At 38.4% G+C, this 144,179-nt stretch overlaps 3 protein-coding genes across 3 annotated transcripts; 2 read left to right on the forward strand and 1 right to left on the reverse strand.

The window, feature by feature from the left end:
- Positions 1-425: 425 nt before the first annotated feature.
- Positions 426-6,703, reverse strand: DIMT1 (DIM1 rRNA methyltransferase and ribosome maturation factor; the record flags this gene model as incomplete). Its single annotated transcript, XM_080638762.1, has 12 exons — positions 426-1,033; positions 1,671-1,777; positions 2,277-2,340; positions 2,945-3,009; positions 3,886-3,978; positions 4,090-4,213; positions 5,062-5,111; positions 5,198-5,291; positions 5,399-5,460; positions 5,827-5,913; positions 6,340-6,413; positions 6,643-6,703. 12 exons carry the CDS (start codon positions 6,701-6,703, stop codon positions 991-993), a joined length of 924 nt encoding a protein of 307 aa, XP_080494888.1. The 3' UTR covers positions 426-990.
- An 8,060-nt stretch (positions 6,704-14,763) lies between these two features.
- On the forward strand, positions 14,764-103,061 carry IPO11 (importin 11). The gene is made up of 29 exons (XM_080636523.1): positions 14,764-15,123; positions 18,417-18,517; positions 24,390-24,462; positions 29,197-29,400; positions 39,441-39,573; positions 40,491-40,549; positions 41,386-41,434; positions 43,039-43,109; positions 44,494-44,686; positions 45,985-46,137; positions 46,377-46,420; positions 47,293-47,383; positions 48,842-48,889; positions 49,571-49,676; positions 52,775-52,901; positions 54,008-54,041; positions 54,210-54,250; positions 55,311-55,427; positions 56,788-56,901; positions 60,309-60,424; positions 61,030-61,106; positions 64,100-64,179; positions 64,766-64,846; positions 68,118-68,213; positions 69,784-69,897; positions 71,693-71,814; positions 92,368-92,463; positions 95,999-96,083; positions 100,239-103,061. The coding sequence occupies exons 1-29, from the start codon at positions 14,905-14,907 to the stop codon at positions 100,401-100,403; spliced, it is 3,009 nt and encodes a 1,002-aa protein (XP_080492649.1). The 5' UTR covers positions 14,764-14,904; the 3' UTR covers positions 100,404-103,061.
- Positions 83,232-85,913, forward strand: LRRC70 (leucine rich repeat containing 70). Its single transcript, XM_080636522.1, has 2 exons — positions 83,232-83,357; positions 83,828-85,913. Exons 1-2 carry the CDS (start codon positions 83,351-83,353, stop codon positions 85,762-85,764), a joined length of 1,944 nt encoding a protein of 647 aa, XP_080492648.1. The 5' UTR covers positions 83,232-83,350; the 3' UTR covers positions 85,765-85,913.
- Positions 103,062-144,179: the final 41,118 nt, after the last annotated feature.

Genomic DNA, 144,179 nt, shown 5'->3' on the forward strand with positions numbered 1-144,179 from the left:
GAAAAATTACTTTTTCCTGTAAGACAGACCAAAGTGGATTTTTCTTTTGAGAGCTGCTACAGTTAATACAAATCTCCTTGAGAAAATTGCCTTGTCCTTAATAACAAATACATAATAATCCAAATGTTATTAAGGCACTTCTAAGTCTTTCTGTCATGACACAGGCATGCATTCCTGTAAGACTCACTGAAAGCTTTGATCTCTGCTAAAACCTTTCCTTCCCTTGATGGGTGAAGTATTTTTCTTATAAAAATAGCTGCTTGAATTTACACTTGACAAAAATAACCTTTCTGTCTATGCTTATGAGACTAGCCCTTTGGTAGCTTTCTGCTGGTTCCTGTTGCGATTTGATGGCAATAAAGATGGCATAAGGAGATGACACCGGTACTTTCAGGTATCTCTGTAGTGGGTTTGTGACTGATACTGAGCTGGCAAGATAAATGCTCTTGCTCCTGAGAAAGTGTTACTGGGATTTCTCCAAGGAAAGCCGATTGCTAACAGAATTGGAACGGGGGCAGATACCAGAGAACACGTGGAAGAGGCCAGCATTTCAAGTTAAAAGAATGTGTTTAAATATACTTTTTAAAAAACACACTTAAAAAAAAAATAAATCCCCAACAAATGGAATGACTTACAACTGTTTTTGTTGTCCAGGCTAGACTTAGGGTTGTACTGTTGAGTACTGTGCAAGAATTTACTGAGGCAAAGTCAAGTCCGTGATCACAGAACACAGATTTCAATCACGGCAGCATCCATCCATGTTATTTGGTATGTTTAGAAATATACAGTCATATAGGATTCCAGCACCTCACTTCAGCTGTGAAGAATTTCTCTCTTAAAATAGAAAGCAACAGCTTCTTCCCTACTCTCCGTCATAAAACTGCATGTAACGTTTTAAGAACCAGAACGTGCATGTACACTGCAGTCACTCTGGCTTAGCTAAATCTGTGGCGACAAAATACAGAAGATCTTTCATTCTTCAAGTAGATTCTATGAGAAATGGATGCCTTCTGCATTGAAGCCATGTAGCAAGCTGAAAGAGTGAAAGATTTATGTTACAATTTCTACTAATTTATATTTCAGCTTAAAGCATTTCTAAGAGGTGCTGGCTGGTGAATAATATATAAAAATAGCATGAAAGCAGCCATTGTTCAACTGCTAAAAATTGCATCCTAGCAAGTTACTACGTTTCTTTAAAAAGTGGTAGCTGTATTAATTGTCGCACTGTGAAAGAGGATTTATGTTGTCACTTAAATTAACTTAGCAGATATAACAGCAGAATATAGCAGTTAATTACATAAATTTCCAAATTATGCTATAGACTACGGCCTAATCCTCAACATAGAGAAGGGTTATGGAAGTCTCCAGGGATACTACAATAATCAATTCCACTATTAAAGCCATTTTTACAGGAGGCTAAAGGGTCTAGTACACAAACACCTGAAATAGGGATCTTCAGCCAGTTGATTCTCAACAATGTAAGCAGCGGCTAAAATATATGTAGGGTTTTAAGTGTTCACACTCAGGACTGGAAGCAAGGAGTGTATAGTATAGAGAGGAAAACCGAATTAGTGCTACTACTCTGTGACCCAATAATAATCCGTGCTACACACAGGCACAGACAGAATTTCAAGAAGCTTAAAAGGAAGGCATAAAGGAAAAAAGAATACCTAATAAAATCATCTATATCCATTGAACGGGCTCGTTTTTCAGAGTAACCTGTATTTTCTAGGACTGCTTGTATTTTCTCTGCAATTTTGAAATTTTCAGGTATTTCCTGTCAATGAAAAATAGGATATAAATTAATTTTCTACTCATAGCACAGAAAAGGGTCATTTAAATAATTATTCTTTTCCTGCTTTTGGAATGGTTCTTGTTTCAAGTAGCTATATCAGGGATTTTTTTTCTTGTTTGGACTACTGTATTCTTCTTATATCTGAATTTTTATACCCCAGCTCATTCACTATAAATGAATCAACAGTATTGCTAAGCATACACAGAAAGTTTTCTCATTAGATTCTTACCAGATTAGTAGGAGTCCTTGAGATATGTACAGCCAATATATTAGTAACATACTCAGCTTTCAACTCTTTTACAGTGATTTAGTGACCCTTTTAGATTTTTCTTTAAGGCAAGTTTCTTCTCCCTCAAACTCTCTCAGAAAAACTTTAACACGTTAAAGCAGCTTTTCAATGTTAACTTTTCACTCTTATAAAAGTCAGGATGTAGGACACAATACACAGAAATAGAATTCAATATATTAGAAAGGAGCTTACTGTATTATGTAAGGAACAATGAATTCGGTAATTATGATCCAGTAACTGCTCTACAGCACTTGACCTGAAAGAAATGCAAGCTTAGAATAAAAATTGAGCTTTAACTAGGTTTCTTGACTTGATTCATTGTTAATCTTTACTATCAAAAACTGTAACATCTACATAGAGCTGTTCTTTTTAAACAGCTGCCTAGTTTTTTACTGAAGAAAGAACTTGTGACATCAGCATAAATCTTCCATCATGGTTTATCCCAGACTGTGCTGGCATGCATGTAACACTGCTGTGCATTTGCACCAGAGAAATGGTTAGCTGAATGGGCTTTCAAACTTTGAAAAGATGTCCTTTAACAGAAGTTACAGAATCACAGAATCATAGCATGGTTTGGGTTGGAAAGCACCTTAAGATCATCTAGTTCCAACTGCTCTGCCATAGGCAGGGACACCTCACACTAGTCCATCCTGGCCTTGAACACTGCCAGGGGTAGAGCATTTACCACTCCTCTGCGCAACCTGTTCCAGCACCTCACTACCCTCACAGTAAAGAACTTCTGCCTTACATCTAACCTGAACTTCCCCTGTTTAAGTTTGAACCCACTACCCCTTATCCTATCACTACAATCCCTAATATGGAGCCCCTCTCCAGCATCCTTGTAGGCCCAAGTTACTTACTTAAATGCTGCAGAGAGTGTCTTGTTTTTCCTGACAAAGGCTATTCTTACCAGACCATCCCACTCCTGAAATTAAAAATGTCAGGATTTACAGAGAGGAACATGCAGCTATTACAAACAAGACAAGTCACTACCGACAACTTCAGAACAAGAATATTGAACACATTAAAATTTTCCTGGAAAATATCTTTCTAAACAATACAAAACCAGTCCTGATTTGGACAGAGCAATAAAAATGGAGGACAAAATTCTTCACCCACAAAAACCTTTGAACTGTTCTTGAAAACCTTGACATTGTTCTCATGTGCTGAAAAGAAATGTAATTGAAGACTATCTAGCTAACCTTGGGGAAGGCTGAAATGGTCCTGAAGATCAAAGCATTTTCACAGAATCATAGAATGGTTTGGGTTGGAAAGGACCTTAAGATCATCTACTTCCAACCTCCCTGCTATGGACAGGGACACCTAGGGACACTAGACCAGGTTGCTCATGCCCTATCCAACCTGGACTTGAACACTTTCAGGCATGGAGCATTCAGTGTAATTTTAAGAATACTATCCTGTACACACTCATCTGAAGATAAGCCTTCTCATAGATACCCCTGTGATCATAACCAACAAAGTCATCAGCCTGAAGGGTCTCTGGGAGATAGAAACCACCATGAAAGAGGCATTATCACTAGCAACTCTCCAACTGACATGGAGATGGCACCTCAGTCTTGTCAGAAATAGTGTAAATAAAGCTGGACCTGAACCCATGGCGGCACATTCAGGTAACGTCCTAATGCAAGCCTGATCAACAGATGAGTAAGTATTTTGGAATTATGTAAATGTCAGTGAGTAGCTGCTACTTAATAGTAAAAACAGCACATGGAACTGAGTAGTAAGTGAAAAGTTAAATTAAGTATTACCACTAGTATGCTACGTTGTTGTAGATGCTCACCTGGAAGTTGACAGGTGGTGGTGGGTTCTTTGGCTCTATTCTGACAACACTGGATTCCACTTTGGGAGGAGGCCTGAAATTGTTCTTTCCAACCTGTTAGTCAGGAGAATTCAGGCAGCTGTATGAATAAGCAGCAAATCCTCACATTCTTAGAAACATTCTTCTGTCTTTGGTAGCTCTGTTAGCTAATGCAGAATGACGTACCTTCATCAGATGATCCACTCGAGCTAGTAACTGAGTATTAATAGAGAGTCTGCAGTATAGTTTAGTTCCTGGTTTGGCAACCAAACGAAGTGCAAATTCCCTTTGAAACATAAGTATTGCACACCTGAGAATAACAGAAATGAGAAAATGAATTCTAAGTAATCAATTTGTACATCAAACCCCAACTAACACACTTGGAAAGTACAGTATTTGCCTCAGTACTTAGAAACAATACAAGTCTCCCATAAGCAAAATGTCTTAATTAGTGCAGATTGCATTTAAAAAAAAACCAAAACACACAAAAAAACCCACAACACTTTTTAAAGACATCTGCATCTCCTTAAAGACAGAACAGAATTTGATTCTGTATACTGCTAAGTGCATCAGGATCAAAGAGGAGGTTAGTCTCAAGAGTTTCGTGGCTGACTGTAACTAATCATTTTGAATAATTCTATGATGAGTCCTTCAAATCCAAAATCTCCAAGCTCCAAAATCTGACCAGTAATATCATTAATGTTAGTGCTTCAGGGAAAGAATTCAAGAACTCATGTGCATTGAACAACATAGAGAACTACCTGAGCAGTTACATTTTTAGACCAGGCAACAGAAGTGTCTTAGCTTTGATCCTACCTTTTCCGCTCTTCCGTTCTCAGGTAAGAAGACATCTGAAGTGCTACAGCGCCCTACTTATCCCTGGAGTAACAATTAGTTATATTACTAGTGTCAAGAGGTCCAACTCCAGTTTTGTCAGCTGGACACTCACTGATGCCAAGACTAAGTTTTCCCCTTGTACTCAATACATTGCCATAAACTAATTTCCAGGCACTGGCAGGTTTTGTATGATAGAAAATTTTGGGTGTGGCCCCGATCAATCAAACTGATATTTTAGGAACAAAAAAATTTGATTTGGGAATATTTTTAAAGCTATTTTATTTTCTATCAGGTAATACAGAGCTCTGTTCTTCCACATACCTGAAAAAAGGTCTGTGAAGCAGCAACTTGAAAACAAAAGGTGAAGAAATCTGAAGAAAGAGTAATAGTGTTAGTATAATTTCTGGGCAATTATCATTTAGAAAGAAAAAAGTTTTGCCACGTTGTTTAGCCATACCTGGTAGGGCAAGTTAGCCACGCATGCATCAAAGAATGGCAAATCTGTTTTCAAGACATCTCCAACCCTGATTTCTAGTTTGTTTGCCAGACTCCTGGGGAAAATACGGTGTGATTATCCTCAAAGAAGCATGTTGCCAAAGTTTTTGCCAATGCAGCTCCACTGCTTTAAGAGCTTGCTATTTCCACTTTTGATACTCACGTGCCCTGCACTCTCTTCTGAAGTTCACCAACAAGTCTAGGGTCAATTTCACAAGCAATAACCTGAAAACAAAGTATATCATTGCAACTTTATACAACTTCTCCTGGCTGGGATTAAAATTTCAATGGTAAAAATCTCTGTATCTATTGGTAGAGGTTTAAATAGTCCTATTAGTCTACGCACCTTACTCCTTCTACAAAAACATGCAAGCCTTATCACATAAATGGGTAACAACAATATAGCTTGATAAAACCACACAAGATTTGCACAAACAACTAAAAAAAAATTTGAAATTATGCAAAGGTTAAGAAAAATATTCATAAAGTAATTCTACTGATTTTAATCAAGCTTGCCTTCTGCTTGCCATAGTCTAAGCCACAATGTGGTTGGCGCTTGGGAAGGTGTGCATGTGGCGAATTCACACTTACTCTTTTAACTTTCTCTAACATCTTTATTGTCAGGTTACCAGTTCCTGGTCCCACTTCCAGAATGACATCTGTACGTCGCAGGGCAGCCTAAGAACAAACAGCATTGCAGTTATTTTTCTAGGACTGATTTCAAGCAACCTTTTAATTTCAAAACGAAAGGTACATGCAGCTTGGTAAAAAGCTACAATAACCTAGCAGAGGCGCATGAACATAATTGAGAGAGTGACAAGAGGGGATAGGTGAGAACAAGAATGTCCCAGTGCTAATTTATGAGCTATCTTTTGCAAAGTATAGAAAACCAGAAATAGTCAGCACGTCAGAAAAAAAGGGCATGGAAAGGCAGTAAGTGCAGCACAGAAGGTAAGTGTCTCCACAGCCCGGGAAGGCCGAAGTCAGGGAAGCAGGCACAGCTCATGACACGCTCCCCCAGCGAAAGCTTGGCCGGCTCTGCTCGGCGTTTCCCCAGCACCCAGCCTCGCTCCCGGCCGCGCCGCTTCCCGCCCCGCCAGCCACCTTCTCGATGATGCTGTTGACAACGAGGGGGTTCTTCAGGATGTGCTGTCCGGCGCTGGTGTTGAAGAGGATGCCTAGGGCAGAGAGCGGAGTCACACCCGCTGCGAGCGCGGCTAGAAGCGCCTCAGCTCAGCTCCGCCGTCGGTACTGGCGCTCCTCCCGGCTCACACCGCACTCCCCCGGGCCCGCCCGCAGCACCGAGGCCTCATCCCAGCAGGGCTAAGCGCAGGCCGCGCCGGGTGGCAGCCCTAGCCACGGCCTCCGTCCCCGCGGGCACCGCCAATCGCCCCGGCCCGCACTCACCGGAGGCGCCGCCCTCCCCGCGCTCCTGCCGCAGCCGCTTCCCCGCTCGCACCTTGGACATTGCGGCAACACCGGCCCCACGCCACCCCGCTTCCCGCACACGTGCCGCGCGGCACTACGACTCCCGACCAGCACCACTTGGGGCCTCAGCGTCACGAGGCACAGCGCCCCCAGCGGGCCGGCGGTGCGTGCGGGCAGGATCGGTGGCGGCACAGCAGGCTCCCGGGGGCGGGAGGAGTCTGAGGGGCTCTGCGGCACCGGCAGCCCACCGGACGCACCGGTTCGGCGGCAAGGGGCACGTCACGCCAGAGCCCCTCCCCTCGGGAGGAGGCTTTCCGGCAGCGGTTGCTAGGCCGAGCGCCGCGACAGCCCTGACGTCATGCGGAGCGACAGCGCGCTTGTTCAGTGTCTAGTATCCCCAGATCGCACAGACCTGAGGCATTGAGCATCGCACAGCCTGCTCGGCGTCAAACGCTGTGCCGACACCACATGGAATCATAGAATCAACTAGGTTGGAAAAGACCTTTAAGATCATCAAGTCCAACCATTAACCCAGGACGGCCAAGTCCACCCCTAAACCGTATCACTAAGTGCCTCGGCTACACGGTTTGTGAACGCCTCCAGGGACGGTGACTCCACCATTCCCTGGGCAGTCTGTTCCAATGCCTGACCATCCTCTCTGTGAACAAATTTTTCCTAATATCCAGTCTAAACCTCCCCTGGCGCAGCTTGAGGCCGTTACCTCTTGTCCTATTGCTTGTTACTGGGGAGAAGGGACCGACCCCACCTCACCACAGCCTCCTGTCAGGTAGTTGCAGAGATCAATAAGGCCCCCCTGAGCCTTCTCTTCTCCAGACTACCCCCCCCTCAGGTCCGTCATACGTTCCTCATCACACTGGTGCTCCAGACCCTTCACCAGCTTTGTTGCTTTTCTCTGCACCTGCTCCATCATCTCAATATCTCTCTTGTAGTGAGGGGCCCAGAACTGAACACAGGATTAGAAGCACACGGCCATGTGTGCACGGTCCCTCGGCACGCTCAGACCGCCGCTGCCGCTGTCCGGAATGACCCCAGACACACCAGGGAAGCACGGCCACAACTGCCCGGCTCTGCCCCGCGGTTAGCTCCGCCACTACGTGGCCCGCAGAGGCCGCCCGGGGCCCGCCCCTCCGTGTCACCTCCTGGAGGGCCTGGAGCACGTGGCTCCCCACGGGGACACCGTGACGTCAGGCGGTGAGTCTCCGCCCCTCGGGGTGGTTGGCGCACGTGGCGCACAGGCCCCCTCCCCCTTCCCCCCCCCCCGCCATAAGCCGGCGCACCGCGGGCAGGGCTGGCTGCTGGTCGCTGGGAACAATCGTCACGGGGGCGCGCGGCGGCGGCGGCGGCGGCGGCTGGTCCCGGCTGGTGGCACAAGCTTCGGAAGCGGCAGCAGCCCCGTGTGCCTGGCCCGGCGGCAGCCGGCAGCGGTGAGCAGCCCTCGGGGAGCACCGCCCCCCGTGGCCCTCGCGCCACCGCGACCTAGCGGGCGGCTGGGAGTGGCGGGCACGGCGTGTTGGCCGGCCTCCCGCCTCTCTCGGCGTGGCGGGCTGCGCGGCCCCGACCCGGTCGGTGCTGGGCCCGGGCGCAGTGCTGGCAGACGGGAGGGAGGCAGAGTAGGCCGCGGGAGGATTGGGGGGGGAGGGGGGCGGAAAGCGGCTACAGCTCTCATCAAGGCAGTTACGGGGAGGAATCCCCAGAGCCGAGGGCGCCGCGCCCCGTCCCCTGTGTGCGCGTCCGTGCTGGCTCCAGCCTGTCCGAATGACAGCAGCATGGGTGCACCCAGGACACCTGCCTATCTTGTATGCTGGATTCTGTGCACAGCCTGGCTTCGCGCGCTGCGTTGTGTGGCAGCGGGCAAGTGCTTTCTCGGAGTCGGAGAGAGCTGTTACCTAATTTCAGGGACGTGTTTCCGGGTTCTTTCCCCGAAACGGTGTTCAGTCAGGGTGGAACTGACAAGAAGGCATCAGAAGAGCATGAGGCATTAAGCTGTGTGGTTTGTGTGGAAGAACTTGCTTTTCGTAGGAAAGAGCAAGTACTGGCCTTTGTTAAAGGTAGTTATTTTCTTCTTATAGGTTGGAGAACAGCGGTTGAAGTTTCACTGTAAAGCACTGTATATCAAAGGCAGAGTCAATGCAGCAGTGGTGAGTTGTTCCTCCAGTTTGTTGCCTTAGAAGACAACAACGTGTAAAATGTAAGAATGTGGTGCTGATACTCCTCCCAGATACTGCTTCTGTGTACTTTGTGCCCCAAGTCTTGTATAATATTGCTATCTTTGAAGTCCACAAAGACTGAAATATGGCAGCATTTACTGATTAAATGTTTGCTTCACTATCCCTAGCAGTGTTCAAGGCCGGGTTAGACAGGGCTTTGGACAACCTGTCTGAGGGAAGGTGTCCCTATCCATGGCAGGGGGGCTGGAGCTAGACCCAGCCCTAACCATTTTGTGTTTGCTTGAAATCGGTTGTTTAGTTCCCTAGCAAATGTATGGCAGTCCTTGATTTGTTTTTATAACTGACATGATTTTAAAATTTGGATGTATTTAAGTGTTATCAGAAAAGTACCTGAATACTCTTTTGCCTGTATCAAAAAGATTAACTACTCAGGAAAAATATTAAACCAGCATGGCAAAATGTTTGATAAGAGGCTTGGAGTATTCTAAGAGGTAAACTATGTATGCAGATAATTCGTTAGAAAGGGAATTAAAGAACAAATAGTAGAGTAGAGGTGAGTCTTGGGTTTTTGCCAGTGAAAGGAGATAGAATCATAGAATAGTTAGGGTTGGAAAGGACCTTAAGATCATCCAGTTCCAACCCCCCTGCCATGGGCAGGGACACCCCACACTAAATCATGTCACCCAAGGCTTTGTCCAACCTGGCCTTAAACACGGCCAGGGATGGAGCATTCACAACTTCCCTGGGCAACCCATTCCAGTGCCTCACCACCCTCACAGTAAAGAACTTCCTCCTTATATCTAATCCAAACTTCCCCAGTTTAAGGGGAAAAAGTTTGAACCCATTACCCCTTGCCTTATCACTACAGTCCGTAATGCACTCGCATTCCTGTGCGAGGGCAGGACATTGGATTGCTAACATCAAGGAACTGGTATCCATGCTTGTGGTTTCTGAAGATGCCATCTCATTATGCTGAGGGGTAATAATTTGATCTATTGCGTACCTTCTAGGTGTAACTGAGTTGGGTTTTTTTTTTTTTTTTTTTTTTCTATCAGCTGGGGCTTGAGCTGTTGTTTCAGGTTTGTGCGTATTCAGTAGGATGTTGAAGAGCAGCTCTTCCTTTCTGTTTTTTTTTTTTTTTTTAGCAAATGCATCAGGGCTTCCTCAGATCATAACACATGCAGAGGACATACAGGTGCTGTCTGTGATTGGATGGTAATAGAGCTTTTCTTGGATTTGCAGCTGACAGTATTGTACATTTTGTAAGGAAGAGTTTTCTTTTGATTCCTCTCCCACGCAACATGTGCTGCTTAGTTATGATGGGTATGAACCATAGGAAAACAGAAGGAAGTGAGCAACCTTCCTGAAATTGCTCAGTGTTTATTGAGAAGACACAGTCCGAGGCTGATCAGTAAAGATGGGAAATGCTAACCTTACCCAGTGATCAAACTTAGAAGCTCTGGCTGTTGTGATTCAAGGTGCAGACTCTGCCTTCCATCTAAGAAAATGTTGCTTATAAGGTTAACAGACTTTACCAGCTTTTCTATACATGCCTTATGGCTGTGAAGGTACCTGAGAGATGGCAGCTATGTAATATTTGCCTCCTCTGTTTCATCTCTAGGACAGTCTTGTAGAACTTGTTCAACAGTGAGTTAAGCTTTAGAAGCACTCGACAAACTGCAGAGAGAATCCTCATCCCTATGTTGTAACCAATCTGTGGTGCAACCCGTGTCCCTCTGCCTTTGCTGTGCACCAGCAAAGTGTGATTTGTAAGAGGTGCAAATTGTCTTTATCCCACTATATTACAGCCAGTATTCACGGGCCTTTGCTGTTCTGTGGGGCCTGAGAGCATCTGTATGTCCTCTGCATGAGTTATGATCTGAAGAAGCCCTGATGCATCTGTTGGGAGAAAGAAAAAAAAAAAAAAAAAAAGAAAAAAAGGAGGGAGGGGAAAGAGTGATGCTGAAAGGAGAGCAGTGGGGCAGGTAACGACAAATTAAGGGTTCAGAGATCTGGGTTTAAATTCCTGACGTATAGCTGTATTCTGTCTGCAGGAATTGATTTCACAAAGGCATCTGTACATAGCAGTAATTAAACCTGTGTTTTGGGAGGATCCCATTAGCACAAGTTATAAGATGATGCCCTTGTTGAGTCAGTCATCTTTAAAAGTGTATGCAGAGGGTGAGTTCCCAATAAAAATCCTGTTGGTAAGAAAGGAACTTAAGGGGAGACTTTGCAGAGTTGAATTTGTCTGTTAGGACCTAAGCCTGTAATGGTTTGACACTGTTGGAAGTCCCATGTTGTTCCTTCATCCTGTAGCCACTTCTGATGTGTGTAGAAGAGTGCGTTCAGATGACTTGACTTTTTGGCTTGTTCGTTGGTTTTTATTTTTTGTTTCTGTCCCTGTACCACCGGCCTTTTGGGGTCAATTATTAACTTGTTTCTGTTATAATATGAAAGTTTATTCTAAGGTTGCTTGACATTTTGATAAGACAAAGAAACAAAAGATTGATAAACAGGATTAGATCCCAGGAACTTGTAGTTTTGCTTGTAGGAATTATTTTTGCTTGACTGTTCTCTAGCTGTCAGGAATGCTGAAGTAATTTTGAAGGTATGCTGTTGCTTTGTTTTTCTGTATCTGAGTCTGGTAACTGGTCATTTTTATTGAGGAAAAAAAAAAGAAAATAATTGCTTTTTTCCCTCTAGTATTAAGATTGATTTATATGACGAAAAAGAGGGTTGCTGATACCACAGCATTGCATTTTGCTTGGAAGGGAGATCCCTAAGTGCGACTTCTCATTTACTCTTACAGTACTGGTAAGTGCTGTAATTCAAAGTCATGCATCTCCCAGTAGTTGTCACAGTGTTTATTATAAATGCAGTTTGATGAACACGTTAAGCAGACTTAAGGCAGCACTGTTGCAGTGTATCCGTTACACACTGAAGAAGCTGTTTGTATCTGTTCTGCCTGCTTTTTTTCCTGCCTAGCACATTTACTTCTCTAGCAGTGCAGTGTGGAAATGACTGGGAAGCAAACAAAAACCTGCATTTTCCTCACTCCCTCCAGCTTCAGGTATTTAAGGATGCAAGGACGAATAGAGGGTTGTGCTGTTTATTTTGGTGACCATACCTCTTTATATCATTTTAATTTGCTTGTAGCTATCTTAAACTCTTAAGTTCAAATTAGGTGTAGTAAGGCTTGATTTTAAAATAGTTATTTGTTTGGGGTTTTTTAATTAATTTTCTTTTTATATCCAAAAAATTTTAAAAATAAAACTAGTGACTTCCCTGAAGAAAGCAGAAACTATTTAGGGGAATTTCTTAAATGTAAAAGCAGTGGACAGCTTCATATTCTGTTCTGTATGTTCTCCGATTATAAGTTTGTAATAGACATTGCATAATTCTAGTCACCGGCCTTTTGGGAACAGTTGTTAACTTGGCTGTATTGCCATTTGTGCATCTTGCCATTTGTATTTGCTATACACATATGAGATGTTTTTCCAGTGAATATTATTATCTTTGATTTTGTTATTTTGCTTGTGACAGCTTCTTCCAATGTTTTGTGAGGACTGTTTACATGGAGTCAAAAAACAACTGTGCAAATCCATGGAAGACTAAATCTCCTGGGGGCTATTAAATTAAATTTCCTGCCTCTCACTAGGAAATCCTTGAACCACAGTTTTCTGGAGGATGAGACAGCATTATTCAGAAGTGTCACTATGTTAGTGTCCTGACCAGGGCATCTATTGTGGTCTTTGGCAGAGAGAGAACACTGTTAAATAAATTTTTGTTTATTTGAGCAGCAGTAGCTGCTCCAATTTCTAAATGAAAGTAAAAACCTTTTCAAGAATGAGAAGCATTAATAAAAAAGAAGCTTTGTGAATATTTATCTTTTTTCTTTTTTTTTTGTCTTCAGATCTGCCAGCTAATCATGTCAAAATAAGAAAATGAAAAAGTCTCATGTTTTTTGTGTTGTACTGTACTAACTTCTATAAACAAGTCTTCTAGTGTGAACTGTTCTAAGTGAAATACATAAAGCAGTGTTCCCTTGGGTGGAAATGCTCCTTTTCTGGGTTGGATTTGAATGTTGCTGAGAAATAATTTAACTGTCATGATCTTATTTTTGTAGTACCAAATCAATTGTACATGAATGCTCAATAATCCATTTTCTTTTTTTTCTCTCAAACATATCCTTGCAATGAATATTTAGCAAATATCTGGGTATGTGCTGGAGATTCACTACACAGTATTATATGTATATAACAACAACTGTATGTTGCTATACAGGCAGTTTTCCTGTGGCAACTCATTACTGGAGAACGCTATTCAGCAAAAGGCCTTAAATTAGGTTCTCTCAAGTTGAAGAATTTATTTGCAATTTTGTTTACACGCATGGTCTGCGAGCTCATTAAATTCTGGAACTTCTCTGTTTTTAGTTTTGATCTGATAATTGAATACGTACTTCAGAATTATTCTTTATCAATAAAGTCTTGTTTGATAGTATAAGTCTAGATTTCTTTTTCCTCCCCTCCTTCTACACTGACCTTAGTGTGTGCAGTGTTGTTCCCCTCAAATGTTTTCTCTCCTGTCTCCAGCTGCAGTTCTGCAGGGTTTTCACTCTTGCTTCTTAACTATGTTATTCCAGAGATGCTGCCACCATCACTGATGGGGTTGGCTTAGGCCAGCAGCAGGTTTGTCTTGGAGCCACCTGGCATTGGATCTGCTGGATGCAGGGGAAGCTTCTGGCAGCTTCTCACAGAAGCCACACCTGTAGTCCTCCCTGAAAAAGAACCCTTGCCCCAGAAACCCAAATGTGAGAGATAAAGAGATGCCTCACTTGGAAGTATAAAGCAGATGGAGTTACTTGTTTTGTTCAGTTACTGCTGTAAAGAGATCTGATTTTGGTTTCATATGCTTGAAAGTATACCTTCTTTAACTTTAGGACTTAAAATTTTTAGTTAGTTATTCTTGAGGATGATTGGAGACTTGGAGATTGAAAATAGTTAGATTTTATTTTTCTATTTTTAAATTGTGCAAGGCTATTACTGATATAAAAGGTCTTTAATCTTGTTTGCTAATTTTGTTGTTAAGGTGGTTTTCTCAGAAAAGCAAAGTTTTAAGCTTACATCATAATAAAATTTAATTTCTCTAGCTTTTTTATCATCACTGTAACAATTTTACACTTTTTCCCCCCCCTGAAGTTTAGAAAAATAAGCTACTTTTTCAGTGTTAAACAAAAGCAAATTCTCGAGCCAGTTTGAAGAGAAAGTGTGTTTGTTTCTTTAGAAAACGTAACTATAGAAGTATTTAACATGTGTCTGTTATGAGAAGTTTACATATTTTGTAAACAGAAGTTTTTATAGACAGAAAACCAGTAAATTGTTTGACTTCATAGTTGTTTTATGTAAGTTGCAATGCTGTTTCTGTGGTCATTATAAATGTAGTCTGAGTCGGTTGGAGACATTTTGTTTTGCCTTTATAGAGTACAAGAATATGTTTATATTGGAAATTAGGCAGCTGGCATTCTTAGTTAAGCTGATGAGCTATGCTAAATAGATAATGAAAAAATGCAAATATATTGAGGAAAATTCAGTTTTATTGAAGATTTTAATTGTGTATCTATAATTTATTCTCTTTTAATCAGTATAAAATGTCTAGATCAATTTGATAGTAGAATTTAACTGTCTGAAATGGGTAATTTTCTCTTTTGGGGAAAAACTATTCAGAAAATACAAAAATACAAAATACTCTGCATCTTTGTCTCTTTCAGATAACCCCATGGTTTACTCTGCCTTCAGCTGAAGACATCACTAATTGAGGTTTTGCTCTTACCTGTTCTTCACAGGAGAGGTAACTGGTTTAAACTCAAAATATTTCCGTTAATTCCTCAAATCTAGTAAATGTGCTTGTAATGATAGACTTTTGCTGCTGAGAGATTTCTGAAAGCAAAATAATATAATCACTATCTTGACACTGCTTGTGAGTAGGTGTGATGCTATCTTACACAGTGTAGTCTGATGAAAAATTAGCGTGGGGTGTTTAGAGAATATAAATGGAAAATATCAGTATTTGCTTTTTAATAGTGGGTTGTTTTTTTTTTTTTCCTCTCCTTTTTAAGTGTTCTCAGATTTTCATGGATCTCAATAGTGCTAGCACTATTGTTTTGCAAGTCTTGACCCAAGCTACTAGTCAAGATACAGCGGTGTTGAAGCCAGCTGAGGAACAACTGAAGCAGTGGGAGACACAGCCAGGTTTTTATTCAGTCCTGTTGGTAAGATACAGTGGAAAAGTGCTATTTAGTAAACTCTTGAGTAATTTTGAATGTGGCTTTCTATAATATTCTTGAACTATGACCTCTGGCTCAGAGAAGCTTTGAGTCATTATGGTCCATTGACTAGTACCCTTATGATGTGCGTTGGTAGTCATTGTCATCGTCATTATCAAAACAGGCTCTCTTCAGGCATTCGGAAAAAGGAAGAAATGCAACTTCTAGTGGCATGAACAGGTGGGCTGTAATGCTAAACCTGTTGTTGGCCTATTGCAAATTGTAGCTAGTAGGAGGCCAAGAGGACCTTTTACTGCCCCATGAGGTGGGGACACTTGAATATACCAAGGCATAAGCCGCCTTTTCTTTATTTTGGAGGATGGTGTATTACGACCGTTTTCATAGAAGTTCCCCCCTGCTTTTCATCACTACTGAAGCATGATACCCAGCTGGGATTGCTTTCTTTCATGTCAGTGGAGAGAGACTCCCAGGGGAGGTTAGTTGACCAGGCTGGTAGTAAATTTCTTGAAATGAGAAGAGTGAATACTTCCAAGGGTTCTACGACCCTTCATGAAACAGACTCATTAATATGGTGCATGGTGTTGAAGACACAGTCAAAGATGAGAAGCAACTGTTTCAGAAAAGACACTTAGAAATTAACAGTGTTGTAATTCTCCTAATTCTGATGTGTGTGTTTGTAATGGCCTTAAAAACATAGATAAACTGCTTTTCCTACAGACATCTGTCAGTGCATATGATGAGTGTTTCAGAGTTGTGGGGGGACATGTTTTGTTCTCTGTATACCCTCCATTTCATTTGTTTGGAAAGTTGAAGGCAAGTCATAGAATCATAGAATAGTTAGGGTTGGAAAGGACCTTAAGATCATCTAGTTCCAAGTCATGGGACTTAGGCGGGGGGTACAAGAAAATCTTGACTTTGTTGATGTCAGAGTGTGTTTTACCTACTGCCTTTGCTGTAGTGTTTCTGTGGTGATAAACAATCTTGAAAGAAAACAGGAGAAATTGCCACTGACTGGGCATTCTTTATTTTCTGCACATTTGCTGTGAGAGCTTACAGCTCAGGTTGTAGACACGGTGAGCACTCACAGGTGTAACTGAAGTTGATGTTAGTTTTAAATATAGGGGCTAAGAATGCAGGGTTTAAAAAGATCAAATGCTGTTAATTCTGTTAATGTAGTTAAGTAGCCCTGTTTGGGGACATACCAGCCTTTCTTCAAGTATGAAGTATAAACAGTAATCTTCCAAACTAAGTAGAAGTACAGAATCTCTACTTCTTCGTTTAATTTAATTGTGACAGAGGGACTGCCTGGGATAGTTGGCACCTTCTTGGTGGAGCAAAAGAGGTTGGGGGAAAGCAGGTGATTGTAAATAGAGATCTGGTGAGACAGTTAATCTTTGTGGGAATTGGGAAGTTGTATAATTAGCTGTGAGATACATTTGCCTCCAGGACAATCAGGATAGGGAAAATTATAAGGAGCCGTGAAACATGCATCTTTGAACCTACAATTTTTAGTACTTGTTAGAGTTACTAACATTAGCTTCTGTGCTCTTTTGAAGGTGTTACATACTTCACTTCTGAAGAACAGAGCTTAAAAGTCAGTGTCTGTTCTTGAAAAGAACACCAGTTCTTTTCAAAACACCCGTTGTATCAACTTGTGAAGTTTAGTTTCATTCCCATTATTTCTATGACAGTGTTAATGTGTTATATGAAATACTTTATGGTTTAGAAAGTTCATATATTGATACAGAGTGTATAAAGAGGTTCCATTTGTTCCTGTGTAGGCATCTTGTCCTTTTTTTTGCATTTCTTATCCAGGCCCAGTCTAGTTTTAAGGTATTTTGATCTGGGGAAGCTTTCCCTATTATAAATATTTTAACAAAAGGGGGTAATTTGAAGACTCAGTGGGAGTTTCAGAACAAGGTAGGTTTTCTTTTTCCATTTTTAATTTGTTTTGAAGTGCTTTATTTTCATGGATGTGAGGCTAAAGTGGTGTTTGAAGTTTCTTCTTAGTATCATAAAAATGATGAAAGTGAATTTGGAAAAGGTCAAATCTGTCAGACTACCCCTTTTCCTAAATTAGCTTTGTGAAAGGAAGATGTATTACAGATCCTTCCCATGTTGTGTGGTGGTTATCAGTGGACTACAACTTCTGATGTTCTAAAGGTCCTAGGTTATGGAGAAAGCTGTTACAGAAATAGAGTTTGAGAGAAGGTTAAGTTTTGAATTAATCATGAAAATGCTTGAGGGGCTCCCAGGTATCTATAGTACTGAGTTATTTGAATGGTTTATTTATAGTTCTTCAGACTTGGCAGCCAAAAGTAGGAGATGCTGTTGACCTGTATCTCTGCATTTTTTGTGTCCCTTCTTAGTGAGGATCTGAAAGCAATTGATACAAGTGGTGCACTCTTTTTCTACACTGTATAGTAAGACCATTGATGTCGTGCTTACTGGATCCCTAAACAAGGGAGTAATGTCTCACCCCCTCAAGAAGGATCTATGTGATACAGTGGGAAACAGGAGGAAGCCGCTGTTTAAACTAGCACACCTGTATGAAGATTCAGTAGTTTACTTTCATTTTAGCTTTTCCTGGCTGCTAATTTTACGGTGTTACTGTGTAAAATAATCCCTCTGTGTTTGTCTGTATATACATATAGGTACATAAGAGTGTATATGGATGCATACATATGTATGTGTATAGGTGTCTAGCTTTTTAGTAGTAGAAACTGATGTCCTTGAATAAGTATAGGCAACTTTGAGTTGCCATCCTACCAGGTCACTGGTTTGCAATCAACATTGGTAGTCAGGACACTTCTTGACACATTTCAAGATAATGAAGATATCTCCTGAAAGCTGGATTCTGACTAAAATAAATTGTTCTCTATTGTGCAATGCCACAAACTTTTGAGAGCTATGTCATTAAAAAGTCTAACAACTGGCCAATGCTAGTGTTTATTACCCTTTTATTCCCTGCTTAGCCAGATGAGATTAGAAATACATTTGCCCTATATGTTGGAGTTTTTAAATAAATTGGGTATTAAGGCCAGTAAACACTTTTTTTTTTTTTTTGATCTTTAAAAGGTCACGTTTAACACAGTTTCACAGTTCCTGTCAACTGCTGGCTAGTGCATTTTGTTTATATACCCCTGTACATATAGGTGTGACCTCTACATATAGAGGTGTGTGCAGTCATGCATATGCTAGTGCATGTGTTGATACAGTTTCTATGCTGTCTGTGGTGTGTTTAGCAGTTTTTAACTTCATATTTTTGTTTTAAACAGAATATCTTTACGAATCATTCCCTGGATGTGAATGTAAGATGGTTAGCTGTGCTGTACTTTAAAAATGGAATCGATCGCTACTGGAGACGGGTCGCACCACAGTAAGTTCTGATTTTCTTCCACTTAACAAAACCAAATTTAGAAGGTTACATTTACCAGACTGGAAAACAGCAAATTCCGTGGGTGACTGAAGTTACTTAATTCATGGTGAAACTGGTGTCATGTTTCAACACCGGATTCATTAATGAACTATTTTGTCTTCATATTACTTCTTACAACTCTATTCACGTGCCATTTTGAAAACTGTGTCAGAAGGTTATTTTTTTGAAGTGATGTCATAAGTGTCAGAACGTTAACACCTGAACTTTCTGATAGTGGCATGTGTGAAAAGAAGTCTCTTGGAGAGATTGTTAAGGAGCTATTTAATGTGACTCATAATTCATTTGGAATGTATACATGAAATATACAGTAGCTGTTACAATAGCAAGTTCTGGTCTATTTTTTTTTTTTTTTCTTTTTCTGATATATGGGTTCCAATAATGCATGACAAAAGGTTCTTCAAAGATGCTTAAAATGTAACCAGTATTCTTGAGCACTACGTCGTTTACTTAAGTTATGAATGGTGCTATTATAATTTGTAATACTTACAGAATTATATCCTTCTCTGTGTTCTGTATGAAGTTTTTTATTTTTCCTTTAAGAAGTAGGTGTAATTTCAAAGAGTTTGAATTTTCCTTCACTGTTTGCAGGGGCTAGGAAAGACATAGAAGTGTTCCGTCTGTTTCTTAAAGGCTAGTAATATAAATAGGTGGAACATCAGTGTCAGGTCGTGTATGGTGTAAATTGGAATTCCAGGTCCAGTTTTAATGGCTCATGAATGTAGGCTAGTTCACAAAATATGGCATTGTTTTCATTGTGTTCTTTGTTTAAGAGAGTTTAATGTGTTTTGCCTTACATTGTAAGCTTTTCCAAAGATCTACCCAAACGGGGGAAAGTGATGAAATTCTGCATCTGCAGGACATTTTAAATACTGTAATACTCCATTATTATGTAAAGCACTAGACTTTTTGTATATACAGATTAGTATGTAATTGTGAAACATCTGCAAGTGTTTAGATTCTTTTTTATGCAAAAGGAAAATGCTATCTTTTGCATGGTATCTGGCGTTTTTGGCTGTTCTGGTAAAGTGATGAGGTAATGCTGCTTACATTACTGGTACTTAACAAGCGTTTATTCAAAGCAATTAAAATATGCTAATATTTTTAGATAGATATTAGTAGCCCTTCTGGTGAAAAAGATGTGGTTCATTTCCTGCAGAAGTAATGATTACAGTATTACTGTTTGAACAGAGGTGAAAATTGAGTGGCAGTCTTTCAATCTAGTTTTCCTATTGCAATTGTTTTGTGATAAAAAAAAAAAATAAATCATTGGCTATCATTAAAGATTCCATGGGGTAAATCTATATAAAATTTCTCTAGTTTTTCCCCACGTCATTTTTCTGCAAAAAATTTGATGTAATGAAAGTATAAAATAATGAAATTAAGAATTAAAGAATTAAGAAATTATTGCCTGCTGTTAAAGATTCCGTGGGGTAAATATGTATTAAATTTCTACTTTGTCTAATTGTTTCACCATTTCTAATTTCTTTCTATATTTCTTATACATGACATCTTGAAATATTTTGCACTCTCTCAGGTCTCTTTTCTCATAGCAGAATATATGAAGAGCATTTTGAAAAGTGCCGCTTTTAAGCTGGGATTTCTCAATCAATTTTGTGAACCGATTGTGTTTTAGATTGGAATTTTTGAAGGTTTCATTGAACAGGCTGCATTTTTGTTGTCCTTGCAAAATTCTTGCCTTTCATCTTGCCTCTCACATCAGCAGCTGTCCTGTGTCCATCCATTTAGTGCCTCAAAGCTTGTTCTGATCTATCCAGCCTGTTTCATACAGCAGGTCTTGGACTGGCAGGTGACTCCTCTTGAAGCAAAGGACTGATTGTTATATCCATGTCTTTCTGTGGGATGCTAACTTAGGCCTATCTGCTTTACTGAGCTGTCAATTTTCACAGAATCTAAGGAAAAAAATCATACCATTAACATTTCTGCTCTTTGCCAAATGTAGTTGAACTGTGAAAGGTAGTTTAAAGAATTGTGAGAATTGGAGGAGTGTACTTGCAGGCAGTTAATATGGTCATATAACCTTTATGCTCAGATATTTATCTTGAATTTTCAAGGACTTTCCCAGTAATTTGGATGTCCCTTCAGCAGTAGTGTGCTGAAGTTATTTTCAGTTGAATCAAGCAGGACTAGTTTTACCCTTTTTCTGCTCAGCATTCATGGTTTCTCAGCTGCTACTACTAAAAAGCAGGGAAATTGATCATGAATTCTTTGGACAGTATAGTTGAGTGTTCGATTACGCTGAAGTACTTAGAACACTGAATACACTTTTTTTTTTAAAGAACAAGTGGTCCTTCTGAGATATTTTGTGCTTTGCACATGTTTACTCATGCTGTCTGTCCTGTTCACTGTTGATTATCTACCTGCCTTGGAGTTAACGGAGAACTTTTCAGTGAGAGTGGTTTTAGAGATGAGCCTATGAACTTTCTCCCTCGTGCTTTCACAGGCAGCTTTCCAGATTGCTGTGGAGAAGAGCCTAGGGTTGTCATAGCCTCTTTTCAGGCACAATTTGGCCTATTTTTTGAAATTTGTTGCTAGCCTCCTCAGAATGTGGTCTCACTTTATGATTTTGTATGTGACTTTATTTTCTTCAGAAATTGGTTTTCTTGAATTTGAGTGTTAAGTGTTCCTCTTGAACATGTTTTTGACTTTTACAGAGAGTTACGGTTAAAAGCTGTCTTTTGTGGACTGTGTTCTCCAATTTGATTACTGCATTGGAAACTTTAATAGTATGTCTCAAATCCATATTTATTTGTTTGAATAATAACTATAAATAACTGTTCAGATTTGTATTTCAGATTTATGAAATACATTTTAAATACCTCGATACATGTTTCCCCATGCCACAGAAAAAGATCATAGAGTCATAGAATGGTCTGGGTCAGAAGGGTCCTTAAAGATCATCTAGTTCCACCCCACCCTGCCACAGGCAGGGACACCTTCCCCACGACCTTGTTGCTTAAAGCCCTATCCAACCTGGCAAGATCAGAAACTTTGAAATTTCAAATTGTGAGACTGCAACATGACACTTAGGAGTTCACTTCTAGGAGAACTTGTTTTAATTTCTAGTTGGATGAAATTCAGTGCTGAAGGGAAATAACTTCATAGAATTGTAGATTCTTGGAATACCAGCTTGAAAGAGACCTCAAGGATGGTTGGTCTGACCTTTCTTGGCAAATCATGACCCAGACAGGATGTCCCAGCACCCTATCCAGGTGAATCTTAGAAGTGCCCAACATTAGGGAATCCACCACTTCCCTGGGGAGATTATTCCAATGGATGACGGTTTGCATCATGAAAAATTTTCCTGTTGTGTTCAACTGAAGTCTCTGCAGGAATTAACTCGTGCCCATTACCCCTCATCTCTTCCATGTGACACCTTGTTTAAAGTGAGTCTCCATCTTCTTTGTGGCCACTCTTTCAGCGCTGGCCTTGTTGAATGATACACATGCTTCCTACCTTCTGGCCTGCCTAGAACTTCTGTTTTGATGGAGCTGTGGGCTTTTTTTACAGTGTCTTAAAGGACGATAGAGCCGCCGCTGCCTGCGGCCGTGCCTGTGATTTCAGCGGCGAGGGGGTGTGTGTTTGTGTGTGTGTGTATCCATCGGTGTCCAGAAGATGTCGCCGTGGCACCGGGTAAACGTCTTTGGCCCAGTGGCACTTCATCTGCCTTGTTCTCTTAGGTTCTGCTTTGTTTTATTTCACTGCTCCTTGACAGCTTTGCTTATCGTAAGATTCTGTATTTGAGGTGCTCATCCTTATGAGTCTATTTCTTTTCCTTCCCTTGTTTTTGTTTATAGTGGCAAAAAGCTTAATTACAACGTTTTTATCTATAGTAACAAATTCAATGCTTACTGCTTATGGGATATGCATATGATATGATTAATATAATTATAAAAAGGTAATTAAAGCAAAGGCCTCATGAGTTCACAAGCAAGGAAAATGAGACATACTAAACCTTCTTTTTTTTTTTTCTTTTTTTTCTTCTATACAAACCAGGTTTTAGGTGCTTTCTGTTATTGCTGAGATATTGTACAAGTGACATTTAATTGAGATGAGGTTTCTTAATCCTTTAATAGGTTTCATGTTTTAGGTACCCCTTAAAATATGCCTGTATGTGTGGAAATTATATATTGCATTTTGTATTAAAAAAGAAAAAGGGACCACATAAATTTATTTCCCTAAAATGTCATCTAGTAACTTTGGAGTAGTAATTGAAATAGTTCTCTTCAGAGAAATTTTTATTGTTGCAGAAATCTCTGAACTTTACCCAAAATGTTTTTAGGCGTAATTTAATTTTGTGTAAAAATACCTTATTGCTTAAGACTTGATAAAAAAAATCATTTAAATATGGTTCCTGAGTGCTGTCAATTACCTTTGAAATTAAGATTTAGCATGCAGTTCTTAGTCACCAGTGAAACGATAAATTTGCTCTGCTTGTGTACTACTATACTTAGACTGGTAAGTCTTTGATTAAAGAAACAGTGAATACTGGTGTTATATATGGGGGGAGGAGGGAAGTGAAGACTAGAATATTGTTGCAAATGTTTGAGCTTAGAATAAGTGCTACCTCTACATTTTATTATTTTGAGATGAATATTTAGTATTTGCTTAGATTAGTATAAAAGCTGTGTTTTGGGGAGCTTTAGGCATAATTTTAAATCTCACTATATGAAACTAGTAGGTTAGCGCCTGTACTTGAGGTTAGACAACACGAAGTGATTGTGTTGGTGTGTTTAATCTTAAATTCTAGTCACTAAACTTCATTGCGATGTGATGATGGCAGGCATGCTTCTAAATTGTTGCAATGATAGGTGAAACAGTTTCAGTTAAACAGACTTGTGTCATCATTTTAGTCTTTTTATGTACAACAAACGGTTTTCTAGATGTTATTAGTAAATGAAAGTGGATTTTATCTGATTGTATAGTCTATAAGTACAAACAAAGAAAAAATAAGTTATGATTTGTGCCTGGAACTTAAAAGAAAATTACTTGGGTCATATGAAGTCTGATGTAGTACAAGAGTAATACGATACTGTAACTTGTAGTTAAACTGATACAAGTCCTTGAAGTATAAAGATATCATAAACCTGCACTTCAATGAAAATTAACCTTAATGGTTTAGAATTTATCTCTCTTACTAGTTTTCCATACATCTTTGAAGATTATATGAACATTTTTTTTCACTCAAGGATATGATTGTTTAAAAGATCCATATTTTAAGTGTAGCTATATGGCTTGCTAATAGAAAAGGATTTGTAGTAGAAAAGGATTGCTTTTGCAAAGAGAGTTGTTATCTGGTACTGTGATTGCCTTATACTGGGCAAGTTTTTGTCATTATCCATTAGTATATATGCGGAAAGTCATGCTCGAGTCATCCATCCCCACAGTAAAAACTGTCTAACTGTGTAATAACAATCAGCTCATAGTTCGTATAGTTTTGCCTTATTTTTGTAATATATCTGGGTACCTAATTCTGTGAACTTTCTTTTTTGCCATTTGTGTTTGCAAAGGCCACATCAAAACCTGAGGTTAAAAACCCTCATAAATATCTCTGTTTACTTTTTTTTTTTTTAATATCTTTGAGATAGTGGAAAACCAAGTGATGTTTTCTGGGTATTTTATCAAACCGTCACTTTTGAGAAAATGGTGTACAGAAGTAATCTTCAGTCTAACACAGATGCACAAATGGAAATGATAATTTAATTTCTGTGTCTAGTAATAGAAAGTTTTTAAAATCTGAATAGTTGGTTTCTATTGGAAATGAAATAATAATCTAATAAATATATCCTGACAGTGCTCTTTCTGAAGAAGAAAAAACTACATTGCGTGCTGGACTTATTGCCAACTTTAATGAGCCAGTAAATCAGGTCAGTGGTGAACAATTATTAATCTCCCAGCAAGTGCTTGTGTGGGTGTAGAAATTGGTTTCTGTCTTCAGAAAGTTTCAATTTGCATGTTGCCTTTTGGACAGGTCTTTGTGTTGAAGTGAGATCTTTCTCCATAGATCATAATTCATGGAATTATTTAGGTTGAAAACAGCATGTTCTGTCTCCTTAGTTTGTTTTTGGTTGCAGTGGCAGTTTATGTAGTCCCTCATTGTTCGTGTAGCCATTTGGTGATGTAGTTCAGGGAATGAATGCAGCTTTGAAATAACCTGTGTTCCCCAAGTGATTTTTCTTTTTTTCATCTGTATCTGTTCTCTGATCTGACTCCCAGTATAGCCCTACAAGGAAATGTGGTATTGGTGTAGCAGGAATGAGCTGCTGAAAATGCTGCTGCATAAACCCACCTTAGCAATATTGCTGTCACATCTCTAATTACAGCATTAATAAATTTAAATAGGCTTCAATTGTATAGTGTCTTGTCTTGTATAAAGTGACTAATTATAAGCTACTATTTTGATTAGAATAGGGATTTATTGTTAAATTTATTATAGAGCTAACGTTAGGGGCTCAGAATATGCATATGCTGGATGAATCAGTCTTTCTTCTGCTAACTTATTCTTACTCATGTAAGTATGAGATTCTGCAAGGAAGTATTTGCTGATATTTTAAGCTAGGTCTTAAAGAACTTTTTCAAGAAAATGAAGAAAAGGGTTATATAAGGTAAAGCTTAAAATAAAAAAGCAAAGCAAGCAAATTATGTTCTGCAGACAGTTCAGTTTCAGCTCTCTCAGGATTCCTCAATGGGATGAATGTTATTTGTAGGATTAGATCAATGTATCAAAATTAGGGTAAAACAGTCTTTGTAGAAGACTTTTGTGCAATGACAATTTTGACTTTATTTAAAGTTTTTATTTCAAATGCAGTTTTAAACAATGCGGGTAGACATAGAAAATATCTTTAACTTCATAATGCAGCCATATTATCAATATAAAAAATATGACCAAATAATAATAAATGTAAAAATATGACCCATGGATGACCCAGGGAACTACAGACCAGTCAGTCTCACCTCCGTGCCTGGCAAAATCTTGGAGCAGATTCTCCTGGAAGGAATGCTAAGGCACATGAAAAACAAGGAGGTGGTTGGTGACAGCCAGCATGGCTTCACTAAGGGGAAATCCTGCCTGACCAATTTGGTGGCCTTCTACAATGGGACTACGGAACTGATGGACAGGGGCAGAGCAGGTGACATCATCTACCTGGACTTGGGCAAAGTGTTCAACACTGTCCCGCATGACATCCTTGTCTCTAAATTGGAGAGACATCAATTTGATGGGTGGACCACTCGGTGGATAAAGAACTGGCTGGATGGGCGCCCGCAAAGATTTGTGGTCAATGGTTCAATGTCCAGTTGGAGACCAGTAACGAGTGGTGTCCCTCAGGGATCGGTGTTGGGACCAGTCTTGTTCAACATCTTTGTCGGTGACATGGACAGTGGGATTGAGTGCGCCCTCAGCAAGTTTGCCGATGACACCAAGCTGTGTGGTTCGGTTGATACGCTGGAGGGAAGGGATGCCATCCAGAGGGACCTTGACATGTTTGTGAGGTGGGCTGATGCCAACCTGATGAAGTTTAACCATGCCAAGTGCAAGGTCCTACACCTGGGTCAGAGCATTCCCAGGCACAGCTACAGGTTGGGCAGAGAAGAGATTCAGAGCAGCCCTGCACAGAAGGACTTGGGGGTGTTGGTCAATGAGAAAATGAACATGAGCCATCTTCAGTGTGCGCTCGCAGCCCAGAAAGCCAACTGTTTCTTGGGCTGCATCAAAAGGAGTGTGGCCAGCAGGTCGAAGGAGGTGATCCTGCCCCTCTACTCTGCTCTCATGAGACCTCACTTGGAGTATTGTGTGCAGTTCTGGTGTCCTCAACATTAAAAGGACATGGAACTGTTGGAACAAGTCCAGAGGAGGGCCATGAGGATGATCAGGGGACTGGAGCACCTCCCGTATGGAGACAGGCTGAGAGAGTTGGGGTTTTTCAGCCTGGAGAAGAGAAGGCTGCATGGAGACGTCATAGCAGCCTTCCAGTATCTGAAGGGGGCCTCCAAGGATGCTGGGGAGGGACTATACGTTAGGGACTTAGTGATAGGACAAGGGGTAATGGGTTAAAACTTAAACAGAGGAAGTTTAGATTGGATATAAGGAAGAAATTCTTTACTGTGAGGGTGGTGAGGCACTGGAATGGGTTGCCCAGGGAGGTTGTGAATGCTCCATCCTTGGTGGTGTTCAAGGCCAGGCTGGTCAGAGCCTTAGTTGACATGGTTTAGTGTGAGGTGTTCCTGTCCATGGCAGGGGAGCTGAAACTAGATGATCTTAAGGTCCTTTCCAACTCTGTTTTCTGATTCTATGATTCTATATTACTTGTTTCTTTATTTCAACCAAAAAAAACCTACGAAGTATGTCATGTTGTCATAACGTTTGTGTTATTTATGCTCCTAGGTGGTATAAAATTTATCAAGTATTTAATTTTGAAGTGGTTGCATGAGATTTATATTTCTAAAAACCTAATATTAACTGCATTGAATGTAAAACTTTTATGAATTTTTCCATACCTTCATTAGTATTAGTATTTCTTTTCTAAAAGAGTGGTAGTTAAAGTTATAGTAGTATGTAGTCCCAAATTGCCCTGCTGATGTTCTGTAGTTCCGAGACTGTAGTTGCAGGCTGAGATTGGAACTTTAACTGACTTTGTAAAGACTAGCAGCTTTATGTGTATTTTCCTATGGTATTTTTGGGTTATAGTGTTTTAAGCTTGGAGGATTTTGTTTTGTTCTTATGCTAGCAGCCTGCTTCTAAATGATTGCTCAAACAGTTATTGTTATATTGAAGTATGTTTATAGACTTAATGTGCCCTTCTGTTGCCCTTGTTCCCCAATCTGCGCTGTAAAAATCTTGAGGTTTTCTTTCAGAGGCACCTTTCATTTAGTCCCTGTCTGCCTGATATGTCTGAGTTTGGATATTCTGTGTTTCAGATAAGTGCTGTTTTCCAGTCACAGATAATTTATAACACAATTGCTATATGATTGCGCTTTGTGCATCAAAGTAGAAAAAATATGTCCTCTTTATGTATAAAAAGAAAAAAAGAATGAATAAAAAAATAGAAGAATTAGACTTAGAATTGAGATGTGATGATACAAGCTGACTTCTATGGGAATGGGAGAACTAAAACACAGCATACCATGGTTGGGAGCATAATTTCCATCCTGTGAAGATATTTAACATATGGAAGGAACAGAGAATCTATGTTTTGGTTTTGTTGGTTTTTTTTTTTTTTTTTTCTCCCTGTTAAAAAGACTGTTCTCGAGGAGAAGTACTCCTGGTACCTCTGGAAGGCTTACTTCTTGTATCACATGTGGAGAAGAGTTTACTTGCTCCCTCCTGCTAGTTGACATCACTTGATCAAAAAATAAATAAGATTTACAGCTGTTCCTTGCAAATGTTGACATAAGTTTTCTGAAACAAATCTTTTCCCTAAGTAAGAGGGTAGGAATTAGTATTGTAGGAATTTTTGTGGTGTGGTCAGACTTCAGATTAAACAGCTAAGGTAGCAGTAAAGGAGGACATGGCCTTTTGTGCCTGTAAATTGCTTGGATTCCTTTTAGTAGCATAAGGAAGCGACTTCTCTAGGCTGGAAGTGTAGTGGTAGTTGTTAAGGGTATTTCGAAGGTGAGAGCGTCTGCTTCATTAATTCAATCAAGAACCTTATAAGGACTAATGGGATAAGAACAGGAAAACAAGACTGTGAAGGTTTTGGATATTTGAGGTGGACTTGTGAGGGATTATACAAAATCTGTTAAGGAATGTTTAGGGAAAGGGAGTTGTGGAACAGCAAACTGAGGAATAGACAGAAAGAGGATATAAAAAGGGCCACTCATGTAAACCCACAGCTTGTCAGTACCTATGTCTGAGCAAACCCTGCACCTAATCACCACCATCTGTCCTGTCTTCTGATTGACTCCCTTAATTACTTTTTCGCATAATCTCACTGTTTTCACTGTGTGTTCATGCTGCAACAGCCAGGTGCAAGCTGCTGGCAAGACTGGCACGAGTGGAATTTGGTACCAGCAGCCAAAGTTGGATGGTGAGGGTAGTGTAGATGCCTGTGGCCCATGGTGCGAGGATCTGGAATAAGTGAGAGTCTTGGCTTAAGCTGGTGGGATGGAACTGTGCCTTCCAGGCACATGTGCCTGTGGGAAGGGAGTGTCTCTGTCTAAAAGCTAAAACTTCGGTAGAGCAGAAATAACTAATATGTATTCAGCAGTCTGTGCTTGTATTCAGCAGTCTATGTTTGCTTGTAGAAAGTGATAGAAAAGATTTCCAAGTAGAATCGGCTCCCAAATGTCTGTTTCTTCATTTATATGATTTCTAGAAGAAATATTTAGTAGTCTTTATGTAAAATTTAAACACCATGGCTAGATAAGCATTTTATGTAAACATTTACTGTAAACGTGAAATAGAAGACTGACTTTTTTTCTCTCTGTTTGTTTGCAGTCAGCAAAATAAAAAATAGTTTGAGGGGAAAAAAGCCCACACAATCTAGCAAGCCAGACTATTTTTTTTTTTTATTATTTAGGGTAGCTTATTAATTTCTGCATTGCTCATTTCTTAACTGATCTTTGACTTTGTGGTGTCTGTTCTGTTCCATATTTTTTTGCAGATAGCAACTCAGATCTCTGTACTAATTGCTAAAGTTGCCAGGGTGGACTGCCCAAGGCAATGGCCAGAACTTATACCCACTCTTCTAGAATCTGTGAAGGTCCAGGATGATCTTCAACAGCACAGAGCTCTACTTACCTTATACCATGTTACGAAGACCCTGGCATCCAAACGGCTGGCTGCAGATAGAAAGCTTTTCTATGATGTAAGTGATGTGATGCGTGATTGTAGAGTGCGCAGTCCATGTGTTGTAAATGCTTGCCACTTCCTGTGGTTAGCTGGCAGTGCATTAATGGCACGTATGCTGACTTCAATGTCTGTCTTTGAAGTGCTCTTACTTTGGTGGGTGTATGTAAAATCTGAAATAACTGGAAGTTAGTTTCTAGGTGAAATCTTTTTGATATCTTTATTATTTTTGCGTGTAGCTTGTTGTAGTAACTTGTGTTAAGAAGCAGATATGTTCATATACAGAACAATATCTGCATATCAACCTTATATTATGATGCTGTACAGCAGATCTGATTATATATAACTTTGCAGTGTCCTGGAAGTGTGCTCTGGACTCATAATTCAATATGAACTTGTTTTATAATCTTTTAGAAATACTGGTTTTAAGGCTTCCATACAGTATTATTTTTGGCTATTATTATTGGTGGAAATGTTTGGGGGTTTTTCCAGATTAACTTCTTTCTCCAGGTTAATTGAAAGTCAATATGTGAGTACAAATGCATAATTTTGTCTCATGCGGCTTAACATTCTCCATTACAGGAAACCACCGGTTAGAACACAGAATTACCTATGGCTGTAGGTTATTGCATCTCCAATCCCATTTGGAGTTAGGCAGTGATGTAGTACTGAATTTAGGGAGTTAAACATCTTTCCCAAACATGTTATACTTGAATTTTCAAAATTTTATTTTATTCCTCTGTTTTAAAGAAAAGATATAGGACAGATAATGAAGACTATTTCTGAAGTTTTGCCTATTTATCTATGAAGAAAAAAAATTCTGGCTGTGTAATCATTAAAGTGAAATTTTAATCAGGAGTCTGAGGCACGGAAGGCTGACTTCTGTAATAGAACAGGACTGAAACCGTGATACATTGCTATGAGTTGTGTATGTACAGGAACAAAGTTTTTTCTTTCTCTGCCATATACAGGTACAGATTAATATAACCTCTGTATAGGAAATATTTATATTTTGAAATTTATTAGGCCATTATACATGATCTGGATAATCATGTATTATGGAATTAATTCCAAAAGGTATTGATATTAATTTCAAAGCAATAAACCATGAGCAAGATAATGACTTCTTTTCTAGAGCTCTCCTAAATCAAGGTACTGCTTACGCAGCCTTGTTACAGAATCATAGAATAGTTAGGGTTGGAAAGGACCTTAAGATCATCTAGTTCCAACTCCCCTGCCATGGACAGGAACACCTCACACTAAACCATGCCACCTAAGGCTTTGTCCAACCTGGCCTTGAACACTGCCAAGGATGGAGCATTCACAACCTCCCTGGGCAACCCATTCCAGTGCCTCACCACCCTCACAGTAAAGAACTTCTTCCTTATATCCAATCTAAACTTCCTCTGTTTAAGTTTTAACCCATTACCCCTTGTCCTATCACTACAGTCCCTAACGTATAGTCCCTCCCCAGCATCCTTGGAGGCCCCCTTCAGATACTGGAAGGCTGCTATGACGTCTCCATGCAGCCTTCTCTTCTCCAAGCTGAACAACCGCAACTCTCTCAGCCTGTCTCCATACGGGAGGTGCTCCAGTCCCCTGATCATCCTCGTGGCCCTCCTCTGGACTTGTTCCAACAGTTCCATGTCCTTTTTATGTTGAGGACACCAGAACTGCACACAATACTCCAAGTGAGGTCTCATGAGAGCAGAGTAGAGGGGCAGGATCACCTCCTTCGACCTGCTGGTCACGCTCCTTTTGATGCAGCCCAAGAAACAGTTGGCTTTCTGGGCTGCGAGCGCACACTGAAGATGGCTCATGTTCATTTTCTCTTTGACCAATACCCCCAAGTCCTTCTGTGCAGGGCTGCTCTGAATCTCTTCTCCACCCAACCTGTAGCTGTGGCTGGGAATGCTCTGACCCAGGTGTAGGACCTTGCACTTGGCATGGTTAAACTTCATGAGGTTGGCATCAGCCCACCTCACAAACATGTCAAGGTCCCTCTGGATGGCATCCCTTCCCTCCAGCGTATCAACGGAACCACACAGCTTGGTGTTATCAGCAAACTTGCTGAGGGCGCACTCAATCCCACTGTCCATGTCACCGACAAAGATGTTGAACAAGACTGGTCCCAACACCGATCCCTGAGGGACACCACTCGTTACTGGTCTCCAACTGGACATTGAGCCTGTCGTCGTGCACAGAGGGAACACATGCACAATCAATATGATTGATAAAAGTGATCCGTTTATTGTGCTCAAATAATGGGTATATATAGTGTCAAACTGCCACGTACACACAGCTTCCCGTAGTGATTGGTTGGCATATACAGCATTGGGTACATTCCAGGTGGATTTCGGTGATTTTCCCCTGCTCATATACACATCCTGCCCTCAAGGTCTCTGCTCCTAGTTCACAGACAATTTTTAGCTACAAGGTTGGCTGGCTGGTCTTCTATCTCTATTGGTTAACTTCCAGGGTTTTTCCACTGCTGGCAACTGTACACAACTGGTGTTTTTTCTGACTTTCACAGAATCTGTGCTTAATTAAGCTCAGACATGGGAACATGACCTTTGCTTGCTAACCATGTCTCCACAATTCCCCCTTTTTCTTTTTGAGCAAGCCAGACGGACGCTACACTTTTCTTAAGCATTGACATCACACATCGCAGCATACAACTTGCTATTAATATGAATAAGACTACCGCACATAATATAGTTGCACCTTGCATAAGCAAATCTTTAAGCCATCCAGGAATTCCCCATCCTCTAAAGAGTTTTGTCAACCAATCCAAACCATCATCTTTCATTAGTCGCTTGACCCCTTCTCTCAATTGTTGTATACTTTTATAGATTGACTCCGAATGATCTGACAAATTCATACAGTACATCCCTTCAAACTCTGTGCAACCATGTCCTTGTGCCAACAACAAAAAATCTGTTGCTGCTCTATTCTGTATGGTGGCATGACGAATACTATTGATATCAGTCAAGAGTCCGCTTATTGCAAGTGAAGTAGCATTTGTCTGTCTTGCAAGCCAACAGCCTAGTTTATTTAATGTTGCTAAAGCTTGAGCTCTAGCTACTTTGGGAGCTAAAAATGAGGCAGCTATTATTTCACCCAGGTTCCAAAAATTTACTTTGTCATCACAGCTCAAATGAAAAGCATGCTTTGACCTTCAAGAACACAATCCTCTTTTGTATATTATCATAGTGCTATTAGGGATAAACATGCCTAAGATACCTACTGTACATGGGCAATTATATGGGACTTTATACAGGACGGCACCCCCTGCCAGGCCCGACCCTGTGGCAACTAAGGCACAGACTCCGTTTCTGGCTACAAACAAAATCCCTTATTGAGTGAGCTTACAGGCTTTTATAGTATTCTGCCTAGCGGTTAGTAGTGGGTTAGTTCCTTTGGTACTTTTCCATCACGAAACAATCTTATCGATCACGCACTTTCTCAGCCAATCACATTACTGTCCACGCACTTTTGCTTGACCAATTCTTTCTAAACATAGTTCTTTGCCTTCACTACTCATTATATTGAAACTTTCACTTTCCCTTGACTACACATTCTTTATCATGTCTTAAGCATCCTCCTGTTTCCAAATTTACAGTCCTCAGAAATTATCTTGCTGTTCTCTCTTCGGTTCCACCCGATGTTCTTTCTCCGGTTCTTCCCAACTTGTCCCTTTCACTTCTTTCAAGGTTTGTGGTTGATAAGAGTCCAGATGTTCAGGTTCTCCTCCAGGTCTACTGGTGCAGCTTCTTGTGCAGCATGTCGAAGACGGCTTTTTTTTTTTTTTTTTTTTCACCCTCTACACTACCATCATATTAGAATCTCTCTAGTTTTTGCCTTAGCATTTTCTAGCAGCTGCTGCAAATTTGCATGCTCTAACATCTTTTACAAGTAACAAATCCACACAATACAAGGTAATAGTTTCTCATTAGTAACTGGCTAGTAAATACAGGTGGTTTTATACACAAAATCACAGCCTCTAATAATAGCTACGTTACAAGCACACATATTCAAGTTGTTACTTTTCAGTTACCCCCAAGTGATGTTCTGCAATCATTTATTTTTCTCTTCCTCTATCTCATTCTGCTTGGGGTATTCACTGTCAGCTCCTATAGCTGAGGTATGAGGTTTCTCCACTTGTCTGTCCAGCTTATGGTGTAAGGGTTAACTTTGCAGGTAGCCACCATGGATCTGTAGGTGGGAGGATACAAACATACCCCCTATCAGCTCCTGAGAAGGAGCTGGGTTAGAGTGATTCAAAGGCATTCTGATGGGAAAAGAATGTGAAGCTACAGCTGCCTGTCTGCTTAGCAGCAGCCATAAATACCTGCCAGCAACTACATTTTTGCATTAACCCTTTCTTGTCCAAAATGTTAATCTGCTACCCATTAAAACTTTTACACAAACCCAACAACAAAAAATACACAGAACACTGTCTGTCCTCAACACACACACACACACACATGGGATCCCACAAGCACACTCCATACAACTACAATATTCTCAAACACAAAGCCCAGACAATCATTACTTCCACTACACAGTCCCTCATACAGAACGTGGCGTAAGGACCCTGTGAAGACAATCAAAAATCAGCTCCAAGCAGCATCATTACAGTGTGAGGTGGCAGGCTCAACTTCACCAGGCGTCCCCGCAGAGGCTCTGCCTCCCCACATCGCATGAGCCTTGGGCTTTTACACTGACCAAAATGCACAGTCATTCCGATGCAGGTGGCCAGCCTACATGGGAAGAAGTGATCAGCAATATCCATAAAAAGTCTCCAAGGGCTAATAGAAACATAGATATACATGAATATATATTTACCAACTTCTAGTACATGTGGATAACAAAGAGACTATCAAATGAGTTGTATATTGGGTTTCAAGTCCCCAGCCTGCCACATTACTCATATAACATATTCAAAAGGCTAAAAGGGTACTCTTTTTTTTCTTTTTTTCTTTTTTTCTTTTTTTTTTTTTTTTCTGTAGGGGCCAATTTGTCGTCGGCAGGGAGGATTCCCCCAGGGTAGGCTTTGAGGGTTGTTGTCGCTCGTTGTGAGGAACCCCCCGTTCCTCGCCCTGTCGCACAAAGGGGAGTGTTACCAGGACTCACAACACTCCACGTTTTCCTGCGGCTGCCGTTGTTGCTGTTGCCGCGGCCGCGGTTTCTGGCAGTCGCCCTGCAGCTCTGGCGCTGCCCGCTCGGCCGCGCGGCCCGAGAGCTCCGGCCACGCCTCCCGGGGCACCTTCCTCCACAGCTCCCGCACAAAGGTCTGCACCCGCGGCTCCTCCACTCACAGCACCTCGGTGTCCCGCAGCCGCTCCAGCAGCTCCTCTCCTGGAGATAACTTTCTTGATAGCACCCCACGTCTCCTTCCATAATCAAAGAGGGCAGTAAGCCCTTTTCCTAGATCCATGTCCTTCCCTAAACCCCGCTTCTCTAAGAAGCACTTAAATAAATCAAAGGCCGCTTGTCTTTCCATTATTCACTACTCTCTCTTTTTTCTTTTTTAAGTTTTGGTACCAATGCAGCTCACCAGCAAGCAGGCCAACTCAGCGGGCGGCGGAGGCTCCCTCTTCGTCCTCCAGGCTCAGAGGCTCCTATTCTCTTTCAGGATTGACCTCTGTCTCTTCTCTGGGCTTTACCTTAGGACTACTTCGTAGTCCGATTCTTTTTTCGTTTTTTTTTATCATAGGCTCCTCTTCTCTTTCAGGATTGGCCTCTCTTTCTTCTTTCACTGCCCGTTCTCTGCCCGGCATCTTCGATGCCAGCAAAACCGAACATTTTTATTTCTTTCAGCCCTCCGGATGCTGCTTCTCCGGTGCTTCCCCGCTCCGTGCGCAATTCTCCCAGCCGCTACGGGTACCCGGGTTCCTCTGTTGGTCCGTATTCGGGCGCCAATATGTCGTCGCGCACGGAGGGAACACATGCACAATCAATATGATTGATAAAAGTGATCCGTTTATTGTGCTCAAATAATGGGTATATATAGTGTCAAACTGCCACGTACACACAGCTTCCCGTAGTGATTGGTTGGCATATACAGCATTGGGTACATTCCAGGTGGATTTCGGTGATTTTCCCCTGCTCATATACACATCCTGCCCTCAAGGTCTCTGCTCCTAGTTCACAGACAATTTTTAGCTACAAGGTTGGCCGGCTGGTCTTCTATCTCTATTGGTTAACTTCCAGGGTTTTTCCACTGCTGGCAACTGTACACAACTGGTGTTTTTTCTCACTTTCACAGAATCTGTGCTTAATTAAGCTCAGACATGGGAACATGACCTTTGCTTGCTAACCATGTCTCCACATGAGCCATTGACTACAATTCTTTGCGTGCACCCATCCAGCCAGTTCTTTATCCATCGAGTGGTCCACCTATCAAATTGATGTCTCTCCAATTTAGAGACAAGGATGTCATGCGGGACAGTGTTGAACACTTTGCCCAAGTCCAGGTAGATGACGTCAACTGCTCTACCCCTGTCCATCAGTTCCGTAGCCCCATCATAGAAGGCCACGAAATTGGTCAGGCAGGATTTCCCCTTAGTGAAGCCATGCTGGCTGTCACCAGCCACCTCCTTGTTTTTCATGTGCCTTAGCATGCCTTCCAAGGGAATCTGCTCCAAGATTTTGCCAGGCACGGAGGTGAGACTGACTGGTCTGTAATTCCCTGGGTCATCCATTTTCCCCTTCTTGAAAATGGGGGTTATATTTCCCTTTTTCCAGTTGTTGGGAACTTCACCTGACTGCCATGATTTTTCAAATATGATGGCCAGTGGCTTAGCAACTTCATTCGCCATCTCCTTCAGGACCTGCGGATGGATTTCATCAGGTCCCATGGACTTTTGCACTTTCAGGTTCTTAATATGGTCTCAAACCAGATCTTCTCCTACAGTGGGCCTATGGTCTTCATTCTTACAGTCCTTGCGTCTGCCTTCCAAGACTTGGGTGGTGTGGTCAGAGCACTTGCCAGTGAAGACTGAGGCAAAGAAGTCATTAAGAACCTCAGCCTTCTCCAAATCCAGGGTAGCCAGTTCTCCTGGTAGGTTCTGGAGCCAGCCCATGTTATGCTTAATTTGTCTTTTATTCGCTTTGTACCTATAGAATCCCTTCCTGTTATCCTTAACATCCCTAGCCAAATTTAATTCTAACTGGGACTTAGCTTTCCTCACCTTCAAAATGGTGAGACCGCATCTGGAATATTGTGTCCAGTTCTGGGCCCCTCAGTTCAAGAAGGACAGGGACCTGCTGGAGAGAGTCCAGCGCAGGGCGACAAAGATGATTAAGGGAGTGGAGCATCTCCCTTATGAGGAAAGGCTGAGGGAGCTGGGTCTCTATAGTTTGGAGAAGAGGAGACTGCGGGGGGACCTTATTAGTGTATATAAATATATAAAGGGGGAGTGTCATGAGGATGGAGCCAGGCTCTTCTCAATGGCAAACTATGATAAGACAAGGGGTAATGGGTATAAACTGGAACACAAGAGGTTCCACTTAAACTTGAGAAGAAACTTCTTCTCAGTGAGGGTGACAGAACACTGGAACAGGCTGCCCAGGGAGGTTGTGGAGTCTCCTTCTTTGGAGACATTCAAAACCCGCCTGGCCACATTCCTGTGTAGCCTTATCTAGGTGTTCCTGCTCTGGCAGGGGGATTGGACTAGATGATCTCTTGAGGTCCCTTCCAATCTCTAACATACTGTGATACTGTGATACTGTGATACCTGGTCCCTAGCTTCCTGGACAACATCCCTGTATTTTTCCCAGGCCACCTGTCCTTGCTTCCACCTTTTATAAGCCTCTTTTGTCCCTGTAAGTTTCCTCAGCAGCTTGTTATCCATCTATGGAGGTCTCTTGGCCCTCCTGCTGCACTTCCTTCTACATAACAGGGATGCAACACTCTTGAGCTTTTATATGCTTGTCATACTTCTCTCTAAACTGGAAAGACATTATTTGATGGGCAGACCATGTGGTGGATAAGGAATTGCCTGAATGGTTGCACTCTAGATGTTGTAGCCAAGGGTTCAATGTCTAACTGAATCACAGAAGATGGGTAACGAGTGGTGTTCCTCAGGGTTTGCTGGTGGGGCTGGTCCTGTTCGATATATTTGTTGGCGACAGGAACAATGGGACTGAACGTGCCCTCAGCAAATTTGCTGATGACACCAAGCTTTGTGGTGTGGTTGCTACACTGGAGGGAAAGGATGCCATCCAGAGGGACCTTGACAGGCTCAAGAGGTGGCTAATGCCAACCTCATGAAGTTCAACAAGGCCAAGTGCAAGGTCTTGCACTGGGTTTTGCACTGGGTTGGGGCAATCCCAGACACAGCTGCAGGCTAGGCAGAGAATGGATTGAGAAGCCTGGGAAGAGCCCTGTGGAAAAGTACTTGGTTGATTGCTGAGAAGCTCAACTTGAGCCAGCAGTTTGCGCTTGCAGCCCAGGAAGCCAACCATATACTGGGCTGCATCAAAATGAATGTGGCCAGCAGACCGAGGGAGGGGACTCTCCCCCTCTACTTTGCTCTTTTGAGACTCCATCTGCAGTCCTGCTTTCAGTTCTGGGGCCCCCAACACAAGAGGGACATGGACCTGTTTAGGGAGTCCAGAGGAGGCCACAAAGATGCTCCAAGGGCTGGAGCACCTCAGGTATGGAGACAGGCTGAGAGGGGTGGGGTTGTTCAGCCTTGAGAAGAGAAGGCTCTGGAGAGACCTTAGAGCACCTTCCAGTTCCTAAAAGGGGCTTAGAAGAAATCTGAAGAGGGACTTCTTACAAAGGAATGTAGTGACAGGAGAAATGGAATGGCTTTAAGCTGACAGAGGGTAGATTTAGGCTAGATAATAGGAAAAAATTCTTCACCCTGAAGGCAGTGAAATAGTGGAGGAGGTTGCCCAGAGAAGTTTGAATGCCCCCCATTTATTAATAAATCAGTTATTGTTTTAAATATTTTTAGTACTAAGGTACACTGGTTAACAAAGAAATGCATTTATCAAGAGTATATTCTCTTATTAGGACTATTATTGCTGCTTTGAATTGTCTGTTGTTTGTTGTGGGTTTTTTTTTTGTTGTTGTTGTGAGATTCTTGTCAACTGTGAGTTATTATTGCTTACTATTACGATTATTCTGTTTATAAGAGACACTCCCAATATCGAAAGTCAACATCTAAAACACATATAGGTTGAAACTATTGATAATTATTCAGTGATGTGTTTTTACAACTCCATGAACACATCATTGAATAATTATCAAGAGTTTCTACTCTCTCACCCTTATACAGTCAAAGGAACCAAATAAACAGGTCATGTACTTTTGATTCCATTGATGTAACGTGTAGCAGGCTATGCTCAGTTTCCCATTTAACTATGAAGCTGCCAAGTGCTACTATAACTGAATGAGAAATTCTTTACTTTGTTTATACTTCAGGTATCTTTATCAGGTAAGCACTGTTTGTGAACTGTAATATAAATTAAATTTAAGATTTGTTCACTGCTCACTGATTAGAAACTACTTGTCATTCTGTATTTTAAATATTTTGAGGCAGAAAGTCAGGATTTGCAGATGTCAGCAAAACAAAGTTTGTTCCAGTGTAGTCATTGTTCGTTATGTTTAGTAGAGGTAGACATGTAACTGCTGTGTCCCAGACGAAGTTGATTCAGATATCAACTGCGCTGTAAGAGAGAGTTTTAAGTCTTGTGGAAGAGGAGATGGTAAGAAAGCCTTATACAGTATTGTAGACCTGTGGCTGTATTTAATGAGAATCAGATAAGAAAATAGGCCTGAATAGTTGTCGTTAAGGTGATGGAGTCATAGACCAAGTAGTCAGAGAAGCAGGTGAGTCTGTATTCAAATTGAGACAAGGTATTTTTCTGTAAAATGTCTTTGGATCAGTAGGAAGAAGCAAGTGAAGCACTGTGGCCCATGATACACAAGAGGATGGATTAAATAATTTAATAGTCAATCTGGCCTCTAAAATGTAGGAATTTATTATGCTACAGCCAAATTCAGAAAATCAAATATATTGTTGGTTTTTCTCCTCTTTGCAGCTTACATCAGGCATTTATAGTTTTGCATGTTCCTTGTGGAATCATCATACGGATACGTTCCTCCAACAAATTTGTACAGGGGATGAAACTGGAGCCACAAATTCACTAGAAAGAACCTTGTTGTCATTGAAAGGTAATAATATAGAATATTAAATATGAGGATCAAATAAGTTTCTTGACAGTGAATGAGTAGGATTTCTTTGGTAAAGAATTTACACTCTTAACAAAACCATGTCCTTTGGAAAAGCAGGTACACATTATTTTACGTGTATTTATAATCCTTTAGCAAGGCTAGAAGGATTGTTCACATGGAAGGGGGAAAAGGTAATCCTATTTCTCAGTATGTACCATTCTGATATGCATATTGTGAGAAGTGTGGGAGGTAGGAAAGTGAAAGGCATAACAGGATGCTTTGTGTGTTGTAATTGAGGCTTGTTGTCTATCTTTAGGCACTTAAGAAAATGAGCAATGAATTTTAAGTTTACCTTGTGTTCAGTGAAAAGGTAGCCTTAGCAGTGAGTTCAGATTTAGGTTGATGCTCAAGTACTTAATCAGTGTGATGAATACATATACTTACTGTATATTGCTGCTTTGAAAAATTGAGATGTATGCAGTGCTTGCAATGTAGGTGATGCCTTTATTGAATTGCTTCAGAAGGTGCAGCATGTGGCTTTTTCTGGGTTACCGGCAAGAATAAACTTGAGAAAATTCGTAAAATGGCTTACAGACACTACTTGACTATACTTGCCTCTTTTCCTGCTGGAGAGCCTTTCAGAGGTTGAATTCCTACAGCTTTCACATAATTCTACTTGAGTCAGTAATTCTTGGAGTCCTATTTATTTTACACATGATGTACTGAATATTAAAGTAATTTCAAGATTAGATTCATGTTAGGTATGGTTGAGGCCTAAAGGCCCAAAATGAAACGTATGTGTTAATATGGAGAATTGGAAGACTGGCACAGCAACTGTAATTGTAATCGTGTTCTGAAATCTGTTGGAACAAGGGCTGAGAAATATTTATACAAGTAATTACTTTTTATTTTCTTAGTGCTTCGTAAACTGACTGTCCATGGGTTTGTAGAACCTCACTGGAATGCAGAGGCGATGGTAAGTGACATATATCTCTAGTTCTAGACTAGAAATTCTTTCTGATGATTTTAGGTGTTGTTATTTTTAAGAATCATTGAAATGCACACATTTGTGTTATGTAAAGGAAAATCAAGCAGCACACTCTCAAAAAGTGTCCTCCCATCAGTTAAGAACTGTCAGATCCTAAATACTGTGCTGCCAATGGCATGATGTTTAAAAAAGAAAACATACCCCTTCCAGTTTACATGTCACATGGTAGTGACACCCTGTTGCCTTCTGAAAGATACTTTATATGTATTCTTTCCCATAATTTTAAGAGAATGTTTTCATTTAATGATGACTGTAATGGCATATTTGTCCTATCAAATTCTATTGACACAATATTTCTGATTGAGATGAAAGCCTATGGTATGTAGCTCATATTGGGGGGAAGGAGAGAAACAAGAAAGAAACCCAAAAACCTACATTAACTCCAAGCATGGCCTACTCTCCTGGGAGACTTGGGTACCTATGACGTAAACTAGGAAGTTGAGAACGTGATAAAACTGGATAAGCAGATTGTAAAGCATTTGTCTATATTTACCTGTACTTCCGTTTGTTGGAGAGCTTTGGTGTTTGTCTGGTACTAATAAGTTTGGTTTGGATCATATATGTAGTCTGTTAGATAGCTAATTATTTCTTTCATGAAGAAATAGGTTGTCCGAGATAATCAGTTATTCAGTTAAAAATGAGCAGGTGATGTCTGAGGTAGTAACACATCTGAACTGACTTTAATTTGACTCAACTTTCTTTTCATAATACAGTACAAATTAAGCTTCATCTTTAAAAGACACATATATTTCTGTTTTTTTCAGGGCTTTCTACACACAGTATTTGAACGGCTAAAACAATTTCTGGAGTGTAGTAAGTGCCTGGATATTCTTGCTTCTTTTGGTTGTTAAATATTAGGAACTTCATGAAAACATAATATGGTTTATTACATCATCAGTAATAATTTAGGTGCAAGGCATTTTTTATATGTGCAAAGCTATTACTTTAAATGCTGCGAGAACTGTCAGACTTAAATAAAACATATCCTTTTATAGCAACAGACTAAAATCCCACCAAAATTATACTTGGTGTGATACTGCTAATCAAAGAAAAAAAAAAATAGATGCTTCTAAAAAGCAGGTAATTTTGAGGGTGTTTTGTGGTTTTTTTGTTTGGTTTTTTGTTGTTGTTGTTTGTTTGTTTTCTGGGAGAGTTTTATGTTTTCTTCTTCTTTCCTGGAGTTTGCCATGTATTTTGGTACATCAAATGGGAAATAAAGACCACATTCCTCTTTATGTAATTTATAACTGCAAGAATAGTAGTCTGAGACAAGCAAGCACAGGTTAACACAGTCAGCACAAATATAAGCATAGTTAGCAGGTGCTTGTGCTTTTTCAGGGGAGTTAGCTGGAGCAAGCAAAAAGGAGAGTGGCATGTTGCCAGTGTTGCATCTGAACTCGCTCCTGTTTGCTTGGTTGTATAATTGTACTAGACCTGGTTCAAGCCATTCGTCTGAAGCCTGTCAGGTCATTCCTTTAGGCTTCAGCAACACTTGCGAGAGAATACATGTCTAAACAAAATCTTCTAAGCTGCCTTTTCTCTGCATGCAGTGTTTGCTCCTCTGCTACATTATAGTTACACTCTTTCTGGCCCTTTCAATTTTTGGCAAGATAGTTGCCTAGCCTTAATGGACTGAATTGAAAGCCATCCCATCTGAAGCTTGGTGGTTATCTTGGTCCCTTAGAACATGAAGACTGTAGGGTTTGAATGTCCTAAGATAAGAACTGAGTTGAACCTCCGCATTTCCATTTTTATAATCAAAATATGTTCTTTTGCAAAAGCAGGCATGATTACCTTACAAGACTAGTGTTTACATGAATTATATCACAGGGTTTTCCTGTATGCCTTCCTTATCGTTCTTTTTTTCTTTTTTTTTCCAAAAGCTTTATCTGTGTGGGGTTTTTTTGTTGTTGTTTTTTGTTTTAAATTCAGAATGTTCTCCAGCGTCCATAATCAATTATTTTTCTTAAGGTGGAGTTTTTTGAAAAGCACGTATCATTATGTAACAAGTATATACCATAGTTTTAATAAAAGGAAATTTTAATCTTTTCAATGTTTTTTGACTTCTTGTCCATGCTAGCATTTGCTTGCATTACGTTATATGTTTTTTTATCATTGAACTGTCTGTAATGATGTCCCAGTTGTTTTATTGTGATCAGTAACAGTGAATTTCAGTACAGCTGAGAGAAATGGTTAAAGACTGTTTTGTTTTTTTTTCCGAGTACTCATTACCTTGAATTTGACTTTGAATTTATTCTGCTGTAGAACCTTTTTCTAGCTGCTGTAATCCCTGAAATGCAGAAAAAACAAGTTGTTCTCCAGAGTTAATTTTATAAAGCTGAGCTATTTAGAAAGAAAAATCTGCAAAAATTACAGTTGTTGAATATCTGATTTACCATAAATATCTGATTTACCAGGTAGAAGTATAAGAGGAGAACACTTATGCAGAGATCGTGTAGAAAAGACTATAATTCTGTTCACTAAAGTGGTAAGTAAATTCTTTGTTCAGTTACTGAATAGTTTACCATTCTGAAGGAGCAGTCTCCATTTGGATACCTACGTGTCTTAAAGTGAATAGGTTTCAGATCTTTTTTAAAAAAAGGAAGGTACTGCAATTTAAAAGTTCATTGTTATGAAGTGTATTTTTGAGGTTTATTTTTTAAAAAAGGGTGTCTGTTTATTTATGTTGACACAAGTTGGCTTGAAGATTACATTTCCTTAGCTCAAACAAAATTAAATGCATTCCGTAAGTAAATTATTTAGCTAGGATTTTGCTCAAAAAAGAATTCTGGAAGTTTTGCTTGAACATTGCTATCAGCATTAATGAGTAAAGAAGAGAGAAACTTTTCATCCTGTTTATATAAGCAGTTAGATTGGTTATTTCTAAGACACTAAGTTTTACTGGGTAACTGACCACTTTTAGTTTATTGAAAGAAAATTAACAGAAAAGCTCTCCCATCCTCTGTGACTTTTGTATTATATAGTGCATTTGGAGTTGTCGGCTAATTCCCTGCAACCATTAAAATTCATGTTATTGGAAGGTAATTTCAGCATTGTCACTTGCACTATTTTTAAAATATATGAAATGTACAGAATTCCCATTGTTTTCAGATTCTATTTTGGGGCCATGGATGTTATTTTAATATTCAGCCTAATTATATGATGTGGGAGGCACCTGTCTGCTTCACCACAATTGAGCTTAAGGTGCTGTCATCCAACATTTTTGGTCTTTGTCATAATACTTCTTACTTTGAACTAACAGGTAAAGTGTGTGAGGCATATGCATCTTTTTTCATAAACCTGAAAATACACTTTAATATATAATTTACTACCTGTAGAAATTCAGATGCAAGAATTTAGTTGTAGGCATTTTTGCAGAGTAGAGGAAATTAAAGGAATTGACTGATACATTCTTGATCTCTAATAGGAAAAGCTAAGCTGAAGAATCAAGTGCTGATATTGCAGCTGAGGGGGAGAAAAAGAAATAAAAAGTTACTTCCCTTATGCCTCTTTTACTTAATAGTAATTAAGATAGGGTGGACTATTTGCTAAAATATCCAGGGTTTTAAGTATGGTTGATATGTCTTATATACTGTGTTGCTAGCAAGCTGGTCTAGTTAAAAATGGGTATTTGTTCCTTAAACTTTAAAAAAGGTGATTTTGAATATGAATCAAGAATTTCAGGGCAAACTAATGCTTCGTTAACCATTGATCTTCCTAGTACCTTCCTAATTTCCTGTCTGTTTGGTGTCTTTTCTAGATTTTTATGTAGATTGGCACTTGTTTTTGATAACTAGTTTATGAAAGCATGTGAGACTTGCACAAAAAGTGATCTGATTTCTTTCTTGCTTCTCTACTTCCTTAATTTTTAGCTTTTGGACTTCCTGGATCAACATCCTTTTTCATTCACCTCCTTGATTCAGAGGTCATTGGAGTTTGCTGTAAGCTATGTTTTCACGGAGGCCGGTGAAGGAATTGTATTTGAGCAGTTTATTGTACAATGCATGAATCTCATTAAGATGATTGTAAAAAATTATGCATACAAGCCATCCAAAAATATTGAAGGTACTGCTGCTATTTACTGAAAAAACTTTTTGTATCTTGATAAACATTTTGCTAGTTGCTCCCAACAGTAAAATTCCTTTAAGACATTCTTTTGAAGCACTTCAATAGTTAGTAATGTATGCTGCTGTCTCTATGTTGATAATTCTTATTTTGATGGTAAAACTATTCATGTATGTCAACATTGACTTGTGTATTTAAAATTACTTTAACAAGAAATCTGTTGATTTTAATTTGTATTGAACTAATTTTAAAAAGTATTGAGGTATGGAATTTGGTTTATTGTCATCAAATGTTTTCATGCATCTTTCAAATGTTTTCATGCATCTTTCCCTTGAGAAATGTTTGGTAAAATGGAGCATTTGCTGTAATTAACTAATACCACTACTCTGAAAGACAGTAAATTTGACATGCTGTTGAATGTAAAACAACTCATATGTTACGTTTTGTAGAACTGTGTTTCATTCTCAATCTTCATATACTGCTGTACGCACAGATAATGAAAAGTAGAATTCAAGTACATTAAAAAAAAAAAAAACCCACAACATTCCACCTTAGTTTGACATTTGACAATGATTAGATAACAATTAGCATTCCATTTTTAAATTTGAGGGGGAGAAGAAAAAGTTTCATGAGCATACTGATGTGTGTCAGATGGTACAAACCCAGCATTTAAAATTCTTCCAAATACTGATGTATTCCAATGTTAATACATTAGAATGTCCTAAATTCAGTGATCATTAACAGAAATTTCTATTTGAAATATTTCATAGCTTTTTGAAATAGAGATGTAGTAACTTCAGACCAGAAGAGTATAGCACATCTGATAAAAGCTGTAGCATTTGACTCTGAGAACTGAATGATTTAAGAAAAAAAAAAGGGGGGAAATTTATTTTTCTTAATTTGACATATATAGTGTTTGTGTTGGTTCTGTAGCATACAGTATGAAACTGAGTTTTGTGTGTTTAAGTGCAGTAATGCTAAATTAAAAAAAAAAGTAATGCCAAAAGCAACAGGTAAACAGTTTTTCTTCTCATCTACATATTAGCTGAAAAACATCAATACTTTGTGAAGGCCGAATGACCCTTCAGTCTAATTGCGCTATGACAGAACTCTCTTAAAAGTAAATTAATTTGGAAGCTTGACTTAAAGTAACACCAGAAAGTCTGTTACAAAAGTCTGACATGAAAATGTCTTGTTTTGTTGGGTGTTTTTCTTCCCTTATCTGTTGATTTTAATAGACTAGTGTTTGATCTTTAAGCCATTTATTTGTAATATGGAATTTTCTATTTTTATTTCAGATAGCAGTCCTGAAACTCTTGAAGCTCATAAGATAAAGACTGCTTTTTTCACATATCCAACATTAATGGAAATATGTAGGAGATTAGTCACTCACTACTTCCTGCTGACAAAGGAAGAATTAACCATGTGGGAAGAGGATCCTGAAGGCTTCAGTAAGAAATGTGTTGAGTAGCTGGTTGCAGTTTATTTAGTTATGGTATAAGAGTTGCATACCATCGTTGTCTCTAAAAATTGCTTATTGCGCTATTGGCTATTTTATTTTTGGTAGACTTGTTACGTGCATGAATGTGCCATCTAGAGATTTCTGAGTAGTCTGTGATGCACACATGTCTAATAAAGTCTATTTGAACCATAGTTGAAATAATATTTTTTTTCCTTTGTGAAATAATAGCTGTAGAAGAGACGGGAGGAGATTCGTGGAAGTATAGTCTCAGAGTAAGTATTTCAGTTTGAAAGAAAACCTTTCAACATTTCTGGCTGCATTTCTTAATTTTCTTGTAATGAGAGATGATACTTTGTAGAAAGATAAGGTTGTGCTTTTAAAAGAAATCTTTACTAATTCTAATGAAATTTCTTTAACTATAAATTAACTTTGTTCCTTAATGCTCAAACATGCTGAAATACACTGGAAACTATGCACTTCATATTTTAGGAGGGAGGGAGGGTAAAGGAGTCTGCTTCAGCATTTGTATTGTCTAGTACCTAGTGATTAAACCCACTGAAAGTTGTCTCTTCTTTAAACTGGTAACTGATACTGTCACGACTTTGTTAGTAGACATGATGAATGAAGAAAATTTTAGATGCATCTGTATTAGGATTTTATTTCATACCATATCAAAAGTATACTGTTGTAGTGAATCTCCAGTTATCATTGCTGTGGTTTGCTTCACATAGAGATCTCAAAGTTTATTTCCTGGGTTGCTTCAGTTTTAAAACTAAAAACCCCAAACTTGTGCATCTGTTGTGGTCCAAGCACAAATGGGTGTTCAGTCCAGATATCTCGGCTAGAGCTAATCCAAAACGAAACCATGACATACTTATAATCTGGTCACTGGGTCCTCAACACAAGGTATTTCACTCCTCAGATCCATTGTTCTTCTGCCATAGAACTGGCTGATACAGATACAGGCATCAAACTAGCTGAAGTTAAGCATACTATATGGTAGTAAGACTGGGATTTCATATAATACTGGTTTTGCTACAGTATATCACATTTTAAATTACTCAGCACCTGAAATACTTTTTATGCTAAAACCTTAATTGCATTTGTTCTGATAGATTCTAAAGCAGATCTCTTAATTTTTCAGCCATGCACAGAAGTTCTTTTTATTGATATTTTCCATGAATATAACCAGACTCTTGCCCCTGTGCTTTTAGAAATGGTTCACAGTCTACAAGGTAAGTAATTTAAATAATAAACAAACTGTAAAATGTAGAATTCTTTGCACTTGCTTTTGTAACTTTTTTAAACAATTTTACCTTGTGATACCTAATTTTATATAGGGCGTTCACTCTGTAGTTTTGAAAGGTCATGTTAATATTTTAAAACTATTTCTAAACCTATATTCTAAACCATAAGGAAAATGCCATGTCTATCTAGGAGAAGGAAATCCTAAGTATTCTTTAATTTTCATTGTAACTAGTTTAGATGACTGGCAAAGATTGGGGCATTTTTGCTCTCAGGAGGTTTCAGGCTTTCTTGAGGATGGTTGAAAAGCTTCATAAATTTTGTAGGTTACTTTTTGCTGGGAACTTCCTGTTCAAATGTTGCAGGGCAGTTTATGGTAAATCTGCCATGTCTGAAAACATCCTGGGGGAAAAAACTGTAAAGGAGAAGAGTTCAAGTCATGCTGTCATTCTAGATTATCTGGAGAACTTTCCAAAGCTGAAGAATCTGCTTAAAAAGTTTAGTGGTTTTCTGTATGAAGACCGAAGTCTTTGTAGACTGAGTGGTTCAAGTTTTTTTTTCAGTTATGTTTCAATGATTCTTATCCCCAAACGAAGTTTTATAGTGGCCATAAAACTTTGTTAGTGGTAGCTGCCACTTTGTTTTCATTGTCATTTTAGTCTAGGTTGTTTCCCCAGGTTGCATCTTACCTGACTTATAATACTTTATATTTGAACTCACCAGAATGGATGAGTAGATTCTATAAAATAGAAATAAGTACTCATTTTCTGAGAATAGCTTCTGACTTCACAGAACCTCTGCATTAAATACTTTGTGTACATAAGTTTCAGATGGCTTACTGTGCTGTGATGCTGGTAGTGGTAAAAGGTAGGTAGTTTTCCAAGAATTACGGAAGTTAATTCTTCCATGGCAAAAGGTACACATCCACCTTTTTTTCACTCCTAAAGCCCCTAGTAGTACCCCTTTCTGGAAGTTTGCAACCTGAGAGTTATTGTTCATATACAAGATAATATCAAGAATTCACTAGTTCTTAAAATTTTGGAAAGTCTTTACTTATACATTGTGAGTACACATGCACTTATCTGTAAAGTGTGAAGGAACTAGGTCTAGGACTCTGTTGTTAATAGTACCATGTGGTCAACAGTCTTCAGCAATTTGCAAGTTTTGAGTTTGTTCATATAGAGTACATGTTTTGGACTTATTTGCATGTTGCTATTAAAAATGTTCATCTCTGAAGAAGTCAGTCAAAAACGGGGTCTGAAAGCAAAGATCTAATTTTAGTATAGGCACTGAAGAAAGTATCAAAACTGAAATAACTGAACTTGTGAATAAAATAAAAATGGTGAATTAATCTTAATTCACAGCATATTTAATGTGTGTAAGTGCAAAGTTACTTATGTTCTTTGTTTTAGTTACACTTTTTTCCTTATTTTAACTTTGTCTTGTAGGATCTACCAATGTGGAGGATACCAATGCTATATTGATTAAAGATGCTGGTAAATTAAGTAAATTTATCTCCGAAGTAGCAAAGCTGCTTTTCTGTGTGTGCTTGACTTCTTAGAAATCATATGAAAAATTTGCAAGATTTTTTTTTTTTTTTTTAAGACATCTGGAAAATGGTACCTAAATCCTGTTTCTCCTATCACTTGATGTCAGTCTTCACTTTTGCGAAATGCTAATGTAAAAATATGGTGCCACTTTTTAGCTTTTTACAAAACAAGCCCTCAGGCAGACTCCCATACTGTCCTGTCCTTTCCTCTCTCCAAATAAATGAGCTATAGTGCTTTCATGGAGGTACTCTGCCCATTTTACAACTTGGGAGATTTTTGTGGCAAAAAAACCCCAACAAGCAAAACAAGCAAAGAATAGCTACTGGTGGAACCATTCTGGATGTTAGAATAAGATTTTCTTTGGTTTTATGGGTTTTAGCTATTTTCAAGTGTCTGAAATTCTTCTGTAATACCTTTCTTTTGCTAAAAGTTCCTCCAGAGTTCTCTCCACCATGGTCTGATTATATTTTTCTTCAGAAAGATATGCTTTAGTTCTGATTCTTTATTATGTTCAGGTGATAAAAAGTGTTGTTTTGTTTGTTGTTTTGTGGTTTTTTTTGATTAGTCTGATTATTGAGTATTTAAACATTTAAGCAGACAGTAAGCATAACTATTGTTTTTCCCCAGTGTATAATGCGGTTGGATTGGCTGCTTATGAGCTATTTGATAGTGTGGATTTTGATCAGTGGTTTAAAAATCAACTACTGGCAGAACTACAGGTTTCTCATAACAGGTAAACACCTTAGTTTGTTATGCCATCATCATTTAAATATGAATTGTTGATACAAATCTGGTAAGATACAACTAATGTCTAATAATTGCAGACTTGTATAATATTCTATTTTTAAACATATTCACTAAATGAGCAGAGATATAAAACATCTATAGGTAACTGATAGTGTCACAGAAATGACAGTGTTTGTGACAGTTTAAATTACTGTGTTGTGGATACTTCCAGGGTTCTGTAAAAATATTGTAAGTCTATCCTCTTGCGTATATTTGAGTTAATTAAATTTTGTCAGAACAACTGCCCTTGCTCATTTAAACAAAGATACTTAGGCCTTATGAGACCCCATAGCCCTTTAGGCAGCAAAATCCAACTGAGATCTGTGGAAATAATCTCTGTAAAAATGTATTTTAGCCAAAATAGAGATTTTTTTTTTTTTTTTCCCCTCTTCTTCACCCAATTTACATACAAGCCCTCTGTAGCACACTTCAGTTAATTTTCCCAGCTGTAAAGTGTGGAAGGAAGGATTTGGGTTGTGTTGTCAAGTGTCAATGATTACAGGCTGGTCCTATATAAAGAAGCCCATCTGCTGTGGGTTTTCCTTCTCACCAAGGTCCCCTTTACTTGGATGGCCTTCAGAAGAGTAACTTTTTATTATTTAGTAAATACTGTAGGGTATTTTGAAAGATCATAGATCAGTTTTGGCATCTCAGTACAGACTGAGCTGTCCATCTCTACAGCTGACTAGAAGACAGTGTTCTTCACTGTTCCTCCAACTGTCACTCTTCCTTCAGGAGAAGTTCACTGACTTCTACTGTGTCTGCTAATCCTCATCAGATGAGTTCCAAATCGCCCTTTGATTCTGAATAAGTATATCCTGTGTTTCTCATCAGAGTCATTAGCAGTGACTGTAATGTCCTTTTAAGAATTCTACTATTTTTTTTTGTCCACATTTGCAGTACACATCTTACCAGACATAATTGTCACCTGGAATATAAACTAATTTGTTTGCTAATGCCCTTCATAGCTGTAAATTGTAAATTATTTTCCATTATGGGTTGCTAGTAGTGTTTTATTTCCAAGTGCCAGTTATAAACACCTTGTAAGTAAGTTTCAATTTCATGTAGAGTGGGAGATCCTCATAGTAAAATCCTTGTTTTCAGTGTAATATACTTTTAAATAAATTATTTGCTTTTGGATGTCTAATCTTACTTCAGAGTCATAGAATAATTGCCACAGTTGTTTACCTGCTGTTTCCTAATGTTTTTATTCTTATTAGTATTTTTTAAATTCTTTTGTACAATCTCAGCTTCATCTTGCTACCTACCAGTGGTCAAGTACTCTAGTTGTTAGGCTAAATGTCAAAGGAGGAAGAAAAATGAGAGATCTTGATCTTGCATATGTGATTGATCTGATGTTGTTTTGCCACACCAGCACCAATCTTTGAATAAATCTGCCACGGTATCTATAGCATGGTATCTGGCCATATAGCATATGTAAAACTGACAAAAGTCTTGGTTGATACAGTTGTAATTACAGTTGGGAAGACACCTGATATAACCATTTGGTTGGCATTTTTGATATCCTTGGATGAAATTCCTGTGGGGACAGTAACTTGCAGTAGAAATTGTCCAGAAGTTTGAAGCCTTGTTTGCCTGAACTGCTTCTGTTGCCAGCATCATTGGAGACCACCACAGCTATAAGGGAGGTGGTGTTAGTAGTTTGAATGTAATGCTTCCTTTAATGACAGCTTCAGGAATACATATACAGTTCAAATAAAGCAGATACCACCTGCTTCAGATGCACTTGATATCACAAGATACCACTTGCTTCAGATACAGCAGGCATCATTAGAGCTGAAAATCCTTGCTCTCACCATATACTTACGTCATTTAAAACTTTGTGATAGTGGTTTGAAAACTATCTAATGCTAATCTCAAGAAAAAATTTTTTAATATTCTGATTTTTACAAGGACAAGTATTAGGCAGGAGTATTCTCAGAGTACAAAACATATTGTTACAGCTTTTGGGATAAATAGGAGGATATGTTAGTAGGGCAATGTCTTGTGTAAGTCATGCTTCAGCATGGGTTGTTCATGCTTCAATGCCACTTAGTAAATCTCAAGCAACACTGAAATGTTATTCCTCATTAGCTTTCTGGTCCAGTGTAATAATCTGATGTATACATGTTACTTCCACAACTTTCATGTTCTCTGAAGGTATGCTTTGTTAATTATGGGAATGTTTAATAAATCACACTTAATAAAATGTAAAGAAGCCTCCGTAACTTCAGTTTAAATTGTGGTCTTGATGGCTTCCAAGGTAGCCATGAAAAAAATACATTTAGGATAACAAGGGAAAATAATCGTTAGGTAAAATTCTGTGAACAGGGTTAATCTTCCCTAACTTTCTATATCTTCAAGTTAGCCATTAAAGTCTGAGCTACTCTTCCTGGTAATCTTTTATAATCTGTGGAGAAAAGCAGCAGCTGTACAGAACGCTTTTCTCAATCATTATGTTAGGCAGTTCAACTTGTTCTGGTTCTTACTTTTTCCATTTGACTCTAAAGCTGATTGATTTGTGCACTTGTTACAGCAATGCTGCAAGATTAGGTAATGTCAGTTCTTAGAATAGTTTTAGATTGATGACATGACCAATGTAGTACTTAAGTTTGCATTTTTTAAATTGTATCTGACCTGAAATTTTGAGTATAAAAGGAATGTCAAGGAAATAGCTGGAAACTATGGTGGAAGCAGTAGACTCCATGATGGCAGTAATATGTATAAGATGTATTTTTAGTTTCTTTTATTGCTGTGTATGTGAGGAATAAACTATCTTTAGTGAGACCTTCAAGATTCGGCCATTTGGAATGAAAGCTATCATTTTCTCAATTAAGTTGGTGTCTCCTGAGCCTTCTACTGAAGAATTTTGAAAGAGATTTCTGTGCTGAAGTTTCAAAGTTGGTCTTTCAAACTACGTATTTTAATAATTCTTTTGGGAAATAATGTCTTCCTAGTGATTCTTACATTTCTTTTTCATTGAAATATTCTAGAACAGCAGGTATAATGAGTTAATGAGTACCATTTTTTTCCTACTTTTTAAAGATATAAGCCAATACGCCGACGAGTAATTTGGTTGATTGGGCAGTGGATTTCTGTAAAATTTAAATCAGACTTGAGACCTGTGTTATATGAGACAATTTGTAACTTACTTCAAGACCAGGACTTAGTGGTAAGTATAAATAAGTAATGTTTTGGATTACACTTTTGTGCTGTAAACACAGATGAAACATAAATACCATACCTTGTGTAAACTTGTTTGGAAATTTCATAACATCACACTTTAAAGTCTGTTGTGTCTTGCAAAAGATAATGTGTTGGGAAGTTGCAGGGGTCTTTAATTGTGAAGATGTTGAACAGTAACTTCAAAGACATTAGATGAGCCATTGCCATGTTAAGGTGATGACTTCAGTGGGAAAATGAATACCAATAGCAAGTCTGGGTTTTTTTGCAAGAAGAAAGATGTGAAGTGTCTTGAGATAAATAATTAATCAACAAATGAACACTGTGTAGATAAAACAGGGTTATTCTGTGACTAACTTATGCAGCATACAGTATTACTTAAGCATAAACATAGTTATCTGATAGCAGAATATTTGGCATTTGGTGCTAAGATGGTTGAGTACAATTCTGGGGTTTTAAGCTACAATTTCAGTTTACCAGTGGATGAGGTGGAAATGAGAAACTGGTTTCGTAATTGTTTAAAAATAAAAGCAAAAGAAACAAAGAGACCTATCAGCCAAAAAATAGATCAAGAAACCTAGCTAGTTTGTTAGTAAAATATTAGTAATTGGCAGTCATGTTATTTCTGTGATTCCAGACAGCTTAATCCAGACAGATCCAGACAGGATCTGCTTCTGTGTTAAGTGGCTGTTTTCAATTAATGTTCAGTGAACATTCAACAGGAAAGGACATGCTCACTTACTGAGTTTTTGTGATTCTGTGCTTTTTGAATGACAGCAATCCCAAGTTAAACTCCTTCTCTATTGCAGGAGTTTTCATCAAAGCCTAGATACCTTTTTGTTTAATTCTTTCTTGAAGGTTTTACCTGAGTAGTTTCTGCATGTGGTACTACTTTAGCAATGTCAAATAAAATATAAAGGGTACTAAAATGAAAGCAGATGAAAATATTTGTGTTGAACTAACTACATTTCTTAGAGAATGACAGAACACAGAATGATTCAGTTGCCAAAATAATAACTGATTGGATATTGCCAGACATTACGTTGATAATCAAAATGGATGTATGTGTAATGCTTACTGACTTCTGTCTTTCAGGTCCGTATTGAGACAGCTACAACACTGAAGTTAAATATCCTTTTATAGGCAAAGATGTTTGATTAGCTCTTCAGTCAAAGTTACTGGAAAATAAACAATTTAAATTCTTCATATCATATTTTTTGTTTATCCATTGAATATTTGCTTATTTGAGTCTCATATCCATCTGCAATCTGTATTATTTTTCCTTAATTTTTTTTACCTGTAGATGACTTTGAGTTCAGAACTGACCAGTTTTTACCGGTAAGAGCATTTATATCTTCATATTCTGATGAACAGATAGATAATTGTTTTCCAATTTCGTTTTAAACCACACTATTTAGTAGTGTGTGTGTATGTTTTAGGGTTTGTTTTGTTTTGTTTTCACAACGTCATAGGCCAAAACATGTAAAGACTCATATTGCTGCTGTTAAGGTTGCTAATGTGCAATATGCAGACAGACAATTCAAAGTTTTTAGTATTATGACTGTTACAGCTTCCTAGGGTTGTGTTCAGTACTACATATGTTACCAGGTAGTAAGTTTCTTCATGCTAAGACAATATGAATGCTGTCTTTAAGAAATATGTCTCAACACCGATGTGACTTGCCAGTGTAGCTGTTTCACAGATTACTTTCTGACCTGCTGTTTCACACAAGTATTAAATACAAGTGTGTGGTCAAAACAGCACCTTAGTAATACAGACTTTTACTGGTCTCTTATGTATGTATTCTTTACAGTGGTCATTAATGATGTCATTAAACAATGAAGTGTTAGCTGTAAATACAGCAAAGACTTTCTTTGATCACTCAAACTTAGCAGGTGCTTTTTCTCTTACTTTGGTCACTCAAACTTAGCAGGTGCTTTTTCTTCTCATTTGATTGACTTCCATGTTAATTGCAACTCTCTTGAGAATAAACAAATCAAAAATGTGCATCTGTGCAGTACACATGGGAGCTTTTTAAGATTTCGCTTACAGTTCAATATATGAATTTTATCTACTGACCCAAAAGCTGAAAGACTGTACCTTGCTTTGACCCTAACAAAGTGCTGCTTCTGGAGAGATGGCCTTCAGCTTTATAGTATTTTATCTGTGAAGTCATGTTTACACTATCAAAACATGACAGTGATTTATGTTCAGAATGATCACATTTGAACTGTTACATAAGAATGTATTTGAATTTTTTTATCTTGTTTAGGCAAATGAAACAATAGCATTTTGCACACTTCATAAGTATCTTTCAAAGTTCATAGATGTGTTAGAGTTGTAAGTGTACAATTTTATTTTTGATGGTCTAATATGTAGTTGTTTACTTTGCTTTTAGTATCTGGAATCCATGTTTACACTGCTCTTTAAACTACTTCAGGAAGTAACAGAATGTGACACCAAAATGCATGTTCTTCATGTTCTGTCTTGTGTGATTGAAAGAGTCAATATACAGGTATTTTTTTTATAGATTTCAGTGCTGGCTTTGTGCTAACAACACAGGGGAGGACTTGGTGGTTTTGGCTTATACAAAAATAGTAGGAAAATGGCATCGATTAACAGACTGGTTATTGTTATGGTAGATGACTGCATTGTTTGCATTATTTCACTTTCAGTTCTCATTTATCTTTTGTGTAAAATGTTCTTGCTCAGTTACTACTTAATTTACTATATATTTTTTTGTATTGACATGTTTTTAGAATACAGAAAGATTTTAACTGCTTATTATATTTCCTGCGATTTTCTTTTTTTGGTTGTAATTTATTCTAATTGTCTCATCTTATATCTGAACTAGTATTTTATTAGATTTTACATATTAAAAGAGGCCTTTTGGGAGACAAAATGCTTCTCGCTCCTAGAGGCTGTGCAGTTGAATTTGTAATCTGTTATCTGATAATGATCACAGTTTGTCTATACAGCACTCTCCTAAACTGCATTAAAAGTTTCAAGTCCACATTATGAATTTGTCAGTACTTCCTTCTTAAAGTATATTCTTCAGCTTATATATAAAGAAATTGAGGATGTTTTTACAGAATTAAGAAATGAATTGTTGACTGTTTTTGTCTTTATTTTTTTTTTTCCTTTTGCTTTTCGTTCAGTATTACTGTATTAAAGAAAGAGATAATGCATGGTTTTGAGCTTATCTCCTTTTTCCACAAGTAATCCTGTCTGAGAGCCAAATCAAGCTTTCCTAATTGTCCCTTGCAGGAAAAGTCAACATGATAGTAGATTTCCCTGGATTTTAGATCAACTAGATAAGCAACATTAAAAAACTATTTGAGAAAGAGCCTTTGAGTCTGTTTAGGTTAATTTCTAATTAAATACTTTGGAAGACAAATAGGTTAACCTTTCAGTATTGTAGGGCATCATAGAAAAAAAATAGTTTGGGACGAACCTCTGGAGGTTATGTAGTCCAGCCCTTGCTTCAGAGGTTGTGTTACTGGGACTTTTTCTGGTCTTAAAGGATGCCATTATTTTAGAATCCTGTCTAAGTAAAGAGTATATTAATATGAAGATATTTCTGGTTATCAAATTAAGAGGCTTTTTTTGTGCTCTGTTTACTACTTAAGCCTGATTGCCATCCACAAATGTTACTATAAGTAGTATGCTCTTTTCAAACTACTGTGCAGTCAGAAGTTCCTTCAGTCACAGAGTATGGAATGTAGTGTTTTAGGAAGAGAAAAGAGGAGTAGATTAAAGCAAACTCTGTATTTGTACTGTGACAAAAGCTTTTAAATATTTCAGAAATTTATGCTTGGGATAAATTAGTGGTCTTGTTCACACATTGAGAAACAAATTTGTGTTCTGAACTTCAGATACAACCATATGTAGGATGCTTGGTTCAGTATTTACCACTCCTTTGGAAACAGAGTGAGGAGCACAATATGCTGCGGTGTGCCATTCTAACCACCCTAATCCATCTTGTCCAGGTAAGTTGTCAGAATCACATAAATGCAGTCAGTGTCTCCCACAGTTCTCTCTCAGACATGTGTACATGTTCTCTGTGTGTGTATATATATGTAGGTAAAATAAAGGTATAATTTCGTTTTACAGGGTATTTCTAAATGCTTTTCAGCCTTACATGACTGTACAAGACATGGTTCTCTAATAAAGGAAGTAAAGGTGGCTAATACTAAGAACTTAACTTTTTTTTTTTTTCCCCTGTGATTTGTTAAGCTGTTTTTTACACAAATTTGCTTGTGTTCTGGGAGGTTTTTGTTCTTTAATCTTGTAACTGAGCCACCTCTAGTGACTTTATAGTCTATGTGAAAAATCTTGTTCTGGCTTCCTGTTTCCCAGCTGGCATTAGGAGTGTCTGTCTCTTCTTACAGTCATTGTTTATGGTCTAGACCTGAATCCGCAGTATAGGCACATCTGTTTCCCTATTGCTTTCCATTCAGCTCCCAAGGGCATTGAGTTTTCTATTTTGGTTGTAAACTTCCCGTGAAGATGAGCCATTTTAAAATCATAGGCTAAGATATGGGCCACCACAACAAGCTTCACTTAGCCGGCTCTTTAAATTTGCATCAAATATTTTTTGTTTAACTAATAACTGTTCGGTTTAAAGTCCTGCAAGGGTGATGTTGGCATTGACTCATCATGGTTCATCTTGTTTATTTATAATTCCAAGCCTTTTATTATTACCATTTTTACCATTACCTTCCTAGCATGACCTCTAGTAGCTTTTATGACCTTTTGCAATGATATCTGCAACTCTTTCATATAGCATATGAGGAAAAAAATTATTTTATCCCTTCTCAAATTCCTGGCTTCTCTGCTGTTCTCTTCTGCTTTGTTCACGTTATATGAAATAGAGATACTAGCAGCTCTGAACTGCTTGCTTTGTTAAGTATTGGATTTCTGTCACATCGTGTTATTTGTATTTCAATTTTTTTTTTTTTTCTTTGAGAATTATCTGTGCTCATGATTTTCATTTAGCTGTACTTGAATATCTGCTCTTTCATGTCCACGTGAAAACTGAATGATCAGGACTATTAAAAGGTCTTTGAGGCAGGGACTGTCACCTCACCTTTGTTTGTGACTGTGGCTTCCAAGTACAATAAGTGATAGTAATACCGCAAGCAGAGGTGAACATAGTGATTCTCAGACCACTGTTTTTCTGTAGACTTTTGTGGATACTTTTTTTCATGTGTTGTGGGAAACTTTTCCTTTCCAAAATATATTGCTTGCGTTTATCAACATCAGGTTTCATTTTTCTCACAGTTGTGTGTTTAGTTAAGTTTGTTTAGTTAGTGTTTTACAATTCTCAAAACTGGCTTGGATGGATGTACTCTTCGGATGGGCCATGGCCAAGTATATGAGGTTCAACAAGGCTCAGTGCCAGGTCCCGCATTTCGGTCACAACAACCCGTGCAATGCAACAGGCTTGAGGAAGAGTGGCTGGAAAGCTGCCCAGTGGAAAGGGACCTGGGGGTGTTGGTCAACAGCCAGCTGAACATGAGCTAGCTTGTGAACCAGGCAGCCAAGAAGGCCAATATCAGCAATAGTGTGGTCAGCAAGGCTGAGGAAGTGCACCCTGTATTGGGTGCTGGTGACGCTGCACCTTGAATTCTGTGTCAGTTTTCAGCAAGCATTGAGGTGCTGGAATGTGTGCAAAGAAGAGCAATAAAGCTGGTGAAGAGTCTGAAGTATAAGTCTTGTGAGAAATAGCTGAGGGAACTGTGGTTCTACAGCCTGGAGAGAAGGATACTAAGCTGGGATGTTATTGCTCTTTACAACTACCTGAAAGGAGATTGTAGTGAGGTGAAGGTCAGTTCTTTTCCCTAGGAACAAGTGATAGGATGAGAGAAGATTGCTTTGAGTTACAACAGGGGAGGTTTAGATTGGATATTAGGAAAGGTTTCCTCACCAAAATGTTTGTAAAATATTGGACAAAGCTGCTCAGGGAAGCATTTGAGTCACCATTCCTAGATATATTTAAAAGATGTGTAGATGTTGACAGGCTGATAGAGTTGGCCTTGTTTAGCCTGGAGAAGAGAAGGCTCTCGGGAGACCTTATAGCAGCCTTCCAGTACCTAAAGGGGGCTTACAGGACATGTAGAGTGGGACATCTTACAAGGACATCTAGTGACAAGATGATGGGGAATACCTTCAAGCTCAAAGAGGGTAGATTTAGATTGGACATTAGGAAGAAATTCTTCACTGTGAGGGTGATGAGGCACTGGCACAGGTTGCCCAGGGAAGTTGTGGATGGCAGTGTTCAAGACCGGGTTGGATGGGTCTTTGAGTAACCTGGTCTAGTGGAAGGTGCTTCTGCTCACGTCAAGGGGGTTGGGACTAGATGATTTTTAAGGTTACTTCCAACCCAAACCATTCTGTGAAACACATGACTAAGGATAGTAAGAGGATAGTATTTCAGAGTAACAGTGGAGAAAACGTGGAAGGGAAATGAGTAGACATTACAGCTATAGGAATAATTAGTGTTCTTCTAAAAGCTGAGTTAGTTCAAACACAGAGAAAATATATTTTCACAATGAACAAAATGTAGAACTTCTGTTACTGGCCTCTGTGGAGTCCAGAAGTGTAGCTGGACACAAAGAGATCAGACAAATTATGGAAGATTCTTTTTCTTGTAAGACAAGGCTGTTTAAATAAATAATTCCTCAAATAAACCGTAACTTAAAAACATCAAATAATTTTAAACTTAACAGTTTCCAAATATAGTAACCATAAAAAGTAGCATTCAACTAGCATCAGTTCACTTAAACAGTCATAATAAAATAAGGATTACTTTTAATTTATGATTAGTTTTGATAATAGGGGGTTTTTTTAAAATGAGGTTTTCTTATTGAATAATTGCTGAAAAGAATTCTTCACTCTTCGTTCTTGGGAAGACATCTTTGTGTATGGCACTTGGATCTATAAATCACTGTCATCAGTCTGTGAGCTGTTTAGTAGCAACGAAAACAAACCCTTCTGGTTGTTAGAATATGCCAAAAGATTTAGTATGTTGTAAGGTCCAAAGAATAATTCTTTTATTGATCTTTAAAATATTTTATTCGGCATCTAGTCATTTAGCTGTGACTTTGCTCAAAGAGAGAGGCTGGGGAATGTTTTTAAGAATGTGCATTATTCATAACTTTTTTCTTTCCCACACCATTGATAAGCTGTTTGTTTTCAAAAAATTGACAATTTTCTCAAGACATATTGAGTGTAAGAGCAGGAGTATCAGACTGTTGTATGAAATGAAGTTCAACCTTTGATTCCTTGAATGAATGTTTACAGTATGCAGCAGCACAGTTATTTTTCAGTGCTACTCTTTAAACGCTTGATTTGAGGTTTTTGACATATTTTACATTTTTTATTTACTTCACAGGGACTTGGAGCAGACAGCAAAAATCTCTATCCTTTTCTACTTCCAGTTATTCAGCTAAGTACTGATGTTACTCAACCTCCACATGTCTATCTTCTGGAAGATGGTTTAGAGTTGTGGTAAGAATGTTCCTTATCAGTTTCTTATTTTAAAAAGGTATATTTGTATTCTTAGAAGTAAAAAAAAAAAAAAAAGCAAAAAAAAAAGCTTTGACTGTGTTAGGAATTTGTTGTTGTTATCTTACCTTGACATCATCTATATCATACCTATTCTCAGAAGAGATGCGATTAGGAAGTTAATAAAACAAACAATTAAAAATAACTGAGAAGGCTAACCCATTTTCAGGCAGTTGATAGTGAAGATACTGTTCCATTGTGATAATGAACAGCAAGACAAAAAGTCTAGATTCACTAAAATGTGCATGCTAAACTAAGTTTGATGTGCTTCACTTTGAGAGCACAATGGCCCAGTGATTCTCAGAGCTGGTTGCTGGAGGAGATGGTGAGTTTACAAGGATAGAACGTAGAAGTTATCTTCCAGATCTCAAAATATTTGATGACTGAACACAAAACAAGTGTTCACTTGAAATATGTTTGGAGTAATTGTTACACCTTATTTAAGGATCATATAGGTGATTACTAAGAGTTAGTGTTTTAATTCTGTCAAAATGATAGCTCAATGTTATTGATAGGTGATCTAAATGTTTTGCTTAATCTCTTCTTAGGTTAGTGACATTGGAGAATAGTCCATGTCTTACACCTGAGCTCCTGAGAATATTTCAGAATATGTCTGCGCTTCTTGGTATGTCTATTACAAATAAAACTTCTGTGTGTTTTTTCTACTGCTTGTCTTCTTGTTCATGCTGCTTCATATTGTTCGCGTTGAGTATTGCTGCCATGGGTACAAGAACTAAGGGAACTTGCAAAATTGTAACTATTACAGCTTTTTATTGTTTGACTTTCACATCATCTTTAGTATTTATTATCTATTTAGCCTAGGTATTTTTTAATAAATTGAAGCTGCTTTGTACCCAAAAGATAAGAAAAACTTAAGTTTATAATTTCAGAGGTGGGTTGGTTTTTTTAATTTTTTATTTTTTTTTTAAGAAGTCCCTGAAATTTAACACCAGATTTGCTGACTTTTAGTGATATTAATTATATGGAATACTTGCCTGTTCTGCTACAACCAGAGCAAAGCTTCCATTATTAGCTTTTTCCATTAATCAGTTAATAATTACCTAAATATGTCTGTAAGTGTATTGGTCAAGCAGCGCTAAAGTTAAAAGCATGAGTTTTGCCTGAGTTGTTGACAATATAGAAACTTATTAATGAGAATTGAGACTTGGTGCTTAGGAAATACTGATATTTGGGATGCTTTTGTTTTGCAATTAAAGGGAGCATAAAAATTTTGTAGTTTAATTTTATTATCTAAACCTGGTTTTGTTTAATTAAATCTTCAGCTGTGCTTTTGTAGGTTCTGAAGCTAATATAGCAAATTGATTCATTTTTTTAAAGGAATGTGTTCATAAAATTTTAGAAGTTGGCTTTTTAATTAATTTTTGTTTTCAGTACTTAAGACTCTATAGGTCAATAGAAAGTTACATCATGGTGGGTAAATGCACCAAGATGATGCCTTCTGTTATTTCTCTGTGTATACTAGATTTCTAATGACAAAACTGCTCTGGAAAGTAGTGTTCTATACTGGTTTTATTATTAAATTGAAGAGGTAGGTTCTGTAGCTGCCAAATACTATTTGTCTTCATTCATATTTACACGCATACCCTTCTTTGTTTTTGTTCTATGTTAATAGTAGATAATATCTCCTACAGGAAGCTTGCACCATTGGAATGGTTGTGATTTTCATAGTTCTGTCACACTGCTGATCTGCTTGAGTTAAATTCAGAAGTACTCTGTATTTGTGACTTGTTTACATTTCCTATTGCTATTTTCTCCCCATGCAGTCCTCCCTAGTCTTCATGTGATACTTTCCAGGGTAGAGGTGACTATGAATGAAAAACCTTGGCATACTCTTCTAACAAAAGGTGGAGATATTTAGGACTGCTCTACACTTGTGACAATTTCCTTGTTTTATGAATGAACCTTGCAGAAGAGTGATACTTTCCTTTGGAAAAAAAAATATCAAGAGAATGTGCCTTGTTCTGAAAAATCAAATTTGTTGTATGGTGCTGCTAGAGCAACTAGTACAGTTCTATATTTATCTTACCTGTTTTCTCCTTCTGGCTTGAAATAACTTCTTGCAGTTTTGCTACTCACACTTTTACCTTTGTGGTGCTTATTGCAGAATCACGAAATGGAAAGCACTTTATGTTCATATGACCATGTCTTTACAATTTGTCTACTACATCAGTGTCTGAAAACCAAAGCCGAATACATCTTTGGAGAATGCAGTAATTTCAAGAAATATATAATACTAGTAATATGCTACTAAAGCTAATTTAGAGAAGTATTGGAATTTTTTGATTAGGATATTGGATGGGTAGGTGAAAAATCATCTCTTTTGTAGTCAAGATATGTAAATATTCAAAATACATGATGAGAAGACATGTCCTGTCCAAGCACTGAGATATGAAAGTACTCAATGCTTTCAAAACTGTCCAATTGCCACGTCGGATAGCAGGAGTATTAGTTTTCTTTCTAATGGGAGGGGAAAGAAGAGAAACTGCTAAAACTTCCCAGAACTTTTCAGATATTGTAATGGAAAACATTACAATGTTTTCCAAAAAAAGCCATAGTTTCTATCATGTGATACTTTATGTAGAAGTTTTTCTATGTAAGTGTCACTAGGTGTAAGCCAAATTTCCATACAGGCTGTGTTCATGTAAGCTATGAATGATATACCAGTTCTTAGCCAGCTGCTAGAGTTAGTTTAATCTGATAAGGAATTTTATTTAAAACATATATAAAAGTAGTTTCCTCTTAGCTCTCCGTGGTGATTTTACTGGAATATTGATAAAAGGTGGGGGAGAAGTCCACTTTTCTTGCTAAGAATAGTCTCTCTCCCAAACTGGCTTTAAGAAAATTTAGCAAGCCCTTTCAAAGTTTTTTCGGTCTTCTCTTGTTCTCGTCAATAAGGGCTGTTGGCTTTCTGCACTAGTATCAACCACCATGTGAAAATTTGAAACCTTTTGTTTAGCTGTGAATTGTGTTTACAGATGTTCTGGGTGATTTTTTTTTTTTCAACAGTCTTACAGGTACTGCCTGAGGATATGTCTTTTTTTCTCTTTGAACTGCTGTTGTACACCATCTCCTGTCTCTTAAATGGTTATGCTTTCCTTACTGAAATACTCAAGGTATGGCCTAAAGTTCAGCGTGTTTGTCCAAAAGCTCAGTGCTGTTTGATATGCCACCTGGGTCAGAAGAGCAGAACTGCAATCTTTATTTTACTCTTTCTACTCAGTATTTACTGATTCAAATGTGAGAGAGATCATTTATCAATAATTGCAGCTCTCTTTAGTGTGTGTTCCATTTGTTCTGTCTTTAATATCCTCTTAGCTCACTGTCATATCCAACTTTTTTTTTTTTCTTTTTAGCATTGATCGTAGGATTTCTTGTACTTCCATTTGAGAACATGAGAGCTGTTACCATCCCTCTTTTGTTATTGTGGCTGGCAGGGAGACTGAACCTGAATAGTACTGAATCTAAGATAACTTTTTTCTGTTTGTAGGCATCTGGCACTTAAAAGCTGTATGAGGACAAAGACTTCAAGAAGTTAATTGTTTTAGTTGTACTTCGGTGTGGTGATGAGCTTCTGAATTGTGATTTCTTTTTTTCTAGAGCTGAGTTCAGAAAACCTCAAAAATTGCTTTAAGATCATCAATGCTTATATTTTCTTATCATCATCAGAATTTTTACAGGTATGTTACCATTATATAAAGATTGATATTAGCATCTTAGTTTTATACTGGCAAACTGTTTTTTCATCTCATGTTGGAAAACATCATGCACACAAACATTGGTACTCGTAAGTGTATGCAAGCATATTATTCTAATGTTAGATCTTTATGGCACATGGTGGACACTCAATTTGAGAAAGATTATTATTTTGAATTAATGTTTTGCCAATTGATTTAGTATTTTGGTACCTGAAAAGGTCCTATGTGGAGCAGTAGTAGTTACTCCTGTCATATTAAAATGATCGTCATGAATTCTAGCAGGAAAAGAACTACAGACATTATGCCTTGTTCCCACTCCTTCTTCATTAGAAATTTCATTGAGATTGATAATTTAAAAAAACCTTGCAATGTTAAAAACCAACAAAGTTATTAGATTAGATTTTAATTAGTTCAGGAAATAAGAGTATTTTAATAAATATGATCTTTGAAGAAAAGCAGTGTCTTTGGATATATGTAGTCCCTGATCTGTTGAGTTTTGAAAAATTATATATATATATGTAGATATAAAGGATGTTTGCATAATACCTTCTTTTTTGTTTAATTTCAGATGTATGCTTCGGTCTTATGCCAGTCATTTTGTAGCCTTTTGAAGGACATAACTACTGAAGGTCAAGTTCAGGTTTTGAAGGTATAGCTAAAAATAATGCCATATACTCAGCTCTGTTAATTTTGCTACTGTTTTTTGTTTGTTTGTTTGTTTTTTTAAGTTAGAGTAATATTTTAAAATGCCATGAATGCAGAACATGTGGAAGGAAACAGTTCATTTAGCACACATTGACACTTAGAATCAGTGGTGTTTTAAACTACATATTTAAAGTGTGTGCATGTCTATATAGAGTGCTTATACACACACATATATTTTTTAGGAATGTTACTTTACCCAAGAGAAGGTTAGTATAACCTTAAATGGTGCACTCTAAAAGATAATTATCTAACACACTCTTCCTCTGCAGTGCTTTCATTACTTGTGATTCCTGTGTTGTCCTTAAGTAATGAGTTCTAAGGTAGTTTGAGTCCTCTTTGTGTAGATGATTTTACACTCAGAGTCCCTGATGTCTTTCCCACTTGATTATTTTCTAGATTACTAGAGAAAGGTGGTTAGTGAGGGCTTAGATCTTTATGAAATTAGCTTGTTCTACAGACTGACAGCAGCACACTTAAACAGCCAGATGACTGATTGCTACATTGTGAAGATAATGCTGTTTACAGAAAATCTTAAAAACACTGAGGTGCAAAATAAGAATTGTGTTTGGGTAGAAGTAACTTAATTTAATCTTTGGCTATCAGTGGACTCATCAAAGTTGTAGAAAGCTAATCAAAGTTCTCCATTTGTAATTGAATTTCAGAGTGGAGAAGAGTACCGCAGTATAACACAAATACACTTGCACCTCTAATAACAAAGTAAAAGGGCAAAATCAATCTGATTAATGAGTTTCAAGGGTTGTCCAAATTCAGTTTTCATATTGGTTCAAAATTCAGAAAAAAGAATTAATTATTTGGACAAAACCCCTAACATTAAGAAATGATTCAACCCTAAAGTCAAAATCATGTGGTAATAATACAGGTTCATTTTCAGTGTTCCTAATAAAAATGTACAAACGTAATTATCTAATTGCTGTATCTAGCCATCCAAATCTGAGTTTTATCCGTACCGCATCAACCAGTATTGATCCCTTTGCTAATACAAACAATAATAGTATTATATCTGCTATTTTTTTAACATTAGTTTTCCTCATCAGTGTTCAATACCAATAAGAAAAAACAATAATACAGTTCAATTTTTGTAACTGCACATCTGAAAAACTGGCAAGATATGTAATAAGTCTGGTGCTTCTCCTGCTCTAATCCACTCTCATGGGACCCCACTTGCAGTACTGCATTCAGCTCTGGGGTCCCCAGCACAGGAGGGATGTGGACCTGCTTGAGTAAGTTCAGAGGAAGCCACTAAGATGCTCAGAAGGCAGGATTAGGATCACCTCTGCAATGAAGATAGGCTGAGAGAGCTGGGCTTGTTCAGCCTGGAGAAGAGAAGGCTTTGGGGTCACCTTATAGCAGCCTTTTAGTACCTAAAGGCAGCCTACAGGAAATCTGGAGAGGGACTCTTCACGAGGGAGTGTAGGGATAGGACAAGAGGAATAGCTTCAGGTTGAAAGAGAGTAGACTTAGATTGGACATTAAGAAGAAATTCTTCACAATGAGGGTGGTGAGGCGCTAGCACAGATTGCCCAGGGAAGTTGTGGCTGCCCCATCCCTGGCAGTGTCCAAGGCCAGTCTGGGTGAGGCTTTGAGCAACCGGATCTAGTGGAAGGTATCCCTGCTTATGGCAGGGGAGTTGAAACTATATGAGCTTCAAGGTCTCTTCCAACCTAAACCATTCTATGACTTTATGTGTTACAAAAATCTATTTAGGTGATTTTATGATTAAATAAGCACCTAATGATCAAGATTCACATTTTTTTGTTGCATTTCTGTATGACCACTAGAACCTAATAGGTCTAGAGCCAAGCTTTTCCAGTCTGTATTGAATGTTGGATATATGTGCTCTCTATCGCATTCTTTTGTGTAGAGTACATGCATTTGTACTGTAACATTTTGTTCAGTCTTTGCTTTTGGTGTAAGTTGCCATTGTAATGGCAACAACTGCTTCAATAGAGCTGATAGGTTTTTCAAAGTACTAAAAAAAAATTCCCACACAAACTTCAAGTGGTATTATGAAAGATGTTATTCTCTCAGCCTCTTTTCCACTCCATTTGGTTACAAGGGGAAAGCCCAAACAGCTGCACAAAAGAAAGCCTGAAGAACATGGGGCAAAAAAATTACTTCAGGGAACAGCTCATGGTGGGGAAAAAAAAGAGTCTGAGAGGTGAAGGGTAAAGAATGTAAAAACTGTGAAGCAGAGCAGGCCACGGAGAATAGCACATCTTGGAGCACTTGTGATTCTTTGATCACCTGCAAAGAGATGGTAGAACCTAAGCAATGTGTTATTGTAAAAATTGGTCAGAGAAACTGAGACGCAATTTGGAGCTCTAGAAAGCAGCACTGGGCAAGCACACAAATTATTTTGCAGAGGTGAGCACACCCATTCCTTGCTGGCAGCAGCTATATATTTAGCATACTCATGCATATTTACCTTGTTTCCATGAACTAATTATAATATTTGCATTCTAATTACACATGCGCTTTATGCTGAGGATGCGTCTCTGGTGGTCGCTGATATTCTTCCTCTCTGTGTTTACTGAATGACCTCGGTGCTTGCTCACGCTCAGAAGGTCCTAGTGCTGAGTTAGCAGCTGGTGTGTCCTTGCTTCTATTCTGTTCCAGTCTTGCTCTGCGCTGAGTTCCACTCTGCTATCTTGAAGTCTGGCATCCTTGGTTTTATTTACTGTCTCCTTAGTTGTTATCCGTCCTGTGATGTTCCTTCCCCCGTTAGCCGAACATTCCTTTCTCTCTGTGTGTTAGTAAATTAGAAAAGTTGTTCTGTCCTACTCTGTTAAAGGCACACACACTGTTGTTAGTTTAAAATTTAAGCCTACAAATGGTGGCAGAGCAAAGACATGGAAATAAGCCTTAAACTCTCTGCCAGCCCACCTCATCAAGCTGCTTTTCCTGGAGCCTTATCAAGATCCTGCCTTCCAACCCACCTCATCAGTTTTGCCAGGGCCAGAAGGAGTCTGATGACAAGGTGCTTGGCTAGGTAGGTTTCACTTGGCATGTCATTTTTCATCAGGTCCATTATGCATATCAGGTTTGCGGAGTACCTCACTAAATAGTTTCAGCTATTAAAAGGTCAGTGTCCTACCAGGACTTTATATATAGACAAGTATATGTAGTTTTAAAATTTTGGTTTAAGATTTTTCAAATGTACTTTATTAATTGTCTTATCTGCTTTTGTTCTTAAGGTTGTGGAAAATGTCCTGAAAGTAAACCCTGTTTTGGGTCCTCAAATGTTTCAGCCCCTTCTCCCATCAATATTCAGGGGCATTATAGATGGGGAGGTAAGAGTTACTCTAACTACACTCTACTTTTCCTTTTGAACAGGCCAGTACCCTCAGTATTCTGGCCCAGTTCTTTCATATTGGTGTTGCATTTTCTCTTGTTTTAAGAGCATCTGATAGATTTCTCACAGCTATTTTAGAAGACCGTAAAAGTAACATAGTGGTGCAAGAGTTAAAGTAACATACCCATCACTTACTTTATCATATAGTGTTTATTTTAAGAAAATAACACAAATTTTATTCTGCCATTCCATCACTGTTAACATTGATAAGGTGCTGTGACTTAGATCCTTTGTACTTGTTGGAGTTTTCTGCTGAGATTTTTCAAAGATACTTACACTACTCCTTTTTAAGTGCGCCTACACCAGAGAAAAAGTGGACAAGGAGAAAACTGAGTTGACCTTTTTCTATCTGATATATCTAATATGAGGAGCTGAAGGATGTGAGAATGCTTTATGTAAGATAGGAGCTTTAAGATTTTGCTTAGTTAGATGTCTTAAGTTCTTATTTTTCTCTCTCTTTCCGTTCAACAGATTTCCATGTTGGATAAAAAGGAGTAAAATCCAATATGCTTTAACTGTGTTGAAGCAGGAGAGAAAAAAATAATTAGCAGGATCAGTGGGTGGAATTCTCTACGTTTTTGAATTTTTTGATCAAAACCATTCTTTTTTTCGGAGTTGAAGACTTTCAGAAAATTTGGCTCCCAATATGATTGAGTTAAATGAGATGCTTCCAAGATTAAGTCAAGTAATACTACTCAGCAATGTACTTTTTGCTGTACAGAACACAAAAAACACAGTTTGTTTGAACTTGCTTACAGTTTAAGAAGACACAAAACTGCAGAGTGGATTATTAAAATGTCTTCTGATTTAAAACTTGTAACAAATTCATTGCTCTCTATTGAAAAAGGTATTAAACTGAATTAACATTTTCAGATAAATGTTGGGATTTGTTTTTCAAGTAGGCAGCTCTTCAAAATACTTAACTGTTCCATTGTTAGATGCCAAATTTAATACACAGAAATCTGTAGCGTCTTTTAAAATTAAACATAATAACAAAAAGATAATAAACTAATGAGCTTACTAGTGTATCCAGTTAATTTTGAGACCCTTGCAAATTAGTTGCTGGCAAATGTATTATCATTCCTCTCAGTGAAATAGGTAACAACAGTTTCAGAAATACTAAGTGCTTCCTAATGTTACTAAAATTGTAAGTAACATTTTAGCAAAAATCAACTTTGAAGGTAATCTTTTAACAGTACAATATACTGTCTATTCCTTAAGATGCAGGTTTTTAAATTTAAAATAAAATCACCTTGCAAGATGTCTTGGCTGCTCGAGGAAGACTGATTTTGAGATTGCTATAATTTCCCGATTGTATCAATCAAGAAACTTTGGCAATGGTTGCTTGCTCAGTCATGTGTTCTTAGAGGCTTTTAAATTACAACTTGTCATTTCAAAATTAATAAATGCATGCAAGTATTTTCCATGTGTTTCTGCTCTGTATGTTGAGTATTTTTCTCTTAATTATACTAAGACCCTCCCTTTGTTTTGGTTTACTTTTCTTTCAGAGATACCCAGTGGTGATGTCTACTTACCTGGGGATCATGGGTAGAGTTCTACTACAAAATGCAAGGTTTTTTTCTTTACTTCTGAGCGAGATGGCACATGAATTGGGTCAGGAGGTAAGGATTTTTGTCTTGGTATTTTGATTCGATTGCATGCTAGTCTTGCATTCTTTTGACCTGAAAGAACTTTTTCCTCTGTTTGCCATGTTTGTTCTCCCCAGGTCCTTCCCTTGAACGTCCTTTAACAAGTTTTATAATTTCCCACAATTACCTTAAGTCATCTCACTATAAGTTTTATCTAACCTCTAAATTATCTTACTGCTGCATCCCACAATAAGTCATATAAACACTTCTAGTTTGCATGGCATTGCAGGGTGAGAGTTTCTTTCCTTTGTTCCATCTTGATGGGTCTTGCACCAAGGAATAATGTTCTAATCATTCTCCAGTGCGTTTCTAGGAATATCAGCTTCAGTGTGCTCTGGTTTCACTAATGAAATTACTAGGGTTGTTTGGCTACAAAGGTTCTGCTGTGTCTTTAAGTGAATTTTTAGTAGTTTTCTTTGAGTACAATTCATTTTTCAAAGAGGTAAAGACAAGCCTTTTTCTATTTGTCACCAGTGAAAGTGAAACAGAGTAAGTTCATACGCTTTGTGTGTATTAAGCTATTACAGGAAATCTGTTTAAGTCATACATTATTCTGAATCAGTGCTTTGTCGATTGATTAAATGGATTTGTAACATCTAGGTTACAATTAGAATCATAGAATAGTTAGGGTTGGAAAGGACCTTAAGATCATCCAGTTCCAACTCCCCTGCTGTGGGCAGGGACACCTCCCACTAAACCATGTCACCTAAGGCTTCATCCAACCTGGCCTTGAACACCGCCAAGGATGGAGCATTCACAACCTCCCTGGGCAACCCATTCCAGTGCCTCACCACCCTCACAGTAAAGAATTTCTTCCTTATATCCAATCTAAACTTCCCCTGTTTAAATTTGAACCCGTTACCCCTTGTCCTATCACTACAGTCCCTGATGAATAGTCCCTCCCCAGCATCCTTGGAGGCCCCCTTCAGATACTTTGAAGGCTGCTATGAGGTCTTCATGCAGCCTTCTCTTCTCCAGGCTGAACAGCCCCAACTTTCTCAGCCTGTCTTCATACAGGAGGTGCTCCAGTCCCCTGATCATCCTTGTGGCCCTCCTCTGGACTTGTTCCAACAGTTCCATGTCCTTTTTCTGTTGAGGACACCAGAACTGCACACAATACTCCAAGTGAGGTCTCATGAGAGCAGAGTAGAGGGGCAGGATCACCTCCTTCGACCTGCTGGCCACACTCCTTTTGATGCAGCCCAGGATATGGTTGATTTCTGGGCTGCGAGCGCACACTGCCGGCTCATGTTCATTTTCTCATTGAACAACACCCCCAAGTCCTTCTCTGCAGGGCTGTTCTGAATCTCTTCTCCGCCCAACCTGTAGCTGTGCCTGGGATTGCTCCGACCCAGGTGTAGGACCTTGCACTTGGCATGGTTAAACTTCATCAGGTTGGCATCAGCCCATCTCTCAAGTGTATCAAGGTCCCTCTGGATAGTATCCCTTCCCTCCAGCGTATCAATCGAAGCACTCAGCTTGGTGTCATTGGCAATCTTGCTGAGGGCGCACTCAATCCCACTGTCCATGTCACTGATAAAGGTGTTGAACAACATCTAATGGTGAGGGGGGTTCAAAGGCCTGGAAGCAGTGTCATATAAAACTTCAAAACTACTTGTTGCTTGCTACTTCTATCAGGTACGCATAACTGCATGGTGTCTACCCAAGACTGAATAATATATTCAGCTGGTAGAAAAATTGCAATAAATTATTTTCTACATATGTTAAAGTACTCTTAATGAAAAGAAAGTTCTGTTTCCCATTGCAGTCGGATCAGATTCTTGGTAACATGATTGAAATGTGGGTTGATCGGATGGATAACATCACTCAGCCAGAAAGAAGGAAACTTTCTGCTTTGGCACTGCTTTCACTTCTGCCATCACTGAATACGTAAGTAAATGTACATTGCCTTAAATAAGTATGGTTCAAGGGTCCTTAATGTGTTTTTTGAGGTATTTCATAATTCTCTATGTAAATATTACAGTATTTTTATTGCCTTTTTTTTTGTTGTTGTTTTGTTGTTGCTTGTGTTTGTTTTTTTTTTTGCCAGGAGGAACTGTAAAAGGGCAGAATTTTCATGCTACATAATATTAACTTCTTATATGGCTTCATAGCAATATAGCAACCTTTCTTATATTTCATAGAAGGTGTCATTTTCTATGACAAAGTGAGGAAACAACACTGCCTATTTTATTATCCATTCTCATATTGAATTACCTGTTTCTGTCATTTGTGATAAAGGAGTTGCTTTGGTTGGCTTGTTACTATTTTACTGTCCTTTCCAGAGCACAATGTTTGTTCAGTTTTCTTTCCTGTTGTGGATAGATCTGAACTTTCATCCCAGTTTTCCTGTTTATGACGTTAAATGGAAGAATTGCTATGAAAGACTATGAAACACTTTTTACTCTGTAGATAGCAAGCAGCTTTCACTACTGTCTTTTCCCTAGACACCATCGTTGCTGAATGTACAAGCAGAATGAGAGTTTTTAATGAAAATGATGAAATGTGTGACACTGACTTCTACACTGTCACTACTAGAATTCATCTGTAACACATGGTTAGGTGAGAGTTCAGACAATATTTACCTCCAGATTATTTTTGTCTGTTTGAAAGTCAGGAAGGCAAGACTTCATGAGTTCACATTTAGCCTGCCAGATTTCCTGAGAAGTCTTAAGTGTTGTCTAATGGGATTTTACATGTTGCTCACATATCCTAAATCTAAGTTAATATATGTAAAATCATAGAACGCATAAGTCACTACCTAAAAAATCAGCAAACTCTTACATGTAAAACTTCAAGGCTTCATTGCTTTTAATGTGCACAGAAGCTTTTCATTTCTGTCCCAGATCATCAGGATAAACATCTAGACAAAGGTGAACCAAGCAGCTGCTTTATGAGAAAGCTTTTGCTTCTCCCCCCCCAGTAAATGTAACAGTACTATATCCAAGCCCATGTATACTATCTAGTATATATCTAAAACTTAAGACACTGAACTACATGTCTGTCTTCCTGTGAAGTTTCTTTTAAGGAGAGGAAGGAAAAAAGAAAAAAACCCTTTCTTTAGGTAGCTGTTATTTTGAACTACTTTCAGCTGCTCCAAATTTCCTGCTGAAAGAGCCAATTATTTCTGGCAGTCCATAACATAATAAAACCTTCTGCACTTGACAGCTTTATTTTTCAGATACTCAAAAGATTTAAGAAAGCCACTTCTCAAATAAAAAGCCTTTCTTTAGTGGACATATTTATGTCAAAGCTATGAAAATTTTACTGTACAACTGATAGACTGCCAGAGCCAAACATACCTTCAGATAGAATGTGCGAAATTGGTTCTGTCAAGTGATTGTTCCTTCTGCTACTGAAGAATGTGAGTGACTCTGGTTTTGCCATTTCATAGGGATTATATTACGTAGGCTTGCTGCACCTCACATCTGAAACTTCAGTTAAAACCAAAATTTTTCAAAAGTATGCTTCTTGTGTGAGTCCACTTGCGAAGTTTAAGCAAAAAAATGTTTTAAAAATAATACAGTATTTGATTCATATAAACAACATTTTCAAGAAAAGCTCAAATAATTTTTCCTGTTGGAGTACCTTGCTAACCAGGTTCCTGATTAGATATTATTTTGAATATCCAAAGCTAGTTCAAGATTCAAGATTAGCTGCAGAGACAGAACAGAATTTTGTTTCCCGAGCATGGCTGTGGGATGAACTCATTTGGGAAGGCCATGCTGAGGGTGGTACCAGTAGCAAGCTCAGATTTTAAAAGTTCTGCTATAGGGAAAACAGGCATCTGTGCTGTCTCTAGCACTCCCAAGGATTTTGCTTCTTTTGCCAGTTGCTTCCCCTAGTGTTTAGCTGGAGCAGTCCCAAGAGCATCAGGTTATTCCAGAGATGAAAGAGAGGGCATAGACAAAAGTAATGGGGGAAAAATGAAAATAGCAGGTATTCTTATTCTTGTCTTTGATTTGCTTTATGGATAAAATCTTGGAAAATATTAAGGAGTGACCCTTTTTTATGCTTTTTCTAAACTCTATAGTATTCATTACTTTTAGGCGCTTTTTTAGTTGGTGGTTGTGTCCGTGGACTTGGGACTTTCTGCATTTTAGGGGAAGGTAAAGTTTTCATCATTATTCCTTTAAAACCTGTGTGGCACAGTAATTTCCTATTTTAAAAATAGCTTCTTTGATAGTGTCAGGAGTGAAGGATTTTAGAGCAGATAAGATTGGAATTGCTGCAGAGCATCTGTAGTTTACAGTGATTCTAGGGCCAATTAGTTGGACTAAGCATGTTATAAAGTGACAGTTTATTAGCCAAACTATAGCTTTCTTGTCTAGGCAGTATCATCCAGAGATGTGCAATGTCTTTAGTACCAACAGTACCACTGCACTTTATCATGTATGTCCTTAGATCCAGCATCCTGTTTATCTTCCTACACACAGCTGCACATTGTGTTAGTGTTTAGAAGTTCATATTAAAAAAAGAACAATAACTGCTTCTTTCCTGATTAGTGTGTTGCAGCACTTTTTCACTTAGCAGCAATTTCCTGGTATTACTTTCGTATTTTACATAAGCTATGTACTACCTAATTATCTGCATTTGCTCTCTTAGTCTGGCTGCTCAATATTAGCATTTTTTATGTCTGACTGATGTATGCATCCTTACTTTCCGCATTTTGTACACTTCCTGCCCATTTGTCCCTTATATTCACGTGCATTTTCATTCATCTGTTAAAAGCTCTTGGTACTTCATAAAGACCTTCATCTTTAAACTGATGTATAGAACAGTATGATCCAGTAACAAGATGTAGGTAGTAAGGATATGCTTACAGAGTAATTATGTCTCCATCTCAGCATACAAGAGAAATACGCATAGACACAAAATAACTAGAACACTGGGGTTTTTTTGGAAAACATGAAAAGGCTTGAAGTTTAGCGGAAGAGAATCATATCTGGGCTGGGATGTAAGACATGAGAGGTGACAGCAACCTGGATGAGTACATTCACAAATGTCATAATTTACTAGTCTTCTTCAGTCATATTCCACTTTGTCTATGATCCTAATGGCATCTTTGTGAACCTACAGCAACTTTTATCTTAGCTTTGTGTGGTACCTATTTGTAAGTAGGGGTAGCAGTTGGCACCAAGTTGAAAGCTAATCACTCCCCTTTTTTTAGTAAGTGTTATTAATGCAATGCCTATCATTCTTGAATGGTAGGTTGCCAAGTTTGCCTTTCCTCTCAGTCAGTGCTTTCCAAAAGAGTCCACTAGTTTTGGTGCTTGCAAATAGGTTTATTCTTGGTGGAGTTCCCAGTGCAGAGTGGTACTGCTTGCTCTAAAGTAGGGGAGACTACTGACCTTGAAATACAAAGCATTTTAAGTGATCTTGTCTTTTTGGTTTTAATTTCTGGTTACACAAGTAGTATTTCCAGATGCTAGTGATATGTTTTCCCCTTTAAGTCAAATGTGTTTGTCTGGAAAATCTATTGTGAGGGAAAGGTTAAGAGCCTAAGAGATTCTCCAGGTTGTTCTGCTCATTTCTAAGCATGATATAAATGAATGTCTGCTTTTTCTCGTTATGTATCAAATCTGGTACGTCAGCCAATGAGTCCTGCCAATTAGATAGTTGGCATTCTGTGAGTTTAAGTACTTACAGTATGCAATTATAAATCATCATTAGGTTATTACAGAAGTTTTCCCTTGGTCATTTGTTAAAGTTAGCTTGTTAGAAATTTAATTTTCCTCTCATGAAGCTGTCTATATGTAATGTTAGGAAACGGCAAGAAAATGCCTAATAAAATACTAGGTTGTCCTTCAGGGTAGTTATATTCTCATTTATAAAGTCAGAATTTGTTACATAATTAACTTCTACAGCATCCTTTTTTTACAGAGATGATACTCTAAAGCCCTTTATTTTTTTTTCTTTCTTTTTTATTCCTCTAGTCAAAGATGTGCTCACCCACACATCTAATAGACTACTAGTATTAAAAGTTGCTCTTTAAATTATGATCTTGCAGTTGTCATCCATGTTTGGCCTTGGATTTGTTTAGTTTTCCTGCCAGATAACAGTGCAATTTTAATGACAAGAGTGAAAAATCTAGCTTTGGTCTGTGTGTGAGTATCAGTCTGCATCATTTAGAGTGTTATATATAGCACCACAGTTTCCTTATTGTATGTCACATCATAGCATTGATAAGAGGATGCACTCTAAGCTTTCCTTGTTCACAATCACCTGATTGTTAGTATGGTCTGGTCAGAAACAAATTACCATTCCCCCTAAGACCCATAAAGCTTGTTTACAAGGGAAAATGTACCAAGTGGTGGCAAGGGATTATGTCACTAAATGCAGCTGAACTGCTGCAGAAAACTGACTGCAGTCATAAGGAATTAATTGCTGCTGATACCTTAGGGTTTTTTTCTGTGAGCTGTATAAAGAATTTCAGAAGTCTGTCCTAAAACTCTTCTAAATACAGTCTACCCTCAAATTGAACATTTTAAGGATATAAAAAACAGCAAAAGGTGATAATGGACTAAATAGCTTTCTTCAAACCTTTTTGTCTTTTTCCTTCATAATACGCAGTTTACAGGTTTGCAAATTAGTTACTGAATAAGCAGTGACTAAAGTGTAGCATATTATTAGAAATGTATAAAAATAAAAAGATGGTAACAAAGTTAAACCCAAAAAACCAAACCAAACGGAAAAAAACCCCACAAAACCAACTAAGCAAAAAAAAAACAACCCAAGAAAAAACAAAAACAAAAAACCAAAACTAATACAGATTTATAGGTGGTTTTTCCCCTGAGTTTATTCTGAGGTGTTTTGGTACACCTTCTTGTCTCTCTGCCCTATACTCTGTCGAATTTAAGACTGCCTAGAAGTAGCTGCCTGAAAAAGCTGAGATTTTTGGTGACTTTCCTTAACAGTGCCTGACTGTTATAGTAGAATGATTCAGGTTGGAAGGGACCTTAAAGATCATCTAGGTCCAACCCCAGGGACACCTCCTACTAGACCAGGTTGCTCAAAGGTCCATCCAACCTGGCTTCGAACACTGCCAGGATGAGGCATCCTGAACTTCCTTGGACAGCCTGTTCCAGTGTCTCACCACCCTCATAGTGAAGACTTTCTTCCACATATCTCATCTATATATCCCCTCTGTCACTTTAAAGCCATTCCCCCTGGTCCTGTCCCTACATGCCCTTGTAAAAAGTCCCTCTCCAGTTTTCTTTTAAGCCCCCTTTAGGTACTGGAAGCTGCTCTAAGGTCTCCCCTGAGACTCCTCCTCTCCAGCCTGAACAACCCCACCTCTCTCAGCCTGTCTTCATAGCAGAGGAGCTCCAGTCCTCAGAGAATCTTTGTGGCCTCTTCTGTACTTGCTCCAGCAGGTCCATGTCCCTCTTGTGTTGGAGGCCCCAGAGCTGAACACAGTACTGCAGATGGGGTCTCATATGAGCAGAGTAGAGGGGGAGAATCATCGCCCTCAATGTGTTGGTCACGCTCCTTTTAATGCAGCCCAGGACATGGTTGGTTTCTTCACTGCAGGCACATACTGCTGGGTCATGTTGAGCTTCTTCTCAGTCAACACTCCAAGTCCTCCTCCTCAGGGCTGCTCTCAATCCATTCTCAGCCTATACTTGTGCCTGGGATTGCCCCGACCCAGGTGTAGGACCTTGCACTTTGCGTTGTTGAACTTCAGGGGGTTCCCAAAGGCTCAACTCTCGAGCCTGTCATGGTCCCTCTGGATGGCATCCCTTCCCTTCAGCATACCAACCAAACTGCACAGCGTGGTGTCATCAGCAAACTTGCACTCAATCCCACTGGCTATGCCCATGTCTTGTTGTGATAAGATACCAAAGTGGTTAACATGAGACTGCATGTCACTGCAAGAACTTCTGCAAAAAATAATGTTTCCTATTCAGGCAATTTAATGAGAAATCAAGGATTTAAACAAAACATCAGGGTTTGGTATTAATGAAATGCCTAGTGTAAAAAATGTAATTTTAAGGAAGAAATATTTTGTGTTCTATTTTGTGTTCTGGGTATTCTCTGCAGTAATTTTCAGGAAATGCCCTAATTGTTTGTCTTCTCTTTTAGTAAATTTTTTAGAAGCTTATCAGTTGCTAACACCAGGTGCGTGCTCATCCTGTCTCTTAAACTAGCAGGTGGTATACTGCTGAAAACTGTACAATTGGATTTAGTTCTGAATCAATTCCTAGAAGGCGAAGTAGTTATTCTGGTTGAAAGTTGAGAAAAATACTTGGCTTTGAGTTCTTTAAGCCTTTTGGTTTGAATTGCATTCGTACTGGGTAAATATCTTACTGATTTTCTGTTTGGAACAGCATTTACTAAATATTACAGTGAATAATAAACACTAAAGCTAGAAATATAGTTATTCTGAGCGTATCACATCTGTGGATATCACTGATAGCCAACCTTTCATTAGTTATTATTCTGTTACTGCTCACTCCATAAAAGACTTCATTTTTCTTGTGGGTTTGAATGATAAATGCAGTTCATTGATGCAGTAATTGTTTATTACTATGTGAGAATGTAACAATTTCTTAAATTTAGCTCTTAGTTTCATAAAAGCTTTATGTCATATTATTTTTAGTAAAGTCTAAAGCCAAATAAGATTTATAGAAGCGAAACTTATCCTCAATGGGAAGAATAAGTCTCTAGTTCTCACTTCTTACTGTTTCTCAGCATGTTACAAATCCTGCTTGATAACTTAAAAATAATAAACACCAAGGTTAAGAAGAAAAATAACTTAGAGACAGCTTCATAATTTTGAAATAGATTTTGTGTTGTATGTTTACATTTGTAAATGTTTAGTACTGTGGGCTTATGAAACAGGAATGTGTTTTCTGGGTTATTAATTTGGCTTTACAATTTCTGTATTTGTTTCTCCTGTTTGTCACTTGCTTTTGTGAGGTTGGATTAGCAATCTGTGAACAGATAAATTTTCAGTAACTGAAGTAGCAAATCAAGATTTTTAAGAAGGCAGGAATATTAAATGCTAGAAGGAATCTGCAATGTTTGAGATAATCAGAAATTTTGAGATAGTCTGGATACTAATTAGGAAAACAAAAAAAGAATTTGAGGTCTGATAATAAGGTGTCCACAGTAGGTGTTACTGGATATAGGTAGATGAAATGAGATTAAATGTTGATGTGTATAGTACCCAAGCAGGAGGTTAGTAGGTGAATTGCTTTGACTTGCAGTAATATCTAGAGAATGATGTGGGCAGAACATGGTAGTTTTGAAAACAAAACAAGAAAGTTGTATCATAGACCACCTGTGGAAAATAAAAGCAGAAGGAACAAAGACCTGCAAGAGGAGGTACTTGCTAAACACAGTGGGAGGGTAACAGGTATTTTCACTCTTACAAGCTCAAAAGAATAATTACAGGGCTATTTTTTTTTCTTTTGTGAGCTTTAGCTTAATTTTATAGTGATTATAAGAATAAATGTGCATGTGTGCATTCTGTGATTCTATGAAGTGCTCTTCAAAAGTTGACTTTAATACACTTTATAAAGATGGGCAATTCTAGAGCCTGTTTTCAAATTTATTGCTTGTTTTTCTGCTGCTATACATAAGTTGGAGTTGGATGGCTACTTTATGCTAATTGATATTCATAACCTGAATCACATTGGCTTTAATCTGACATGGATCAGTGAGAAAATAGAGGTGGTTTGGAAAGGCTGTGCTGGATGCAGTGCTTGTATGTACTTTCAATTACTTTGACCCGTCATTTTATGCACAGTTTGACAAATTGCTGTTGTTCACTCTTCATGCTTGTATTGACAAGGAGTCATTGTTCAACTAGGTTTTAATATGTTAAAAAGCAATGACATTAGTATTTATTAATGTTAGCGTATTAAGGTAAAATTCATTTCAGGATTCAAAAATAATTTTCTCTGTTTCAGTGTGAAGCTGTATTCAGATGTAAACCTGGTATTGCTATCACTGGAGAACAAAATTTGCAATAAATAGAATATACTTCTATAAGAGCTGCTTAATCTCCTTTGAAGGAAAAGTTTGAGGTTTTCTGTTTGTTTTTCTTACAATTTTCAACTAGTAATAATTTCTGTTATTTAAGTTCAAGCCAGTTTGAGAAATGTTGATCCAAATTGTACGTGTATCCTAGTCTTTTTATAGTTTTCCCCTAAATGGTGTAAGTTATGTGGCTTGTATTTTGTCTCTCCTTAACAGATAAACCTTTCAGATGCTTTAACAGTGTATTCTATTAATAAAGCAATGCCTGGAAACTACAATCTGATTGGATCTGCAGGCCTCCAGATGCCATATTTACAAAATGTGAGACAGGACTTTCTCCAGATCTCTTAGTGCAAATTGAAAGGAGCCATTACCCATTAATCTGGAGCCATTATCTGGGTTAAGACTTTTTTCTCATTTTGCACTGATCTGAGAATCAGAAAGGTCAGCATTGTGCTCAGAACAGCAGTGGCAGCTAGGGTTTGAGCAAAATTCTTGTAAGGTACCTTTAGTACAAGACCACAGAGACATTCAGCCACTTACTGGGGACCAGCTTTCGATGATATGGCAACTGTTCTGCTGCTTGGTCTAAATTTTCATTTTATCTAATATCCCAGAAAACTTCAGCAATTCCTTCAGTCTTTCTGAATATGTTAATTCTGGCATTTTGCAAAAAGGGAGACTTAATAACATAATTCTTTTAAAAACTTTCTTTATATTGGGATGTGAATATTTTAGCCCCATAGGATTGTTATACACAGCACATCTTGGAAGAAATAATTCTAAGTTATTTCTTACCCACATAAGTATCAGCATATATAGGCTATAAGTAGTGAAGCTTAGGTACGAGATAATATCCTGTTTGAAGTAATTTTTCATTTTTTGTCAATCTCTGGTTTTCCCCTCCCCTCAGTTTTGTCTGATAATAATTTTAAAATTATTATCTCCCCTATATTCATGATAGTTCTCTCATCATCCTGAGAACTGTGTTTTCCCTTTAAGTAAATGACATACTGTTTTATTTTACTTTCCTTTATAGCATAGAATCATAGAATAGTTAGGGTTGGAAAGGACCAATGATGATTTAAGTACCATGAAAAAAAAATAAAATGTGAAAAATAAATCTAAACAAAAACCAGTTTTCCTATTGGTTTAATGCTTTTTTTTAAAAAAACAAAACAAACAAATGCAGTTCAAATTCTGGGTTGTAACTGATAAAGGTTATGTCTAAAGTGGCCCATGGATGAATTATATTGGTTTTGCTGATTTACTTAGTTTACACTAGGTACTGTAAGAGGTATTGAATCTAACAGAATTGCAGGGCACAAGGCTTTTATTTTTTAAAAAAAATATTCCCTTCCCTCCCAACTCTAGATAATTTTTGTGAGCTCAAGTTGAAAAATTGAAGAAGTATTTCTCTTGATAGTGAATGTTTTATAGATTTCAAAGGTGAAAAGCTAGTTATATATTGTGTCATGTTTAAGCCTCAGCCAGCAACTAAGCTCCACAGAGCTACTTGCTTACTCCTCCCTGGTGGGATGGGGGAGAAAATCGGAACGGTAAAAGGGAGAAAACTCATGGGTTGAGATAAAGATAGCTTAGTAGTTAAGGCAAAAGCCATGTACACAAGCAAAGCAAAACAAGAAATTCATTCACTGCTTCCCATGGGCAGGCAGGTGTTCAGCCATCCCCAGGAAAGCAGGGCTCCATCATGTGTGATGGTTACTTGCGAAGACAAACTCCATTCCGAACATTCCACCTTCCTTCTTTTCCCCACAGCTTTATATCCTGAGCGCTATGCCATATCGTGTGGAATATTCCTGAGCTCATGAGGTCAGTTGGTGTCGGCTGTCCTGGCTGTGTCCCTCCTGATTACTTGTGTACGCCCAGCCCACTTGCTGGTGTGGTGGGGTGGGAAGCAGAACATCCTTGAACTGAATGGAAACATCCCTGAATTAGCCACACAGCTTCCAGCACAAATCCAAACTGCAGCCCCATACCAGCTACTATTGAAGAAAATTAGCTATGTCAGCCAAAACCAGCGCATATGGTCAGAAACATTTTTGAAAACTTCAGAAATGTTTCTTCTGGCAGAATGTGGAAAAAAGTAACCTCAAAGGCATGTCCTTGTTTATTCTGCTTCCTTTATGTGCTTCATGCATTTCAGCTTGGATTATTACAGCCAAAGATATTTGGGTGGTATCTTGTCTCTTACGTGAACTTGTGCTTCCTGTGTGAGATCACTGTGGCCAAAGTGGCTTGACTCTTCTTGTTGTTGTGTCTCTTTCTTGGCTGTGGCTGCTGATGGGCTTTACCATCTTTGTTTTGTCGAGCAGAAGGTCTTGTTACAGTGTACGTTGTGGGTTTATAGTGACATTGCTATTTGAAGGCTTAATCTCTAATTAACCTCCTCATTTTGTTATTTCCCCCTTCCCCCTTTTATGTGACTGGACTTTACAGGTATTTTATCCCTGTGATGGATAAGGTAAAGATATCATTTCCGGTGCTTAAGTGAGGGGGGTATTTATAGCACAGATGTTTGCACTGAATATTTATCTGCACAGGGACACTGCAGGAAACAAAAGCTGTGGTCTGAAGGTGTGGCAGTCAGAATACACACAGTCCTCTGCAGATAAATTGGTTTTTAAAAGTGGTCAGAGGTCAGACTTTGCACTGTGCCTGGATCGGGTCTGAGATGCAACACATACTGAGCAGTTTAGTACCACATCATGCAGTTCTCATCTCTTAAAGACTTCCTGGTCTTCCCTGGTATGTCTGGCAGGATGTAGCTTGCCGGAGTGCAGGAAGCACTGAGGCTCTGCCTTCCAGACCTTTGTATTCTCCCTCTCCATGTTCTCACTCGCTCGCTGGAGTGAGTGTCTGCATTCTGGAACAGCTTGACTCTGCAGGCAGAGAGAGAACAGTGTAAGGATTGCTATTGCTTCAGTAAAACATCTCGGCTTTTGGCTGAAAGGTAAAGAATTTGCAGATAATGCAGTAGTGCTGTTAAAAATAGGCATGGTATATTCTAAAAGTTACATCTGACTTCATCTGAAACTGTCTTGAGCCCTCCTAGTTAAAAACAGCAGTTAAAAAAAAAACCGAACCAAAAACCACAAACCAGCAACAGTTACAAACTAAGATAGTTCTTGGTTTTCTAGAAACAAATCATTGAGATTTCCTTTCCAACAATACTTCTGAAGCACAGATAAAATGGCTTCCTGTCCCAGGGTTTCCTGTATCCATGGCAACCTGACTTTAACCACTTCTTTCTTAGTTTCCTGAACGAACAGTTGCAAATCCTGGGGCAAAATGTGGGAGAGCTCTAGTACGCAGCAGTACTGCGTTTACAAAGGTTTCACAGATGAGTATAGTCGGTCAGCTTGTAACAGTCCAATGAACTGCGAAACATCAAAATAACAGAAATAATGAACTTCAGATGTGTGGTAAGGAATCTTTATTTATTTTGAATGTAGCTCATCTTATGAAAGTAAAATTCAAGTTATGAAAGAGCTGCCAGTGAAACTTTTTTCCAGTTGGCATTTCTCCTTGAATGCTCTTGAAACATTTCCTAGCCAGTCTTAAATATAAAAAAATAGTTAATAAACAGTATTTTGAATTTACTAGAAGCTGGTTTTGTGGCAGCTTAGTTGTTTTTATGCTGCAGCCATGAAATATTTTCTGGCTAGACTGGCTGTACATTTGTTTCAGTGTTCATTTATGTTGAAATTTTTTTCATTGTAGTTCACACTTACACTTGGTAAGTTTTAATTTTAAATTGCTTATTTGGCATCAAAGGAGAATATATAAAATACCAGTCTTGAAAGCCATGCTTGTATTTTAAAGACTGTATATGTAAAATCTTTTAAGGTTTTGAATTAATAATATTTTATAAACTTCTTTTTATTTCTACTAGCCAAGTCAGAGATGAGTAAGAAGGCCAAAGACAGGGATATGTGTGGTCTGCAAAGTTCTCCACCTTGCCTGGGAGCATTCCTGTATATCCTTAATTGTTTTCTTTTGTTGCTGCTCCAGAAGGAGGCTCTTGGCTGTCCAGCTGCTTGCCAGCTCTGCACAGGGAGACAAGTTAGCTGTCGTAATTTAGGGCTTTTGAGCATCCCGCAGAACTTGCCAAAAACGACAATTCTCATGTACCTCAGTGGGAATAATATATCGCATGTCACTCCAAATGAACTGAAAGGCCTTCAGAAGCTTGCTGCACTGTACATGGATAACTCCAGTATTTTGTATGTACACCCAAAAGCTTTTGTGGAACTCCCCAAACTGTGCTACTTGCATCTAAATAACAATAATATTAAACGCCTCGATCCAGGAATCTTTGAAGGTCTTTCCAGTCTTCACTGTTTATACCTTCAGAATAATCAAATAGCTTTTGTGCCCAGAGGATTATTTAGTGATCTTCCTTCTGTTAGATATTTAACACTTCAAAGAAATCGCCTCAGTGTCCTTGGAAGTGGGACCTTCTTGGGAATGATAAGTCTCCAAACACTTAACCTAGCCAATAATAAGATTTCACGGATATCAGCTTCAGCATTTCATCATCTTGAAAACCTTTCATATTTGTTTCTTGAAGGTAACAACTTAACTCTTGTGCCATCAAATGCTATTGGAAGGCTCAAAAATCTTGAAAGACTTTCTTTGTCTCACAATCCCATTGGATCAATACATGCTTTTGCATTTGAAGGACTTAACAGGCTTAGATATCTGTCTTTAAAGAACATCAAGCTAAAACGTATTGCTGTAAATGGTTTTTTTGGATTAAACAACCTTAGCCAGTTAATCTTAAGTTATAATGATTTAGAAAATATAAATTCTAGCACTTTTACTTTATTGGACAACTTAATGTATCTGCAGCTAGACAGAAATAGAATAACCGGTATTGCTGATGATACCTTTGAAAAAATGGGACAATCACTTAAAATACTCAGTTTAGCATTTAATAATATTACAGAGTTACAACCTCAAGTGCTCAAGCCCCTAGTATCTTTAACTCATCTACAAATAAACTACAATCCTTGGAACTGCAGCTGCAAAATACTTGGATTACTTAACTGGCTAGCATCCTCTCCTATTTCTGTAAAACTTCATTGCCAGAATCCCCAGAGTATGCGTGGTAGACCTTTGCATTACGTTAAGTGGACTCGGTTTGCAAACTGTAGTAGCCCTACTGCCAGCCCGGAAACAGCCTGGACACTAGGATCTGCAGGTGCCCACCACAGTGCTACCACTTTGCTGGTGGCATGGCATAAGGGAAACAGGCACAACCCATTTGAACAGTTTGTCAATGCGGAAACTAAATATGTTGCTTTCTGGGAAGGAACGACAGCTGCCTCTGCTAACCTGTTGCCCTATGAAGAAAATGCTGCTGAAATTCCATTACAGGCAACCACAGTATTATCGACATTGCCAGTGCAAATACCAGCACAGATGATGCCTGTTAACAGAACAACAGAAGATGGTGGCTCATTTTCAACAGATGCTGCTCTTGTATCATTAAAAACATCCCTATTTTGTACGCAACAGGTTGAAAAGCTGAATCAGGCTTTTGACATTTTACTAGCCTTTCTCATTTTGGCTTGTGCTGTGATACTGTTTTTAACCTGTAAAATTATTCAGTTTAGGCAGAAACTAAAGGTGCTAGAAAACTCTGGAGAAAAGAGAATAGAATATTATGGGGTTTATCAGCCTGGCAGGTACAACATAACTGATCCAGTGCAGTCTCTAACTCGGAATTCAGTGGGGCATTCAGAGCTAGACCAAATTAGGCTGCTCAAGCGAACACCATCTGAAAGTCAGGCACAGGTCATATTGTTTGAACACTCATCATTGTAATTTATCTCATTTGATCTGATGTTAACTTTATTGTGATCTGAAATGTCAGGAAGTCAAGAACTCAATTTATAAAGTATAAATAGTTTCACTGATTAAAATCAATGGGTTGATAGAATTGCAGAAAATGGTATCATTTGGGTTGTTCTGCATTCCTGAATGTTCAGAATTTTCTTTTTTTATTAGATGTCATTTAAATCTGACTCATATAAGGAGATTATCCTCTGTCCCTGTTGTAGCAATCTTTCACCTATAACTCAAGTATATGTGCAGTACAAAATGCACATATATTTATTTTATTTTGTAGTACTTAATGGTATACGTTTCTATAGAAATTCCATAGGTAACTGGTAGCTTGAAGCAAGCAAAACATCAGTTTTTAACAAGATTATGAAGCCAGGAATCTAGGGAAATGAGGAAAAAAGTAGTTCTTTATTTATTGTAATGCAGTTTCTACTCTGCCTTAATTAATCATCACAGTGGAAAAAAATTAGTATATTTACATTAGCATGTTCAGACTCTTGAGGAAAAGAAAAACTTAAAATTATACAAATCTTATTCGTATGTGTGACATATTTTAAAATTATACAAACTTGCGTATTTGGTCTGTGTAATGAACATCTTAAAGTAAATTTTTTGTTAGTATGTATCTGTATCATTTCATAATGCCTGAAACTGGAGTTAATAGGGAAGCTAAGTTTCTGTTGGATTGAAAAATTGACCAAGTTTATTATGTCTAAGGTAATAGAGCTGGTTAATTATTGTCAATCCAAAATATTTTGTAATCTATATAGTAATAGTTTGAGGGCTAGTTTTGGCTAGGTGAGAGGTATAAACTGAAGAAATATACTATACTGTAAATACATAATTCTAGATTAATTGCTGAGGATATTTACGTATTTGTGGTGTATATTTGGAAGTGTCAGGTCAAAGTATGTTTCCTTAGTGAAGACCTAATTTTAGACTTCATCTTTAAAAGATGAATACTATTTTCCTATATAGTTTGCATTGGTTTTAACTTTTAATTCCTATTTCAAATATTGGTGTTCTGTTTACATTATTATCAGTTTATATCTACTGCGTTATATCTTTATTTTCAATCTGAATTTCTGGGATTGTTGTGTTTTCGTTACTCCAGTAGTTTAAACTTTATTCAGAAAGAAGTAATAAAAAATGTATTCCAGATAGTCCAATGCTGTAAAATTTTCAGCTATGTGACTGGGACTTACTTTTGTAGATACTATTTGCCTTCCACAGGCTTGTGCCTTAGAGACTGCAACCATTTTGGTTTGTAAGTGACACAATTTAGTTAGATCATTTTGCTCAAGGAAAAATGGAGAACAATGTTTTGATAGTCTGTCGTCCATTGTGTCAATTTGTGTAGAAGTATCTTGCTGTTCCAGGATCTAGCCAGGAGACCAGGGCATTCTCAAGGTCAATTAAAACTGCCCTCAGGATTCTTTTTCCAGCGTGCTTCCTGCTGGTGTAACTAGCAGGATAACTTTTCGTGGCTGGCTCATTATCTGCTACCAGTACATATATAGACCTTGGCTGCACTGTGTGGGTTTGGATGTGCAAGTGTGTCTCTCTTGCTTGTTAAATGTCTCTTGAATGTAATGAAATACAAATCTACTATATTGTAATACTGTATTTTACTGTATTTTACTGTATGATAGTTCAAACACTTTTATGGAGCACTTAATTTAGCTACTTGGGCAAAAGCTTCAACAATTCTGTATTGCTTCAGTAGAAACTTTTTAAAAATAATCTTCTGCCTGTAGATCAGATGTTAAATGTATTGAGTAAATGTATTTAAGAAGGGAAAGCATTTACTCTAATTCATGCTTAATTTGTTTTTAGATGACTAATTCATTGTGAAGACTTCAACCCATTTTTGTTACTTTTTGACTCACCGACATAATTCCTCATGATCACTGTTAAATTTATTTTCATGTAGTAACAGCTGCACAATCAGTAGTAGGTTCTGCAGTTTTATGTACTATATTTCTAAATTTTCAATTTTATATGGATGTCTTCAGAAATAGTAGACAAAATTCAGTGGGAGGAAGTTAGCTCTTTTCATTGCTGAAAATGCTGCTGTGTCTTTGTTAGACGTGAGGTTTTTGTAATGGGCAAAGGTTGAGATTGAACAAACCTAGTTCTCGAAGAAATCTGGTAGAGGACAGCTCTGATGTTTTAGGCTCTTCTTTCCTACTCTACAGTAGAGCTGCTCTCTACTGAAGAGCACAAGAGATTCCCTCTGAATGTGTGCTTTCCACTGGCAAGCTACTGCAGGCATTGTTTGCCACATATGAGTCTCACCACCTGCAGTGATCAAGCATGGAAGGAAAGCCATGCTGTCAGAGCTGTTAGTTCAAGCAAGGCTGGAGCAGCTGGAAGCCATCGTTTTGAGTGGAGTCGTCCTCTAATTATCCAGCTTGCCAACAATTTGCATTAAACTAACAAGAGCTTGATTATGCAGTTGTGGAGAAAATGCCTTTCTTTTGTGGTTAGTAGCCTTTTATATTCATATATCTTATCTAGCAAACAATGGAAAAACCTCCTTTCATGTACATGTGTGGTTCATATGTCTATTAAAATAATTAGAGAATACATTAGAGGACAGTTGAGTTTGCCCTCATGAAGCAAAATGGCACTATATGGTCATCAAGTTTATAGTCAGTCATAGGACTCCCCTGGAAATGTTGTCTTAGCTCCTACATTAGTGTTTATAGGAACTACTCTTTAGCACCGTGCAGCTCCTAAGAGGGGTTAGGGTGTGCGGGGTGTATGTGTGCGTGTGTGTGTGTGTGTGTAATAATCATTTACATTGCTCTCAGTATGTGCAAAGTAATCTCCATTTGTCCCACTCCACCTCTTTCCTTGGCTAATGAGAATAAAGAATTAATTAATCTTTCTCAAAGCTACTGTACACTACTAAAGATATGAAATTAAGCTTTCCCCTGTTTTGGTGTTTACTGCTTCATTCTGGTTAATTTAGAAGAGCAGAGAAGATTTTTTCTCTTAATGTGTAAAAGTAGTATGTTTTCACATGCAGAATTTTTCTTCCATTTCTGATAGGCCGAGTAAGGTGCTTAGCAGACAAGGGACCATTTTATTCAAGTTAAAAATTAGTCGTGATATATGTTTTATTAAGCTGATGATAAAACTTTACTTACAGTAGCTATCTTGGTAATTGAAATCCAAATTCTGAATTCTTACAAAAAAGCTCAGAATAATAAAAATGTTTAATAGATAGTTGAGTGTATTAGAAATGATAGAATAGGAAATAATGAATATTACTATTTCCAGAACAGATGTGGTCAGGTTTTTTTCTGTTTTATTTTATCTGACAAACTATGCAAGCTTTGAAAGAAAAAGTTTGAGATTACTCATATACAAGCTGACGTAAACGTTTGCCACATTTTCTTTTCATTATGGTCAAAGTGAATTTTATTTAAAGACAGCATAAAAGATCCTTTCTGAAATATAAAAAATGTTAATATATGTCAATTTCATGTTTGAAACTGGGTTCTGTAGTGGTTTAGATCTCAACAGATTGATAGAAGTTAAAATAATTTAATTCTGGGCCAGTCTTTTGATAATTTTTGCTGCATACTGAATGAGGTTTTGTCCTAATAACTTTGGGAAGCTGTGTAGTTATAAAACCAGTTATAACTTGGTGTAGTTTTTGGTCATTGCTGATCTGGATTATATGCAATTCAAGGCCGGGAAACTGCCTAAGTGCTGCCTTCCTCCTGTGTTAAGATTTTAGTATGGACAGTATTAATAGTTCTGCTTTGAAAGTTCATCTAAATACAGTGTCCCTGTCTTTTCTGAATCTACTCATATGGCTTTCTAATGTGTTTCTTGAAACAAGCAGGCTAATTTTGGCACCTTTAAAAAGGCATTGTGCTGCTTTGCATCGTGCTCTCCTCTGTGAAAAGTAAGGCCTGATATGTTTTATATTGCTATTGAACTTTAATGGAGGTTTCTTATTTCAAAGCACAATGAGCCTATGCTGTCTTTATTTTTCACCACCCTGTGTCTTGTATTCTAAAAATAGTTTCATTGTTTAATGATTCCATAGTTGGTAAACATTTCAGTAATGTTACTCGGTAACAGTGAGTCGTTAGTAGTCATTTTTTCCAGTTCAAAAAGAAAGAGAAGAGGGAGAAAAGATAAGGTATTGTCTTTACTGAAAGTTATAGGCAACAGTTACCGCATTTTGGAAGATCTTCTACATTGTTTAGCTTTCCTCAAAAAAAGAAGAATTAGCATGAATTATCTATCTTTCAATGAAGAAGTGGAATAGTATTCCTTATTTCTACCATGAAGGAAAAATATCCTTTACAAGTAAAGAAATTGATGATTTTCCTATGTGCTTTGGAGCTCACTGTCAACAAGATTTTGGGTCTTCAACCACTGTCCTCAGTCTCTTCTAGAGGTATCACAGATCCTTGAAAACAAGTTACCGTGTGCTGCTCCTATCAATCTGCAAGCTTGGAAAAAAAACAACTTTAAAGAGCGCTATGCCTACAGTATTTATTTACATGTTGACTAATTAAAGTAACATTCCTGAATAGATTAACCATAATTAGCCCTGCAGCTGATGAAAAGGCTCTGCCTTCACTGGAAGAAAGAACTGTAACTACGAGATAATGGATAGCAACCTGCGTTACTAATAGTGCCTACATGCAAAAGAGCTTTCGTGGGAGGTGTGATAGGTAAGCACCTCTGACATGAGTGAAGAAATCTGCTCTGTCTCTGAGGGCTCATTCTGCAGGCTGCTGAGCAGGCAGCACTCAATTTCTCAGTGGTGCAGCATGGTTGGTATGCTGCTTGCTTGCTGTAAGTAGAACCCTACAGAGAATCAGTCTCACAACACATAATACTTTGCTGTTCTGAATGAGATGTCAAAGCTTTATTGGCAAGGGAGAAGGTCTCTTTCAAAATACATACATCACAATGATAATAAGAATAAGCCATACTGAATGAAAATGGTATCAATTTTCATTTAGTGGAATTTAGGAATTTCATTATACAAAATACAGTTAAGATCCTGGCATTTGACAGTAGCTCAGTAAAAAAGGGAACAAAAATAATCCTTCGGAAACAAAATGAACAGGATTTGAGTCATAATCTTATAAAAATAAATTTAAATATTTTATAAGCTTAGTATTCCGGCTTGATACACATTTTTCCAAAGCGTCCATTGCTATGTAAAGTGTCTTGCCATATACGTAAAATTTTGTTGTATGTTTGACAAGAAGTTTTTCAGATGCAGTAACTAATGTACGAAGAGCTAGAATTTATCCAGTTTTTCAGTTTTGATCCCAAGTAAAAAGAGTATTAAGAAATAGGTCTGTATGTGTTAAAACTACGATGAAACTACAATACGTGAACTTAGTATTCAATACATTTGAACAAAAATGGAACAGGTCTGCTTCTGCCTACTAGACACCAGAAGCATTTCTGGGGAAATTAAAGCCTGAAAATCCAAACAGGGAGTAAGAAAATGCTCCAGTTGATGACAGTTGCAGAAGAGGGTTGTAGTTTACCATCACTAGTTAGGCCATTTCTATTTCTTCCCTGCTTGTAGGTGGAACTTTTGCAGTCTTCCCAACATTTTCATCTCTTCACTTGCAGTATGCCTTCACCCTTTTGTGGTTCACAGAATAGGAACAGAAGTCATAGCTGCTTTCCATTAACTAGGAAGTGGCAGCACCTACTTTATCCATCGTGGGATGTTCCTATGTTCTTACTTTACAGGCATATCAATTCTCAAGGCAGCAGCAAGTGTCTAAACATGTTTAGTGTAATTTTAGGCATTGTGAGCATATCCAGTCTGGCCTTCAGCTCATGCTGGAGAAAGGCACTTACCTGTTTCAAGTCCCAGGTGATACCTACCAGTCCTTTGCATCTCTCTTAAATAGCCTAGTTAGCCTAGTGTTTCAAATGGCAAGGGATGCCTGTGTTGAAGCAAAGAAATCCTACACTATTTTTCTCTCTAAAATCAGAGAAGTGGTGTTTGTGCACAACTGGGTGCAGGTATTTGTCAGTCTCTGTGAGGAATTACTCAGCTGCCTAGGAGGGTGAAGAAATACTGGTAAGGCTGGACAGAGAAAACAGTAGGGGGGTCTACCATCTTTACAAGCTGCCCTTCACTCAAGGGTTTGTGTGTTGATTTTGCATTGAATAGCGATGTGAGAAAATGTGTAAATGTGTTAGGAACAGAAGCCAGTACTGTGACCTCACAGCTAGCAGGAGTATGTCCTTCCCCACTCAGTTCTTGAGTCTTATACTAACGTTTTTTTTTCTTTTATTCCATTTGCAATTATTTCCAGGTTCTTAAAAGCAGCACATAAAGTTTTATTTTATTCAAGAATAATGTGGTTTGCATATTTTTGAAGTCTTTGTGCAATTAAAAAAAAAAAATTGAATCAGCTGCTTGATAGCGTGCTCAGCTAAGCAGTAAGCAATGAAAATGCTGCTTAGTAAATGTGCTTTACCGTTACTGAGCAAATTTCCTGTTTAGCTCCTTTAGCTAAGTCATTTTCCTGTTCTCTTCCAGTGTTATCCAAGATAAATTTTGCTCTTTTGCAGTGTTATCCAAGATAAATTTTGTGGTATCATCAACATTTCAGTAGAAGGGCTGCATGATGTTATGACTGAAGATGCTGAAGCAGGAGCATACAAAGAGTAAGTGAAAAATCCAATTATTTTTTGTGGGTTTAACAGTAGTAGCAGTCTTTCATATGCAGCATTTTGATTGGAAAAATCTGTAGGCAGTTAAAACATGCTTGAGAGTTCTGTTTTCACAAGAGTGTTTTATTGAAATAGGAAGTTTTTGGTCATAATGGACAATAATTGTAATGAGGAAGGGAAGGGCTTAAAATGACAGTCACTGGTGTCTTAAAACGTTCATATGCTAAGACTTGCCTTTTGATCACTTGACTATTAAATCTAAAATTTCAATGCAACAAGCTTGTATGTCAGTAGGGTGGTAGCTTGTATTTTCTTTCAGTGCGATACCTAGAGTTTCACAAAGATATTTTCCCAGATGCGTCAGCCTCACTAAGTGGACCTAGCATACGCTACTTCACAACCTGGAGAGCTTAAAAATCTATCCTACAAGGGCAGTTCACACCTTCAGTTGCTCTGCTTAACACACTTGCTGCCACATGGCATACCTCAAAAGAGAGTTTCCAGAGCCGAGAGTTTGTTTGTGCCAGGAAGGTGGTATCAGGGGTTCTCAGAGTGCACTGCCTTCCAGCACTGCACTCATTCATCTCCTGTTTACCCTGGGTTACTGGTGGTATTCCATCAAAACTGGAAGAGTAAAAAAAAAACAAAACAAAACTGAGTAGTTATGATTTATCTGTTAATGCTTGTGTTTTCTCTGCAGTCATTACATAGTTTTAGAATGATGGAGAGTTGTAAGATATTAAAAGGAGTCACTCTGCAAGCTGGCCCTGCAGACACTATATTCTAATACTAGTATTTACCAGATGCTAAGAATCAAACTTTTTCTAACATTCAGATTATTACCTGGTGATGGAACAGACTGTATCTGAGCTAATTAATTAATCGCTTAAGGAAACGTTTGCTGGCACTGAAGCCAGCTGGCACAGAACAGCCTGTGTGCAATCTTTCAAGTTTTCCTCCTCTTGAAACAGGTAATGTGCACGCAAGTGTGCAATGAGAACGATTCACGTACAGCTGAGCCTGAGCTATGCCCAAGGATTGCTTGAAAAAGTACTTCCACCTCCACTCCTCCCAACCCTGGCCTCAACTCTCAGTGTAGAAGATGTAATTCTAAAGTCTGGGAATGTGCTTTGACACTGTGTTCTATTTACTATTGGAAACAAGGTTATATAATCCCTTCTATTTCTAAACATGTTGCTTTGCCAGCACGTGTTGAAAAGAGTTCTCACAGGGAAATAAATAAAACTTTGTCCTAGTTCATTTCATATATTAAGCTTGAAGGCTTGTAGAATTCCTCACTGCACTTTTCTGAACTTTGGACATTGTTTTTGCTTTATAAAATATAGGCACACTGAACCAAGGACATATTTCTGTTGACAGATAATGAATGGGCTGTTTGAAAGATTCTGACATTTGGGTTATATATTTTGACACCATCTGAAAGTAAAGTGAAAGCACTCATCTGGAGTTGTGTGTGCAAGGCTGGCTCTCCAGGTTGAAGAAGAATGATTTAAGCCCAAACTGGTTCAGAAAAAAAACGGTGTACTCCACTGCTTGTGTAATACCTAATTACTGTAGTGCAGAGACTAAAACAACATTCATATTTAGCATAGAAATCTCAAGATGAATTAATATAGAACTGCAGCCACTAAAAGGTGAATGAGGGTAAACATGCACAGGGAAAACAAATTAAATTACAGTTTTGGCTTAAATGTGGCTGACCAGGAATAAGTTTAAACTGGAAATTTAAAGAAACTGTTGTAGTTAGAGCAATGGGATTTTGGAAGAGTCTTTCCAAATACAGCTGCAAAGCTAAAGGTCTCGCCAATTTTTAGAAGGAATTTTGGTTAGGTTATGAAAATGATTGCCTGATGCCCTGGCTTACAATACGAATGAATTGCACTGAACCAGGTTTCCTAGCATATATATTTTGCATTCTAGTGATAACTACAAGAAAGTTTTACAGACCTCAGGTTTTCTGGAAAAAAGAGCATTCCATTGCTCTAGTCTTGTCTCACCAATATTCATGCTTTTTTCCAATTTTATAATCTTTCTCTTTTTTTCCTTCCATACCTGTATGTTTTTTTAAATTACTGTTTCTGGTACCTAAAATATAAAGGTCTGAAAAAGTTAATTCAATCTTGAATGTTTTGGCAATTGAGATTTTTATCTCCTTGTCAGTAAACTGAGTTGCAAGAAATCATGCCATTTATGAGAGGAGATGTGAGATTTGCTGTATTATTTTGAAATAATCCCTTTGTTGAAAGTGGCTTCTTAATTCAATGTGTTAGCATTGATTGACCATTCTGCCATGGTGTTTAGCAAGTGTTTCATACAGCTCTAAACACAAGTTAATAGAAAATTAAATATGTAAACAGAGTAAGTCTGAATCCTTTCACATAAAATCACAACTTTTTTTTCATTTAGGTAATTTTAAAACAAGTTATTCAACTTAACTGCAGGAACATTTCACCTGCTATAATAATTTCACCTGCTGAAAATAAGCAATAAAGTGCATCTGTCTAGGTGCTTTATTATATGTGGATTGTGTCCTTCCTGCCATAAAACATACCTACTACACATTGGCAGGTTGTTGTCGCCTGAGTGATTTTTTTCAAATAATTTGGTTTTTAAAGCAGATTTTTTAGGAAAAAATTGGTAAAGTGGTGGAATATTTGTGTATTCTTTCAATGTGAAGAATGTAAAGTGAAAGGCTTATTTACCATAGGATAGCTTTCACCAGTGTCTTTTTAAAGTGCATTCAAATTGTTTCAAGAGACAGAAAAACCTCTGACTAATTTTTTTTTTTTTTTTAAATGTTCTGGTTTTACTTGTTACAAAAATAATAGTTTATATATGGCTATTACTTGTGTGTGTTGGTGCCTACTAGTTGAGGACAGAAAAAAACAAGAAGTTTAAAGTTTTGCTGTATTTGCCTAGAAAAAACTGTATAAATAAATGAATGCAGAAGCTAACTCATTTTTGTCCACTAAAAATATTATTGTTCAATGTCTTGCAGATGTTTTAGTGTCCAGATCCAACAGCAGTGACTATCTTTTGTTTTCTGGTCCTTTTTTTAAAGATCTCAAAGGAAAATATGGATGCAGTGAGAAATCTTTACTAGTTTGCATATGTGTCACCTTGATTTTCATGTTGTTAGGATATAGAGTGCTTGTCTAGCACCTACATGGAAAGCTTGGGAAGTTGTGGTTAGGAACAGTGGGTTTTTCTGTATTTCTTTTTTTTTTTTTTTTATACATGCATATTCTGTATTCTCTGTGCAGAAATGCTTTTTCAAGCCATATCTTGAGCTAAAGTATGGTGATAACTGAGATTGTTACATGGATGTAGGTAACCTAAGTCATGGATTCAGACTTCTTTAGATGCACTGTTCTCAGCAAAAAAGTACTTGCTAACAGATTGCCTGACTTTTATCAAACTCCCTCATATCTGTCCTGTGTTTTTAATATGCTTTAAAATAATTTTTAATGATAATGTATGTTAAAACTATTTTTATTCCCATTCTTAGCTGCATGTTGATGGCTCATTTTGAACAGCCCAAAGTTACAGATGATGAGGAACCTCCCACAGAACAAGACAAAAGGAAAAAGCTGGTAAGTTTTAGATAGTTTATTAAATCATACAATTGATTATGTGATTCACTTATCAGACCAGATTCTTTGCCTTTGGATTTGGTTCATCTCTTGTTCTTGGAAAATTAATCTCTTGAATCAAAAAGGAATATTCTTTCATTATAAACTTTGCAGCCACAACAGTTATGCTTCTGCCTTCCTTTTGAGTCTTGGAAAATATTGCCAAAATAAACATCATCTGTTCATAAAATATGGACACTATAGTGACACTATGAAAAGAGTTTTTTAAAAAACATAGATAGCTAGCACTCGAAGATGAAAATGTCATGGCAAGCCAAATTTTCTCATGTTTAAAACCATCTTTTATTACATTAGTTTGTGTTTTACATGGACAGCTATTGATCCATATGCTTGCATAGAACCATTTTCTAATGTAAAGACCACCTAATAAGGACCATTGATTTAGGTGAAGATTTATGGATAGGTACCATGCAGTTGTGCTATTTTCATCCACCCTAATTTGTGAATGATTCATAATTCAGGTTATTTTTGTGAGAGTTCAAGGAAAATGGTTCCTCACACAGAAAACTGCAGTGTGCAAATGCTGTGGAATAAAAGAGTCTGAACTGCTTGGCACTGAGTAATTGCAAAACATGGAATCAGGTGATTGATTAGATGTATGTAGCCTTGTCATGCATTTCGTTTAACTGACCTACATGTATCCGAAAGAGTACTTGTGGACAGAATACTTTCCTTCTTTATTTCTTCTTGTAGAAGCAGAAAAGAGTTTGGCTGGCTTTTGATAATATATCATAGAATCCTAGAATGATTTGGGTTGGAGGGGAACTCATCTAATTCCAGCCCCCTGCCACAGGCAGGGGGACACCTTCCACTGGTCCAGGTATTTGAATATTTGAAGTCAGAAGAGCAAAATCAAGAATGACCTGAAGAGAATCTGTGATTTGACTTAAAGTTTTTAGTATCCTGTCCCACTTCATTCCTGCAAGAGGTTTCTACCCAATTATGTGTTCTATTACTGAATCAGTAGCTTGTATCATGGCTTAGAGATTAAACCTCATAAAACAAAACTGAAATAATAAATGGGATTCCCTTTTTCAAAGTAATAATGCTTTGCAACTTTTAAGGCTATTAGTATGAGGAAAAAAAAGCCAATGGTGTGGTCCGTGCTAAGTATCACTTCCCAATGTTTGCACAGGATCTGAGTATTTGTCTTTGATCTATCTCTTTATCCTGTCGTTGGTACCTCTCTTTATTGTAATGCAGAGCTTATAATTACTAGAAACAATTTTATCTAGACCGGTGCTTTGTGATTTTATGTAGTTGACGTTCCCAGTACTGCTATATTTTCATCTCATTGCACACATATTGGGGAAAATGTAAACAGGAGGAGAGTGATTCATGACCTTACATTGCACAGTGTATAGACCTCAGGTGACTTTAATGTGCCCTTTATGTATGTTTTAAGAACTCCAGTATCGTTGTTCAAAAAGGGAGTTAAGCTTTTTTTGACTCTTTTTATTTGAAACTGTGGAAAGGAAAAATGAAGTATCTTCCAATAAAAATCTATCTTAATCTTGAATTATACATGCTGGTACACATTTTAGATGATGCTTGCATGTAAACGTAAAAGTTTTTGGGTTTTTTTTATTTTACCTTATTATGGGAAGAAACTAGATAATTGTCCTCCTGTGTCTTCTGGAAAGTAAATAAATGAGTTACAATGTAATAAGCCAAATTATTAAGTTTTATGTGATAATGTTGTTTACTAATAGTAATACTTCACTTTTTAGAGGATAGTTTCTTCTTATACATTTAGTCTGCAATTTAGCTACAGACCTTATGCAAGTCCCACTGAAATCTGTTAAAAACCTTTGATATTCAGAGTCTTCCGTATTGTCTGGCTCCATTTTACAGTCACTGTTTAAAGGAAAGATTCCCTTCTTAAATCATTTTTCTGGTCTTACCCAAAGCATCACAGTTACAAGATACTAACCATCATGGTAAATACACATATTTTTGTGTCCAGGATTCTTGCTCCCTCTTTAGTATCAAAATACCCATTCTTAAACTGAAGAGAGTCTCCAAAGGTCTGGAAATATTTTCAAAAATCTAATTCAAATATAACCATATACACTGTTGAGAGTTTTATTAGTCTTTTACCTGTTTGTGCGTTCTAATGCCATTTCATTGGCTTGTTATTGCTTGTAGCGATTAGATCACTGTTTTAGTACAGAATAACTTAAAATTAGTTGTCGAAAACAGTGTCATTTTTGACTGTAGTGTTGTATAAAGGTGTTGAGGAAAGAGTTCCACCTATCAAATACTAGTTCAAACAACATAGTTCTGCAGAATGCCCCTGATGCTGGCCAAGCGATGTTTAGAAGAATGGGAAATGTTTGTTCTGTAAAACCTCTGTACTGCTTTTTTGATATAAACTGCTGTTTACAACCAGTGAGGTAGAAGATTAGTTTCTCCAGTCCAGCCCCAAGGTAGGCACTTGCATCCAGTTTGAAGATGAATTTGTAGAGTAACTAGATTCAAAAGCTACTCAAATCAGGTTTTCACTGAGCAGCATAAAGCACATTTCAGTAATGTGTATTTCCCTGCCAAACTTCTGTTTCCTGTCTGTAGCTGTTTTGACTAAGAAACTGTTGAATTTTCTAGGGTGTTTTTTTTTTTCTTTTTAACTAGGATATAGGTGTGTGTTGCTCTTATGGGAATCAGGAGCATTAAAGCTAAAAAAAAAGAAAATAAAGGAAAGTCTGTGTGCACACACCTAGGAACTCAGCGTACAAACTTACATTCAAAAATACAGCCCCTTACCCAGTGTTTACAGACTAAGTAACCAGTGTTAACGTTGTTGTGTTCCGTCCTGCACTGATGTTGGGTGCTCAACACCCAGTTTTCAAGGGGATGATTTTTCCTCCAAAAGCAAATAGAACAATCTGAAAACTCCTTAAGGGTCTTATCTTAAGCCAGATGCTATTTGAATTTTTCATAATAAAAAACAGTAAAGAACAGTGCTTACTGTTCTTCCAGACTTACTATTTTGCTGGCTTAATCATCTAATGCTGCAACTGATTGTCTAATATTGTTGAAGAACTAATTATATCAAGCTATTTTGCGAGATTTGTTTGTTCTGAATACAAAGTCCAAAAACACAGAGTGAAAGAAAAGCAAATTTAATATTGTTGCAAGAAACTCCTTTAATTTACACAAAATATTTTTGACATGATTATCTGAATGAAATCAAATTATTGATATTAACTCCTAAATTAAGTGTGAAGCTCTTGAGTCCAGTTTGGCTTACAGACACCAGACACTAAATGATACTTCTAGCAGCAAGCATTAGTCATGCATATGCTTGTTCCAGTAAACTAACCAGGTTTTTTTTGTGCTGGGTTTACATGGCAAGATCTTGGTAACAGAAGGGCTACCGGGACGGCTTCTGTGTGAAGCTGCCAGAAGCTTCCCCCATGTCCAGTAGAAGCAGTGTCAACTGGCTCCAAGATGGACCCGCTGCTGGATAAACTCTGAAATACAAAACTACGGATTAGATTAATTTGTGTTGGTAAAGTAGAACGAAAAATTACCTGAAGTTGATATTTTACGGCAAATTGTTCTGACTTCACAATCTAATTCTGTCCCTGTCTGCTGGAATGAAAATTACATAATCCAGCTGAACTGATGAGGTTGTACAGGTACTACTATTGAAGTGTGTCTATTCTTTATGCATACGGACTGTTTAACTTGTTGTTTGTCATATAATGTCAAACTAGTTCGAGTCTTTGTGTTTTGTTTCCTTACTAATAAAATGTGACTGACCATTGTTCATGCCATCTCTAAAGTACTTATGGTAACATCTGATGTGTTTTTTAGGAGTTATAGGAAACTCATTTGGCAGTAATTAACAAAGCTGCTTTGAAATTGTTTCATCTTGTAGGAGGGTGAACTCTTGCAGCAGACTGGATCCATGATTTGAGACTTCTGAAATAGCTTTAGATGGATACCTGCTTTTAATTATAATTAATTTGATCTTTCTTTACAGGAGTTCTTCCTTTTGTGTCTCAAGAAGTGCCTGTCTTGAGATGAGTAAGTCTCAAGAGTGTTTTTTAGTGCAGTCTTAAATATTTTTCTCTCACATGTTTTCCACAGCTTGCATTGAAGGACCCTGTTCACACTGTGTCATTGCAGCAGTTCATCTATGAGAAGCTGAAGGCACAGCAGGAATTACTGGGAGAACAAGGTTTTCAGGCACTTATGGAAACCGTGGATACAGAAATAGTTGCACAGCTACAGGAGTTTTTACAAGGCTTCTAAATAAGTAGAAACAAGATTTTGTATGCGCAATTTTCCTTTCAGAAAAATTTGAAAGAACTCTAGCCTTTCATCGTGCATGGAAGAGCCTACTGAAAGCTGAAAATAATTTGTGTTAAAAAATAAATAAATTTCTGTTGTTGCTATTCAGCTAACTTTGATAATGCTTTGTTATTTTTTAAGAATGGACTTACGGTTTTATCATCAAAGCAACGCTTCCATGATACCTACATGGTATATACTGTCCTAATAGTACCTTTTTTTGGTACCATTACTGGTTTTTGGTTCACAAAGCTATGTCATAAAGTCAGAGGTCTGAAAGAACTTAGTAATATATATTAATGAGAGGTGTCTATTAATCCAGCAATATAATTCAATATTAGGAGCTGCTTGTCTTGATACTATATACCTATAACTGTCTTCCTACTGTAATTTCTTGGCTGTACATTGAACCATCATACAAGCAGAAAGAATGGGGAAAAGTAGTTGAGACTGTGAGTAGAAACATTACTTCTTAGCAGAATGTTAATTCCTGTTTGAGTTGTATCAGAGAAAAAGAAGCTTTGATTGTAATGCTTGAATTGTATTTGAAGAGGTGTTAGAGAATATCAGTGTATATCTCTGTATGAAGATGTGTTTTCATTTTATCACCAGTTTCTTGATTTCTGTAATGAAAAAATTCTTGCTTTCTTGAGTTCTTTCTGTCTCACTTTTAGCTGTCATAACACAGAGAAACTTAACAGAGGTAGATGAGTAATTAATTCCAATTAGTTCTTGGCAATACCTGGGCTACTTAAAATTGCTGTTCTCTGGTATCTGAAATCTTTGCTTTTTTTTTTCATCAAAGGCATATCATGTGCATACTTGTTACTGAAAAGTTCAAGCCCAGGTGGTCACAACTGAAAGAATTGTTTGCAAATGTGAGGCTCACTTTGAGTTTTAATTGTTACCTGGGCAGCTGCAGGAATGACAGGGTAAAGATGCTCCTTTGTATATTCCTTTGTCTTTTGTCTGTTGTGAATAAGAGGGGTGAGAGAAGGCTCTCTTCCTTTTTGAGAGTTTTGTTTTAAATTCTGATCTTCCATCTTTAAAGTTGAAGTGAATTTTGTTTGCTTCACTAAGAGATTTCCCCCCTCTGCTCCCAAGGGGATCAGCTATTTAAAGACACTTGCATACTTTTGATTACCTTACCAGATGCTTTTAAAAAGCAGAGCCTTTTTCTTCACTGAGCATATGGGGAGTAATTTTGTTTGAAACTTTCTCTCTGCTTTCTGAGGAAGCCAAACCGTTGCATCCTCCTTTGGCTTCAGTGGCAGAGGCTGCTGGGGTTCTTACACCTCTGAATGCAAAATCTTCCCTGTACACAGCTGCCAGCATCTGTCTGGAGAAGTTGTTTCATAACTATAATTTCCTGCTTGTTACCTTGGTGTAAGGAGCTTTGTTAGAATGGTTACAACTGTTTGTATGTTATCTGAGTGTCATTTCCTCAATCTATCCACCAACATAAATTCTCACAAGTAAGAGTTTTGGATGGCTGTGTTTGATACTTGCAAAGAAAGGGACTATGTGTGTCCTTTCAGTTGTGAACTACAGTACTTGGCAGCATGTGACTGAAATTGCATTTGTTGAATAGTTAATCCACAGAGTCCCTCAGCTTTTTTATCAGTGTAAGACTGGCACGGATCTGGTGGGCCTTGCTAGCTTTGACCCTGCACAGCACAACTGCATGGCATACATAAAAACTTCTGTCACCATTTGGTAAAATCACTTTTGCAGTGCTAAACGGCACTCCAAGGCATTTCAGAGGGGGGTGGTCCCACCTGCTGTAGTCCAGCCCTGGCCAAAAGGAAGCGCTCTGGACTTCTGCTGCATGGCTGAGACTCCAAGCTCCCTGTGCAGTGTCTACTGCATCATTCTCAGACATACTCAAGCCCCCATTACCTCATGTGGCGGGGTGTTAACTGCAACTTATTTTGGTGCATGTTAACTAATGTTGGCATGGGTTTTGTCAGGAGTGATGGACATGCTTTTGGCTAGTAAGGGCACAGTATATTGTGATTAACTTTCTGAGTAATGTCTCTGTATAAGTGAGTGTATTCATTTTCCTATGCATTAGGGAACAAGTTAAATTTGTCACTAGATGTTTAGCTTTTAATCTTGGAAGATTTTAGACCAAGGCTTGGACTATAAATGAAAACAGTTGTCACCAGAACTGCTTATATGACAACCACTGTCACTTAGCATTCTGCAAAACATGTCTGTCTGTGCAGTGTAATACTGAGAAAGTGGAGAAATTTCAGCTTAAACCAGCAGAAAAACCTATATATAATACCCTTCTATATTCTTATACATAGGATTAATATTTCACTGGAAGGTGATGGATCAGGACTGCAGTAAGCATTATCCATTTTTGTTGTTGTTGAAATTTCTGACTTAGTCTCTTGGAGAAGAAGGGAAACCCAACCCAAAAAAATTGCCTGACGCTGAAGCAGTATAGTTTCTGAAATTCTTGTGAGGAAGAATCTTTGGTCCTGTTGCCGTTTGAGCTTTGTTTTTCAAGTGAAAAGAAAAAATAAATTGAGATTTTTTTTTTCTGCAGCATAGTTGAATTCCTAAGGCTTACAAGTTATATCAGTTTACCTTTCAGAAGGGACAGAGTGGAAGGCAAACTTCATCTCTGATAAGAGTTAAATGTCTTTGAAAGCTTATGCTGAAAGAAATTGACAGAACTAATTCTGTTGCTTCCATCTTCAAACAATTAATTTTGTTGTATCAATGCAATGACCATTTTTAGACCTTTGGCCTACCTGAAGTGTTAACACATTTAATCTCATGGCAGCTGTTGAAATTTTTTTCTGCTAATAAAGATAATTTTGTCCACACTATGTTTTAATTCTACTAGACACTCTGGTTGTTTGTCTCATATGAAACAATTACTGGGATAATATTAGATAAACAGAATCACAGAATCCCAAAGGTTGGAAGGGACCTCAAAATATCATCTAGTCCAACTCCCTTGCAAGAGCAGGGTAACCTGGAGTACATTGCACAGGAACTTGTCCAGCCAGGCCTTGAATATCTCCAACGTAGGAGACTCCACAACCCCCCTGGGCAACCTGTTCCAGTGCTTTGTCACTCTCACAGTAAAGAAGTTTTTCCTGATGTTCACATGGAACCTCCTATGCTCCAGTTTACACCCATTAACCCTTGTCCTATCACTGGACATCACTGAGAAAAACCTAGCTCCATCATCCTGACACTCACCCTTTACATATTTGTAAACATTTATGAGGTCACCCCTCAGTCTCCTCTTCTCCAAGCTAAAGAGACCCAGCTCCCTCAGCCTCTCCTCATAAGGGAGCTGTTCCACTCCCTTCATCATCTTTGTGGCTCTGCGCTGGACTCTCTCCAGCAGGTCCCTGTCCTTCTTGAACTGAGGGGCCCAGAACTGGACACAATATTCCAGATGCGGTCTCACCAGGGCAGAGTAGAGGGGGAGGAGAACCTCTCTTGACCTACTGACCACACCCTTTCTAATGCACCCTAGGATGCCATTGGCCTTCTTGGCCACAAGGGCACAGTGCTGGCTCATGGTCATCCTCCCATCCACCAGGACCCCCAGGTCCCTTTCCCCTTCACTACTTTCCAGCAGGTCAACCCCCAACCTGTACTGGTACATGGGGTTGTTCCTCCCCAGATGCAAGACTCTACACTTGCCCTTGTTGAATTTCATCAAGTTTCTCCCCGCCCAACTCTCCAGCCTGTCCAGGTCTCGCTGAATGGCAACACAGCCTTCTGGTGTGTCAGCCACTCCTCCCAGTTTAGTGTCATCAGTGAACTTGCTGAGGGTACATTCAGTTCCCTCATCCAGGTCGTTGATGAAAATATTAAACAGCACTGGTCCCAGCACCGACCCCTGAGGGACTCCACTAGTCACAGACCTCCAGCTAGATTCTGCCCCATTGACCACAACTCTCTGCCTTCTTCCTTTCAACCAGTTCTTGATCCACCTCACTACCTGATCATCAAGCCCACGCTTGCTTAGCTTCTCTATGAGGATGCTGTGGGAGGCAGCATCAAATGCCTCACTGAAATCAAGAAAAACCACATCTACTGCTCTACCATCATCCATCCACCTAGTTACTTCCTCATAGAAGGCTATAAGGTTGGTCAAACATGACTTCCCCTTGGTAAAACCATGTTGGCTACTCTTAATGACCCACTCATCCTTGATATGTCTAGAGATGGTGTCAAGAATAAGTTGTTCCATCACCTTTCCAGGGATGGAGGTAAGGCTGACTGGTGTATAATTACCCAGGTCCTCCTTCTTGCCCTTCTTATAGACTAGCGTGACATTTGCCATCCTCCAATCCTCAGGTACCTCTCCTGTTTCCCACGACTTACTAAAGATGATGGAGAGTGGCCAAGCAATGATCTCCGCCAGGTCCCTCAGCACCCGTGGGTGTATTCCATCCGCACCCATCGATTTATAGATGTCCAGATTGCTTAACTGATCCCTAACCCAATCCTCATCTACCAAAGCAAACTCTTCATAGAATGGTTTGGGTTGGACGGGACCTTACAGATCATCTAGTTCCAGCCCCCCTACCATGGGCAGGGGCACCTTCCACTAGATCGGGTTACTCAAAGCCCCGTCCAGCCTGGCCTTGAACACTGCCAGGGATGGGGCAGCCACAGCTTCTCTGGGCACCCTGTGCCAGTGCCTCAGCACCCTTACAGGGAAGACTTATTTTGCTATTATTTAGTTTAAATCTCTGTCAGTTTAAAGCCATTCCCCCTGGTCCTGTCCCTACATGTCCTTGTAAAAAGTCGCTCTCCAGATTTCTTGTCAGCCCCTTTAGGCACCAGAAGCTGCTCTAGGGTCTCCCCCAGAGCCTTCTCCAGGCTGAACAAGCCCAGCTCTCTCAGCCTGCCTTCATAGCAGAGGTGCTCCAGCCCCCTGAGCATCTTTGTGACCTCCTCTGGACTCTCAAGCAGATCCAAATCCCTCTTGTGCAGGGTGCCCCAGAGCTGTATGCAGGACTGCAGGTGGGGTCTCACCAGAGTGGAGGAGTTGGGGGAGAATCACCTTCCTCAGCCTGCTGGTTAACCTTAAGTATGATAAGGTTAGATAACCCTGAAGTACGATTGATAACCTTAACTATGATAAAGCTATAGATTTAGAAAGTAAAAAAAAAACAACCTCGTGTATGTACATGTATATATAATGTGCACGTAGACAGATGTGTATCATATATACCTGGAGCTGGGAGGTAACAGGTATTCATGTTCCTCCTTGACCACCCTGTTCCAGTGGGGCCAGGCCTGCCAGAGCCGCAGCCGCAGTGATGCTCTCTGCCTCCCTCATGACAGGCACCCTGCTGCTGTGGTGAGGCAGACTGACCCTCCTGCCATGCTTGAAGTGGACAGATGAAGTCATGTTGTGCTGCCATAGCATCCGCTGCCTTGCTGGGGGAGGTTGTGGCCTCCTACCTTCACTGCAGTGAAGCTATAGGGGTTTTTGCACCATTTGCAAACAAGTCCAAGGGCCGGGCCATTTCCCAACAACCTCCAGCATTGTGGTAGCCCTGGAGACTGCATGGTGCAGTGGGTGCTGCAGATGCTGTAAGGCTGCGTCCCATCCTGTTAGCCCTTGTGGGCAAAGCTGATGGAGAGAACGCTGCTTCATGTCACGTAAGAGTGCTCACAGGACCACTGACAGATCAGACAGAGACATTCTGCTGGCCATGCCTCACTTGAGAAGGGGTTCAGAGATTCCAGGGAAGCCTGAGAGGATCTCCAGGAGGGAAACCCAGGTCCTGCACTGCTCTAGCACCTCACTGAGGAAGAGCTATTGCAGTTGATCTGCAAGCTGTAAGTATTGCCCTGAAGGAGAAGATGTTAAAGCACTGAAATTTCATCTTTCCACTTGTGGAGTTGTTGGTTTTTCCAAGGTTTGAACCACAGTTTTTGGTCTAAAAGGGACTGCTCTATAGTGTGTACTCATCAGCAAAGCTTCTCACAAAGATCCTTTTTGTTTTCTTGTTGGTCCCAACAGGCATTTAGACATCTTCTCCCCACGTACCAGGAGAGATGGCCAAAGTCCTAGGCAGAGTCACAGCTCATAACTGCAAATTGTAACAGATGGGCTCATTTCTCTGATGTTTCAGCAATGACAAAATCAATTCTAAGATCATATTAGCACAGACATGCTCACAGATTTTCAGTCAACATCATTCAATAATGTTTAGTAGGCTTGACTTCTCTTTTTTTATTTAGTTCCAAACTCTCATGATGTTCCTGAACTACAGTTCATAGTGTTCTTTGAGCTGCTGAGCACAGTACATCTTCACTTAGCAAAAGCACCACCTTTGTAATTAAGGTGCACCTTTCTTAGGCTTTTCAAAGTAATTTACTTGCCTTCATTCAGTGCCACTGCTTCCAAAAATAAATGATTACTAATTTTAAAGTGTTCACAATTTCCATCTTGCTGCTAGGTATGATTAATAATGATGACTAATCATCAGATAATCAGATTTGACTAGTTCTGCATAAACTTTTCATGAGGTACAATAGCTTGTTCAGATTTTGCTGACTCTGGGGAAAATGAAATCAAATTAACTGGAGCCACCCCTTTTTAAAAATTTACTCATAAGGATTCAGAAAGGGATTCATAAGGAGTACTTAAAAACGCTACATCCTCTGCTCTCCACACCACAAATGGCTATGCACCATTTTGTTAGGCCGAGCGTGTACTACTGCACTGACTAGTATATAGTGCACTTGCTTAAAAATACTGATCATGAAGGAATTTGTCTTCAGGTTTGCACGAAATGGGTGATCGGTTTCCAAGAGTGGTCTAAAATTAAGTAAAAATAGCAAAAGTGAATTGCTGCAAGCAAGCAAATTTCACTCCTAATACATAAATGTTACTGAAACATGGTCCTTGAAAGTTGATTATACAGAACAAAATCACACCCCACGCCGACGTACCTGTCATTTCGGAAGTCAACAGTGGCTGTCAGCAGGTGGCAAAGAATGTCTGCTGGGCTGGAACTGTGCATGTAATTGACTTTTTCATTCTCTTTCTGAAGAAGGGAAAAATGGGCTGGTAAAAGTGGTTTACTTGACCCAAGGTTTAGGGTTACGTTATTATTTCTCTAGATTTCTTAACATGCTTTTAATAAAAAAAACAAATTGGAAGTCAAGCTATCACCTTTAAACATGTCAAAATCACACATTTACAATAAATAATTTTAGGTAAAACAGTTTGCTGAACTTGCATATTGCTTCAGCTAGTAAGAAACTAGTTTTCAGCTTCTGCATTTTATTAACATCTGGAAAGCTTGTGCATTTCTGTTACGGAACGCAGTGCTAATAAAGGGACACATTAGTGTTAAATACAACAACAAAAAATTAGTCATGTTGACTGTGATTGCAGGTTGTCATCACTTCCCACAGTGATTTTAACTGCTTCCTAGCAAGAAAGATTATTAAAGCAGCACTTAAAAATAGATAGAAAATGTTTAAATGAAGCAAATGCTTGACCCAAAAATTACAGTCGTGGTGGTTTTTTTTTTCCACTGGCAAAATCCTTGGTGTTACTCAGGGGAAAGTAACAGAACACTGTGGGGCCTGTCTGGTGGTCAGTGTTTGCAGATTAAGCTAGGAAAGTTATTCAGGAAACCAACTGAATCAGTCATGCAGTGCAGACAACTATTATCCGTTACCTTACCAATTTAAGAAAACTGGAATTGCTGATAGGTAAATTCTGAGCAGAGAAAGTATAAATCTGGATATTTTGCTGCATGCCACCATTTCAAAAATACACCATGAATTGTTTCTGAGGTTGTTCTTCAGCTTTTAAAACTAAATTTTATTTCTTTCAATGGGAAATACTCTGTTTGTTGTAGTTACCATTTGATTTTCTCTCTTTTTTTTAAACAGAGTTTTCTTGGAGATTTTTTAGCAGGGTGTTGAAGAAAACTAGAAACTCTCATAAAGCAGGAATGCAGGAATCTGCATGTGCATACAGAGCTTTCAATTCTGATCAACTGAGCTTGCAAGGGAAACTCTGGAGACCTAAAAATATCACCTTCACCCTGATGGTTCAGCTACACGATTTTTAAACACCAGGCAAGTGTGCGAAGAAGCACACAGGCATCAACTGTACATGTAGCAAAATGTTTTCATCTTGTTCAGCTGCTGAATTTTCTGCTTTGTATTTTCTGACTCAGTACTACCAGAAGTTGGTTTTTGTTTTACTGCCTCTGTATCAAGAGCCTGCTGCTTCACTATCACTTCTGTTTTTCAGCTTTTAAATACATTAATTGAAATCCTGTGTGCAGGTCACGGAGCACTCTGATCAGGGGTAAAACAGGCAGGAGGTTGATTAATCCAGCTGCTGTGGGTGTAAGAAGCAGAGTCTTATGTTCTTTTGCCTGCCTTCAAGGCTGTTTATGCACTTTATTCAATGGTACTGTAATGCAGAACGTGTCAATAGTCCCCAGATCCCCAGGGTTCTCTTCTAGCTTTTTGCTGCTAGCCATGCTCATTTGTTGAAGCATTTTGATGTATTGTCTCACTTCTTAAACCAGTCCTGGAGCCCTGTAAGCAGAATTGTTCTGCTCCACAGCAGTTCCCTTTCCTCCTTGACCTCCTGAAATACCTATGCAGAAATCATCGTTTATTTGTGCCTCTGTCTTGAGGTTCTGCATGCACAATGTCAAAAGTATGGCTGGGGGAGAGGAACTGGACTTTCAGAAAGCTTGTCAAAGAGGCTGTAAGGAGGCTGGGTGTTTGTGCAGTCAGAGATCAAATTCTTGTATCTGAATAGCTGAGAGGTACAAAGCAAGAAGGTTAATAAGGAATTATCAACCTGGCAAAAGATTAACAGCAAGATGCCACAAGGTTCTGTATTAAGACTGATTCTTATCAAACTTCATTTATGGTTTGGAAGTGTTGATGAATAGTGAACCGGAAAAAAATTGCCAGCAATATAGCAACTGCAAGGCACATAACTCAGCAGGGCAAAGGCTGATGAAGCTTTAGTGCTGGGAAACGCTGATCAGCCTTATAACAGATGTTCAGAGTCAGCCCTTGTGTGTCACATATTCCTCAGGGCCAGTGAAATGGAAACCTGGAGGGTCCAATTACTGAGGGAGAAAGAGAATTTGAACAAACCCACGCAGCTGGAAACGAGATTTCATGGGACTGCTTTGGCTGAAGGGGTCCTCTTCAGATCATTCAGTCTGACCCCTTACTTAAGCAAGGTCAGCTACAGCAGGCAGCTGTCTGACGGCGTGTCTGGTTGGGGTTGTGGTATCTCCACAGCTGGAGGATCTCAGGGCAGCCTGTTTGACCACCCTCACAGTGAAAGCATCGTCTTGTATTCAACTGGAATTTTATGTGCTTTAGCTTGTGACCACTGCCTCTTGTCCTGCCAGTGGGCACCACTGGGAAGAGTCCAACTTCCCCTTCTTCATTCCCTCCTATCAGGTTTTTATACATGCTGCTAAGATCCCTCAAGATTTGGGACTCTCATACTTTCGGGGGGTTTCAGGGGTAAAATTGCAGAATAAATGATGGGCTGAAAACATCCTCTGTCAAAGGTGAAATGGGGAAACTCAGTGGTCTGAAGGTTTCTTGGTGTGGAAAAGAAACGGAATTGTTCATGGGTTAGAACAGAGAACAGCTCAGTGTTACTGTGTGCGGGGACTGGGTGGACTCACAGTAACAAGAGGATCTGCGTTTCCACAGACTGGAGGGGTCTTAACAGGAATTCTGTAACGAGGAAGTAGAAATACCTGAACCTTGATAAAGATAGTATTTCAGGAGCGAGACCAGAAGGAGTTCGGGGTCTCTTCAGGAACGGTGAAGTGGTATTTTGTTTAGATTCCTTGTAAAGGGAGGAATGCTCATTTGGGAAAAGGCAAAATTCGGCTTCGGATAAGACTTTCTGCCTTTAGGCCAACAGCTGGCAAATTTATTGTGGAAGGAATGAACTGATCTCGTAGTGTTTGATATTGAATTTGTTCACAAAAATAGACATCCAGAATAATTTTGTCCAATTTTCTCAGATGAACTTGCACAATTAGAGGCAAATGAAGCCTGAATCTATTGTTTAGTTTGGAGGCATCTTTTCTGCACCCAGCTATGTGCGTACTCGGATCAAAACACAAAACCAGCAGTGTTGGCTCGGACCATTTGTAAAAAAGTAAGGATGATATTTACCTTAATTTGATATGGGGATGTTGACTGATTTTTCATGACAGCATGAGCAGCCCCAGGGATCCCACGATCTGTGGAGTTCAAGGCACTTATTTTAACAGGTAAGGATATAAATGTGAGTGAAACAGTGAAGACATGCTGAAATCTTGAATGTCTTGTTGCCCACAGGCACTGAATAGAATAATCTGGTTTAATTTACACTTTGTGTAAAATCATTTTGTAAATAGCAAAGTAATGTCATAAACTAGCTTTAGGAAATTATCAACATTGTTTTGTCACTTTCTCACTGTTTCAAAGTAACACTAGAGTGGTACAGAACTCCTTTGTGAGGAACTCTGACTATGCATATCATTTATATAGCCGAGTATTTTACTCATTGCTTCTACCCTTAGGGGAGGCTGGTGCTGGACACTGCAAGCTCCTGCTAGGCAGCATGAAGGGCTCAGTAGTGCATTGCTCCATAATGCACCCTTTCACTGCAGTGGCAAAGGTGGTGATTAAAGCACTACAGACAGAAATGCTGCTCTTTTATATATATATATATATATATGTGTTGTATCTAGCATTCCCAAGTGTGTATATATATATGTGTTGTATCTAGCATTCCCAAGTCAAGAAAGGTGGCCAGAAACACCATGTTTGGATCTGCATGTGTTTAGGGTAGGTTCGAGCAAGGCCTGTTATTTATGGCCCCTCATAGCAACAGTACGGTCTGAATTAGCTTGAAATGTGTAAGTTATGCTCAAACTACTTCATATCTGAGCTAATAAATTTTGCCAGACCAAGCTCAACCAACAGCATGGTAATTCAGATGTTTCTATACCTATTGAGTTCTTAATCTGCAGCCTGGATGTTCTACAGCATCACTGAAAACAGTGTCTCAGCAACAATAAAGCCCAGTTCAAAATGCTTTAGTGGTTCTAACTTGTCCACAGTTGGCCTGCATCAGTAGAGGTGCAAAAAAAAACCAAGGGTCTAGATAACATGGAGTGTGGTCCCTTCATTTGTAGTACTGTTTGGGCTTATTTTGTTTTCAGAAAATGTAGTGAAACTTAGAAGTCCATCTCTGTACTGTGGCTGTTTGAGTGTATGTGAGCTGGATGGAAGGTGTGTGAAGAGCAACCACGATTCAGCTCCTGAGGTGGGAGGCTCTTACGGGAGCAACACAACCCATATGGGTTGGATGAACAGTGAAAGTAATTAGAAAACTGCTTCCTGCTCACTCTTACTGTCTCAGTGAGGAGCTCTGACTATGCGTATACTTTATATAGCTGCAGTCTGAGTATATTTTACTCATTGCTTCTGTCCTCAGATCAAAAGAAAGCAAGAAATGCTGCTCTTGTCATCTTTCAGTTCCAGATTCTTCTTGGACCTCATTACTGTTTGTAGGCATAGTATATTATGTTTCTCTGAGTGTCCTACGTCACAGGTAAGGGTTCTTACTGTGCTAGTAAAAAAGCCTAGCTAAAACTCTTCTCTATTCAATGTAATTTCTTGCTTTATATCACATTAAACTGGCAAGCTAAAATGAACAGGTGTTCATAACTGAAGAGCTATGAAGTGATGTGGCACTAATGATCTCTACCAAAAGCACCACAAGTACAAAGGCAAATTCCCCTGTTGGTTAAATTGCTGTAGTCTGGAGCAGACTGTATTTTAGCTATACCATGTCTGAGTTAAGGAGTGACTTATTCTTTAGTCCTGGGTTTAGCTAGTTACTGTAAATTTTGCTGAAAGCATATGTTTGCCTAGTGACACTGCATAAACAGAGACCAACTTCCCTGTAATAGGACAGTCTCACTTGAACAAAGCTTCCTGCTTAGGGACATGAGGAAAGGAAGAACAAAAGCAATATAAGTAGGATAATGGCAATTTTTAATGGTAGCACACAGGAGGAAAAGGTATATAGTCCTGTACTGAGTATAATTATAACAGATGATGGCACATGCTAACAGTGTGGTACTGTTGTCTGTCCCTGTAACTGATGAATGGAAAGATATCACTAGTAGCAATTTTTTGAGGAGGAGGCTTTCTGACTGCAGAATTACCATTACACCTGAGAGGTTATTGCTTTTGATGTTCAGGAAGGACAGAGGGGAATAAATCTGTATGACTTGTTTACATTAGCCTTACCAGACCTCTTTATTCAATTCTATGGCTGAATATGGGCAATGCCATTAACACCAAGTATCACCTATCCATCATCTCATGTGTTCCATTGCACTACTACTGTGGTACTTCTGTAGTAATAGAGAGGCTGTCAGCAGAGCTGAAGTTCTGCTAATTAAGCAAACACTCATCACCAGTCCCTGAAAAACAGCAATGTAGAATAGAAACCCAGACATACTTTCCTCTAATACTTTGTTTCATAATTTTGTATCTATTTCATATATGGGAAAACCAGGTGATGACAAATTGTCTCATGAAGATTTCATATGTAGGAGTTTTGGTTTGTTCTATTATTTATAAGCAACAAAACAACTGCTTTTCCTGAGATTATTTTTTTGAAACAGGCTAATAGGATGCAGAATATATGTACTTATTGTTTTGTTTTGGTTTGTTTTATTTTACTTTTATCAAGAAGGTCGGGTATAATAGTTGCTGTCATTTCAACTATCCAGAATAGTTTTTTGTTTGTTTGTTTGTTTTGAGGTTTCTGGTAATGGCTTTTTTAAATTCCCTTTCTGTCCGTAGTAGTGTAATGACCTCAGGAATTGATATTTCCAGACAGTAAGCAAGTTCTGCCTTTCACATAAAGAATCATAGTTTGTGTTTTTAACTGAAAATAAAACCAAAACCAAACCAACAAAAAAGCAAGGCATTAAATTTTAAATCTGTCTGTTTTTTGGGACTGAACTGTGTGAGTTCCACATGCATAGAATCATAGAATAGTTAGGGTTGGAAAGGACTTGAGATCATCTAGTTCCAACCCCCCCTGCCATGGGCAGGGACACCCCACACTAAACCATGTCACCCAAGGCCTCATCCAACCTGGCCTTGAACACCGTCAAGGATGGAGCATTCACAACCTCCCTGGGCAACCCATTCCAGTGCCTCACCACCCTCACAGTAAAGAATTTCTTCCTTATATCCAATCTAAACTTCCCCTGTTTAAGTTTGAACCCGTTACCCCTTGTCCTGTCACTACAGTCCCTGATGAAGAGTCCCTCCCCAGCATCCATGTAGGCCCCCTTCAGATATTGGAAGGCTGCTATGAGGTCTCCACGCAGCCTTCTCTTCTCCAGGCTGAACAGCCCCAACTTTCTCAGCCTGGGAGGTGCTCCAGTCCCCTGATCATCCTCGTGGCTCTCCTCTGGACTTGTTCCAACAGTTCCATGTCCTTTTCATGTTGAGGACACCAGAACTGCACACAATACTCCAAGTGAGGTCTCACGAGAGCAGAGTAGAGAGGCAGGATCACCTCCTTCGACCTACTGGTCACGCTCCTTTTGATGCAGCCCAGGATACGGTTGGCTTTCTGGGCTGCGAGCTCACACTGAAGCCGGCTCATGTTCATTTTTTCATCGACCAACACCCCCAAGTCCTTCTCTGCAGGGCTGCTCTGAATCTCTTCTCTGCCCAACCTGTAGCTGTGCCTGGGATTGCTCTGACCCAGGTGTAGGACCTTGCACTAGAGTACTATGCAATAACAAACATCTGCTGTGAGCAATGAAAGAGGGATTGCTATGACATATATGTGCTGGCACCATATATTACTTGAGATAGGATGAGCCATGTAATCAGAGAAACAAAAAATGCAACTTAAGTTTCAAGTCTAATGCTATCATTTTTCCAGCCGTCCTCCAGTGTCAGAATTGGATCCTTAGTCATTGCAGGATCAGTGTGGATCCTAGGACTTTGGTCAGGATATACAAAGGATATACATTTGTTCTTGATGGCAGCTTTTGAAATCCTTGGTACCTTTATGAACCTCCTTTTTAATCTTTAATTCCTGTCATCAGAAATTTCCTGTCTCATTGATTTGTACATCATCGTTGCACACAGTGTAGAAAAACAAGCTATAAAAACTATGTAAAAGGTATTGAACTGTCTTCTCTAGCATTATGAGATGTTTCAGCACACAATGAGAATGCAGCTCAATTTACCAGAGGAAGATTTCAGCAATTCATTTACCAGGATGCTTGCAAATGTCGGTCCTCTGAGCAATAATAAGGCAACAAGTAGGCTGAGAGCAAAGCTGCTGATAATTCTGGTGCTACATTTGAAGTAAATATGAGGGCTGTGATGGGTAGGAGTAAGAGATTTGTTTCTCCAAGGAAAATATTTGTGTCAGAAAAAGCATCAGGAACTATGAACTAAGCTGCTCATGAGCTACATGTGCTTTTGAGAAGCGTGCTTAAAAACAATAGCCTGAAAATAGAAGATGGTATCCCATGCGTTATAGTGGACATTTTGTGAGCCTCTGCAATGTTCATGTGGGATCTGTTTTGTGCAGCCTTATTGATAAAGTCCAGATGAAGGCTGACTGGCTGCTGAGTCTACAGCTGTCACAGATTGAAGAGATGGTGTTTGTTAGGAAACTCAGGAGTTCACGATGACCCGGGAGAAGTTTGTCCCAGTGAGAAGTGAGTTGATTTGCATTTTTAGAGAATCATTGCCCAGAAACCTGGGACTACTTGTGCGTGTTTGTACAGCTGTAAAACCAGTATTTAAAACCAGTTTTACTTTTCATAGGCTGCTTCCATCATAAGCTTAGCCGTATGCATTATTCAAAGGAGAACTGTTTTAGTTTACTTGAGTTTTGTCTATGCCGTGTCTAGCCTGCCCTTTAAAAGGCGTCAATAATTTCAATGTATGCAAATACCTGTGAAGTTGCATAATTCTTAGTATATGCACAAAGAGTGAGATGAGCTTTGTGATGTATAAATACCTTAGAATAGATGAGCATACATCAGAGTTGGTTATCTTGGGTCCCCAGAAAGGGACAGTCTGAACTAATTTCGAAAAATCAGCTGCAATGGTAGTAGTTTCCCTGTATTAGCAATACGGCAACCTAGATGTAGATGCAATTAGTCCATGGGGAAATGTATTATTTGTAGTTATGGAAACTAGCTTTGTACACATTATAAAATAAATAAAAAGGCTGCAATAACATTCTTATAGTTTGTTATTGCTGATGTCTCTTCTGAAGCTGTTTAAACTATTCTTTCACATTCCCCTATGGCTGTTGAACTCTCTGAAATTAAGGATAAAGTCAGGTAGATTCAGTCACTATTGACTGTATTCCACTGGTTTCTGCTTTGGCCTATAAAATATATGGATACAGTTCTTCCTTCTCATTTTGCTATTAATGCTAATTCCTCATTTGCAAATCAGTTATAGGGTTTTTTAGGGATATATAGAATTTACAATCATTTGTATCTATCAGGCCTGAATCTAAAAATTAGGCCTCCAAACATTTGTCAGTAAGGGGAAATTGGTAATTATCTTGTTCCAAGCATGTTTTTTTCCTATGCAGTTTTCTTAAATCCTTCTTTACTGTGTCTGAATCTTAGTGTTGTTCTTCATAATTGTATCTTACCTCAGAAAAACCCAGTCAGTTTTGGGTTGACATGCAGTTCTTAAAGTGCAGAAACTGAGATTTCCTGGGGCCAGCACCTCTAAAACCAGTGCAAAACTTAAGGTACTAATATAGTAACAGCAGGCACTCACACTGATGAAGCATATTTGATCACTGAGCCAAATATGAGGCTCAACTAAAACCAGGTTTGGTTAGCACAGAGAGACTTCTGCAGAAAATTTAGCACACTTTGGCTTCTTCACCTTTTGGGTATTTTTTCCCCTTTTCTGTTCCCTTTGCTCTGAGTTCTCTTCTTTGGAAGGCTTTTGCTGTAAGCAAGAGAGAAGCAATCTATATGCTGATAGCAAGGCTGGTGACATGAAGGGTTTTAGGAGAGTTTTGATCTTCAGTGAACAAAAGCTGACCTTCATATGTAGTAAATGGTTTTCACAGTATCACAGTATCACAGTATGTTAGAGATTGGAAGGAACCTCAAAAGATCATCTAGTCCAATCCCCCTGCCAGAGCAGGAACACCTAGATAAGGTTACACAGGAATGTATCCAGGCGGGTTTTGAATGTCTCCAGAGAAGGAGACTCCACAACATCCCTGGGCAGCCTGCTCCAGTGTTCTGTCACCCTCACTGAGAAGAAGTTTCTTCTCAAGTTTAAGTGGAACCTCTTGTGTTCCAGTTTGTACCCATTACCCCTTGTCTTATCATTGTTAGCCATTGAGAAGAGCCTGGCTCCATCCTCGTGACACTCCCCCTTTATATATTTATATACACTAATAGGGTCCCCCCGCAGTCTCCTCTTCTCCAAACTATAGAGACCCAGCTCCCTCAGCCTTCTTGATAGGCTTTTAGTGAGAATATTATAGTATTACAGAAGACTGTGTAATGATGACAAAGCTTAATACTTAAAAGTGCTCATGGAGATACAAAGATGATGCAATGGTTTGTTGAGAATGCTGTGGTTTGAGTGTGCTTGCCAACAAAGCTGAGACAGAAATTAAATTTCCTTTTTTTAAAAAAATATAATACCAACTGAAAAATTCCACTTTAGGTGGTGGAATTTGTCATCAGCTATTTATTTGGGCTGTTTATTTTGTGTGTTACTAGAATTGTTTAAAAGGGATAAGCAGGAGAATTTTTGAAGGTTTGAAAGTTCAGCTCTTGTGGTTCAGCTCACTAGAACCTGCTGATAGGATTTATTCTTGTCAAGAACCAAAGCTTTAAAAATAAAAAAAAAAAAGTAAACACTTTGGACTTCTTACCATTTGCAGCTTTTCAGTAATAATTGCAGTGTATGTATGTGCATATGTTGAGTGGGAAGTTCATAACTGTTCATCAGTTAACTATTATGGACACTCCTATTTTTACAGTATTGCTTTTATTTGCTGGAGATAGTTCTGCAAGGTTCTAAACTGCTGTTGGCATCTTCCCTTTATTCTGATGGCTTTTATATTATGCAGGTTAGAACTGGAGACAGAGAGCCTTAATAAACTGGATCTTGGTCTCATTTTTGGTTATCAAATCTCAGGGAAGTTCTGTTTATCATCTGCAGAGCCTAGCGAATGGCACTAATGGCTGCCTCATAGGTTATATCATGTTCTGAGGTTAATTTAGTTAATGCTGAATGCTGTTGTTTCAAAAGATCAGAAAAAACTTATTTTGATTAAAGAATTTCAGGGATCTCTATGTTACAAAAGGCAGCATAAGGTCTGATGGAACCAGAACCAGCTTTATTGTTGTTGAACTTCATATTCATACTGAGCAACAATTGGGATGTGCTGATAAAACAAGTTCTGGTGCACTTCTGTTTTCTTTCTGTAGGATGGGGTTTCTGGAGTGAGAAAAAGGATGTTAAAATGGGGATTAAAAATGTAGGTGTGCTGTTTTGGACTGTCTCAAGGCAGAAAACCAGACAAAAAAAAGTAAATTCTGGTGGGATTTCAGCCTTGTTTTGCAAACCAAACAGTTTGGTTGTGCTGAATTTTAGGTAAACTTCCAAACTTTGAGATCTTTTCTCTGAGTGTGTTTCCTAAACCGCTTAAAGCTCACTCAGTAAAACCTTGTGCTTTTTCGGAATATGGTTGCTGAGTGACAAACCCTTGTCTCTGACAGAACTGTTTAGGTCAGCAGGACACAGGATTTAGCACCAAATTTTTCCAGGAAAACCACAAAGGATGCACAGGTGCTGTTTCTCATAATTTTTTTCTGAGGCAGGAACTGCTTTCACAGCCTCTTATCTTATGCTGTGGGGTAGCTTTCATTCGTAGTTACTTCTACTTTGTGTAATGCTTTCGCATTGATATTTTTTATAGTACTTTCTCATACCAAATAATACCTTGAAGACTAAAGCTGCAAGAAATTGTTACTATGCTCCCTAAAGCTAGACCATGAGACTTTTCAGTTGTTTGAGTCACACATATAGACATGTATATAGACACATATATGTATATAGATAAATGCAGAATTTTCTTTATTTTAAAAGCAATGTTCTATGAATCAAAGGTATTAAAAATATCATTACAGTGATCAAATACTTTTTACTATCTGGTTTATTTGATGCCAGACCATGATATGGGAGGAATTTTAGGAACAAGAATTGTATGGGCCAGAGATGAATCCTCTGTCTTTCCCTGTATTTGAGGCACTGACTCTGGTCATGTTTTGTCAGACCCTCTATGGTTTGCAGCAAGCAGAGAATGGGTAGTTGTGAGAGTACCAAACTAAATCTGTATGTTACAGAAATTAACACTGCAGATGGTGCACCTCCTTATAAATACTTTGGCTTCTTTATGTTGAAGAGGGGGCTGTGCATTGGGGAATGAAGGTAACAAGCATGAAGGTGGCAATTGTAGTTGTCTAGGAAACAGAGGTTGTAAAGCTGGAAAGCACAGGGAAAGAGGCCGGCTGATCCTGCCATACTACCTGTGTATTGTCACCATATTGTCACCCTGATTCAGCTGAAAGCTCAATGAATTGGTCTGTGATTTTGGGTTTGTGTTCTGTTTCATTTTGTTTCAAATGTCTTTGCTCCTGCAGTGCTTCTGGTCTAAGGGAAAGAGCCAGAAGGTGTGGGATTGGACAGACCCCAGCTGGCATTTTGCTGTCTCCATGTTTTCAGTGTCCCTTCCAAATTTTCCGCTCTGGATTAGCATGGCTTAAGGAGCAGTGCCAAAGCTTGGGAGACTTTCCTGCTCCTGCTGAGAGGGCCAACATCCCAGACTGGCTGCCCTTCCTCTGGATGCTGTGTTGCCATCCTCGGGAACAGTGAAAGCTAATGGCTTTCATTTCAGGGAGAGCTTCTGAAGCAGCCACCCCAGAAGTGGAGGTCAGCAAAAGAGCTTCCTCTGGTACTAAAACTGCATGTGGGAAGCAGTGCATGTCCAAAAATACAGACTAAACAGGACTTCTCCCACCTTGCTATTACTATGCACAATTTTGCTAGTGCTTTCAGGTGGATGGGAGAACAATGTCCTGGATACATAGAGATATACTGCTTACAGTTAGGTTTCCTGTTCACTTCCTTACTTCTCAAAGGCAGTTTGTCCTCTAGGGCTGAATCTGCCTCTGTTCCAGAAGTTATTCGCTTTCCCTATCCCCAATTTTGTTCCCAAATTCAGTCTGGTAGTGGAAAGTTGTCTATTGCAAAGATTGCTTTCTCCACACATGACTGAACATCAGTATATCTGAATCTTATGTTGTGTTTGATGAATATAGTTACAACAAAACTTAAATTCTTTTCCCCAGAAAAATAAACCCGGTAAACACCAGCTCCCATTCCTTCCTGTCTTTGGTTTTGGAGAGCTAATCAGTAACTCTTGTTAGAGAGGAATTATTTTTTTTGTTGTAAATGCGAAACTAGTATTGTGTTTGTATTCAGCAGTTTGACTGTGGGTTAATTGATCCTGTATTTCAACTCAAGAAGTGGCAGTTCTTTGTTGTACCTCTGGGTACCAATTCTGACTTTTTTGTTCTGACAAATTTAGCATCTGCATTCATTTGGTGTTTCAAATGTTATGTTGACTTTTCAGAAGACTCTTTTGAAATGTAAAATTATGTTTGGAATTGCCTCTTTGGTTTTGTCTGAAAATTACATCTTTGGTTTTATGAGGATAAAAATTTCTCACCAGGCATTTCTTGATTTTGTGATATTTGCCTAAATCTTATGAGACAATCACTTTTTGTCCTTTCCTTACCATCTCTCTGATAAACTGAGATTATGATTAAATGAGAGAGCAGATAGTTCTCTGCAGATAAAGTACAAATAGGTTTTACTGTTCCAAGCCATTTCTCCTCAGTGTGTTTCTGACCCTAAAGGTGAACAAAAAAGCTGCAACCATAAAAATAGCAAGAGAGAATTGCAAAAAGCACTTGCAAGGATATAGAGTTTTCAGGGGAATCAGATGGGATGGATGATTAGGGCATTACAGCTCTAATGTCTCAGATTGTGAGCTTCTGCCTGCTGTTGCTTTGTTAGCAGACTCTGGATGAGGTGCTTGGTTTCTTGATCGTTTGTTGCTCACAGACATGTTCTTCACCCATCTATCTCAGCAGGATGGGTAAGGGTAGCTTAAATTGCACTTTAAGCACTTTAAGCACTGCAAATAAATAGATTCCATGTTAATAGTGACTGGACTGTGTCTGGAAAAGGTATGTCAGTAGTAACGTGTCTGTTATCCAGCTACAAGGATCAAACCTTAAATATGTATATCTGTTTTTTAAATATGCTGATGAGTTTGGAGTTTGCTTTGTGATGTTTAGTTTTCAGTTGTAAGAATTAGACTAAAATTAATTCTATGTTCAGTTAAGCATGATTTGATCTAACTTCTTGCAAGTGCCAACTGGAATCAGTTTATATTTTGAACAACTTTATATATATATTTACAATGTTACCTGTGTGCATGTATGCACATATAGATTTCTCAGGATTCTTTGATTTTTTTTAGCTTTAGCCAATATGGATTTCCTCATAGATATTACCCTTTATGGCAGTGTCTCAAGCAGATTTGTGAGATTCTTTGGGTTATTTCATTGCCCTGTGGCCTGAAATATCTCTGGTCAACAGCTTTGAATTTTGCCATTCTGTTGAATGTTTCCCTTGGCCTGTAGATCTAGAAGAAAAATGACTACAAACTTGAGAAACAGAACAGATAAAAAAGGCTGTGATCAGTGGTCGGTTCTGTATACCCTTTGTATTAGTGGTTTCTCCTAATTTACCTCTAGGTTCTACTTTCCTGCATATATATCCTGCCGGCACTGTACTTTTATGTTAGCGTTGATCAAAGATGAACTCATTGTATAAGGCAGTATTGCGATGGCTTTCTCATCTGCAGCATGACTTGCAGAGCAAGGGAGAAGCAGTGCAGCTTTATCCAGCAGAGGGAGCAAAAGCACTGCTTGCCCACTTCAGGTGCATCCTCAGAGTGATGGTAGCATTGCCAGGGCTGCAGTGATCACTTTTACCGAGGGTAGCCGAGCACGCCCTGGGCACCATGCTCTTGCTCTGCTGCAAAAACAGAAATGTGATGCTAGGATCTGTCAAGAAAATGTTACCCAAGAGACTGCCAGTGCTTATCACAGGCCTTCTGCTTTCCTGCTGTCTGCCCTGGAGCCGCTCCTGAGGTGTCCTGCAGACACAAGGATTGTGCAAATCTGTACTATGACTGCAGGGAATGACTGTATGTTTATGAAAAGGTGACTTGGAATCAGTTAGGTTTGGAGGAAATGAATTGTTCATAGGTTTGTGATAAGGATTTTGTTCCAGTGAGTCTGTCAGCTATCCTCACGTTACCCTCTACACGTGTTGTTGACTTCACTGATACTTCCTTGCCATGAGGCGTTTCTGTCAATTATTAAACTTAGAATCATAGAATGATAGAACGTCTAGGGTTGGAAAGGACCTTAAGATCAGTTGACTTTTTAGTCTGTGCTTTTAATAGTGTTCTTTAATTTTAGAATGTGTCCTGGAGCAGCACAGCCCTGAGCAGTCCTCCTGGAGACCTTGCTTCTGTGGAGAGAAACTCATTTCCCCAAACCTTCCCAGTATGTGCTGTGAGTGTAAAGACTGTAATATATGCATTATTGGCATAATTTTATTTGTATTAGCAGGATTGATTGTATGTTTGCCACTGTAAGACACAAATCAGACTTTACGTAAGTAATGGTTTTAAACTAAAAGAGAGGAGATTCAGGCTGCACATGAGGAAAAGATTTTTTACAATGAGATTTGTAAAATACTGGCACAGGCTGCCCGGAGAGGCAGTAGATTCCATCTCTGGAGACATTCAAGGCCGGGCTGGATGTGGTTCTGGGCAACCTGATCTGAATGAAGATGTGCCTGCTCATTGCAGGGAGGTGTTGGACTAGATGACCTTTGAGAGTCCTTTCCAACCCAAAGTATTCTACGATTCTAAGTGAAAAAAATTAGTTAATTAGGCTGACTGGGTGTTATGATGGCTTATGAGATAGAAATATTTCAGTTTAGAATGTTTTGGGGGTTTTTTATCTGTAGTTATAGAATCAATTTTGCTGATAAAGGAAGAAATTTATAGCTTCAGAAAATGAGTAATGTATCTGAGAGTTAATCCATACTGTACATCTAAGGAGATAAATCTTTTGTGACAATTGTCAGCAATACTTCAGCTGTGATGAAGGAAAGGGTGCATAAAAGTTCTCTCAACATTTACTGAAACTGTTGATTCTTAATATTCCTGTCATAATTCTGGGATTTTATTAGTTATGCTTCTTTATGTTTCAGTTGTGTTCGGAGAGTTCTCTCCAAAGATTCATCTAACACCATTACTTTCCTTCTCCAAGTCAGAATCCAGCTCAGGCTTTGCTCTGTTGGGAAAAAGGAATTAAATCAAGGGAGAAGATGCTGTTAAGGAGCGGGTGAGAACTAACCTGCTGCCTTGAGGGACAAGGTAGGGAAAGGTGGAAGGAGTGAGAGCCAGTAGTTGGAGAGGATCATGTTAGCTCCACCCTGGCTACTGCTGTTCTTGAAGCCCCGTGTCAGCCCCTTGGGGCCATGAAGTATCCATGTAATAATATAAAACTATTTGCATTCAGGCCAGGGTTAATGGAGCATGCAAAAGAAAGTTCTTAATTAGCTCCTTGCTAAGCATTTTACACCCTCAAGTCTATCTCAAAGGAACAATAGTATATTCCACACTGTGTTCTTAATTCCTTGGTATAAAAAAAATATAGATGTTTTCCTTTGAGATTTTCTCTCCAAAGGCTGTGACGTCTGTGGATTGAGCAAGCTTATCTGAGGAAGAGAGATAAAAACAAATATCTAATATGGCACAACCAGGAGTTACTCAGTTGCAAGACATTAAACCCATTTCTAACACTGTTCTTCAGAGATTCATACAAGCAGCTCTGAACTGGAAAATTTTTAATGCTGTTAACTTCTTAGATTTTGATCTGCTTATTTTTTCATCTTCTGCAGATTGCATCTTCTGTGACTTCTGTTAAGGAAAGTCAGCTGTTTTCTGTTCTTCAGCTGATGTCAAACCTACCATTTCATTTTCTTTATATTTATAGCCCTTTGAAACTTAAAGATACAGAATAGATGCTTAGAAACATCAGTGTTTGGACCTGTGGAGGAGAACCTTATCTAATTTATGATAACAAAGACCAAAATCTAAAAAAACAATGCTTCCTAATGGGATGATCATAAATTGTGCAACTTTTCAGTAAATATTATGGTTCATTAACATTTGTACAGGGCTTTAGAATTTATCAAAAAAAAAAAAAAAAAAAAAGAAGGAGAAAAAAATGGGGAAAAAAATTAGAGAAGTGAAAACAATGCTTTCATCATGGACTGAAGGCTGCCTAGGTAGCCTGTCAGGGATTCTGCTAGCATGCTGCTGCAGTACCATATGAGAATTTGGCCTGATGGTCTTCTCATTTTCAACAGCCTAGCTTTTGTCCTTCAGCTTTCTTCTACAGCCACTGTAGATTTGCTGCACTGCAGTTTCACTGTTTCTCTTCTAATCCTACTTGTCAATACACCTTTTCAATGTGTAACACCTACATATTATATTCCTCTGTTATTGACCCCTTGATAATTGTAGATAATGGAAGTGCGATAAGAAGTGCTGGGCTAGGAGATGTCTGAGCCTGACATCTCCCTGCATACATCCTGTATAGATCCTCTTCCTCAGCTTTTTTGCTCACTATCATGAGATGAATTCCTTTTACAGCTGGTGCTACAGCCATGACTGGCAACCGGCAGAGCAGTGTAGGTGAGGCAGCAGCTGAAGTCATGTCCTTGGCATGGATAACCTACCCACGGTGATCAAGGTGACTGTTTGTAGATAGTTGTAACTGTGCTCAGAATAAACATTAGAGAGTTTTGAAAGTCTGCTTGTCTTGAATTACTTTGCACAGGTGTCTTTATTGCAAGTTCTTTTAATAAGGACTGAGCAGCTTTCTACTTCAAAACTCTCCTGCATGGAAACTGATTAAAAATGTCACCACTTTATATATTTACCTTGAAGTTTTTGCTAATCACAGTGGACCTTCATTCATATTAAGTTTTTGAAATGCAGCATTTTTCTTCCCTGTTCTGAACCTTCCATCAAACACAATCTCTGATATAAATACATTTATTAGCAGCTGTCAAGGCTTCACCTTTAAAAAAGATAAAATTATCAGTAGGTAAATTAATTTTCATAGCTTCTGCCATTGATTTGGAATAGTAAGACCAGTTGGCTTGGCAGAACTTGCAAGACCATCTTTTGTAAAACTGTATTTTTGTGCATATCTTCAGCTACATGCTTTTCTGTAGTAAGAGATCAGACTTGGTCAAGTGAGTCAGCTCTGCCAATATATACTTTAATTTTTGCTTAAATACTGAATAGGTTAAGTCAGTGGTGGATAGAGGTGATGTTCACCTACACTTTTGTAATGATTAATTAAAAAGAAGGGGTGATGTTAAACCTTTCTTCAGAAATTTTTCACTGTTTCTGTGCTTGCTTACTTCACCTGTTGGCTAGCCATGCCATCTCAAACAATGTACGTGTTTAAAATGAAAGTTATTATGTACAATTTGGGTACAAGCAACATTGTTAATTTATAGCATTGTGCAACTGAGTGCTGCCTACACTGGACAGAAATGTCTAAAGAGGAATTTAATGATAAATACCCCTTTTCTGGTTTTAGACCCATGGAAGACCTAGTATGCACAGAATCAAGAATGTAATAAGTCATGCTGGCCTAAGAAGTGGGCTGTATTGGAAGATTCTCAACAGGAAATCAGCTTAGATGACTTCTAAAATTTCTTTGTGTTTTATGTTACGTGTAAATTGCACCCGAAATTTTTTATATATATATATACACATATATATTTTATATATATATATATACACACACATAATTATAGCTTAGCTGCTGTCCTCATCTTCTCACATTTGTAAGCATTGAGCAAAAAACTGCTTTCGAAAGGAATCAAAACACTCCTGGTAGTTGTGCCACCACTTATCATCATGGCTCAGGATAATAAGCAAGGAGACAGATAAGTTGGCAAAACAATGTAAGTACATGATCCCTATTTTATACCTACACCTCCAGAGGCCTATGCAATGTGAAACAAATCAGACAAATTTACATATACATGTAAAAATCTGTACAAGGCGGTTATGAACAGTGTGTACTGTGCTTCAGGTTTATATGGCATTGGTGGCACTTGAAATGAAAGCTGGTTCTAAAAATAAATGTCAGTGAGACCTTGAAATAAAAACCGAATCACAAGGGTGCCGCTCAGTCACTTTGCTATTATTGTAGAAATTTGCCTATGTGGAAACTCATGGATTTCTTACATTTATCTTAAAGTAAAATCAGTTTGCATCATCTGATCCCATCTGATTCCATAAAATTTGTTTGGCACGCAGACTACTGGTTGGATGTCTTAAATGAGAAGAACGGAAGAATTTTCCTTTAACACCCCGTGAGAAGCCTCAGACAGTCAGGCGTTATTAGTGCATCAATCTGAACTTGCTACCTCAGGGTGACAAAGTAGACCTGACATTCCTGCCAGCAGTAAGATTTGTATGATTTACAGTCCATAGTGAATTACTGAGGACTATTTCACACTTAAAATGTGCCCATCTCCAGCATATGGAAATGGACTGAGGAAGGCACACAGAAATATTCCTGTGTTTCATTTTTATCTCTTCCTGAGAGCTGTAGGAGAAAAAGTCACAGTATGAGATGAAAACTATTTGACCATTTGAGAGGAAGGAGAGCATTCATTCTCAGCTATCCACAACTGCTTCTGTCCTTTGAACTGGTGTTTGGCTGGCCAATGAGAGGATCTGTTGCAGAGCAATCCATTGTAGTGCATTCCACACTCTCATCTGTGCAACACCTAATTACTGTTGCTTTAAGCTCATGTAATTTACTGCTCACCCTTTCTGTGATGGGGAAAGGATGTCAACTTGTGCTGGAGCAGTGTAAGATAATGTATATCCCAGCTGCTCTGCTTCTGGTGTAGGGACAGAAGGAAGGCCAGGAGCAGCAGCCATGGATGTGGCTGCAGTGATTTCTGTCTCTGGATGAACATGTGCATTACTATTTCAGGAGATTCACCTCGTGTCTGAAAATGTCTTTGTACCTCACCCTGGTGACCATACATGTCTTGCTTCAGGTACCATCCCTTTCTCCTGAGAGCACCTTTTGGAAGGCTGGCATGACTTCCCCCCCTTAGCAAGTCTGAAAAGCTGCAGTCCAGTCACTGAGAGGAAACAGCAACCAAGTTCCAGGACACAAACCTGGGTACTGTGTACTTCTTCATGGGAACAAGGCAAGACTATATACTGATCCTTTTTCTTCTTTCACATATAGTACATGTAATGCATAACTTCAAATAGTATCTGATTAGTTAAAAAATAACTCATAAAGGTACTATTTATTCATCTTAAGGTACATCGCAGCTGAAGATAAGATAAAACCATAAAAATCAACTTTATTTCCTATTTTATAAGACTTTTTTCTTTTATGTTTTCATAAACATCTGCTAGCCTCTTCTCAGTGGAAGTTTCTGTCAACCCCTTCTCCCTTTCCTGAGCTAAACTTCTCTCTTCACCTACTTACAATTTTTTTGTTAGGCTCCCAGGTTTAGCAAATCAGTCTGTCACTCTCCGTGGCACCTGGAAAATAGTGTTGTTCCCAGCCACTATGTTCTGAGTTTTCTGAAGTTGTGAAACAGGTGTCTTGCCTCTAGCAGTGTTTATTTTCCTTTCCCTGTGTTTATTTCCCTTTTTCTGTCTTCAACATGCTTCTTGGATCGAGTCAAGTGGGATGGCATGGTACTGGTTATAGATAAAACACATCTGATAATAAAAATATATTTAAAAAATCTCTTTATTATTGTTTATGTTTATTCTTTAATCAGATATGAAAATACCAGAAGGAAAGGTTTGGTCTTAGTAAGTGGTGGTCCAAAGGCTGGAGCTCTGAAGACTTAGAAAGTAAATGTTTTTCTCTGAGTGATTTTGGCTTTGTAGTGAGTATACTTTTCTACTAGTGTTATTTTTAATTAACGGGATTTATAGAGTGTGTACCTGCATGTAGATTTATGACATTACAAATCCTAGTTCCAGATCTGTGCTGACTGAGCCTACAAACAAAATGTTGTAACACCATTTATGAGAAAATTCAGTGTGGGCATTACAGGCAAAACGTGTACTTTGAAGGTGAATTAACTCTCTGAATTCTAGGTAAGCAGCAACTTTGATGGGCTTGGCCACTTCTTCAAGTGAGTCAAAGGAGAACCTTATTTTTCTGTCTTCATGTGCCACACCATTAGAAGATTAAAAGTAAGAATGGAAAATAGTTTGAAAATGCAAGTATTTTCCAATTAATCATTCAGAATTAGAAACTACTGATGACATAAAATTCTCAAAAGCTGAAATTTCTAGATCTTTGAGATCTGGAGGAACATAGGAGAAGTCCAGTGTCCTGGGTTCAGCAGCAGCAGTCACTTTTTCTCCTTCTTAGTAGCTGGTGCAGCGCTGTGTTTTGACTTTCGGCCTGGGGATAGTACTGATAAAACCAATGTTTTCAGTTGCTGGTCAGAATGTTTACCCTGACCAAGGACTTTGTGAGTCTCATGCTCTGCCAGAGAGGAGGGGAAGCCAGGAGGAAACAGGGACAGGACACCTGACCCAAACTAGCCAAAGAGGTATTCCATACCACAGCACATCATGCCCTGGGATGTAACTGGGAGTTACCCAGAAGGGCACACTGTTTGCTCTGTCGGGCTCGTTTTCGGTGGGTGGTATCGTGTTCTCTTCCCTTGTTATTTCTCTTATCATTATTATTATTGGTGGTAGCAGTAGTGATTTGTGTTATACCTTAGTTACTGGACTGTTTTTATCTCAACCTGTGGGAGTTACATTCTTTCGATTCTCCTCCCCATCCCTCCCGGGGTGGGGTGGGGTGGTGGGGAGTAGAAACTGCATGGCTGACTTGCTGACTGGCTTAAACCACAGCATCCAGCTAAAAGAACATTGGCTTCTCTGAAAAGACCTTGACGCTGTGCTGTTTTAAAACCAGGTGTTTGGGGGGATTAGTACATCAGAAATCATCTTTAAACTAATAGCTTGTCTTGTAGCACAGGTATGTCTTCCTGCACATATTCCTCATCCTTTGCTGAGGAGCAGCAGACCTTTACATTCTGAACAGCTTTTTAGCTTATCTGTTTGTAGATTTGTTTTGAGTATTTGTGGCTTATAATTTTAAATAATTTCAATTCGATACTTGGTTTTGTTCTGCTGCTGTAGTTTTCAGAGCAGGAGTTGCTCTTATAACTTAGAATAGACATGTTTCTTTCAGCTTTGCAAAATACATTTCTGTAGCAAAAAACTGTGGTTTGGAAATTGCTTTCTTGTTAGAGACCATTCTTACTAATAGTGTGTTATGACAGTAAATTTGTATCAAACAGTTATCCTTATTCTGTTACTGTGTCCAGTAATATTTTTAATCTTAAGACAACCACCTTTCTGCCGCAGAGCACTTATGTAAACAGGGACTAGTTCCAACAGGCTTGTATTTTCCAAGTGTGTTGTCTTCTATAATAAAGTTTGGGTTTGAGATGAGCAGAGGGCATGAGATGTCAGAAGTTAATGGTGTTTTCAAAGAAATTCTCTGTCATTTTCTTTTAAGAAACATTTTCAGTTTTTCTTTTTGTCCACCTCATAACTTTATATTACTGTCTGGATTCCACTGAAAAGTTGATACTAGATGCAAGTGCTCTGGGCCCTCTTTCCACCTAACTCTTTTAGCAACAGATGAGTGAGTGCCGGGCAGGTAGAAGGACAGCTACAGAAGTGTAGCCGGCTGATGCACAACAAATGCAGCTTCTAGGACAAAGAAATCTGGATCTGAACTTCCTCACTGAAAAACTGAGATGAGATGTTGTACAAGGGGAAATAAGACTGAAGGAAAAATCAAGGAGTAGAGAATTTTTATTCAAATTCCTACTACCAATTTCATAAAATAGTTAAGATTATTTAAAAACAGAACAAAAACAAAACCAGGGCAGAGCTGTGACCTGGGATACATCATCTTACAATGAGTTGCTTCCTTAATTTTAAAAGAAATGTTTTGGGCTTTGTAAGATTTAAAATGTGCAGCTTTGAAAAGCTGAACAGCACATCGGGCAGGTTGGAAAGTTGCCGTGTCACTGAAAAATCCAGATGTATCATTTTATATACAAGGTATGTGCATTTTTTAAATGCTCCTTTCCTGACTGCTCTTCTCATTTGCATTACTGGGACCACTGTCCCAGGGTGTTCTCACCCTCCATTTTATTTTCGTTTTTATTCTATGCCATGAAAGCTTCCTCAGTTCTAAAGACTCATGTAAGAATTATAAAGGACTGTATTTTCCATATATAAAAACTTCATATGTAAGAGTTATAAAGAATTTATCGTCTTGTTGAAACAAAAAAGTTACAGGTGGAATTAGCTCTTACTGGGTCGTTGATGTAGTAATACTAGCCCACAACACTGAGAAATATGGAGGGCTTTGTGGTTGCTTATTCTTAAGGCTAGATATAGATTGCTTGAAGCACCATGATTTAGTTTGTTCTTTAGAGCTAATGCAAATCCACAGTACATGGGCTCAAAGGTCTACCACCAGAAAGAAGCATGCAGATTTGTCTTCTGATTTCCACTTACTGTTGCCTCAAGTCGTTCCTATTCAAAAATATTTTTCACATTCCCAGGATGAGAATGTATTGCAACCATTTGAATGTGGGTACTGGTTACTAAATAATTTATTTCCACTTAATCATTCTCAGCATCAAACTCTACATTCCAGTCATTGTAGTGGGGCAGATTGTTTTTATTACAGATGGCTATGTGTGTATATCCAGGGAGTCAGCTGAAGGTGGTTGGATTTTATTGAAAATGAAATAAAATTACACAGCTGCACTATTTATAAAGGTGTCTAAGAGTTTGGTCTCAGTAGAGGCTGTTCAAAAGAAGTATAGATCTACAGAGATGTTTAACATAGTAATCAGAGATTGATGGTTGTTGAGATTATGAACAAAGAGAAAGATTTATTGCTTCTTGTTTTGTGTTTTGCCAGAAATATAGACGCTTTTTCCACAGAAATATTTCTTTAGATATTTGACCTCTCTGAATTTGAAAAAAAATAAGATAAAATAGAGAAAGTAAGAAAACTTGCAGTTCTGAAGAAATGAGCTAAACAACTCAAGTTAAAAAGGTTTCTTGCAGAAGGAAACATTAAGTCATGTCAGCATTCAGGATTGATTGATTATGTCAATGTTACAATATGGTACTCAGTTAAAGGTGAAATGCTTGTATCATTGTGTAATTTCCAGACTGTAAATGATGCAAATCAGCAAATTGAAGTTCACACCAAAGTAGGTCCCATCTTGGTTCTCGTTCTTCCTAGTTCTTTCTAGTCAGTCAAGCCATAATTTTGATTCTTTCTCTGGTCTTTTTATTAGTATAAAAACCTAGCAAGATAAAATTTTCTTTTTCTTCTATGGAAATATTGTCTTTGTTCAGAAAGTTACATGTTGTCCTCAGTTAAAAAACCTTATTTGTAGAAATAAGCAGATGATTCCACATGAAGACAGGCTAAGAAGATTGGGGCTGTTCAGCCTGGAGAAGAGAAGGCTGCATGGAGACCTCATAGCAGTCTTCCAGTATCTGAAGGGGTCCTACAAGGATGCTGGAGAGGGACTCTTGATCGGGGACTGTAGTGATAGGAAAGGGGTAAAGAGTTAATACTTATACAGGAGATATAAGAAGATCTTCATTGTGAGGGTGGTGAGGCAACAAAACAGGTTGCCCAGAGACGCTGTGAATGTCCCATCTCTGGAGGTGTTCAAGGCCAGGTTGGACAGGGCCTTGAGCAAGCTGGTCTAGTGGGAAGTGTCCCTGCCCATGGCAAGTGGGTTGGAATGATGATCTGAACCCTAACCATTCTGTGATTCTATGATTTTTAGCCAGATACCTAAAAAAAAGTTGCTGTCAGAAAATTTCACCTCTTATTTATCAAAGATGTTGGGCTCTCCAGAAGCTTAGTCAATAACAGTCAGTGAGCGCTTAGGACACTAAGAGTGAGTGTGTCTTTTTTAAATTACTAAATTAACATGTTTTAATGAGGAATTTATGTTTGATAATAGGTAATAAAGCTATTGTCTATTATCAAACTTATTACCTTTAAGTCCTGTGACTGCCACATTTGGCAAATATCAGCTTTCTTGTGTATATTTCAGAGAGACATTTCAAAATGACTTGTAAGTATGTCTGTCAGCAGAAGCAGAAATTCATGCTTTATACTGAAGTAATTATGTACCTTGGCAGCTCTTTTCTAAAAATGTTAGCAAATATCTGGGGCTTTTGTCACTGCTGAAGTTCTGTAAGAGTAAGCATGTAGCACTAGAGCTTATGTCACAAAATCTGGCCATGGATCTTGGACTTTGGCAATACCAATGAGGCTTTTTGTGGTAATCGAGTGTTTTACTTCCAGCAGTACCATAAAGGCATTAGCCCATGTTCAGAGGAACAAGCCAGTGCCTGTATATTGTTCAAATTCCTTTTCAGTCTCATTGAATGGATGCATCAGTAGCATTGTTACACATAACAATTTTCTATACTTTCTTGTTACGAGTCTTTGTCTCAGGCTAAGTAAAGCTGGCTTTACTTGAGGGCAAAATCAAATTGAATAATGATATCTAAACCTGCCTGGAACAGAGCCAGATGCCAGATCTATTGCAGAGCCTATTATCCAGACTAATATTCTACCATTAATTTAAATTGAGTAAGTAGCTGGTGTTTTTAGAGCTGAGAGTGGTTCATCCCAAACGGTACTAAACAAAATGTAAAAGTTCAGTTCTAGCACCAAGCCTTCCAATATCGATCATAATATTCTATGTGTAAACTGTATTCAGCAGCCTTTGAGACAATGTATAGTGAATGTACTGCCACTCACATGTACTGAGCTGCTCAGCGTTTCAAATGAGTGTCCAAGCCTTTCTGATTATTCTTTTGCATATAAGAGATGTATAATGAATAAAAACTTTCAACTGGGTAGCATTTAACAGGTTTGAAATCATATTTCTTCCCCATAACTTATATAAAGTATCTTTTCGTTTACATGTTCTTCAAGCTTCTTCTTGCATAAAATGTATTGGCATGCATTTCTAATGTGCATACCACAGCCCACAGCACATTCCTGGTTTAAATTACATCCAGATGTAGGTAAGATGCATTCAGTGGAACTTCTATTTTGTTCATATGCCCCCCTATACTAATATGAAAAAATCTTTACACCTTTGTCCTATGTAAGTGAAACAAATCCAGTTGGTGAGAGGTGGTTTAAAATGCTAAATATGAGCGGTAGTATGGTTAATTCAGTAGTTCATCATCATTTTTTATTGATAGATTTGTATTAAACACATCAGAACCACAGTTCTGGACTTCATCATGCTGTGAACAATGCAGACACACAGAAAAAATACACAAGCAAAAAACTCCCACCCTCCTCCCCAACACTCTGTTTAAAACCATTTCCTTTTATATAACAGGGTTTGAGTTCTAAACAACTCATAACTGAGAGTCTTTTGAGGGAGTGCTAAAGAATCCAGGCCATGACCATCCTGTAGATGTGGTCAGTAGTAGTACTTTAAAAATTACATTTAAATTTTGTTTTGTATAGGAGAATTCAAAAATTATTTCCCAAATATATTAGAAGGAGAATGGAGTGGGCACAGCTGGAATTGTCAGGTTTTCAAATCTCTCAAAATGGAGTAAAATTCTGTCTATCTTTTGGCAAGTGTGTTTCCCATTTATGGAGAAGTAAAATCTTAGGGTATAAACTTCCTTGGACAGGGCACGTAGGTGGTAACTCTTGAATTGGTGTTCTTTCTCTTGTGCTAGTGACAGTGGCTTTCTGGATATTAACTTTTGATAATTCACCTGTAATGAAAATAATGCAGTTGAGGGAAACACCTGAGAAATATTTTGACTGAGGATGGCAAATTCCTCTTCCAGAGATGTTCAGAAGAAACTCTGAGAAGGATGCAACCGTCTTTCAGATAGGTGTCCACTTAAATTAAGGCCACAGAGGTTTCTTTCACAGGTGGCATTGTGGTGGACTAATTCCTTAATTTTCCATGAGGGGGTGCAAAGCTCTGCATTGGTCTCACTGGCTTTCTGTCTTTGTTCACACACTCAAGGAATGAAACTTTGCCATTGTAGTCTCATGGCTTTTGTTGCCTTTTTTTGTTTTATTATTATTATTTTCTTTTATGCTCCTGGAAAAATGTTCCCCTTCTTTTTCTGTACAAGCTTATGACATTGCTTTCTGTCTGCACGCTACACTAGTGAGAGTATTTTAAATTGCATTTTCATTAATATACAAATTCAGCTGTCATGGTAAGTGCAAAGTTTGCAATGTAATAATATACCAGAGGTTAAGGAAAAATCAAGTAATTTGCAGTTGTGAGTGACTATTTTTATTGTGTGTCTTCACAAACTGGGAATCTCAATTATAGAGCAAGTTTGGATCTTAAAGAACCAAGATATCACTTGCCACCTGCAGTCAAATATCGAACAGTTCTATTATTGTCTTGTTGATTTTCTGTAACTAATAATGGTCAAGACCAGCCTTTGTGGAAAGAATGTCTGGTAGATATCAGCGCAAAATATAGAATACTATATAATCTGGGGCTATTATCTGCTTGGTCTGAAATTCAGATTCTGCCTGGCTGTAACATGTAGGTATTTGAAAAATGCCTGAAATTATGAAGAGAATGAAACCAGTCTTTAAGTTTCTAGGCTAGGGTAAAGGATCTAGCAGTTTCTTCACAAGTGAAACTAAAATCTAAAACACATCAAGAAGAAAGGTTAGCTAAAAAAAAAAAAATAATCTGAAGCATTCTGCAAAATCCTACCTGAGATGTCATTCTAGGAAGGTTTCTAAGATTTAGAGGCTTTTATTGAAATCAGTGGTCCAAGGTGCAAGTAAGTGCAAAAGAAGAGATATGGGCACAACTGAAAAACTCCTTGTACATTGTTTGAACATCTAAATGGTTTGCTGCTGAAGAAAGCTCCATAATGAGTGACTTTCAGTACAAAGGAAAGACAGAAGAATAAAAATTGATTTATTAATATGCAGGTTTTTTTTGTGGTCCAGGCTATTTGTGGTCCAGGCTCTTCAGAAAATTATGTGTAATTATTTTAAACCTTTTGTGCGTTGCTTCTGGCCCCCAGTTTCACAAGTGCAGCTCTTAAGTGAGGGCAAAATTATCTCCATTCTTCCAAGTCAAGAGTTTGATCCCAAGTGCAGAGAATATATGAGTTTGCACATTGACTTTCAGTGAGATTATTCATGTACATAAATATAATACATGGTTTATTTATGCTAAATTAAACACAAGCTAAAAGCACCCACAGAAAGGAGCTTCAAATGAAGTGCTTCATTATAGGGTGATTATATACAGAAGTTTTAGATTTTTTTGGTGTCAGAATTCATGTCACTGAGAAAAATGAGGAGACGTCAGTGTCCTTCATACAAAGAAATGCAAAGATATATTCAACATATATATTCAATTCATAATGGAAATATTATTCAATTGTATATAGAGCATTGTTTGACTGTATTATAAAATACTTGGCTTTCTTGAAAAATTATCATTGACATTTCATTGTGTTATGATATATGCAATAAATAGCAATCTCTTCATGAACTAGTACTCTTAATGAAGGTCACCCATATGTGGTAATTGACTATATTAAAGAAGATTACCTAATAACGGGGTGTAAAAAATGAACAAGAGCTTCTAAAATCTTGAATTGGTACATGACCTCTTGGTAGGAGAAACACTGTTAGATAACTGATTTGCTACCACCGCAATGTACTGCAAGAAAATACAGAAAGTAAAACATCAGTATTTCATCATCCTGGAAATCTGTGTGTTTAAATCCTAAAAGACTTGAGACTCCTGAATCTCACTTATTTTCAGTGCAAATTGTGTTAGTTTTCTCTCTTGAGAGAGAGTTCTCCTGCACTCTGTGAGGTCAAGAATTTAAATCTCAAGGCTATTTACATCTATATCACTAAATCTTATTTTTTCTTGGTAGCAGTTGGGACGGGGTGGGGCGTGAGGGAGATGGGTGTATAGCAATTAGCTACTTTCTGATGGATGACTGCAGAACTGATCAAGTAAGCTCTGTAAAGCATAGAAGTAAGTTCTTACAGTAGCGTTCTCCCCATAAAATAAACCATGAACCTGGTACCGCAAACAACTGATAGTTTTTCAGAACTTGTTATTGGTGCTGAATGTCAGCACTTCTACTGACTCAGAGTTTAGTGCCCCACATCTCTGAATACCATGCCTGATATGCTGTTTGACCTCTTTTGTAGAGGAAAAGTTACTTTTTGCCAGATCTATGTTTTATCTAAGGAGAAAGGAAATATTTCTTGTTTGCAAACTGACATATTCTTAAAGCTGCATTTCCATGTTCATCACCTTGCTTGTATTTTTTTTTTTTCAGCAACTTCTAGGACCACTAAGAGTGATTTAATATTTTTCTTGCTTTCTGGCTTTCATAAGCTTGCAGCCCAGCAGAACTGTTCAGCTGATGAATTGTTGGGACTCTGGTGTGAGCCATGTTTTGAGGAATTTTGGTTTCCAAGAACTGTAAATCCATTCTCTTTGAACATAATCATTGAATAAAATATCATGATACAGTATTAAATTCTTGCTCAGTTTCCTGCAATTTATTACTAATTAGGTGTAATTATGTCCCTGGAGTATTTGTTTGAAAAGGAAATTAAATCTTATCTGACTACTGGGCCAGGAACAGGTACAGCCAGGCTGAGATAAGTGAGAAAACTTTAAGCAATATGCTTTTTGTAGTTATCTTTCTGGTTTCACAATTATATTTATATTTGATACAATCTGATTATTTTAATTTGAAATTGAATGCTAAATCAGACAATCTCTGAAGAACATAATACGATAACAACCCAGGGAAGCATTGCTTTGTTGTAGAACTGATGGAACAGTGCAGCCACGCTGTGGTTTGCCGGTCCTTTGTGAAATGCATGCTGAAATGGTGCATGTCTTATTTTATGAAGTAGCTGCATACATAATATGTATTGTTAAATCTGAGATACAAAGCTGTGTGGTGGGATGGGATTCTGTTCAATGAAGTATACCTACAGGCCTGGAGGAAGCTGTCTAGAGCTAGTCATAGCTTTGGGGTGTAATAAGCTCAGTCATGATTCTTAGGAGATTTTTTTTTTGAAGTCTACTAATCATTATAAGCATTTATTTTCTCAAGGAGTCAATTTTCATTGGTGTGAGGCAGGAAGCTTTTTTATTCTGTTTTATATTTAAGTCTCTGAAAAGTTTGGATAAGAAGAGGGTATGAACTGTGTGCTGAGGAAACAAGAGGGCTGCCTCAGTGGTGAAGAGCAGGCGGTGCTAGCTGAAAGGTTGCTTATACCAGTGGTGAGATAAAGTGGTCAAAGAGATGGAGGTAATTTGCATTCCAGAAAAAAATTTGCCTGTACTTATACTGGTATCAAGATTTTGTTAAATCCCTATATATAGGTATTAAAATCCTGAAATAGTTGATATTAAATCCCTCAGCTGTCATTCCTGCCTTACTTTCAGTAAGAACACTGGGGATGACAACTAGTACCTTGGAAGGACACATGGCATGAATAGTAACAAACCCACATCAAAAATACACACTACCTCGTAGCAAGTCACATTGGAGGTTCTGATGTCCTCTAAATTGTCATCATGGTACATGATCGGTATTCATTTTTATCTGGTATGGCACGAGCAGTAAGTATACAGTGCTTGTGATGAAACTTTGTTTATAAATACAGTGCAGAACAGAAGGAGGGGGTGTAGTTTCTTCTTCATTGTCCTGTCAGTATGGCTCATTTATTTTCAAGGTATTAAAATAATAACTTTCAAGGGCACATTGCAAGGACTGTTTTTATAGAGAGAAAGTTGGGGATAAAGGACAGATGAGTGCTCAGGTTGGGAACCAGTAATTTTCAAGGTTGAGTCAAGCCGTCTTGTGATGCCTCTTCTAGCTTTGTTGCTTCAAAAACAGAGCTATTAAGAAACTGTAAATTATCACTATGGTGGTCTGCTTGTCTTCATAAAAAGCTAATTGATGTTAATGGTTCTCATCCCTATTGTAGAGCAGAAAAATGTTTTAAACTTTCATTACTGGATCAAGTTTCTGAAGATTTTTATTTTTGTTAAAATATTAACGTTATATATTTATATTACTTACATATTGTAAAAGCTACTATATTCCTATTCTAGTGGTGCAGATTACTCAGTTCCTATTTAGGGGTGACACTTTAGATTGAAATGTTGTCTAGCAGTGGAATATTGTGGGACTCTCCTGCCTTTTCCAATATGCCTTTTGAAGGAATGCCTCTAAACTTATGCGTCTATCTACTGATAGAAAATGTTGTACAGTTTTCAACACTATCTTTAAACAGCTTCTTGATATTACTGCAAACTGTTGGGAAGGAGTCCTTTCAGGTCAAATGTTTATCCAGTTCCTTTTTTCCCACAAAGTATCTGTTTTGGGTTACTCTGCTACAAAAATTTCTGCTAAATTGAGATACTGAGATTTGATCCAGCTTGTGCTTGGCTGGTGTATGCCAGAAAGAACCACTGACTTTTTTCTGTGTTCAGCATAAATGTGGTCTGGGATTAAAAGGTTAAAATAAAAGTTTGAGAGCAAGCTTTAGGGAACTGCTGGGAATTAAATTCAGTATTCGATCTGTTTCTGCCTCTTTATTGCTGAGATTATAAGACATTATTAGAAAAAAATGTTAAAATTTATTTAAAGAAATGTATCAATGGGAGACAGATGAATGAAATGCTGCCACCTTAGAGCATCACTTCTCAATTTGTTTGATTCACAAATCTCTTCCTATACATATATATGAGAATATTAGTGATTTGTGGTGGGATTTTATTTTATATTTTTTGATTGGGTGCTTGGTTTTTTAATTTTTGTTCATTTTTTGGTTTTGGTTGGGTTTTTTTTTCCCCAATCTTGGTAGAAAAGTTTTCTGTTGAGAAAGAACCTTTGATGCTTAAGCTGCATTCTTTTGGGATAGCTGGGAGAAAGACTGGTAATGTAACTACAGTGAAGGAAAGGCTCAGGGCACACTTTCTGATGGGTCTTATTGCTGCTGGAGCTGTAGCCTTTACTTCTTAGCACAGGTCCCAGGGCACTGAGAAAGATGGAGACAGCCTGAGAAGCCTTGATATCCTGGGCTCCTTCTGCCCTGCTTTTTGTATTGCTGTCTCCTGAAATCTTTCAGTGCCTCCCACTGTGATCACTGGGCATCTTGGCCTCCCAGGCTGACAAATGTGGTCTCCTGGGCCAGGCGAAGATGCTGTAACATTAATGGAAAGCACTTTACATGCCTGGCTTTCCACGTTAGGGAAAAGAGATGTATATGTTGTGTCTTTCTTTATCAGATGATAATGTCTCATTAATTTTGTTTTGTCCCAAAGGATTTTCACTATTTGCTTTCTGTTGATTATCAGCAAATGAGTCGAAGTACTAGCCCTAATGAGGGCAATAGTCATTATTATAAGTGTATTTTTGTGGTCCATTTATAATCCCCAATGAAAATCAGATAATGAAGTGATCAAACATTTTCAAATGAAAATGCTTTATTGGAAAAAATGACTAATCACTGAAATCAGAGCACTAAGTGGGTCCTTTTGTCAATAAAAGAGAAGCCAAAACCATTATGACAGCATCAGTGACAGTAAAAATGCACCATTATCCCCCCCACCTCCATTTCTGTCTCTCTGTCTTTTTGGCAGTATTTTGATATTAAATTTGGAATGAAAGCCCTTGAGTACCTAAGAACAAAATTAGCCATAAACAGTTCCTGGTTTGATCTACCATAATTTTATTTTCTGACTGTTTTACCGAAGTATTTTTTTCTTGTTTTATAAGTGTTGGGATTTGTCTTTGTATTAGGGAAAAATGACACAGGAACAAATAAGATACAGTGGTGTTTTTTCAGACCAAGATTAGTATGTAGGTTAAGGAAAATAACATAAAAAAATCAAATAACTCTGAACAAACTTCCCGCAAAGTATTTCATAGAACACCAGACCATTCTCCAGGGATATTTTTCCCTTATTATGGATAATCTTTTCTGTTTGTTCCTGTAGGAATTTTTTCAAGGCTTAAGCCCATAGCTTGGAACTTCATTTTTGTGAAAGTATGTGCACATAATTCTGATGCTTCAATGTGGCTACTGAAATTTATTATCATGTAGTATGAAACTTGAAGTCTGTGCTGAAATGTTTGCAGTGAGAAAGTTCGTACTGGCATTTGCGAAAGTTCCTACTGGCATCTAGCACTTTAGCATTTTGTTCAAGAAAATGAAAAAAAGCCCCAACACATTAAAGAGAAGCAAGACGAAAAAGAGATGTATTATAAACAAAAAAGACATTCTACATATTCCACCACAGAAAACTAGATTGGACTTGGCTTCCTGCAAATGAGACAGAAGAAAGGAATGTCAAGACCATTTCATCTCATCGTTGCTGTCTAAAGGCTGTGCAGGAATGTTTCAGTAGGACTAGCAGTGTCCTTTGAAAAAGCTGAGCTTTAAGATATGTCCCCTCCCGGGAAACCTCCATGCTCAATTGTGTCTCTTGAAATGCCTATACATCAAAGCACACAGCATGGGGAATAAACAGGAAAAATTAGAGATCTGTTTGCAATTGTAGGGCCATGAGCTCATTGCAAATACAGATGTGGTGGAATAGCTGGCATGACTAGAATGCTATCATGTAGGCTACATACTGTTTAGGAAAGACAAGATGAGGTGGTGGAGTGGCTCTTTGTGGGAGACAGAAACAGGAATGTATTGAGCTTTGGCTGGGGGTGGATGAAGAATAAGTTGAGAGCTTATGGGTAAGAATTAAGGGAGAAGACTAACATAAGTAACACTGTTGTGGGTGATCAGGAAAAGGAAGTCAATGAGGTCTTCGTTAGACAGATGGAAGTAGCCTCATGATCACAGGCCCTGGTTTCCATGGGGAAGTTAAACCACCCTGATAACTGCTGGAGAAAGAACACAGCTAGGCACATATGGTCCAGGAGGTTCCTGCATGCACTGGTGATAACTTTTTGACACAGGTGTTGGAGGAGCCAACAAGGAGAGGTGTGCTGCTGGATCTCATACTAACAATCAGAGAAGGTTGGAGACATGGAGGCTGGGGGCATGGATGCAGCAAAGAAAGCTGAGGTCCAATTGGAGTGAAATCTGTAAGGGATGTCAAGGACAAGAAGGGCTTCTTCAAGTACATGAGTAGCAAAAGGAAGACTAGTGAAAATATGGGGCTGCTGCTGAATGAGGTGGGTGCCCTGTTAACGAAGGGTACAAGGAAGGCAGAATTACTGAATACCTTCTTTGCTTCTGTCTTTACTGCTAAGGCCAGCCTTCAGGAATCCCAGACCCTGAAGGCAAGATAGAAAGTAGAGAGAAGACTTCGCCTTGGTTGCAGAAGATCAGATATGAGATCATTTAGGCAAACTTACCCACAGATCCATGACCTTGATGGGATGGACCCATGAGTGCTGAGAGAACAGGTTAACTATAGTTAGTGCAACATAATTCCATTAAAAAGTTTCAAAGTAAGCTTAACCTTACTTTAGAGTATCCTTTGTATAAAATTAAGAGGGGTGATGAAAGCTTAAATAGATTTGGATTGCATTTGACCTTTTCCTTGCACCAAAGAGTTTGGCATGCCATTTAGATAAAGGGGTTAGAACAGGAGCTTGAGTGTTACTACTTGTGGGAAACCCGTCTTGCAACATTAGTTGAAGTTGTATGGAGTTTTAAACTAGCTTCTGTGGTAAACCACAGCCTAATCTCCTTACTCAGAATGTTTTCTTGTGCTTCTGTCATTAAACATAAAGCTAGAGAAGATCATGTGGTTTGATCTCCTGTATTAACAGAGCATTTAGACCTTGCCTAAATTCCTATTCCAGCTGTAGTAATTTCTTCAGAAAACTAGTGATGAAAGATTTTGTTGCTGACAGATTCCATTGCAACCTTTGTTAGGTTTTTTTCAATCACTATCAGTTGAAATGAAGTAAGATACTTTTGCCTATTTAAAAAGTAATGTAATCCATGGCTTTATTATCTTTATTGTCCTGATGGAGTGCAGCTGCTGCCATGTTTCACAGAGCAAAAATGGACTTTCAGATATTCCTTGGATTTCACGAATTAATAGTGCTGAAAATGAGAGTTAAAAGCTTTTGATGTTATCAGAATGTCCCTGGGGAGCAACATGAGCTCAAGCATGTGATATCTACAGCAGGCTGATCACAGGAAAGTCAGGCAGCCACATCTGATTCCAGATGTTATGTCTGTGTCATCCTTATGTTTAGCTTCAGGGATGGAGAGTCATGGCAGCCCATGACGGAGATGGAAATACACAATACTCATCTGAGAGGATGGGGACAAAACCAAAGAAACCATGGAAACAAACTAAACCCCAAATATTTGGAAATAGATATTGCAGCTCCCAGTGAAGGGGAAGTCTAGCAGTTCTTCAGTGTTTTGCACAATGCTGACAGGTAGGGTTACTGCTATCACTGAATGCAGAGACAATACATTGACCAGGTTTTCTACAGCCATCAGCTTCAGCCTGCTGCTAATCATCCAAAACCTGATCATTCCCAGGGCATTTGATGATAAGTGAGCTAAAGAAAATGGTATGAGAACCATCAGCCAGTAAGATGAAACAACTATGACTGTCATTTGCATGAGAGATCTTGTGAAAGGGTACAAAAATATAGATAGCACTGGCTCCAGCGGGGAACAAAGACACCAAATGTTTCCCTCTGCTGTCACCCAGCAGGTCTCTGCTATATGGGCAGTTGTCAGTCAAGTGAGGATATGTCACTCTATCAACCTTGATGCTCAGCTTTGCTTTATTGCCTTATTCTATTTGTTTTCTTTCTTTTAGGTCTTCATAACATTCATGTTGTATTTTTCTGTTTAGTTCTTGAGTTACTATTCATGACTTAAGTTTTGTTTTCCTTTTTTTTTTCAATGTTTCCTATCTTGCCTGTCTTTATCTTTATTATGCTCTGTCACAACTTAACAACTGTTTTTCCAGTAAAGCTAAATCAGGAATGCACAGCTATGCTGCAGTGACCTGAGTCCTGGGCCACAGTAGCTGAAACCCAGACTTGGCATTACAGTGGCATGACAATACAGTTATTAGTTGCCTGAATTCTTTTTAGAACCACCTCAAGTAAGGCTTCCAGAAAACTGAAGAAATTTGTAAAAGGGCACTATTCTGTCATATTGTAGCTGTATGCTGTATGCATGCTAATGTATATGAGGTAATGTTTAAAAAAATAAATCTATGGATCTCACCATGAATAGTGTGCAAGCAAAAATATCACCTCTCAAGATCTAATTATTGTTTCAGAAAAACATATAAACCCTCTGCAGTAAATCCAAGTAAATTGCAGTTTTACTTGGATTTATTAATGTGTGTATTTGTGAGGCTCAACATACCATTGCTCAGGTGAAATAAGTCATTGGTAGCTGGGAACAACATTTTGAAGATTAGAATTTGAGATTTCAAACCAGAAAAATCAACACTTGAATTGGAAAGGTAGAGTTGAAACCAAGGAATCTCAGCTCCCTCTTTGTGATTGGTATAATCTCCAGCAGCTTTTGAAATTATTTGTGCACAGAATCTGATTGTAGCCAGAATAATGAAACTGAGTTTCTGTGAATACTTTTGTTTAAATGTTTATATTGCTCATTCTTGCCCTATTCAGTCCTCCTTGTGTATTTGTGAGCATTTTTGTTTATCAGGAATATTTGTATATAACAAGTATCAGAATAAATTTTGCTGCAGAAAGATGAAATGTTTTTAAGCATGCACAGTCAGCCAATTTAAATTATGAGGTAATTATCCCATGTCCTCTCTGTCACATAGGGTTGATAGAATATATAGATCACATATATAATATATATTTTTTACATCCTGTTGTATTTTTATAAGTTACCTGATAAACATTTCCATCTTGCATACATTTCCAAGCAAAGAAGATAAGACCACTGTCTTCAAAAGCAGTCTGGGTAATGCCAGCCCTCAGATGTGCTTATTAATCTTACTGGCCATATGTATGTTTCTGTAGCATCATGCCCCATCCATGGAAGTGTTCAAGGCCAGGATGGATGGGCTTCTGAGCAACCTGGTCTAGTAGAAGGTGTCCCTGCCCATGGCAAGCGGTTGGAACTAGGTGGTCTTTCAGGTCTCCTAAGTCAAACCATTCTATGATCAGTGTACATGCTTGACAGATGTATTTACCTGCAGTTGGTACGTGATGCTCTGTGACTTTGCACTTTGCTTGATTGAACTTCATGAAATTGTCATTGGCCACCTCTCAAGTGTGTCAAGGTCCCTTTGGATGGCATC

This window comes from Psittacula echo (assembly GCF_963264785.1).
Source record: "Psittacula echo genome assembly, chromosome: Z".
NCBI lineage: Eukaryota > Metazoa > Chordata > Aves > Psittaciformes > Psittacidae > Psittacula > Psittacula echo.

Coding starts and splice junctions, on each gene's coding strand:
- IPO11 (XM_080636523.1), top strand. CDS start 14,905: ATGGAAAATATCAGTATTTGCTTTTTAATAGTGGGTTGTTTTTTTTTT. Junction 41,435..43,038: donor AAAACAATTTCTGGAGTGTA/GTAAGTGCCTGG, acceptor CTGATTTACCAG/GTAGAAGTATAAGAGGAGAA. Junction 43,110..44,493: donor TAATTCTGTTCACTAAAGTG/GTAAGTAAATTC, acceptor CTTAATTTTTAG/CTTTTGGACTTCCTGGATCA.